The sequence below is a fragment of the Bubalus kerabau genome, chromosome 12 (assembly GCF_029407905.1).
Source record: "Bubalus kerabau isolate K-KA32 ecotype Philippines breed swamp buffalo chromosome 12, PCC_UOA_SB_1v2, whole genome shotgun sequence".
Lineage (NCBI taxonomy): Eukaryota > Metazoa > Chordata > Mammalia > Artiodactyla > Bovidae > Bubalus > Bubalus kerabau.
The window spans coordinates 67,379,183-67,523,361 of NC_073635.1; the positions used below are offsets into that span (position 1 = coordinate 67,379,183).

At 37.2% G+C, this 144,179-nt stretch overlaps 1 pseudogene; it reads left to right on the plus strand.

The window, feature by feature from the left end:
• The first annotated feature begins 110,069 nt into the window (after nucleotides 1–110,069).
• LOC129624241 (B-cell CLL/lymphoma 7 protein family member C-like) lies at nucleotides 110,070–110,698 on the plus strand (annotated as a pseudogene).
• The last annotated feature ends 33,481 nt before the right edge of the window (nucleotides 110,699–144,179 follow it).

Here is a 144,179-nt window from a genome sequence, read left to right on the forward strand (position 1 = left end):
TTGAATGAATCAGTAGTTTTAGGAGATACTATTCATGCTATACATAAAATGAAGTATACTAGTTTTATAATATAAAATAAAGTAATATAGTTAAAATGATTTTATATATTTAATATATTGATATGTCTACAGATCTGATATGATAATCACTCTTATCAGATCTTTCCAGAAATTAATGTTCACTGCCTCGCTCAAGAACCACCCCCCAGGCCCTCTGCTCCTCTTCCATTGCCTGTGTCATCCCCAAAGGCTGCGTTTCTACCAGTGTGAGTGTGTGCTAAGTCACTTCAGTCATTTCTGACTCTTTGTGACCCTATGGACTGTAGCCTGCCAGGCTCCTCTGTCCATGGGATTCTCCAGGCAAGAATACTGGAGTGGGTTGCCATGTCCTTCTCCAGGACTTTCTACCAGCAATGATCTCTATTCTCAGTGCTACTACTCTGGTTTCCTAGTAAGGAGGATATGTGCTTTTCCATGAATTATGTTGTACTCAGGGTAGGCAAAAACACGTTGATCTTTCCACACAGCCAAGTGAGATGAGATTGACATTTTCATTTGAATGGAATGAAATGTCAGACATTGGATTGTATAGTAACAGGATATTAACTGTACACCCTGACACTTTCCAGGATTCCTTTTAGAGTTTTATGGGACTGCTTCTTTCTCCCATTCTGGAACTGTCTTTAATTAAAGGTGGATGGCTTATCTCCTATATCTATATTGCCAGCCTCAATATAAAAATGTATCCCTCACTTCACAAAAGAAGGGAATATTTGTATTGTTCAATTTCCTGAGTCCCCATTTAATGCCTTAGAATCTACTCCTTTCCCAAAATGATACAACAAATGTCAGTTTCTTTCAGAGAAATGTCCCATCCACAAGGCTGTGGTTTAGACCTTTGACTTTAATAAGATATTCCCACATGTAATTCATGCCTTTGTGTATTCATTCATTCACTCAGTCAGCCAATATGAATTGTGCACCAGCTCTGAGACAGACACTGATGGTATTCTAAATGAAGAAATCGAAGTCTCCACTCTCATTGAACTTACCTTCTAAGGGGTAAGAGATGACAAAAAATAAAAAGATGTGATGTAACAGATCTGGATATGTGCTGAGAGGGAAAATGATGCAAGATAAGTGGTTAGTGATTAATGGTACACAGTAGAGTCCAAATAACTAAATCTAGGTTGTGCTCAATTGTGTCTGACTCTTTGTGACCCTGTGGACTGTAGCCCACCAAGGCTCCTCTGTCCATGGAATTTTCCAGGCAAGGATTCTGGAATGGGTTACCATTTCCTTCTCCAGAGGATCTTCCAAACTCGAGGATTAAACCCATGTCTCTTTCATCTCCTGCATTGGCAGGCGGATACTTTACCACTCTGCCACCTGGGAAGCCCAACCAAATCTTGGTTACTAAATCCCAAAAGAACAAACAACGTCATGAGTGACACCAAAAGGGATTGTTACATGCTTTTTCCAGTTCCTTTCATCACCTATCAGAAGATTTCCCAAAACACTGGGGTCTAATGTCTCCTCTTTAAATTTTATATTCTCGATCTGGGTTATCTGCTGCTAAGTCGCTTCAGTCGTATCCGACTGTGTGCGACCCCATAGACGGCAGCCCACCAGGCTCTCCGTCCCTGGGATTCTCCAGGCAAGAACACTGGAGTGGGTTGCCATTTCCTTCTCCAGTGCATGAAAGTGAAAAATGAAAGTGAAGTCACTCAGTCGTGTCTGACTCCTAGCGACCCCATGGACTGCAGCCTACCAGGCCCCTCCGTCCATGGGATTTTCCAGGTAAGAGTATTGGAGTGGGTTGCCATTGCCTTCTCCGTGGTTATCTAGGAATTAGAATAATTATGAAATTGGTAAAACTATGTGAAAAGTCAGAGTTTCTTTCACTGGGGGTTCAGGTCTAGACCCCTCGATTGGTCACTAATAAATACATTTTAAAGAGTGGTTATTTGCTTGTTTTAATTTATGTCCCAATAAGCCAATTTATTTTTAAGATACACATTTTTTATAAATGAAAGAACATACGACAAACAGAATTATAAATTACCAAAACAAGGTGGGTTTAGGGGAGATGCTATGTGGTAGTTTAGTTAAACTGATATGTTTATTTTTAGGACTAAATTATTTTGGCAAAATAGTATAACCCTTTAAACATGATATTCACATTTTATGATGAATTTGAGAATGATTATCACTACTTTATCAGAAAAGATAATCTTCTTTAGAGAAAAGTTAATTTGTCCATTCTTTGCTGATATTTATTATATCCTGGGAATTTAAAATTTTATAGCAGAAATCAGGGGGGAAAAGGATTTTAAAATGCTTAATTTTGATTTAAAGATAATTTCCCTCTCAAATGTTGGCTGGAAAATGTGTATAAAACTTTAAGTGTCACCATTATTTTATTATATATTCCAACTCCATAAGCATTGTAAGCTCATTTGTTTAAAATAAAATAGCTCATGAATTGATCTTAATATATTGTCAAATGTCCCTTCAGTCCTTTCCTTTCCTTCCATCTCATTCTTGCATCATTAGAATTTCATTAAACATATTTCTTTGTACTAATTAAGTTATTTATTGTAAGAACATTCATTGATTTGTGCTACCATGCCTCAAAATTGAGAGAAAGAAGCTAGCATATTATGCTGGGACTTATTATCTATGGCTTTGAGTATTATTATAAACAATTGGTAGAAAAGAAGAATATTTGAATAGTAATCTTAAATAGCTCTCCTCTCAATCCCAAGTCTTGTAGTAATATATGCTCAGTAGGAACAGCAGTTCCAGAGCACTCACTAGGGGATAGATGTTTATTTCGAAAGGTCTCCCTTAACTTCCATCAGAAGAAATATGTTCTGATGTCAAAGCTATTGCCTTGCCTTATAAGTAAAAAGACCGGATAGAGCAAAATAAAATCAATGGGAAATTTTGACAGGAAAGAGTTTCTTTTATCTGCTCCCCTCCTTTTTTTTTTTTTTTTTTTTCCCATCATAGGCCCTGCATTTTTTTCATGTTGTTTGGAGAAATATGTAAGATTGAACTTGTTTATCTCATCAACAAAACTTTTACACCCAAATTAGATTCACAACTGAGAAACCTGATTAGGGTTGTTGATTTTTTTAACAAGTCCTTTTTCCCAAAAACTACTTGAGTACCGGCAGTAAATGAGGACATAGGCTTCCTGGAAATGTGGGTTTGTTGTAGGTCATTTTCTTCATTTCTCAGGGCTCACTATGAAATAATACAATTTTGCACACACCAAAGAATAACAACATTGGTGAATGTATCATTTCAAATTAATGTTTTCATTTTCTTCAAATATGTACAGCATAGATCGACCTGGATGGTACTGTGCATAGTGACATGTCAGATAGAGAAAGAAAAGTACTCTGTTATCACTTATATTCATTTATTTTTTGTATTCTACATATAACAAAACAGAAGCAGACTCACAGGGGTAGGGGATTATGAGGTATAGCAAGAATACATGCTCACTTACATCCTATTTTTTGTGACCTTATGACTGGAGGCTGCCAGGCTCCTCTGTCCATGGGCTCGTCCAGGCAAGAATATTGGAGCAGGTTGCCATTTCCTCTTCCAGGGAATCTTCCTGACCCAGAGATCAAACTCACGTCTCCTGTGTCTTCTTGCATTGGTAGGTGGATTCTTACACCACTGAGTCACCTGGGAAGCCAAGAGGTACAGACTACTATGTATTAAATAATAAGCTACAAGGATATATTGTATAGCACTGGGAAGTACAGCCAATGTACTGCCCTGTGCTTAGTCATGTCCGGCTCTTTGAGACCCTATAGACTCTAGCCCACCAGGCTTCTCTGTCCATGGGGATTAATGGAATGGGTTGCCATGTCCTACTCCAAGGGATCTTCCCAACCCAGGGACTGAACCCAGGTCTCCTGCATTGCCAGCGGATTCTTTACCACCTGAGCCACCATGGAAGCCCAGCCACCAGAGAAGCCCAATATTCTATAATAACTTCAAATGGAGTATAATCTATAAAAATACTGAATCACTGTGTTGTACTCCTGAAACTAACACAATATTTTTAAGTCAACTATACCTCAATTAAGAAAAAAAAATAGCTGGGCAAAGAAGGATGATGGCATGCAATCACTTTTTTTCATAAATGTTATAAAGTAGATAACTTTATAACTATCAAGGCTATAATTTTCACTCATAACACTCTACATATGTTTGTGTCACATTTTTCATTTGAAGGTGGAATCATTACCAAATTTAATGGAAAAATGAGAAGGTTTTAGTAAGGTGAGATGTTTCCTCAGGCCCTTTCAACCATGAAACATTAAATTAGATTTTAGTGAAGATTTAATGTATGGAAACTATAAGATAATAATATATTCCCTATACTCAAAGGACTTACAAATAGTGGAGGAAGCAAAACATGAATTAGATAATATAAAACAATATATAATTAGCTTTCAAATGGATTGCATATTCAAAATGTAAAACAATTCAGTAGTGCAAAACAGAAAATAATAAAATGAAAAATGCATAGTATAAGAAATAATTCTTAGAACAGGATAAGAAATGGAATTATACAGGTCCAGAGATATAAGGAAGAACTTCATGTTGGTTTTTCAATTGAACTCTGAAAATACCTAAGCCTTTAATTATTTCCTCAATCTTTTTTTTTTTACTTGTATAATGCTTTGTGTTAATTGTTTTCCCAATGAATATTGTCTAAATTCTCTTTCTTATACTTTCTGATATAACTTATATGCCAATAAATATTTTTTAATTGAAGAATAATTGCTTTACAATATTATGTTGGCCTCTGCCGTATATCAATATGAGTTAGCCACAGGTCTCACACACTAGTAAAGTAATGCTCAAAATTCTCCAAGCCAGGCATCAGCAATATGTGAACCGTGAACTTCCTGATGTTCAAGCTGGATTTAGAAAAGGCAGAGGAACCAGAGATCAAATGGCCAACATCCGTTGGATCATCAAAAAAGCAAGAGAGTTCCAGAAAAACATCTATTTCTGCTTTATTGACTATGCCAAAGCCTTTGACTGTGTGGATCACAATCAACTGTGGAAAATTCTGAAAGAGATGGGAATACCAGACCACCTGACCTGCCTCTTGAAAAATTTGTATGCAGGTCAGGAAGCAACAGTTAGAACTGGACATGGAACAACAGTCTGGTTCCAAATAGGAAAAGGAGTACATCAAGGCTGTATATTGTCACCCTGCTTATTTAACTTATATGCAGAGTACATCATGAGAAATGCTGGACTGGAAGAAGCACAAGCTGGAATCAAGATTGCCGGGAGAAATATCAATAACCTCAGATATTCAGATGACACCACCCTTATGGCAGAAAGTGGAGAGGAACTAAAGAGCCTCTTGGTGAAAGTGAAAGAGGAGAGTGAAAAAGTTGGCTTAAAGCTCAACATTCAGAAAACGAAGATCATGGCATCTGGTCCCATCACTTCATGGGAAATAGATGGGGAAATAGTGTCAGACTTTATTTTTGGGGGCTCCAAAATCACTGCAGATGGCGATTGCAGCCATGAAATTAAAAGACGCTTACTCCTTGGAAGGAAAGTTATGACCAACCTAAACAGCATATTAAAAAGCAGAGACATTACTTTGTCAACAATACTTCATCTAGTCAAGGCTATGGTTTTCCAGTAGTCATGTATGGAGTGAAAGTTGGACTATAAAGAAAGCTGAACACCAAAGAATTGATGCTTTTGAACGGTGGTGTTGGAGAAGACTCTTGAGAGTCCCTTGGACTGCAAGGAGATCCAACCAGTCCATCCTAAAGGAAATCAGTCCTGGGTGTTCATTGGAAGGACTGATGTTGAAGCTGAAACTGCATTACTTTGGCTACCTGATGTGAAGAGCTGACTCATTTGAAAAGACCTTGATGTTGGGGAAGATTGAAGGCAGGAGGAGAAGGAGACGACAGAGGATGAGATGGTTAGATGGCATCACCGACTCAATGGATATGAGTTTGGGTAATCTCCAGGAGTTGGTAATGGACAGGGAGGCCTGGCGTGCTGTGGTTCATGGGGTCGCAAAGAGTTGGACACAACTGAGCAACTGACCTGAACTGAACTGATACATGTTGAATCTTTCTGTGCTGGATTCTAGGGCCACAAGATCAAATAAGATTGTTAGCATTCAAACCAAAACTCATTAAACTGCAAGTATTAGTAACTACCTAAACTAGTTTAGTTAAAGGCTTGCTATTGGATAATTTTGGGATACTTCATGAACCACCAAGGTCAAAACTATGGCTGGGCCTCCTGGAGTTCTGGTTTCCCTGGTGGCCCTGACAGTAACAAATCTGCCTGCAATGTAGGAGACCGGAATTCAATCTTTGGGTCAGGAAGATTCCTTGGAGAAGGGCTTGGCTACCTACGCCAGGATTCTTGCCTGGGGAATCCCATGGACAGAGGAGCCTGGTGTGTCACAGACCATAGAGTCAGAGAGTCAGACATGACTGCGTGACTAACAAGTATCCTGGAGTTAGTTCTAAGAGGGTAAGAGGAAAGTTACCAGGGATGAGAGTGGCTATTCTCTTCATCTTGTCTGGGTCTATCTGTTGTCCTGTCTGCATCATTCTGTTTTTCTTAACCAACCATGCTCTCCAATTCATATCCGGTCATCTTTACCAATAACTTAACTTTGCACACTGCTTTGGTCTGCCATAATACATTCTCAGGCCTATATTTTCTGTGTCTCCCCAAGTGCTTAGCTATGACTGTGTCAGGTTTCCAGGTTTCTTAGGTGTTTTCAAGACAAAAATTAGTGAGTTTTTACTCACTTTGCAAATGCGATGCCTGGCTCTTGAGTTAGAAGTTTGTTTCTGCTCCAGCCAAGCAAACCTGGGTGGGAAGGATCCACCCATAATCGCATGGCAGGTGCTCCTTTAGAGAGGGTGGGTGCTATAGAAGGGCGTGTAGGAGGATGAAAAATAAAAGCCTGTCTCTGTCTTCATGTTGCTTCCAGATTTGCGAGGAAGAAATTTAGAGCGAGATGAAAACAGTATTTCAGGGCCAGTGAACTTGCCAAGTGGCATGTAGAGCTGGACAACTTTAGGAATTATGAGCACTCAGAGCAGAAGAAACTTTTTGTCAAACAGTACATCCTTATTCTGTACATCCTTACTGTTTTAACCACACATGTGCATGCAGAACCCACCCACCCATCCCTGCTCTGTTCACCCAGAGAACAATAAAAGACTTGAGAAAAAGTCAGAGTGAAAACTTGAAAACAAATGATGGTTTCCTCAGATAGCATGATTGTATATATAAAACAAATAACTTTGGCCTTTACAAATTCCACACTTAACCAACACATCTCTTTGTGCTTGTTTATTAGGGGTGGAACCAGTGAGCAGAGGTATAGAAAGTAGAATAAATACAGCAACCATGATGGTAATGTAAGGCTTAACCTCACTAGGTGGAGTGAGTATTGATTATCGGGTAATTTTAAATAGAAAATATACTAAGAGGCAAGCATGGGGGAAAAAAAAGTTTGCAAAATATGACAAGAAGCTGATATACTTAATAGTGAATTTTCAGGACATGCTTTTCAAAGCCATTACCTTACCAGAATATGTATAAGTATTACATGAAAATGCACTAATAGTAAAATTCATTTGGATATCTTTGCACTAAATACAGTTTAACAAGTTGATTCTCTGTGTATCATCTGAGTCTTTCACACACCGGTGTTTATTATTCACCTTCAAGAGGGATAGTACAATTAGTAGCATTTTTAATTCATTTGACTACTGTCCTCAGTGTTTTATTGATCTGTCAGATACATCTCCAATGAGAAGGTCAGTTAATAGTTTTAAATAAATGTCAAATATATATATGCTTTCCTGGTGGCTCAGATGGTAAAGAATATGACTGCAATGCAGGAGACCCGGGTTTGATCCCTGGGTTGGGAAAATGCCCTGGAGAAGGGAATGGCAACCCACTCCAGTATTCTTGACTGGAGAATCCCATGAACAGAGGAACCTTGTGGGCTACAGTCCATGGGGTCATGAAAAGTTGGACATGACTGAGCAGCTAACACACATAAATATATAAATGAAAGATGATGTACCCATCAAAGTACATTTAACCCAGTGTTAAGCCCCACTACTAAGAAGGGAGCAAGTCCAAACAACATGATTTTTAAACCAATTAGCATACTTCTTTGTTGCAGAGGGCAGAATATTTAGAGAGACCTCCCACAACTTCTGGATCTGAAAATGATTTGGCAATATGTATCAGTGGCACTGAGAAAGGGAATATCATTTGATCTTATAATTATATTCTAGATATCCAGCTTGAGGGAAGAACCAGAGTAAAATAAAGTTTTTGAGCACAGCTCTTCATGTTGGCATTACTTATAATGACCCAAAAACAAAAACAAAACTGAAGTGCTTTTAGTTCTATTATAAAATTAATGATGACATATATACAAATATAATATCACATAGTCACTAACATCGTGGTTTTGAAGAATATTTAATCATCTGGACCAAGTTTCTTGGTATAAAATTGATTTTTTTAAAAGTAGAAAATAGTTTTCTTTTCTTGACATTTTTCAAACTTCCTACTTTTTGGATATTTCTCAGGGAAAATGTGTAACACAGTAAATTACACTTGTTAGCTTTGAAAAGATTCAGGTGCCCTGTTTTTGACTTGTAATTAAGGTGTGTTCCCAGAACTACTCCCATATTTAAAAATTCCAGCTCCAAAGCAGTACAAGGGAAAGGTATTCATTTGCATTGTTTTAGCAACTTGTGAACAGCCTTTTAAATGCAAATACCTGAATGCATATTTCAAAGGTGAAAAATTAAGGCATTTTTCAAGTGCTGACTTACAGCAGTGCAGTTGGCATAAGCATCTGTGGAAGAAAATTTATCATGCCAGAAAATAATTGAAATAGTGGTTGAAAGGTTCCTGAGAGCAAACTTTTATCTTTGTCTTAAATAAATACTCTCCATTTCAAAGGCATCTCTAACTGCACCATATAGTTCAAGTGATCAGTAAAAGTAGACAACTGACTTCTTCAAGGAGTCTTGATTTTTATGTGATTTGATCAGCTCACAGAGTATAAATTCAACTGCCAGAGCTAAACACATGCACAGGCTTATCTGAATTCTTGTATTCCAGGCATCTGGTAAAATATGTTCATGTCACTAGTTTCTTTCAAGTCGTGTTTATCATCATCTCCCTGATTGCCTAATATAAGTTTACAACCAGTCTCCTAGGTGTACTAGTACATTACAGCTCTCCACAGATATCATAAACAGCGACATCTTTGGTAATGAATGTCAGAATCATGCCAGCCTAAGAGTATATCATCCATCTCCTTGTCTCGTTGCCGACACACCAAGTGCGACACTTGTTGGAAATTCCATAATCCAACAACCCTTAATATACAAATTTTGCACTAGTTGCACCAAGAAGATATTTCAGAAGCCCGGTCAATTATGAAGACAGAATGTCTCTTATCTAAACAGCATCACTGTCTCAGTCGTTTCTCATTTTCCTTCAATTAATTTGTCTTCTACTATGGAAACATTGCAAGGCCTAAGATTTTAAGGCCAGAAGGGATGCTAGTCTAAACATTTAAATTTGCAAATTAGAAAGTTGAAGATAAGAGTTAACATATTTGCCTAAAATTACACTGGCAACTGGTTATCTATTTAGAAGTAGAACTAAAGTATTTTGACTCCTAGTCTAGTGCTATTTTCATTATGCCAGGCAAACTCACCAAAACTGATTCCCCAAGTGAATCTATTTAGAGCAAGCACATTTGATTGTTTTTTTTTTTTTTAAAGGATTATGTGCTTTTCTGCCTCTCCTTTCCTCCCCTCCACACTTGCCCTTCCTTTCCCCCTTCCCCTTCTTTCATTTTCTCCTTGTCCTGCCTTTCCTTTGCTTGCTTTCACCCATCTCTCCCTGCCACTCACTCTCTCTCCTCCTTCCCCACCCCCACTTCCATCTTCCTTCTGTTCCTCCTTTTCCACCCTTCTTTCTCCCTCCTTTCTTCCTTCTTTTCCCCTTCATCTCTCCCTCCCTCATTTTCCTCCTTTATACCTGTTTTGCCCCAACATCTAAGCAACGTTGTTAGTTACATCTCTATGTGCGCTTAACTTTCCATATGACATTTTCTCTTGCCCCACAATTAATTTTTGTAAAGATGCCCATCAGAGCTGGTTCGTATATCATCCAAATCCTTAATCCATCTGCTTAAATCTAGTTTTTAGTCAAAGGGCCAAAAAAGATCCAAGTTAATCAAATGCTTTTTACCATATAATTGCTAGTAATATTCTTTGGGGAATTTTTGAGTTTGTTATAGAAACAAATACAAATATCTTCCCTAGGAGTAAGAAGCACATTTTCCCTAAGAGTGCACTTTTAAGGATATTACATCATCAGATTTAGAATAATTAACTTTGATTTTCATATTCATTATGTAATAGTGTATGGACTATTGGAGCCTTGCCATACCACAAGAACTACAGAATAATAATATATTGCTATATATTAAAACAAAAACTCTCCTGCATGATGATATCTATTAATTAATATAAGAAGCATCATCACTAATAATACGACAGTCTATTTGAAGAAAACCATTTTAGGCAAAAGTGTTAGGTAGCAGTTTTCTTCTCCTAACCTACAGACAAAAGCAACTCTTATGTACTTTCCTAACTATGTGAAGTAGATGTTATAATGTTAGATGTATACAAAGATGAATAATATAATAGCAATCCTATAAAGGAATATAGTCCAAAAATGTGAAGTAAAGAGAGAAAAATAACTTGTTATAAAAAGAAATACTAGTGTTTGGTGATGAGGCAGTGGAAATAAAAGTTGCGTTCTTACCAATGATATTTTAGTAATGATATTTATAATTACATTTAAAGTGAATATAATATATATATTTGCAACATTTGGCCCATTTGCAAATATGTAGGGTACTTTAGTTGATTTTACCAGGAAGGGGAGGAAGGTTTGGTGAAAGAAAGAAGTTGTATTCAGTATAAAGTAATGAAATGGCTAATTGTGCCCTCTACATATTGAAAAGCAGAGACATTACTTTGCCAACAAAGGTCTGTCTAGTCAAGCCTATGGTTTTTCCAGTAGTCATGTATGGATGTGAAAGTTGGACTGTGAAGAAAGCTGAGCGCCAAAGAATTGATGCTTTTGAACTGTGGTGTTGGAGAAGCCTCTTGAGAGTCCCTTGGACTGCAAGGAGATTCAACCAGTCCATTCTGAAGGAGATCAGCCCTGGGGTTTCTTTGGAAGGAATGATGCTAAAGCTGAAACTCTAGTACTTTGGCCACCTCATGCGAAGAGTTGACTCATTGGAAAAGACTCTGATACTGGGAGGGATTGGGGGCAAGAGGAGAAGGGGACGACAGAGGATGAGAAGACTGGATGGCATCACTGACTCGATGGACATGAGTCTGAGTGAACTCCAGGAGTTGGTGATGGACAGGGAGGCCTGGCGTGCTGTGATTCATGGGGTCTCAAAGAATCGGACATGACTGAGCAAGTGAACTGAGCTGAACTGAAACAAAATTATAATGATGAGTACTCCCAGGGACTAAGGAAAATTTGGCCTAAGATCTTAACATACATTTCATTTTAAAGAGTTTTTACTATTCATATGTGATCATTATCCACTACAACATCTTAGAGTGGGAGTTAACTAAAAACAAAGAAAACGCTAAATTCCAGAAAGAACAGGAGCCTAACTCAGTTGAGTGAAGCATATTTGGAGGCTTAGAGGGAATGCTAGCCCCTGAAGCTCCCTTCACACAACACTGTACCAGAAGCAGCTGCTCCTAATGTGTAAAGATAGAGAATTCAGAAAGATACAGGCACCCCAGTGTTCATGGCAGCATTATTTATACTTTCCAAGATATGGAAACAACCTATCAACAGATGAATGGATAAAGAAAATGTTGTACATATATACAGTGGAATATTACTCAGCCATGTGAAAGAATGAAATAATGCCATTTGCCACAACATGCTTGGGTTTGGAAGGCATTATGCTAAGTGAAATAAGTCAGACACAGAAAGGCAAATACTATACGATATCAGTTATCTGTGGATCTAAAAATACAATAAACCAGTGAATAAAAAAAAAAAAGAAGCAGACTCACAAATATAGAGAACAAACTGCTGGTTACCAGTGGAGAGAGGAAAGTGGGGAGAGGCAATATTGAGGTGAAAGTGAAAGTGTTTGGCGCTCAGTTACGTTTAACTCTTTGCAACATTATAGACTGTAGTCCCTGTCCATGGGATTCTCCAGGCAAGAATCCTGCAGTGGGTGGCCATTCCCTCCTCCAGGGGATCTTCCCGACCCAGGGGTTGACACTAGGTCTTCCACATTGCAGGCAGATTCTTTACCATCTGGAAAGTCAGTTCAGTTCAGTCGCTCAGTCATGTCCGAATCTTTGTGACCCCATGGATTGCAGAATGCCAGGCTTCACTGTCCATCACCAAATCCCAGACCTTACTCAAACTCATGTCCATCAAGAAGGTGATGCCATCCAACCATCTCATCCTCTGTCATCCTCTTTTTCTCTTGCCTTCAGTCTTACCCAGCATCAGTGTCTTTTCCAATGAGTCAGTCCTTCGCATCAGGTGGCCAAAGTATTGGAGTTTCAGCTTCAACATCAGTACTTCCAATGAATACTCAGGACTTACCTCCTTTAGGATGGACTGGTTGGATCTCCTTGAAGTCCAAGGGACTCTCAAGAGTCTTCTTCAACACCACAATTCAAAAGCATCAATTCTGCACTCAGCTTTCTTTATAGTCCAACTCTCACATCCATGCATGACTACTGGAAAAATCATAGCTTTGACTAGGTGGACCTTTGTCAGCAAAGTAATGTCTCTGCTTTTTAATATGCTCTCTGCTGCTGCTGCTGCTAAGTCACTTCAGTGGTGTCCGACTCTGTGTGATCCCATATACGGCAGCCCACCAGGCTCCCCCGTCCTGGGATTCTCCAGGCAAGAACACTGGAGTGGGTTGCCATTTCCTTCTCCAATGCGTGAAAGTGAAAAGTGAAAGGGAAGTCACTCAGCCGTGTCCGACTCTTCGCGACCCCATGGACTGCAGCCTACCAGGCTCCTCCATCCATGGGATTTTCCAGGCAAGAGGAGTACTGGAGTGGAGTGCCATCGCCTTCTCCAAATATGCTCTCTAGGTTAGTCTTAACTTTTCTTCCAAGAAACAAGTGTCTTTTAATTTCATGGCTGCAGTCACCATCTGCAGTGGTTTTGGGGCCCCCCAAAATAAAGTCTCGGACTGTTTTCATTGTTTCCCCATCTATTTGCCATGAAATGATGGGACTAGATGCCGTAATCTTAGTTTTCTGAATGCTGAGTTTTAAGCCAACTTTTTCACTCTCCTCTTTCGCTTTCATCAAGAAGCTCTTTAGTTCTTCTTCGCTTTCTGCCATAAGGGTGGTATCATCTGCATATCTGAGGTTATTGATATTTCTCCCAGCAATCTTGATTCCAGCTTGTGCTTCATCCAGTCTGACATTTTGCATGATGTGCTCTGCATACAGGTTCAATAAGCAGGGTGACAATATACAGCCTTGATGTACTCCTTTCCCAATTTGAAACCAGTCAGTTGTTCCATATCCAGTTCTAACTGCTGCTGCTTTACCAGCATACACATTTCTCAGGAGGCTTGTCAGGTGGTCTGGCATTCCCATTCCTTTAAGAATTTTCAACAGTTTGAAGTGATCCACACAGTAAAAGGCTTTGGCATAAGCAATAAAGCAGCTCTCCTGCTTTTTTGATGATTCAACAGATGTTGGCAGTTTGATCTCTAGTCCCTCTTCCTTTTCTAAAACCAGCTTGAACATCTAGAAGTTCACAGTTCATGTACTATTGAAGCCTGTCTGGGAGAATTTTGAGCATTACTTTGCTAACATGTGAGATGAGTACAATTGTACAGTAGTTTAAAATTCACTGGCATTGCCTTTCTTTGGGATTGGAATGAAAACTGACCTTTTCCAGTCCTGTGGCCACTGCTGATTTTTCCAAAATTTTTGGCATGTTGAGTGCAGCACTTTCACAGCACCATATTTTAGGATTTGAAGTAGATTAACTAGAATTCCATTACCTCCACTAGCTTTGTTTGTAGTGATGATTTCTAAAGCCCACTTGATGTCTCATTTCAGGATGTCTGGCTCTAGGTGAGTGATCATACCATCATGGTTATCTGGGACATTACGATCTTTTTTGTATAGTTCTTCTGTGTATTCTTGCCACTTCTTAATATCTTCTGCTTCTCTTAGGTCTATACCATTTATGTCCTTTATTGTGCCCATCTTTGCATGAGAAGTTGCCTTGGTATCTCTAATTTTCCTGAGGAGATCTCTAGTCTTTCCCGTTCTATTGTTTTCCTCTATTTCTTTGCATTGATCACGGAAGAAGGCTTTCTTATCTCTCCTTGCTATTCTTTGGAACTCTGCATTCTTTGCCTTTCGCTTCTCTTCTTTTCGCAGCTATTTGAAAGGCCTCCTCAGACAGCTATTTGCCTTTTTGCCTTTCTTTTTCTTGGGGATGGTTTTGATCACTGCCTCCTGTACAGTATCACGAACCTCTGTCCATAGTTCTTCAGGCACTCTGTCTATCAGATCTAATCCCTTGAATCTATTTGTCACTTCCACTGTATAACTGTAAGGCATTTGAGGTAGGTCATACCTGAATGGTCTAGTGGTTTTTCCCTACTTTCTTCACTTTAAGTCTGAATTTGGCAATAAGGAGTTCATGATCTGCGCCACAGTCAGCTCCCGGTCTTGTTTTTGCTGACTGTATAGAGCTTCTCCATCTTTGGCTGCAAAGAATATAATCACTCTGATTTTGATATTGACCATCTGGTGATGTCCATGCGTAGAGTCTTTGCTTGTGTTATTGGAAGAGGGTGTTTGCTATGACAAGTGTATTCTTTGGGCAAAACTCTGTTAGCCTTTGACCTGCTTCGTGCTGGTCAAGAAGTAGTTTTCAAGTTTCTTGGGTCATGGAATTCTTGAGAAAGCCTTTCAGGGAAATAATGCTTGCATTTTTGCATATGGACAGATAGACTGTTGATAATCCTTCTCCATGATGGGCAATGCTGAGTAAATAAGGCTTCATCTCAAGGCTCTGCTGTGATTTATTTCAAAGGATCTCTGGAGCAAAATGCATCACAGACCTTTACATTGGAAGTATCCTATATGGAAATTTATAATGAGAAAGTCCAGGATCTTTTAGACCCCCAAAGCAAGTTTTAATTTCAGAGTTTTCACAGGAGAAGATGAGCACAAATGAGCTCATGGCCTCACCCATCAGAACAAGACCCAGTTTCCCCTTCAGTCAGTCTCTCCCATCAGGAAACTTCCATAAACCTCTTATCCTTCTCCATCAGAGGGCAGACAGAATGAAAACCACAATCACAGATAACTAACCAATCTAATCACGTGGACCACAGCCTTGTCTAACTCAGTGAAACTATGAGCCATGCCATGTAGGGCCACCCAGGATGGATGGGTGATGGTGGAGAGTTCTGACAAAACGTGGTCCACTGGAGAAGAGAGTGGCAAACCACTTCAGTATTCTTGCCCTGAGAACCCCATGAACAGTATGAAAAGGCAAAAGGATAGGACATCAGGGAAGCCCCTAATATTGGGGTAGGGAAAATTTTTAAAAGGTTTATTATGGGATTAAATGGAAACATGTGTGAAACTTTTGAAAATTATAAAGAACTATAGATATTTTAAGGTGTATTCAATAAAAATAAAAAATAAGGCATTGGTAGATTTTGACCAAGTTGGGGAGGGGAAAGAGACTCTCATAAATAATGGTAGAACCTTTAGATCCTCATATTGTAAATAATAGATGATGATTCAGATATATAACGAAATATATAAATGGTTTATTATTATGGTATTATTTAAAGTCATATTTATCAAGTTTATAGAGTACTAAACAGAAATCCTAAGGTTATAATATTGTATAAAAAATGAGAAAAATCCACAAATATATTTTAAAAATCACTCTGAAATGCATGTTAGGTGGTACAGAAAAATGTAGGTGGTGAATCTTCTGTGAGTTACTATGTTTGTCAGGGAAGGGCGTGATGGATGGTTTTGTAGCTATGTATTACTTTCCAGAGTGTCTGAAATATTATGTGCCACATATAGGGAAAATACAAATTTAAAAATCGTAAACTTAGATGGAATAAAGATACAATTTGAGGAACAAAATCTTCAATTTATTGCATGAATATAAAGTTAATACTTTAGTTATTTGAATATTCTGTTTTGGTATTGTCCTTGTTAAGTTCATTTTGCTTAGCCTTATTGAATTTTCTACCTTATACTTATTTTAGATACAAGTTAAATTGTTACTATATCTTAATGGTGTTTTTTAATGAACACAAGTTCTTAATTTTAATGAATTCTAGTCCATTCTACTTTTCTTTTATGGATACTGCTTTTGAAGAACATCTCTGCCCATTCTAAGATCATGAATATATTATCCTATGCGATTTTCTAAAAGTTGCTTTGTTATACACATTTCTGCCTACAAATCCAAATAGAATTCATTTTTGTATCAAGCAAATGGGGTCACATTTTGTTTTATATCTCTCATAAGGATATCTAATTGGTACAATACAATTTACTGAATATACATTATTTCACACTTCATTCCTGGGCATATTTACTTCAAATCAAATGACTAAATATTCTGAATTTGTCTCTGCAGTCTATTTTGTTCCATTGATTTACTTCTCTAATCTTCTACCAAAAACATGCTATTAATACTTTGGCTACTTTTGTAATAAATTTTTGTAGCAGATGTGTATGTTCCCAAATTTACTTAAAAATACCTTCACAAGTCTTAATACTTGGCATTTCATAAATGATAGATTTATTGATAAAATTTGTTTCAGTTTTCACAACAAAAATTAGCAGAAACATCTGTTCTGATTTTTATTGGGATTGCATTATATCTACAGGTCAGTTTAGCAAGAACTGACTTGATATTGCCAAGTGTTCTAATTCATAAACATTGTGTATCCCTTTATTTCTTTAGCTTGCCTTTAATTTCCCTCAAGGGGATTTTACGTTATAGAATTTGTATGTTATATTTCAGTAAAAAGGATAAAAAATCAAGGGCTTAGTACATACTTATTACATAATAGTAGCTGAGAAGTATCAATAACTGTTGAGCATTTACAAGGGGCTTGACCCTAAATATTTGTTCACTCTCAGTATTTGTTTTTTTTTTTTTTTAATTTTATTTTATTTTTAAACTTTACATAACTGTATTAGATTTGCCAAATATCAAAATGAATCCGCCACAGGTATACATGTGTTCCCCATCCTGAACCCTCCTCCCTCCTCCCTCCCCATTCCATCCCTCTCTCAGTATTTGTTATTACTACCTGTGGGTATAGGTCACACAGTCTGCTCATGGTAGTAATAAGACCCAAGTCCAGGTCTGCCTAATAGGAAAACCAGTGTTAGCATAGTCTTAAAACCTACCCTGTTTAGTTTCCTATAGAATCTCCATCTGTACTTTTATACTGTGGACTACAACAGATGATTTTTAGGTGTATATTTCCTATGCTAATTGCTAATTTATTTAATACATATTCATAAAAGCTTTTTAATAAAAATGCATTTGGAGAGATAGTATGATGTGATACAGAATACAGTATAAACTGTTCTAGTTGTAACTGCCTTGCCCAGTTACAAAGTGTGTGGTCAAGCATTTGAACTTAATCTTTTTTCTCCTTAGGTCCTTCATGTGTAGCATGGGAATAATAAATCCTAAGCTACTTTGATCAGCAACTATTGAGACTATTAAGTTACATGTTTAAGGTGAAAGTACTTTAACAGTTCTTTATAAATTCCATTATTGCTTTGAAAGTCCATTTCTTTACTATATATGTTTCAAATATATTGGAGTATGTAAAAAAATGATTTTGCCCTAGATTAAGTAACTCTTTTATCAATGTATCTTATTAGTTCTGTAAAAGAAAACAGTGCTAAAATTTTCCTTTCTTTTGTGTCCTGTTAGATAGGATGGCCTTGTAACTAGGTTTGTCTTGGACAGTACAGCCTCCTTTAAATCTCATCATGAAAAGGTTAAAAATTTATATGGACACCTCGTATTAGGTGGTGATGGCGTGTTTTTTTTAAAACACTTAAGAAATACTAAAAATTATTTAAATGTGGCCTTTTTCAATATATTCCAAAGACATGCTTCTCTGAGACAGTTTCCATATATTTTAAAATTGGCTTCACAATTTTTAGTGTTATCTTTCAACCAGATTGCAGTTTATCTTTTGCAGCATAAAAATACAGCTCATATGTGCACTAGAGTTATAAGCTCCTGTATGCATATCCAAATATGTTCTTTTGTTATGTGGCTGGGGCATACTGCTTTGTTTTGCTTTTTTTTTCCCCAAATTTAGATTGCCACACTGAAATTTTAAAATGCCAGACAAGAACTTTTTTATTAAGTTGTAATTAACATACAATATTATGTTAGTTTCAGGTATATAACATAGTGAATTGCTATTTTTATATATTAGAATATGGTTCTCTCAATAAAACCAATTACCATCCATTACCATACAAAGTTGTTACAATATTATTGACTGTAATTTTCTACTTGATCATTGTTATTGTTGTTGTTCGGTTGCTAAGTCATGTCCAACTCTTTGTGATCCCATGGAATGTAGCCTGCCAGGATCTTCTGTCCTCCATTATCTCCCAGAGTTTGCTCAGAAATTCATGTCCATTGAGATGGTAATGCAATCCAACCGTCTCATCCTCTGCTGCCTATTTCTCCTTTTGCCTTGAATCTTTCCCAGCATCAGGGTCTTTTCCAATGAGTCAGCTTTTGGGATCAGGTGGCCAAAGTACTGGAGCTTCAGGTTCAGAATCAACCCTTCCAGTGAGTATTTAGAATTGATTTTCTTTAGAATTGACTGGTTTAATATCCTTGCAGTCCACAGGACTCTCAGAGTCTTCTCCAGCACCACAATTTGAAAGCATCAGTTCTTCAGCACTTAGCCTTCTTTATGGTCCAACTCTCACATCCATACATGAATACTGGAAGAACCATAGCTTTGACTATAAGGACCTTTGTTGGCAAAGTGATTTCTCTATTTTTAACATGTTGTCTAGGTTTCCCATAACTTTCCTTCCAAGGAGCAAGCCTTTTATTTCATGGCTACAGTCACCATCTGCATTAATTTTGGAGCCCAAGAAAATAAAGTCTGTCACTGCTTCCACTTTTCCCCCTTCTATTTGCCACAAAGTAATGGGACTAGATACCATGATCTTAGTTTTTTGAATGTTGAGTTTTAAGCTAGCTTTTTCATTCTCTCCCTTCCCCCCTTATCAAGAGGCTATTTAATTATAATAGTTTTTGGTGGAATATTTGGAATTTTATATATATATATATATATTTTAATGTCATCTGCAAATAGTGACAGTTTTCCTTCTTCCTTTCCAAAATGGATGCCTTTTTTCTTGCCTATATTTCTGGGCCTGGGACTTCCAATACTATGTTAGTAAAAGTGGTGAGAGTGAGCATCCTTGTCTTGTTCCCAAACTTAGAGGAAAAGCCTTTAGCTTTTCACCTTTGTGTATGATCTTGACTGGGACTTCCCAGGTGGCAATAGTGGTAAAGAACCTGCCTGCCATTGCAGAAGAAATACAGATACAGGTTCATTCCCTGAGTCAGGGGGATCCCCTGGAAGACGACATGGCAACCCACTCCAGTATTCTTGCCTGGAGAATCACATGGACAGAGGAGTCTGGAAGGCTACAGTCCATAGGGTCGCAAAGAGTGGGACAGAACTGAAGCATCTTCACAGGCACACATACAGATGATCTCAGGTGTAGATTTGTCATATGCGTCCTTTCTTAGGTTTTTTCTGTACCCACTTTGTTGAGAGTTTTTATTATAAACGGCTGTTAAGTTTTGCCAAATGCTTTTTCTACATCTAATGAGATGATTGTAAGATTTTTATCCTTCATTTTATTAATGTAGTATATCATCCTGAAGAATGTTCCATGTGCACTTGAAGTTAATATGTATTCTGCTGCTTTTAGATGGAACACTGTGTTTATATCTGGTCTAATGTGTCATTTAAGGGCAGTTTTCCTTCTTGATTTTCTGTCTGGATGGTCTATGTATTGATGTAAGTGAGATAGTGAAGTCCCCTAGTATTTTTGTATTGCTGTTTGTCTCTATTTTTGGTAATATTTGCTTTATACAATGGAGGTGCTCCTATCTTAGGTACATGCTGCTGCTACTGCTGCTGCTAAGTCGCTTCAGTCATGTCCGACTCTGTGCGACCCCATAGACAGCGGACCACCAGGCTCCTCCGTCCCTGGGATTCTCCAGGCAAGAATACTGGAGTGGGTTGCCATTTCCTTCTCCGATGCATGCATGCATGCTAAGTCGCTTCAGCCCTGTCCGACTCTGTGCGACCCTATGGACAGCAGCCCACCAGGCTCCTCTGTCCACGGGATTCTCTAGGCAAGAATACAGGAGTGGGTTGCCATTTCCTTCTCCATGTTAGGTGCATAAATGTTTTATCTTTACATCCCTAGAATGAGTCCCACGTGGTCATGTTGTATGATCCTTTTAATGTACTGTTCAATTTGGTTTGCTAATATTTGAGGATTTTTACATCTATGTTCCCTGGTGGCTTAGACAGTAAAGAATCTTCCTGTAATGCAGGAGACCGAGGATTGATCCCTGGGTTGGGAAGATCTCCTGGAGAAGGCAATGGCAACCCACTCCATTATTCTTGCCTGGAGAATCCCTTGGACAGAGGAGACTGGCGAACTATTGTCCATGGGGTCACAAAGAATTGGATACAGCAACAAACACTACTATACCACATATCTATGTTCATCAGTGGTACTGGCCTTTTTTTTTTTTTTTTTAATTATTTCCTTGTCTGATTTTGATATCAGGGTAATCCTGTCCTCAAAAACGGACTTTGGAAATGTTCCCTCTCTTCATTTTTGAAATAATTTGAGAAGGATAGACATTGTCTCTTCTTTAACTATTTGGTAGAAACCAGTGAAAGTGGCTAGACTTCTGCATGTTGGGATTTTTTTGATAACTGATTCAGTGGCTCCCCTCATAGCTCATTTGGTCAAGAATCCTTCTGCAATGCAGGAGACCCTGGTTTGATCCTGGGTCAGGAAGATCCCCTGGAGAAGGGATAGGCTACCCACTCCAGTGTTCTTGGGCTTCCCTTGTGGCTCAGCTGGTAAAGAATCCACCTGCAATGAATGCGTGAGACCTGGGTTTGACCCCTGGGTTGCGAAGATCCCCTGGAGAAGAGAAAGGCTGCCCATTCCAGTATTCTGGCCTGGAGAATTCCATGGACTATACAGTCCATGGGATCGCAAAGTGTCAGACACAACTGAGTGACCTTCGCTTTCACTTTGTTTCATTACTAAAGTAAGTTGCTCAGTTGTGTCCAACTCTTTGCAACTCCATGGACTGTACCTGCCAGGCTTCTTAGTCCATGGAATTTTTCAGGCAAGATTACTGGAGTAGGTTGCCAGTTCCTTCCCCAGGGGATCTTCCCAACCCAGGGATCGAACCTGGGTCTCCTGCATTGCAGGCAGACTCTTTACCGTCTGAGCCACGAGGGGGTTTCATTACTAGTGATCAGTCTGTTCAGATTTTCTATTTCATCATGATTCAATCTTGGGACTTTCTTATATTTTTTAAGTCTTTGTTAGATTTCTGAGTTTCTCCATTCTCCCCCTGAATTTAAAAATCAGCCTTGTGACCATTCCTTTGAACTCTTATCATGTAAATTACTTATCTCTATTTCATTAGAATTTTTCTGAGATCTTATTTTATTTTTTTGTTTAGAACATATTTCTCTGTCTCCTCATTTTGTTTGACTTTTGATTTTGCTTTCATGAACTAGAAAAAATGGCCATCTCTCCTGGTCTTGAAGTAACAGTATTGTGTGAAGGCATTCTTCCTGCATAATCTAGATGCCCTTAAACTGTTGTTTTTTTCACTGTATCCCAGGGCACGTGAGTCTGTCTCAAGTCCTCAACAATATCCCTCCCAAAGATCACCACATGGGGGTGGTATTCCTGTGTATACTGTATCTGCTTCTCTGTTCATTGCTGCTGCTGAGGCTGCTAAGTCGCTTCTATCTGGTCCTTAAATACGCAGTAGCTATTTAGTCACCCTTCAGGTCTTCCTCAGTTTCAGTGTGTTCATGGGAAGAGGTGAGTCCACCGTCTTCCTGGGTCACTCTCTTGAACCCCTGTCCTATCTTGGATCCAAACAGAAGTACCCTTGATGTAGTAAACAAGCACTGAAGAAGCAGAGGTTTTTATCAAAATTACTTAACCATACTAATGTCAACTGCCAATTATGCCCAACAGGGCTTGAGAGAAAATTGTGTTTAGTTTACCTGTTTTCCATAAAACTAGGTTCCCTTTGTAGACTTGCTTAGTATTTTCATAACTTTCTGTCCTAGTTGTGTTAAAGGGTAAACAGGTATTGAAAGAAACTAGCTAAAACTTCAGGAATGAACTGAATTTCTATAGCCTCATTCCAGAACCACAGGAACTCTTTGGAAACACATTGACATTTCATAAAAGCATGTTTTCTTAACATTTTTGTAACTAAAAAGACCCATTTATAGGATTGTCTCACAAGAAGCTTAACACTGCTCAAGGAACATTTAAATTTACTGTCCTGCCAGAATGGAACAGCATGAAATTTCTACCTCACAGCTTCTCACGTGATAGGATTTGGGCTTTAGTGTTGATTGTATCTTCTGTCCCCCCTCCACCTCCCCACCCCCGCTCAGTTTTCATCTGTTCTTACATTCCAACTGGGGCTTGCTTGGTTGTTTTTTTCCAAGCTCATGTGTTGAATAACAAACACAGGATTTCTTGGTCCTCCTCCATTTCAGTTCTGTTGAAATGGTATCTCACAAAATTGTATATTCTACTACTACAGAAGCAGAATTTACTTTTTAATTCTTTTGTTGTCATTTAATGAGCTTTTGTGGGGAAGATTGCATTAATTGAGCTAAAAATTATTCACTTGAAACAAGAGTTTTTTTTCTTTATTGTTCAGGGTTTTTTTTCAAAGTTTGATTTAGGATTACAGCATCTGATCATGAGGTTTCTTTATGTGAATGGAGGGAGGAAGTATATTTTAAAAGTATTTTTTCATTGAGTCTAGAAGTTTCTCATTTTAAAACATAATTTAGTATGATGATTCTGGGTATACATACATATTGTTATTGTTGTTTAGTTGCTAAGTTGTGTCTGATTCTTTTGTGACCCCATAGACTATAGCCCACGAGCCTCCTCTGTCCATGGAACTTCCCAAGCAAGAATACTGGAGTGGGTTGCCATTTCCTTGTCCAGGAGATCTTCTTAACCCAGGGATCAAACCTGTGTCTCCTGCATTGGCAGGTGGATTCTTTGAGCCATCAGGGACACCCCACATATACATATCAGTTCAGATCAGTTGCTCAGTCGTATTTGACTCTTTGCGACCCCATGAATCGCAGCACACCAGGCCTCCCAGTCCATCACCAACTCCTAGAGTTTACTCAAACTCATGTCCATCGAGTTGGCGATGCCATCCAGCCATCTCATCCTCTGTTGTCCCCTTCTTCTCCTGCCCCCAATCCCTCCCAGCATCAGAGCCTTTTCCAATGACGCAACTCTTCTCATGCGGTGGCCAAAGTATTGGAGTTTCAGCTTTAGCATCAGTCCTTCCAATGAACACCCAGGACTGGTCTCCTTTAGAATGGACTGGTTGGATCTCCTTGCAGTCCAAGGGACTCGCAAGGGTCTTCTCCAACACCACAGTTCAAAAACATCAATTCTTCAGCACTCAGCTTTCTTCACAGTCCAACTGTCACATCCATACATGACCACTGGAAAAACCATAGCCTTGGCTAGATAGACCTTTGTTGTCAAATTAATGTCTCTGCTTTTGAATATGCTATCTAGGTTGGTCATAACTTTCCTTCCAAGGAGTAAGCCTCTTTTAATTTCATGGCATATAGGGAGAAATAAATAGTTGTTTGTGTTTTCTAATGAAGAAGTAAGAGATCATTTAGATTGGAAGGGGAATGTTAATGAGTGAAATAAGTTGTGCTTTCTTAAGGGAAAAAGAGAGAAAGATGAACTAAAATAATAAAGTAGAATCAGTTGAAGAGTGTATTTGTTCAAGTGCTAGAGAGAGAAATTTAAGGAGAGACTTTATGTTTGAATGACATTACTCAACATTTTCTATTTGGAAAATGACCTGGTGAAAAGTCCTTAAGTCTATGCCAATGCTTGAGGTATTTTTATCTATTTATTCTCAGTCTTAGTCACAAGAGGCGTATGTGGAAGGAAGGAAATCTTTTTCAATGACTCACTGATATTGAGAGAGAAATTCAAAATGAGTTGCCAGGAATAAAATAGTAGAATTTTAAAGGAATTCTTTTCTTACTTATTGTGAACTTGCCAACCTTATCCTGGAAAAATTAATCATGCTCTGATAGGGTCATCCTAGACAGCCAACCTTTGAGCGGCTATTCTTCTCTATAATCAATATAGTAGTTTCACATTTAAACCTGCCTCCAGGCTCAAGGGCAGAGAACTCCTTCTGAAGAATCTTTTTCTTCTATTCATAATTCTTTATGGGTTATATGAAATAATTTTAAGTAAAAAAAAGTCCAAAAAAAGGTAAATTATTATTATTGCTATTTTTTCTTCATAATGAACATAAAAATTGGTTGTAATCAACTTAATTTCAAGTTCAGGTAAAGTACATGAAATAGAATGAACTAATGCTTAATTAATTTTTGAATAAAATTTAATGTTAAAGGTAAGTACACCAATTATGAACTATAGAGTCAAAGCTATAAAAGTGACTTGAATGGTCTTGCATATAGGTGAATCCTCTATATTTAATATATATAAATTATTTAAATATATGTAATTTTATATATAAAGTCTTATACTATGTATAAATATGTAAAATATATATAAGCTATGTCAAATAAATAATAATATATTTTAATAACTGCCATGAAATAAAACCTTCAAACCTTCCTCTCCTGTTTTTAAATTTCACACACAGAGTTCTTAAAATTAATAATTACAATATTTAGAAATATTTATGCATAAGATTTATCACATTCTAAGGAAAATATATGCAAACTCTTCTCTGGAAAAGTTTGCCAGTCACAGCTTTCTTTTAAAAATATGTATATAAACTTCAACACTTTCCTTACTTTGCTGATCTTTTCTATTTCATATGGTATAGTCTCAACACCTTAGTCTTTCTATGTCTTTTTTAGAAATTCTTATTCCTTAGTGTTATTTATTGTGTATTGCATCATAAGGAATGTGTTATTGAAAGACTATAATAAGTGAAATTTAGAGATAAGTGTTTTTAAAAGATACTAAGCTATTTCCAAAAGTCATCATTATAGTAATGCCCACTCTTCTTTTGTACGATATATAAAATATTAATGCTGTCATTTTTAAAGTAATAAAAAGAAAAGCTGCATTACCAAATGATAAAATAAATGAACTAGTTAATCACAGTGTTAGTCGCTCAGTTGTGTCTGACTTTTTGTGACCCCATGGACTATCATCTGCCAGGCTCCTCTGTCCATGGAATTCTCCAGGCAAGAATACGGAAGTGGGTTGCCATTTCCTTCTCCATAGGATAGTCCCAACCCAGGGATTGAACCCAGGTATCCTACATTGCAGGCAGATTCTTTGCCATCTGAGCCACCAGAGAAGCATCTGGTTAATCATAAGGACTTTCCAAAACTATGGACTTTATTGAATCAGGCCCATACTACAATATGAATATTACTCTTCTTTTTTCACTCAGAATGTCAGGTCAGTTAAAAAAATATATAGGACATGAAAGTAGAACTACTTTACTGCAGCTCATTTCTGTGTGGTTGAGTTACTTATTTTATCATGCTAACAGAGATAGAAAACCTTTATTTTTCTGACAATGTAGGTTATGAATGGTATTTATTTCTTGAGGAAGCTCTGTCTAAAAATGTTCTCTCTGACCTAAATTAATAATTCCCATTCAAGCAAAGCCAATAGGAATCCACCTCTTCACAAGCTGTTTTCTCTATGGGTTTTAAGACAGAGTTCAGGTCTGTTCAGAGACCTTGAACCAAATCCAAATCAATTTAGAGTTTATCTGTATTTTTCACTATGCCTCATGCCACTTTCTGGCATTGAAATGATGTGTGTGTGGGCCACCATCACGCACTAGTATATACAGAGGTGGAATGCTCCACAAATGTGAACAGACAGTACCCGCTCCCACACACTAAAAATAAACTAGAACCTGTTGCCCATTAACAGTCAAAGAGAAAATGAAATCTGTTACAGAAGGAAATATTTTCTCATCTTGTATCCTCAGTTTGCCTTTTTTTTCTCATTTTGTTTTTCTGATTTTAAGTGATAAAAAAAATTCCTTTGCTAAGGCGGGATGATAGCGAGTGAGAAGGGGCAAGTTTCTTTTATCAAAAGAAATACTCCTTTTTATATGTCTCGGTCTTGATGGTTGATATAGCTATTTTTCTGTAACGGAAAATAACACAGACAACTATAGTGCAAGGCTACCTAGTGTTTCCCCTTGTTCCTTATCTGTTCTTCCAAGAAAGGAAATTGGTTTTACTTTCAAATTTTTCATTTTAAGTCTAGAGGTTGTGATATTTCTTACTTCTGCCTATAGTTAGTGTCAGCCCATTGATATTATTTACAAGTTATTTGGATATATATGTATCCATTTACAGGGCTTCCATGGTTGCTTAGATGGTAAAGAATCTGCGGTGTGGAAGACCTGGTTCGATCCCTGGGTGGCGAAGATTCCCTGGAGAAGGGAATGGCTACCCACTCCAGTATTCTTGCCTGGAGAATTCCATGGACAGAAGTGTCTGGCAGGCTACAGTCTATGGGGTCACAAAGAGTCAGCTTTATAAATTATTTCATTCCAATAATAGAATTATTATTAAAAAATAAGTACATAAGAATCTTACCAATCATTTTTTACATTCTCAGTAAGAAATAAGCATTATTACCCAGGTATTCAATCTGTCTACTTATTAAACTATTCTAGGGGACAAAATTCTTCAGCCCCATGGAGATATATTATCTCTTCTTAGTATATATGCTCTGATAACAATTTTGTCATTCTAATAAGTAAGTAGTCCACTCCAGTACACTTGCCTGAAGAATCCCAGGGACAGGGGAGCCTGGTGGGCTACCATCTATGGGGTGGCACAGAGTCGGACACAACTGAAGCGACTTAGCAGTATTTATATAGTTTATGGCATATATGGAACCAGAAACAGAATATAAATCAATTTTACCAAATTACAGAAATAACTGGATGTATAAATGGACCTCTTTTGTCAAGGTCCTGAGGCAAAGAGTAAAAATACGTATATCTAGTAGCATGTACCAAAGGCAGATGTGATACTATTTATATAAAACCTATAAAAGGAATTGTTAAGATTTGTTTGGGATCCATATGTTGACTGGAAATTTAGGATATTTAGTAATAATAATAAATTAATAATAGTATATTAATACTGTATGTAATATATATATATATAATAATAATATACAAACATGCATTTATCAAAACTCAATAAATGTACACCTAAGATTTATGCATTTCATTTTATATAAAAACAGCTTGCTTTCTGCACATATAAAATATCAATAAGTATTGATCAGGAAGATGCTCTGGAGAAGGGATAGGCTATCCAATCCAGTATTCTTGGTTTCCCTTGTGGCTCAGCTGGTAAAGAATCCACCTGCAATGTGGGAGACCTAGATTTGATCTCTGGTTTGGGAAGATTCCCTGGAGAAGGGAAAGGCTACCGACTCCAGTATTCTGGCCTAGAGAATTCCATAGACTGTATAGTCCATGGGGTTGCAAGGAGTCAGACACAACTGAGCAACTTTCACTATGGGTTAAAAATCTAAAAATTACTGTTATCAACAACAATAATGGCATTGCTGCTGTTCAGTCCCTCAGCCATGTCTGACTCCTTGCAACCCCATGGACTGCAGCACACCAGGCCTCACTGTCCTTCACCATCTTGCAGAACTTGCTCAAGCTCATGTCCATTGAGTCGGTGATGCCATTGAACCATCTCGTTCTCATCCCATTCTCCTCCTGCCTTCAGTCTTTCCCAGAGTCAGGGTCTTTTCTAATGAGTCAGCTCTTTGTATCAGGTGGCCAAAGTATTGGAGCTTCAGCATCAGTCCTTGCAATGAATATTCAGGGTTAATTTCCTTTAGGATTGACTGGTGTGATTTTCTTGTAGTCCAAGAGTCATCTCCAAAACCACAGTTCTAAAGCATCAATTCTTTGGTACTCAGCCTTCTTTATGGTCCAACTCTCACATCCATACATGATTACTGGAAACACAATAGCTTTGACTGTATGGACATTCATTGACAAAGTAACATCTGTGCTTTTTAATATGCTGTCTAGGTTTGTCATAGCTTTTCTTCCAAGGAGCAAGCATCTTTTAATGTCATGGCTGCAGTCACCATCAGCAGTGATTTTGGAGCCCCCCAAAATAAAATCTGTCACTGTTTCCCATCTATTTGCCATGAAGTGATAGGACAGGATGCCATGATCTTAGTTTTTTGAATGTTGAGTTTTAAGCCAATTTTTTCACTCCTCTTTCACCTTCATCAAGAAGCTCTTTTTAGTTTCCTCTTTGCTTTCTGCCATATATGTGATACTATCTGCATATCTGAGGTTATTGATATTTCTCCCAGCAATCTTGAATCCAGCTTATGCTTCATCCAGCCCAGTGTTTCACATTATGTACTCTGCATATAGATTAAATAAGCAGGGTGACAATATATCAGCCTTCATGTACTCCTTTCCCAATTTGGAACCAGTGTGTTTTTCCATATCTGGTTCTAACTGTTGCTTCTTGACTTTCTATACAGGTTTCAGAGGAGTCAGGTAAGGTGGTTCTATATTCCCATCTCTTCAGGAATTTGCCTGTTGTAATCCACACATTCAAAGGCTTTGGCGTAGTCAATGAAGTAGAAGTAGGTGTTTTTTTGGAATTCTCTCCCTTTTTCTATGATCCAACAGATGTTGGCGATTTGATCTCTGGTTCCTCTACCTTTCTTGGAAGTTTTTAGTTCACATACTGTTGAATCCTAGCTTGAAGGATTTTGAGTATTTCTTTGCTAGTATTTGAAATAAGTGCAATTGTGTGATAGTTTGAACATTCACTGGCATTGCCCTTCTTTGAGATGGGAGTGAAAACTGACCTTTTCCAGGTCTGTGGCTGTGCTGAGTTTTCCAAATTTGCTGGCATATTGGGTGAAACACTTTTACAGCATCATCTTTTAGGATTTGAAATAGCTCAGCTGGAATTCCATCACCTCCACTAGCCTTGACTTGACTTGACTTCTCACTACAAGATGTCTGGCTCCAGGTGATAGTGGCATAAACAGCAAATATTGGCAATATTTGAATCGGTAAGGAAGGAAGGAGAGGCATGCCTATCCTTGTTTGTTTAACAGAAACCAAATATAGTCACATTATTGATATTCTTACAGATATTAGAGTGAGATTTCCCCTTATATCTGCTCTTAGAAAATAATCAAATAGAGCTTTAACCCTAATGGTGAGCACAGTATGTCCAGAAAGTGATACTGTCATTACTTTTTAGATTTTGTGTTATTAGTTATAGTCATCTTTGTGATCCCAAGACCTGGTATTAAATAAATATAGAAAAATAAACTGAACATTATTTATAGAATTATTTGCATTCAAAAATAAACAATATTTTTATTGTGAATCAAAATATTAAAGGATTAAAGTTCACATCACAGCCAATATATGGTAGATTAAGATTTTGTAATATTGCTATGACAATCACCTATAAACACAGATGACTTTATAAAAAACCTAAAAATTAGATTTGCAGAAACCTTCATAAACTCCTAAAAGTCAAAACTGGTTAGATTAAGCATAAAACTTCAAAGGAAAATAAAATAGTCTAAATAAAAGAAAACTTGAGGTATTTACCAACCAAGAAGTTTGTCCAAAGTCATTTACTTGGCAAGACCAGAGAACGACCACATTTGACTTGCAATTAGGAATACACCTTCAGCAGGAGGAGCTACAAGGCTAACACAAAGGCTTAGTGTAAAGACATGAAGAAAGCTAGCTATTTAGGTTTTGATTTAGATTTGGTATGGCGGAGCATGAAAATTTCTTCACTGCGGTGAAGCATAAGGAATCTTGAGATGAAGTCTAGATGTTAAACTCATTTTATATGAGTAACAGTAGGAGGTAGGAGGTGTAACAATATATACTGCATGTGTGAGAATAATGTGAGAAGAACGAACAAAAAAAATGGGAACTATGAAACCCTCTATGGAAACACAAAATTAATCAAAATGTAGACAGTTGGTGAGCAAGAGTAAAGTCAAGTTAATGTCTGGAGACCTTCTCTGAAGGACAAATTAAAACTAATTTCTAGGTGTTCGAAAGTTTATCATTTTCTAAATAGTACTGTAACATACTAATATGCATTAATTTAAAATACTAAACTATTGAGAACTTTCCTGAGATTCTTCTATGCTCATGTATATTTAGAATCTCCATAAAAAAAAAATATATGGCATTTCCCAAACTTTAAGTAGGATCTTTTTTTTTTTTTTTTTTAACTTTAAGAATTGTGAGCAACCAGTAGCCCACAAACTTTCTTGGAAATCTTGAGAGGTTTAAAGACCGAGGGAAGAGAATAATACCCATCAAACACACGTATATTGAAATAGAGACACTAAGCTTAGTGCCATAATACTAAGAGAAATAAGTGATATTCTGTGCCCTTAAGAATGTATATGTGGTCTCAGAAAGATGACACAAAAGAAAGATTGACAGGGATGAAGAAGTAAAAAGGAATGAAAGAAAATATTCATGAAGGATTCACTGGGAGTTTTTAATAGTCTAATTTTGTAAAATTGAAGAGGAGTAGTATTCACATTTAAAGAGCGTGAACGTAATTAAGAAAAACGAAGTTACTTTTTTAAGTGAATGGTAAATGGAAAAAATGTGTAAGAGTAAACAATGGAAAAGCTCAGGTCTCACATGCTAGTAAAGTAATGCTCAAAATTCTCCAAGCCAGGCTTCAGCAATATGTGAACCATGAACTTTCTGATGTTCAAGCTGGTTTTAGAAAAGGCAGAGGAACCAGAGATCAAATTGCCAACATCCACTGGATCATAGAAAAAGCAAGAGAGTTCCAGAAAAACATCTATTTCTGCTTTATTGACTATGCCAAAGCCTTTGATTGTGTGGATCACAATAAACTGGAAAATTCTGAAAGAGATGGGAATACCAGACCACCTGATCTGCCTCTTGAGAAATTTGTATGCAGGTCAGGAAGCAACAGTTAGAACTGGACATGGAACAACAGACTGGTTCCAAATAGGAAAAGGAGTATGTCAAGGCTGTATATTGTCACCCTGCTTATTTAACTTATATGCAGAGTACATCATGAGAAACGCTGGACTGGAAGAAACACAAGCTGGAGTCAAGATTGCCAGGAGAAATATCAATCACCTCAGATATGCAGATGACACCACCCTTATGGCAGAAAGTGAAGAGGAACTCAAAAGCCTCTTGGTGAAAGTGGAGAGTGAAAAAGTTGGCTTAAAGCTCAACATTCAGAAAACAAAGATCATGGCATCCGGTCCCATCACTTCATGGGAAATAGATGGGGAAACAGTGGAGACAGTGTCAGACTTTATTTTTTTGGGCTCCAAAATCACTGCAGATGGTGACTGCAGCCATGAAATTAAAAGACGCTTACTCCTTGGAAGGAAAGTGATGACCAACCTAGATAGCATATTCAAAAGCAGAGACATTACTTTGCCAACAAAGGTTCATCTAGTCAAGGCTATGGTTTTTCCTGTGGTCATGTATGGATGTGAGAGCTGGACTGTGAAGAGGGCTGAGCATCGAAGAATTGATGCTTTTGAACTGTGGTGCTGAAGGACTCTTGAGAGTCTCTTGGACTGCAAGGAGATCCAACCAGTCCATTCTAAAGGAGATCAGCCCTGGGATTTCTTTGGAAGGAATGATGCTAAAGCTGAAACTCCAATACTTTGGCTACCTCATGCGAAGAGTTGACTCATTGGAAAAGACTCTGATGCTGGGAGGGATTGGGTGCAGGAGGAGAAGGGGACGACAGAGGATGAGATGGCTGGATGGCATCACTGACTTGATGGACGTGAGTCTAGGTGAACTCCGGGAGTTTGTGATGGACAGGGAGGCCTGGCGTGCTGCGATTCATGGGGTCGCAAAGAGTCGGACATGACTGAGCGACTAAACTGAACTGAACTGAACCAATGGCGTCACAATGTTATTCATTTTAGAAGTATGAGTTGTAAAGGCTTTTGAGTTGAGAGCCAAACACTTTGAAATCATTTTCTTTCATTTACATATGATTCCCCAACTCACTCATCTCTCCATTTGGACTCATATCGACAACAGATTTCTTCTGATATTTCACTGTGTCTTCTAGGATTTCTAAGTCCAAAAAATAGTTTTTAGTGTTTAAATTACTTGACCTCTTTAAAGCACTGAATAGAGCTAATGACTCACTTGTCATTGATATGTTCATGGTCTCCACTGCAACCTTTCTATTCTTTCTACTTTGAAACCTCTGTGTCTGCTTCAAAGGCTTTTGTTTTCCAAGATTCTGTCTTGGACGTTCTTTTCAGTCTATTCATTCCCCATGACTGAACTAACCTACCCCACGGCTTCATAATGACTGCATTTTAATTAGACCTTGTTGAACCCATACGCACTATAGACAATATAAACTAAATTACTGAACTGATCTTTTATTTCTACCATTTGTTTCTGCATTGATATGTTCAATATACATAAATACAACCTTCGGATAATTTTGCGAAGACAGAAACCTGTTAGACATCATTGACTTTAATCTCTGGCCCATCATATCCGATTTGATGTCTAACCTGTATCAACCTGTCAGTTTTACCTGTCTCCAAACTAACATCTGTTCTGCCAGTTCAGAACACGTCTGTGTCAGTGCATTAATTCAGTCCCCCTGTTTTTCACCTTGATGATTGGGTCAGTCACCTCAACTCTTAGGTATGTGGACATTTATGATAGAAATATATATAGACATGCACATACATGCACACACTTTTGGATTTCAATAAAACTACATAATTATGTCCCAAAGTAGTACATCCTCAGGCCACACCCAACTCATGAGTTTCATACAACATGGGATCCAAGAAGGGAGGTATCAAATATGCATCCAAGTTGAAGGAACAGAGAATGAACCATCTGACAGATAAATCACATGCATTCAAACAACAAGAACCACTAATCTTAAGAAAAATTTTTCTTTATTAGCTGACAACTTCCCAGAATCTTGAATGATCTGCCTTTCGAATACTCTGATTTATTTAGCTTTATTAAAAAAAAAAAATGGAGAAATCTATTTGGGTCCTGCCTTCTCTTGAAACTTCACAGGAATTCCTCAATTAACTTTTGACATTTCTCCTACACATACAAACCTCATCCCTTACGTTGAATGAGGTCACACTTATAATGATGGCGTTTGACAACATGGGGGGCTTCCCTGGTGGCTCAGATGGTAAACGATCTGCCTGCAATGCAGGAGAATCAGGTTTGATCCCTGAGTTGGGAAGATCCCATAAAGAAGGGAATGGGCTACCCACTCCCATATTCCTGCCTGGAGAATTCCATTTCACTTTCACTTTGGGCTTCCCTGATAGCTGTTAGTAAAGAATCTGCCTGCAATGCAGGAGACCTGGGTTCAGTCCCTGGGTTGTGAAGATCCCCTGGAGAAGTGAATGGATACCCACTCCAGTATTCTGGCCTGGAGAATTTCATGGACTGTGTAGTCCATGGGATCACAAAGAGTTGGGCAAGGCTGAATGACTTTAACTTCCACTTTGACAATATTACTGATGCTTTCGCAGAGGCAAATGTGGTTCTAATAAAAATTTTAGAAATCTTTTTTCATAGATCTTATCTGATTTTAAAAGACAAAAGACACATAATTTTTATATTATTAATATATATCTATGCAAATGAGAAGAAAAGACTAAAATTAAGCTTTTTCTCATAATCATTGTTCAAACAAGGACAGAGTAAGAGGAAACAATATACATGTATTGTTTGATAACAAAAAATAGATTTTAACACAGGTTAATCCAAACAACTATGTCACAAATGCTTTGAAAGTTATCATCAAAATGTTCTACTGTTAATTCTTCAACCTAAAAGAAAAACTTCAGTATTTTTATATAAATGTAATTTTTATATAGTGGTTATTTTTTATTATAACAGTGATGTATGCTGACTCTAGATAACACCAGAAATATAGAAAAATTATATATTATCTGAAAAAATTATATATTAAAAAATATATATTACCTGAGGGTAAAAATTAAAATCACCAATAAGCCAGGCTGCTTAGTTTTAACCTATTTCTTTTTATTGTTTTTTTCTATACACACAAATTTAACCAATAAGCTATAAAAAAAAAAGAATAATCCAACATCTGTTAAAAATTAAGGGATTATAAGGAAAAACTTAGTGAAATATAAACGCACTTAAAATGGACTTGAATAAAAAAATTTACTTGAAAAGTTACTGAAGAAATTATTTTTCAAATAGAAACAGAGACAAAGAAAAACAGTATTGATGTTAGGAAAGACATAGAAAACATGAGTATAGATAAACAAAATGTGTGAAATATTGAGTGAAATTGTATACAAATAAATTTCAAGATTTGATAGGAAAATTGCTAGAAAAAACATTTGTATAGAGTCTGTTAAATCTTCAAGAAATAATACTCTTTTAAACAGCTTTATTGAGAAGTAATTTACATACCATAAAGTCCACATGCTTGAAGAGTATAGTTCCATGGATTTTATATTTACACAGTTGTGCAAACATCTCCATAATCTAATTTTAGAACATTTCATCATCCTCAAAAGAAACCTTGTGCCTATTAGCAGTAACTCCCTTTTCCCCATTTCTGTTTTTTCAAACAGTCCCAGACCATAGAAAAAACAGGAAAGTTTTGAAAAAGATAATATGAAGCTCCACTACTAGTAAAATAAAACCAGACAAAGGTGTGCAAATATTGTCTATGTGTATCTGTGTGTCTGCTTATCTAATCTCTTTACCAAATTCTCATGAACATATGTATAAAACATTAGATGAAAATATTACCAATTCAAAATGAGCAGTTTATTGAAATAGTAGAACACCCTGATCAGGTAGGATTTATTCCAGGAAAACAAGGATGATTAACTTTATAAAATATTAATTCAGACATTAAAAAATTAAATGATCTTCTGGAAAGATATCAAAAGTACTTAATAAAAGCCAAATATCTGTTTTTTAAATGAAACTTTTAGCAAATTTTAGAATAAAAAGATAACATAATCCTACAAACATATGCAGCAGAAACCTACTTAAATGAACAGATATTTAATAATATGAGCAATGAACAGACTTACCATCACCATCAAAAATGTTTATACACATTTATATGCTGTTTATATATGTTTAATTAGATAATACAGTCATAAGAATACACATAATACAAAATAAAAGTAAACATCTAATTTATTTTGACTTTTAGTTCAAAATTTAGAAAATAAAAGTATAATAAAAGCACATACAGAATAAAACATATGATTGTGTCTTGAATGTCTCTGTTAACACAATATGTGGACATACATAATGCATGTATTAGCAAAATACATCTATCCCCTGGGTTGCACCCCTGATCTTAGTGAAAACAATCAGAATAATGCATATCTAAGAATAAGGAGAGTGATAAGTCTGGAATGTCACCAAGTAGGAAGTATAGTTTACATACAAGAGTTTCCTGCAGAGAGAACATGGAGAATGACATAACTAGTGTTTGGGGTATATGGCTGAATTATTATCAGTCATCTTATTTGATTTGACTCTTGAATATGTATTTTTGTATTTTTCCTTATTTCCTGTACATTGTTTATTTGGAGTATACTGCGATCTACAGGACTATAAAGAACACAACTGGGTTTTGTTCAATGCCATGTCTACATTTATTTTCAAATTGTGATTGTACATCTCCTAGTTTTCTCTTTGTAATTATTCTAGCAAGACTGACTGTGATAAATCTACATTCACACCACCATCCTGTGTAACAAGGTACATCAGCTTGTCAATTTGATAGGCAAAATTTGTATTATCTAGTTTTAATATTACTTTTTTTATTTGAAGGGAGAATAAGCATTTAGAAATATTTTATTAATAATTCAGATGTCTGAAGAACCTGGACATTATAAATACGTTTTTCTACTAGAGTATGAGTGTTTTCTTCTTGGCTGGCGAGTATTATTTTTGTTGAAAGTTCTTTTTCTATCTTTGTGATTTTAGAAAAAATCATAGAAGAAATATGTATTGATACCTAATATGTGACAGGCAGTAGGTAGAGACCAGAAATACACAGTTGCAATCTTTATGGTAGGGAATATAGACATAGACACGCTCCGTCTTGATATGATCGCTCAGTTGTGCCCAACTCTTTGCGACCCCATGGACACCAGGCTCCTCCGTCCATGGGATTTTCTAGGCAAGAGTACTGGAGTGGGTTGCCTTTTCCTTCTCCAGGGAACTTCCCAACCCAGGGATCGAACCCAGGTCTCCCGCACTGTAGACAGACACTTTACCACCAGGGAAGTCTGAGCCACCAGGGAAATCTATGACAGTCATATGTACTCTGGAATAGCAAGCAAGCTACTAGGGAGCAAGAAGCATCCAAGTTTGTTTTTTTGTTTTTTAATAAAGTCCTTTCCTTTTAGAATTAAATTCTTAGGATGTCATCTCCCATCCAGAAATTAGTTGCGTGTACACTTGTATTTTGTTCTAGATCTTTATGTTAATATTTTCTTACGTTAATAACTTTTACTTGTATTGATCGTGGTCTGAAATGTCACCTGCCGAATTTACTGTCTTTTATATATGCTGAGATAGTCTACACAGTTTGGTATATAAGTGTTTTATTTTAAGCAGTCTATAAACAGTAGGGAAAAAGTTTCTTGTTGCCATCTCTGAAAAATGTATAAAACAATGGTCTTGAAGAGGAGGAAAAGAGCGACATGGACATAATATTTTTATCTACACATAATTGTCACAGTGCACAGGGCTAACTACTTTGGATGCTGGTCTTGCTTTGTTCTTAGCACACATTTTGGATCTCTGAATAAGAAGCGAGGTATCACAAGAGAGGGATAGTGCTTTCTTTCCATTTTGATGGCTTTGGTCTGCATTTTTGTCACAGGAGTTACCTGCAGTTAAGCCACCAATCACTTTTCTCAATCCAGCTTGACATATAGGTAGAGATTTCTTGTAGATTCTTATGAATAGGTTTTCTGTCTTGGTATTTGAATGTTATTAAGGTACCGTTTGTTTTTTTCATCATGTTGGTGCTTTAGTAAGAGGTTGAGAGAAGCGCTATCAGGCCAATTAGCAAGATGAAGCATAAGAAATTAAAGTAGACTTTATAAAAGTATAAGTTAGATATGGTCTCCTCTTTGAAATCTCATTGTCTTCAGATGTAAATACCTTTGTTTGGTAGAGAAGGCTATTCTATAGCCCCCAGCATATTTGCAAACCCATTTCCAATTCTCCAACTACAGTGAAAGTATTAGTTGTTCAGTCATGTCCAATTCTTTGTGACCCCGTGGACTGTAGCCCTTCAGGTTCCTCTGTCCACAGAATTCTCCAGGCAAGAATACTGGAGTGGGCTGCTATCTGCTTCTTCAGGGGATATTCCCAACCCAGAGATCAAACCTGGGTCTCCCACACTGAAGGCAAATTCTTTACCATCTGAGCCACCAGAGAAGCTCATTAACTACCACACATACTCAGACCTAGCTAATTATCTTCAGTTTCCCCAAACTCCTTGCCTGCTCTTCAATCAGCTCCACCTTTATTGAGTACCTACTGTGTGTCAGCCAGAGAAGGCAATGGCAACCCACTCCAGTACTCTTGCCTGGAAAATCCCATGGACGGAGGAGCCTGGTAGGCTGCAGTCCATGGGGTCGCTAGGAGTCAGACATGACTGAGCGACTTCACTTTCACTTTTCACTTTCATGCATTGGAGAAGGAAATGGCAACCCACTCCAGGGTTCTTGCCTGGAGAATCCCAGGGACGGGGGAGCCTGGTGGGCTGTTGTCTATGGGATTGCACAGAGTCGGACACGACTGAAGCGACTTAGCAGCAGCAACTGTGTGTCAGAGACAGGTATCATGTGAGGTGCTGGGGGTAGGAGGTGATTAAGTCACCATAGCTGGATGGCTAACTTCCACTGATGACTTAAGTCAACTTAGGAATCATTTCCTCTGGCCAACCAGGACAAAGTCACCCCAAAATCAGCTCTTCAGGTTTCCCTAGAGTATAGCAATTATCACATGAGGTTGTAATGGCTTATTTGACCTCAGAAGACTGTGACTAAATATTTATCTCCATATGTCCAGAGTCTGGCACAGTACCTTTAACATCAGATGCTCTTTGATATTTAATCAGTGGGACAACAGAGAAAGACTAGGTTTGAAGAATAAAATCACATTCTGTATCCAAATTAAGATGGGAAATGATAAATATGGAGAGTGTGGAATTCAAGGGAATAAAAAGAGGATCTAAGTTACTAAAGAAAGATGTACTTCATCATTAATAAAAGCAGGTAACTGGAAATCAGGATGGGACTAACAAAAACAACAGAAATATCAGATAAAAGTTATCTGTAAAAAAAAAGTTATCTGTAATTTAGAGGTGTGTGTTGTCATGATTTGCAATAGATAAAGTACACAGGACTCTAGCAAAGCTGGTGTGAGAATACTGCTTTCAATTAAGAGAAACAGTGCTTATATAAGTTTTCTATACTTTTATACCTAGACTTTGAAAAGTGAAAGTGAAAGTTACTCAGTCATGTCTGACTCTTTGTGACCCCATGGACTATACTGTCCATGGAATTCTCCAGGCTAGAAGACTGGAGTGGGTAGCCTTTCCCTTCCCAGGGGGTCTTCCCAACCCAAGAACAAACCCAGGTCTTCTGCATTGCAGGCTGATTCTTTTCCAGCTGAGCCACCAGCAAAGCCTAAGACTAAATTAAAATAATTGGGTTTCCCTGGTGGCTTAGATGGCAAAGAATCTGCCTGCAATGCAGGAGACCTGGGTTCAGTCCCTGGGTTGGGAAAATACCCTGGAGAATGGAATGTTAACCCACTCCAGTATTCTTACCTGGAGAATTCCATGGACAGCCTGGCAGGCTACAGTTCATGAGGTCGCAAAAACAGTCAGACACAACTGAATGACTAACACTTTGACTTTCATGCTCTTCATTCTGTATAGTTAACTGTTTATTTTATATTGGGTTGCCCAAAAAAGTCATTTGGGCTTTTCCTTAAGATAGAAAAACTGAATGAACTTTTTGGCCAACCCAATACAAAAATTGTAACAGAGCAAATTAGATGTTATAGGATAGAATTAGTTATTTTAATGTAACTTTTCCCAAAAGTTACAAAAAACACATAATTGGATGAAATATAAGTTCATATCACCTTAGTATTGATTCAATTTTATAGCCATTATTATAATTAAAATAAATTAAGGATTTAATTATTCATGGGCCCAATAAGCACTTTTCTCACTTAGAGTTATGTTTGTTACACATGCATCTTTTAAGAAAATACAATTGTATGAAAATCTGCATTGTTTTTTAGATATACTGTTGCTGCACTACAGCATAGTTTAATCGACTACAGCATAGTTTAGACATTACTTTTTCTATGACCTGGGAAACCAAAAACTTTGTATGATTTATTCTCACAGTATTGGCTTTATTACGATCATCTGGAACCCAACCATCATCATCTCTGAGGTGTCCCTGTGTATGTAATGCTGAGCATGTGATCTCCAGCATCAAAGTGCCAGCTCTCCTGTTTGCCAAAGGTGTGAACTTGAACCAGCCCCCAGGGCTTAGTGCTTCAGTTTGTTTATAGGAAAAATGTGAATGATCCCAACAGAACCTCTTTCACTTAGTGAGGACTAAATGAGTTAACCAGTGTGATGCTGTTAGCATCCAACACAGAATAAGCCCTCTGTAAATATCAGATAATAATTTCTTCATGTATACCACAGTCATGAAAAAAAAAAAAGAGAGAAATCCCTGTATTTCTTTAAAATGTGTACTGGATATTATTCCAATCAACCTTTTCTTCTGTCTCTACAAGCATGTTAGTAATGTTCTTTTAGTGTTAGAACTCGGCCTTACATTATTCTATTATGAGAGTAAGTTTAACAGAAAAGAGAAGGTTTGGACTTTGATGGGAGGGCAGTTGCTTTGATACATCTTGGTAAATTAGTTTTTGCTTCTGAACATGATTCTTACAGGATATGAACTTGGGGATGATTAGAAAGGAAGGAAGCATGTCCTGGCTGAATGATACTGTCCTAATTGGCCACAGTGACCTGTGGAAAATTCTTAAAGAGATGGGAATACCAGACCACCCGACCTGCCTCCTGAAAAATCTGTATGCAGGTCAGGAAGCAACAGTTAGAACTGGACATGGAACAAAACTGGTTCCAAATCGGGAAAGGAGTACGTCAAGGCTGTATATTGTCACCCTGCTTATTTAACTTATGTGCAGAGTACATCATGCAGAATGTTGGGCTGCATGAAGCAGAAGCTGGAATCAAGATTGCCGGGAGAAATATCAATAGCCTCATATATGCAGATGATATTACACTTACGGCAGAAAGTGAAGAACTAAAGAGCCTCTTGATGAACACAAGAGGAGGGTGAAAAAGTTGGCTTAAAACTCAACATTCAGAAAACAATGATCATGGCATCTGGTCCCATCACTTCATGGCAAATAGATGGGGAAAGAGTAGAAACAGTGACAGACTTTATGTTTTGGGGTTCCAAAATCACTGCAGATGGTGACTGCAGCCATGAAATTAAAAGACACTTGCTCCTTGGAAGAAAAGCTATGACCAACCTAGACAGCATGTTAAAAAGCAGAGACATTACCTTACCAACAAAAGTCCATCTTGTCAAGGCTATGGTTTTTCTGGTAGTCATGTATGGATGTGAGAGTGGCACTATAAAGAAAGCTGAGCACCAAAGAATTGATGCTTTTGAACTGTGGTATTGGAGGAGACTCTTCAGAGTCCATTGGGCTGCAAGGAGATCCAACTAGTCCATCCTAAAGGAAATCAATCCTGAATATTCATTGGAAGGACTGATGCTGAAGCTGCAACTCCAGTCCTTTGGCCACCTGATGTGAAGAACTAACTCATTTGAAAAGATCCTGATGCTCAGAAAGATTGAAGGTGAGAGGAGAAAAGGACAACAGAGGATGAAATGGCTGGATGGCATCACTGACTCGATGGACATGAGTTTGAGGAGGCTCCGGGAGTTGGTGATGGACTGGGAAGCCTGGCGTGCTGCAGTCCATGGGGTCACAAAGAGTTGGACATGACTGAGCAACTGAACCTACCTGACCAATGAGATCAACTTAAGAGAAGCACCTTGCCTTTCCTGATGTGTTTCTTCCTAGGATTATAAATTATTGATCTCAGAGACCCACTTGATTTAGCGCCTGATTTTTGCAAGATTAAAATAAAACTTAGTTTTAGCCTCCAATAGGAATTCATGAAGAACTTGAATTCTCCCCTCTTGCCTTCAAAGAACTTTTAAAATAAGATCAAAACACAGAACAGAGCAATACTTAAGATTCTCATCTACTCACCAGCTCGACAGCTGTCAGCAACTTTTCTAAATAAGGGAAAACTCTATAATGAATTTCCCATTCACGCCCGTGAACGCCTCTCCCGGGCATGTTGGCTCCTTCTCTGTTGGCCATCTCTCATCCTGTCAGCATCTAGGCAGGAAGTTTGTGTTCTACTTTTACTAAGTTCCCTCTGCTCTCTGTCCTTCTGGTGCTTGTTCAGCTCACACACACCCTCTCTGGATCACCCACCTCGAGTTTTGAACGGTGGATTGGAGGCCGCAGACACTCAGATGGCCAAGAATCGTCTTTTCCATCACCTCCTGCAAATAGTAGGAGGCGGCTTTGTGGTTTCTACATGTTTCTTCAAACTAAAACGTTCTGTGTTTCAACAACCAGAAAATGCTGGCCTCCTGAAGCAGAAGGAAGGGACCCACCACGTGGGCTCCTCTTCCCTCTCGTTTTGTTATCTCCTCCAAGTGGAAAAATAAACTAGCTTCATCACAGGTAACAGCACTAAATTCCAGTCCAACACAATTAAATATTAGCAGATAACTCTCCTGAGATCTTATAAATGCGGATGAAGTTATCTTTTTAAAAAGGTGACTTTTTTGACTCTTTCACATCTACTAAAAATAGTACTGAATTTAAAAACCACACTATTCATATTATGATTGTCTGAACAGTATTCTGAGGACCACTACTGTGCAAAAATAAAAGACATGGCTAAATGGTAGACCATCATATTGTTTCCCCTAGCACGGTAGAATGATCCAAGTCATGAATTAAAACAGTTTACTGATGACCAATTCAATAATACTAGTTTGAAGCAGGAAAAAAGTAAGAGATCTCTAAATTCCAAAGCCCCCACCCCAAGCCGGTGATGCGCAGGTACCAACCAATTTTCTCTTCTTGCCTTAAACTCTTAAGTGTCTGGCACACAGCTAATAATAGTTTGTTTTCTGTTACTTTTCACCCATAAAGTCTGTAATATCTTTTAACATTTTAGAGTCAATACTATGTTAACTTTAAACATATGATAAAAAGAGTCTTATTGTACTGAACATTGTATACAAAAGAGCTACTCCCCATGAAAAAGCTATTTTAGTTTTAATTTTTCTGCTTAAGCTTCTTATCTAATGGTTTTTAAATAAAAATAATAGATGCCGAGCATAAAATAAACTAGCAAATACTTTATTTTCTATTTGAATTTATTGCCGTTTACTTAACTGCAGTTTTCTTTTTAATTTTAATTTGTAGGAAATACATTTTATGTTAACAAAAGCACTTAATATATTTTGGCTTGGGCAAAGAAATCATGAATATATGCTAGACTAAAGCCATTCTCTCTGTTAAAATATAATGCTTAATAATATTATTTTATATTAAATAATATAGCAAAATAGATATTTATCAAAAGTTAGAGATATAGAATACCATATTTTAATCTCACATTAGTTAAAAACTTATGATTTAATCAGAATTGGTAAATAGGATTAAGTTCTTTATTATAATAATGACAATATCTGTTGATATGTTTTATTGATTATGGTAATATGTGATAGATAAGTTTTTCTCCGACAATGCCATTTTACTTTAGAGTTATTTAATGTATCATTACAGACTTACTAAAAGGGCTTCCCTAGTGGCTCAGATGGTAGAGAATCTGCCTGCAATGCGAAAGACTTGATTCAATCCCTGGGTTGGGAAGATTCCCTGGAGGAGGGCATGGCAACCCACTCCAGTATACTTGCCTGGAGAATCCCCATAGACAGAAGAGCCTAGTGGGCTACACTCCATGGGGTCACAAAGAGTCAGACACAACTGAGCACCTAAACACACAGCATATATGCTAAACACTTTCATCCACTAATGCCACATCTCTCTTGTGGATCTAGAAATATACCCACAAAGCAGAAAAGTATAGGATGCTATTTTTCATTATGCACTTAATTCATCAATTTTTTCCACTCAACTACTGTATATTTTATTATTTAAAAAACAAAAATAAGAGGGACAGAGAAACATCCAAACCATAGGGAAAGTGTCTTGTATTTTTATCTTGTCATTGCCCAGTATTGGGAGAGAAGTAAATCTTTCAAGAGGCATTTTAAAATAAAAGCAGTTATCATATAAAGTATGTTTAAACATATGAGCAGAAAGATTTCTTCTCATTGATAGTTGTTCAAAAGGAGGTAATAATTCCATTTTTGTGGGTAGATGAAAATCCAAAGTAGTCTATCATTTTCTTGCATTATAAGGCTTTGCATGTGTCCAGTTGTGGAGAAAGAGCACTTAGTTTAGTCATTGGTGTCCTAGATTACGAAATTTACAACTAGAGCTTTTCTATGCTGTATGGCCAACACCATTATTTTGAGGCAATTTGCTTCTGATTAAATAGGTTTAAATCCAAATAAAAGATTTTATTCTTTATTTACCCTAATCAGAATGTTTTAGAAGACATCAAGTAAAGTTTTCAGAAGGCAAGTCAAGGGGAGAATTGCATTAAGTATCTAGTTATAAAAGGCATGACACCGCTTACAGTGTTCTCGCATTCACGTTTAAGCAAGACAAGCAGGATTCTTCAATACAGTGGAGACACACTGATTTCTTTAAGACTCAAAACCATAATGAGTTTTATAGCTCAAATACCTACTACACATTCACAAATTAAGTAGAATTTTTGCTGTAATATTAAGTTTTATAAATAAAAATGTAAAGGGAAATAGATCCTGAAGAAAATCAACAGAGTTCTGCATAAATCTTCTAAAAGAGCATATATATAGTTCCAGGTCAAGAGAGGGGAACTAACATTTATTTAGTGACTGCTCTATGCCACATATTTTTGCATATATTTACTAATCAGATCTCTTGAAGATTGGGGTTTTAAATTCTATATTTAAAAATAAAGGAACCGAATCTGAGTGTTTAAGAACTTTGTCCAGAGTCAAAGAAACTAAACTCGCATGGTTAAAAACTTTGTCAAGGGTCATGAAAATAAAACGTAACCAAGTTAACTTCAAGGCCCTGGATGATGTTGTCAAATACATAGTTCATTTTCAGTGAGCCAGCATTCCACAGTGCTTTGTGGTTACATTCACGATTAAAAGAGAGGGTTGGGAACTTTCTGTAAACTCTTGCTATCTAAAAATAAGACCAGGAGTTAGTTTATCAGTTAATCAAAAAAATGTCATTAGAACACAAAGTTGTAAAAACTCATAAAAACATAAATATATATATATGTGTGTGTGTGTCCAACATTTTATTTCAATTAAATATGTAGACATGTACATTTGTTTGCCAAACTTTTGATTAAACCAGTTTCCTTTTTTTTTTTTTTTAATTTTTTCAGACCAGGTCTGCTAATTGGTATTTCACTTTATCTTTCTTATAGAAGCACCATACACTTTTATTTCAAGTTCTGTTTGTTTGTTTTAAAAATTTCTCTAATGCAATTTAACCAGTGGAGATTTTACCCTTTGGTTTAGAGTTGCCTCTTCCACCTAATTTGACATAAGGGGTTTTTTTAGTGACTAATAACTTTCCATAGTATTCAATTTAGTTTATTTATAAGTAAATAAGTAAGCCAAATTTATTTTTATTCATAGTCACTTAATAATTTAATTGAATTATAATTAGAAATACAAACTAATTAGGGAACAGCTAAAACCCAACCAATACAAGCAATGATCTGCTTGAGTATAAGGCATGTTATCATTTGACCTAGATTAACTGCTAAATGTGTTTCACAGGTGGCACTAGTGGTAAAGAACGTGCCTGCCAATTCAGGCGACTTAAGAGACAGGTGCTCAATCCCTGAGTTGGGTAGATCCCCTGAAGAAGGGCATGGCAACCCACTCCAGTATTCTGGCCTGGAAAATCCCATTGTCAGAGGAACCTGGCAGGCTACAAGTCGATGGGGTTGAAAAGAGTCGAAAACAACTGAAAGGATATCAGTTCAGTTCAGTCGCTCCGTTGTGTCCGACTCTTTGTGACCCTATGGACTACGGCACGCCAGGCCTCCCTGTCCATCACCAACACCCGGAATTTACTCAAACTCATGTCCATTGAGTTGATGATGCCATCCAACAATCTTGCCCTTTGTCATCCCTTTCTCCTCCCGCCTTCAATCTTTCCCAGCGTCAGGGTCTTTCAAATGAGTTGGTTCTTCACATCAGGTGGCCAAAGTATTGGAGTTTCAGCTTCAGCATCAGTCCTTCCAATGAATATTCAGGACTGATTTCCTTTAGGATAGATTGGTTGGATCTCCTTGCAGTCCAAGGAACTCTCAAGAGTCTTCTCCAACACCACAGTTCAGAAGGAGCAATTCTTTGGTGTTCAGCTTTCTTTGTAGTCCAACTTTCACATTCATACATGACTACTGGAAAAACCATAGCTTCGACTAGATGGACCTTTGTTGGCAAAGTAATGTCTCTGCTTTTTAGTATGGTGTCTAGGTTGATCATAACTTTTTTCCCAAGGAGTAAGCATCTTTTAATTTCCTGGCTGCAGTCACCATCTGCAGTGATTTTGGAGCCCAAGAAAATAAAGCCTGTCACTCTTTCCCCATCTATTTGCCGTGAAGTGATGGGCTCAGATGCCGTGATCATTGTTTTCTGAATGCTGAATTTTAAGCCAACTTTCTCACTCTCCTCTTTGACTTTCATCAAGAGGCTCTTTAGTTCTTTGCTTTCTGCCGTAAGAGTGGTGTCATATGCATATAAAGTTATTGATATTTCTCCTGGCAATCTTGATTCCAGTTTCTGCTACATGTAGCCTGATATTTGCATGATGTACTCTGCTTATAAGTTAAATAAGCAGGGTGACAATATACAGCCTTGACATACTCCTTTCTCCATTTGGAGCCAGTCTGTTGTTCTATGTCCAGTTCTAACTGTTGCTTCCTGACGTGCATACAGATTTCTCAGGAGGCAGGTTAGGTGGTCTGGTATTCCCATCTCTTGAAGAATTTTCCACACTTTGTTGTGATCCACACAATCAAAGACTTTGGCGTAGGCAATAAAACAGAAGTGGGTGATTTTCTGGAACTCTCTTGCTTTTTTGATGACCCAGTGGATGTTGGCAGTTTGATCTCTGGTTCTTCTGCCTTTTCTAAATCCAGCTTGAACATCTGGAAGTTCATGGTTCACGTACTGTTGAAGCCTGGCTTGGAGAATTTTGAGCACTGCTTTGCTAACGTGTGAAATGAGTGCAATTGTGCTGTAGTTTGAGCATTCTTTGGCTTTGTCTTTCTTTAGGATTGGCACCCGTGCAACTGTTATATAGATCCCATAGGAAAGGTTACTTAGAAAACTAAAGATCCTATTCCCTATTAAAAAAAAAAAACAAACTGATCTTACAGGCAGAATTTAATTGCAGTTAGGGCAGAATTATGATCTTATGCTTAGAATTGGTGAGTAGTTATCTGCTTAGAAATCAACAGTGCCCATCTTCTCACTAGTTAAAATCAAAATGTTTGCAGTCATACAAAACTTAATTCAAGAGGATGTTGCTTCTAGTTTCTGAAGTCCCCTTTTGATTTCCTTTGAGCTAAAGCAACAGGGATACAGACTAGGAGATTCAATAGAAGAATATTGAAAATTAACTGATACCACCAGTTGATTACATTACAGACCATGGGTTTTAAGAAACCCAGGAGAGTTGAAAGTTTTAAAAGTATTGATCATGGCCCTGAAAGAGACTAATGCATTTTAAAGTCGGTCTGGCACTGTGAGTAAACAAATGGAACTGTACTTGAATATATTTCAACTTGTTCTTAATTTTCATGGTAAAACTGGCTACAAAGTTATTATTTGTTTGGTTTTCTGTGGTAACAGAGTAAATAAAAATCCATATATGTCTCAATGTATTCTATTTCTGAGACCTACAAAGTGTGAATTTATTAAGTTGTGTTGATGTGTTTTGATCATACACTCCAAATTTCTAATCAGAAAAGCATAAATTGCAAAAGTAAATATCATGATACTGAAAATGTCAATATATAAATTGTATCTAAGAGATTACCAAAGAAAAATAAGCTTTAATATCAATTGTGTACTTAATGTAAAACAAACAATTTCCTTTCACCTGCTAGAAGAACATTTTTGGGGGGAATTATTGGTCTGTTCTTGATAAGATTATAATATGTTTTTCTTTTTAAATAATCTTCCCAGGAAACTAAGATTCTGTGTTTTATCAAAATGAAAAAAAAGAAAAAGGTTACCATATCAGTTAAATTTATTCTGCAAATCAGACTTCATTTTGGCAAAGAACTACTTTTGGTTTTTAATTAATATTTAAATCATTGTAGTAAATTCTAGCATGCATGGAAGACTAAAATACATAACAAATATTTAATGACACAGTAAAATTCTCCATGACTCATCTTTAAGATCTACTACATTAGTGATACTTTGGGGAAGTCTTCCATACCATCTGCAAAGATAGCTGTTTGTAGAAGTTGATAAAACTTTGTTATTTGGCTGCCTTTTATTTGAAAGAATGAGGTGATCTTTGCCCACATCACACATTCACAAATAATGCACACACTGCCTGAATGGCTTTGTGAAAATTAATCCTTTTAATCTTGTTGCCAGTGCTAAAAATTTCCCTAAATCAAATTTCTGTGAGTTTTGATGATGTTTAAAAGACTTTTTTCTACTATCTGCTTCACCTTGTGGGCAGAAAACCCACCTCTACATTAGTCTTGAGCATTTTTAGGTGAATGAAAGTTATCTTTTGCATCCCATAATTGGTACTCTAATAACCTAGTTAGATAGAAGATTTTGCAGCCTGTTAATGGTTGCTAATTGTGATGGACAGAATAATGCTGCTTCCTCAAAAATGTCCATGACCTAATCCCTAGAAACTTTCAGTATGTTAGGTTCTATGGTAAAGTGGAATTAATGTTGCAGATAGCATTAATGCCGTGAATCAGCTGATCTTAAAATAGGGGAGATTACCCTGGATTAACTGGTTGGGCCCAGTGTGACAACAGAGTTGTTAAACGTCTTAGGGAGAAGTGTCAGAGCCAAGGAGAAGCCATGTGAGACTCAACCCTGGAGGAAGCGACCCAGAGCCATGCAAGCAGCCTTTGCGGATGAAAAGGCACGCAAACAAAATTTCCCCTAGAGCCTCTGAAAGTAAACACAACACTGTTTATAACTTCATTTTAGCTTGATGGGGCTTGTGTCCATATACTGACTTGCGTGCATGCTCAGTCTCCTCCGGACTGTTTGTGACCCCATGGACTTGAGCCTGCCAGTCTCTTCTGTCCACGGAACTCTCCGGGCAAAAATACTGGAGTGGGTTGCCATTTCCTCCTCTAGGTGATCTTCCCAACCCAGGGATTGAATCTGCATCTCTTGCATTGGCAGGAGGATACTTTACCACTGTGACCCCTGGGATTCCCCATTCGTGACTAACACAACTGTAAAATATTGAATTAGCTATTGTTTTAAACCTCTGAGTTTTGGGGTATTATGGGCAGCAATATAAAACGAATACACTGACTTCTTGGCAGTTCTTAATTTTTTCCTCCAGTTTTAATGAGGTCCAACTAATTTAAATGAATGATAATGAAAGCAAAGAAATATTCAAGTTACTAATGCTGGGAAAGATTAAAAGCCAGAGGAGAAGGGGATGACAGAGGATGAGATGGTTGAATGGCATCACTGACTCAATGGACATGAGTTTGAGTAAGCTCTAGGAGTTGGTGATGGACAGGGAAGCCTGGTGTGCTGCAGTCCATGGGGTCGCAAAGAATCAGACACTACTGAGCAACTGAACTGAATGTTTACTACCAATGCAAATGATTTTTGTATATATCTATTAAAATTGACATTTGAAAAAAGTTATCAATTATTGTTGGGAGTAATTTTATTTTTTCTCAGCTTTGAGATATAATTGACATACAGTAGAAGGAAATGGCAACCCACTCCAGTATTCTTGCCTAGAGAATCCCAGGGATGGCGGAGCCTAGTGGGCTGCTGTCTATGGGGTCGCACAGAGTCAGACACGACTGAAGTGACCTAGCAGCACAATGATTTGACTTATATATACTGTGAGATAATTACCACAGTAAGTTCAGTTAACATGCTTCATCTCATACAGATACCAAAAAACAAAAGGAAAAATAGTGTCCTTTTTTTCTTGGGATTAGAACTCTGAGAGTTTTCTGTTATAACAGCATTGAAATATGATACGCAATGGTGTTAACTATAGTCATGTTGTACTTTACATCCTTAGCATTTATTTGTTTTATAAGTGGAAGTTTGTGCCTTTTGAATACCTTCATTCAATTCTTCCTCCCTCTACACCCCACATCTGGAAACCACAAATTGGATCTCTTTTATTTTATTTTTACTATGTTTTAGATTGCACAAATAATTGAGATCATATGAAATTTGTCCTTCTCTATCTGACTTAGGCCACTTAGCATGATACCCTCAAGGTCCATCCATGTTGTCACAAATGGCAGAATTTCTTCTTTTTTAATGGCTGAATAGTATTCTACTGTGTGTGGAATATACATGCATAGACACAGCACAATTTGTTTATTCATCAGTTCATTCACTGAGGTTTTTCTCCATGTCTTGGATATTATAAATAATATTGATATGAACATGGGGGTGAAGCTATCTCATTAACACAGTTTTTACTTCCCAGAAATAGAATGACTGGACATATGATAGTTTTATTTTTAACTTCTTGAGGAATCTCCATACGTTTTTCCATAGCAGCTTCACCAATTTACAAACCCATACATGGGTTCCCTGTTCTCCATACCCTTGCCAGTATTTAGCAATTTTTGCCTTTCAGATAATAGCCATTCTAACAGGTGTGAGATGATAGTTCATGGTGGTTTTGATTCTTTATTTCTCTAGTATTTAGTGATATTGAGTATGTTTTCATGTACCTGTGAGAGTAATTTGAAAATATAATTTAAAAAAAATAAAACTGGAAGTCTTTGGTTTGACAGTTCCCAAACTGTTAGAAATGGAATATTTTTTTTTGCTCCAAAACAACACAAAATTAAACTACAAGAATGACGGTTAGTTTTAATATTAGTCAACATAGCGAATAATTAATTTTTTCAGTGTCAAATTATAACAAATATCATTCTAGCTTGTTTTGTTTAAATTATATTTGTGTTAACAGGATATTTAGCTCATTCAGTTCAGTTCAGTCGCTCAGTCATGTCTGACTCTTTGCGACTGTCCATCACCAACTTCCGGAGTTCACACAAACTCACGTCCATCAAGTTGGTGATGCCATCCAGCCATCTCATCCTCTGTTGTCCCCTTCTCCTCCTGCCCCTAATCCCTCCCAGCATCAGAGTCTTTTCCAATGAGTCAACTCTTCGCATGAGGTGGCCAAAGTATTGGAGTTTCAGCTTTAGCATCATTCCTTCCAAAGAAATCCCAGGGCTGATCTCCTTCAGAATGGACTGGTTGAATCTCCTTGCAGTCCAAGGGCTCTCAAGAGTCTTCTCCAACACCACAGTTCAAAAGCATCAATTCTTTGGGGCTCAGCCTTCTTCACAGTCCAACTCTCACATCCATACATGACCACTGGAAAAACCATAGCCTTGACTAGACGGACCTTTGTTGGCAAAGTAATGTTTCTGCTTTTAAATATGCTATCTAGGTTGGTCATCACTTTCCTTCCAAGGAGTAAGCGTCTTTTAATTTCATGGCTGCAGTCACCATCTGCAGTGATTTTGGAGCCCAGAAAAATAGTCTGACACTGTTGATACTGTTTCCCCATCTATTTCCCATGAAGTGATGGGACCAGATGCCATGATCTTCATTTTCTAAATGTTGAGCTTTAAGCCAACTTTTTCACTCTCCTCTTCACTTTCATCAAGAAGCTTTGTAGTTCCTCTTCACTTTCTGCCATAAGGGTGGTGTCATCTGCATATCTGAGTTTATTGATGTTTCTCCCAGCAATCTTGATTCCAGCTTGTGCTTCTTCCAGACCAGCGTTTCTCATGATGTACTCTGCATATAAGTTAAATAAGCAGGGTGATAATATACAGCCTTGACGTACTCCTTTTCCTATTTGGAACCAGTCTGTTGTTCCATGTCCAGTTCTAACTGTTGCTTCATGACCTGCATATAGGTTTCTCAAGATTCCAGTTTATTGTAATCTACACAGTCAAAGGCTTTGGCATAGTCAATAAAGCACAAATAGATGTTTTTCTGGAACTCTCTTATCATATCCTTATTTAAGTTTCTAAATTTCAAAATATATTTATATGACAATTTTCAAGTTCTACCAAAAATATTCCATTTTTAAGATAAATATATACTAATGATAAACTTACATTTGTGTGTTTATGGCTATGTTATTTAGTTAGCAAACAGTAAGTGCTGGCCATGTAATAAGTGCTTTACAAACAGTTCATTTAATCCTCACAACCAATCTATGAATGAGGTATTATTTTGTTAATCCCATGTTATATTTGAAGAATTCAAAGAACAGAGAGGTTAGATCATTTGCCCAAGGTCCAACAGCAAGTAATGGAGCCACAATTTGGACTCTGAATATGTGTACTCCCAACTGCTCTGCTCTAAATCAGGAATATTCTATGAATCTCATTTGCTTTTTTGTGTCAATGACTCCTCATAATGTCTTCCTTTAGGTGCTATTATTAACCCCATTTGCATATATCAGAAAGATTTAAGACTTAAAAAGACTTACATGATTTGCTCTAATCTCTGCCCCGCAATATTTTTAATTTAACCAAGTGAGCCTTCTGTCTTATGAGACAGTAGAATCTACTTTTACTGGCTGTATAGTTAGTATGTAATATAGTTACACAAGTAAGAGATCATGACCAACCCCAATCTTGAGTCATCTTAGAAGGTTTTGTTTGCACTACAGAAAATTGCCTGCCACTATTTTTGGGAGCTTGAGAACAACAGGAAGTTTTACAAACATCTAAACACTTAGCTAGAATGGGCAGAAGACAGGCTAAAATCATTATCCGCCCCTGCACTTCCAACAAAGCAAAACTGAATTCTGTTTGGCAAGTCTAGTACACCATGGTTCTAAACGTCAAGAAAGAGAATGTTAATGCCACTGACATCTGCAAGAAATTGGACTCTCCTAAAATATTAAAAAAAAAAAATCAAATACATATTAGTGTTTTAAAAATGGATCTATATTGCTTACTTTGATTATGAACAGATAGAACTATCAGAAGCCTGGCTCTTTTTAAAATACAATCTGTTTTACTGTGTTCTTTCCTTCCTATAATCTCTTTATGATCAAATGCAGAATATTTCAGCCTGAAATTTCCAATTTAATTCTTGTCCTGATTTGAGCTATTAAATTGGACTCCATTTCAGCAACAACTTAGCCCTCACTGGATCCTTGGTTACCAACGACTGTGGATAGCCATCTGCTTGGATGATTTTCACCATATGTGTTTAAAGTAAGACAGTGTTTTGATGTAGGTAATGCTTGAAAATCATAAAAGAGGAGGAAGATCAGAGTAAGCTGTAAAATTGTAAGCAAAATTGAAATTATAAAAACATATTTTAAATCCCAAGAGTGAGTAGAGTTTAGAGCCTGTATTTTCTATCATTCCCAAGAAAAGTCAGGTACAATCTGAAAATAGTTCCGAAACTGGAAAAAATTTAATCCTTTATCAATTACAGATAAATTCTGAAAACTATTCTGAGCAAACCAATTGTGATTTGGAATGAAATTTTTCTTTTTGGTTTACTCAGTGGGTCTTTAAAAATAATTTCATTAGATTGAACTCCATCTTCTTTTCCACAGTCTTTTAGTAACATAATAAAAATATAATCACAAAAGCTTTTAGCAATTTTTTTAATAATCCAAGTATAAGTAAATTGCCTTATTACTGTTTACAGATTTATCTTCCTTGTTCAATATAATTAACTTTCAGTTAAGTAATACATAGGGTGCCATGATATGTTTAAATGTGGAAAAAAGGTAAAATTAAGTACAAAAAGTGGGTACAGGAGAAAACCCATGTAAAATCAGCACAGCAGGATATAACAGATATTCCAAAGAAAGTATGTCTGAGTTGAAATTTATCATCTATCACTATGTGTTGGAGAAGACTCTTGAGAGTCCTTTGGACTGCAAGGAGATCTAACCAGTCCATCCTAAAGGAAATCAGTCCTGAATATTCATTGGAAGGACTGATGCTGAAGCTGAAGCTCCAATATTTTGGCCACCTGATGCGAAGAACTGACTCATTTGTAAAGACCCTGACGCTGGGAAAGATTGAAGGCAGGAGGAAAACAGGATGACAGAGGATGAGATGGTTGGATGGCATCACCTACTCAGTGGACATGAGTTTGAGTAAACTCAGGAGTTGGTGATGGACAGGGAGGCCTGGCGTGCTGCGGTTCATGGGGTCGCAAAGAGTCGGACATGACTGAGTGACTGAACTGAACTATGCCTCCTAATATTATTTTCATAACATGTCTATTTTTATGGTTTGTAACATGTCTGAAGCGACTTAACACACACAAAGTACTTTCACCTATATTCCTAGGGCTGATTTCTACAACGGCCATGCAGACTGCTGAGTTCAAATGTTATCTCATTTTTACCCATGTCACAACTACTATAGCTTAGTCGCTATAGTTGTGTCTGACTCTTGTAATCCCATAGACTGTAGCCTGCCAGGGTCCTCTGTCCATGGGATTCTCCAGGCAAGAATACTGGAGTGGGTTGCCATTTCCTTCTCCAGGGGATCTTCCCGACCCAGGAATCAAACCCCGGTCTCCTACCTTGCAGGCAGATTTTTTTACCAGCTGAGCTGTAGAGAAGCCTGCTATAGCTTGGAGGAGTAACAAATTGGCAAAAGCCTCATAGCTGGTGAGGACAGTTCCATGTTTGTTGCCTTCTTTTGACTCCAAGACTCAGGCTTTTTCCACCAAGACTTATCACCAGCTATGTTTAAGCTTATGTATACAGAGTTTGGGAGACACTCCCAGCCTGAAACATTCCCTTGAGGAAGTATGCAGTGAATTGTGGCATACCTCATTTGGAAGGGAGCCAGTTTTGTCTATTTCCAAAAGTCATGGAGGAACAGATAAGAAGATGAAGCAGGGATTCTGGGAAGGAGTGTTAGAGCACTGTCTGATTGTTCATAAATTGCTGCCATATGCATGATTCCAATCCTACCCTCACCATCAAAAGGATAAAGAGAAAACAATTATACATTATTTCCTAGCAGAGCAGTTAAATGACCTGAGGAAGAAAATTCAGGCAGTAAGTGAGAAAAAGGAACCAGGATAGGATCCAAGGGTATCCATGTGTTTCATGACCTTTCAAGGGGATCCTAGTAATATAAAGTTTCTAAATAATCAAATAAATCTACATTGAAATTTAAAGATGAAACTTCACTGTGAACCTGAATATGAAAGCTTTATTTTGGAACATTTAGTATCTCAAAACACCATTCTGAGTATTACTTTGTATATGTATAAAACTAGGAGCTACCAGCAATGTTTAAATCACCATAAAATATAAATGCACTACATCTAAGTAAAATAAGATTATTGATAAATTGTAATTTCGCAACTGCAATGGCAGAGACTAAAACTACACAAGAAAGTGATGAAGCGTTGAAGATATAGGTTGTGATTTTCAACAATTAAGTGTAGCTGTAAAAGCAGGCATCGTGAAGGATTAAATTCTAACGTGAAGTTAAATTTCATTTTGTTAACCGTAATAGGATTCAATCAATCATATTGAAAAATAATTAGCGTAATTGAAAATCAGCTGCTTTCTTGTCCCTGCAGTAGTGCAAATGATTGAAAAATTCGATTGATATTTGAAATAAACATAAATACAAATATATTTAAATAAACTTATTCATATATATGTTGATTTTTCTTTCAGAGTAAAGTATTTGATCCAAATACAATGCTAAAGAAAGCTGATTTTTCCAAAAAAGAAGTTTCTTTGTTAAGAAGTTTTTGAGCTCCCAGCAGTGTTGTCTTTTTTTTTAATGGCATCACTTTTGGTGGCATTTTACCCTTTCACCACAAACTGAATACCATTCTTTGTTTCTTATCCAGAAGGGTAGGAACAGTAGAGCCCAGCAGCATGTTCTAATACTTCCTCATACTTTCTTTAGGTAAATAGTTTCTTTTTAAAAAGAAAAATGATGTTAGAGTTGCTTATGGTTCCCTATGTCCTAATCAGTCCTAAGATTTAAGCTTTAATAATCCTTTAGGAATAAAAGACAATAAAAGAAATTTCCCCCCAAGATATTTTTTCTCAGTTTATTATCTCAGCACATTACTCAAAAAGCCCACTGTAAGATCAGTCTAGCTGTATGATTTATTATTATACAGTCAACTGAAAGTAAAGAAGATTGGTTAGCAAAATAATAAAAAGTCAGCCATCTCCCAGGGGGATTGTAGCGTTCTATGTCTGTAGCTCTCCTCTCCCCCACCCCCTGCCCCCCAAAAGTACCAGCCTTTTATGGAAAGATTTGATTGCTTAGCTATTGGCCTCATTGAAGTGGGAAAGCACAACTAGTGTTTCTAGGTGCTTTCCATTGTTCTTAGTAAAAAGTAAAAATAATTCACTGTATTTGATGTGGTCTATTGAATTGAATTATACCAATAGCTGCTCCCCTGCCCAATGTGTTTAGATTTTATAAGACCATCAGTATACAGAGGTGGAATTTTATCAGAACTATCAGGACATTTGTGCAAATAGAATATCTCCCCAAAGTAGCTAGAAAGACTGTGGCTGTTGGTCTGATCCAAAGTTATGGTAATAAAATATATGTATTAAGTTTCCTTAAGTGTGAATAATAACACTATGGAATTTAAAGGTTTATAGTAAACACTGAATAGGTTAATGCATCTAGTCTGCTTTTAAGGGTACCTGGCACTAAAGTGTTAGCTATCCTGAATATTCCAATCATGAGAAAATAGAAGAAAGCCCATGCTGAACATTAATAATATAATGTTTGTCCCAGACTAAATTTAATAAGCATTAAATAATTACCTCCTTGTACCACTCCAGGGACAAGGAGATGGTTTTCAATTATCCAAGTATTTTCCAATACGAATTCTTAGATTCTGTTATAGTTATCAATTTATTGCCTCTGAGTTTTAAGTCTGTTGTTCAATACCTGCTCTGGTAATAAACGGGATTCCTTAAAGCGTTTCTCCGCGAGTGAGCGCGATGCTAACATCTCTCAGTAGAGGGCGATAGAGCGACGCTGCGGGCTAAGAGGGCATGTGGCTGCTTCCAGCTGCTGCACCCTTGGTCCGCAGGGCAGAGCTGAGGACAAGTGGTGATGCTCGGCTAGTCTCCAGCTGTCCCCAGCGACGTTACATTTCCAGCCCAGGCCGGTAACCCCTTCCCACAGCTCTCCCAGTGTAGACAGAGCAAACGCCTCTTGTCACGCCTGGTATACCAGCTCCCTCTGCATCCCCGCCCACCGGCACCCTGCACAGTGCTTCCTCCTTGCCTATCGGCTCTGGGTGATACCTGATCTGGGCAAGCCAACGAACTTCTTGGCCATCCAGTGGACTTCAGCCACACTTTCTCACACACACCTGAAGCCGAGCCCTGGGGAGGCTACCTGCCAAGCGTGTTTTCTGGGACACTCCCCGTCGGGTCCTCTCCCTGGGGCCAAAGACACCCTTTCCCTTCCTCACTACATTTTAGAGTTATTTTCCTCTCACTGCTGAATAATACTTTATATGAAGGCTTCCCCTGTTCACAATAGGATGTGGTGTCTGTCTCTTATTGTAACTCAGATAGATATAGATTATATAAAGAACATTTTCCAAGATGTTTCTTATCTAAATCCTGAATAAATGTTGCTCTTTTGATGTAATCGTGCTATTATAGACCCTGTTCTGGGTGCTTTTGCACCTATTAATTCATTTAATCCTTCAACAACCCTGTTTTCACAGATTGTTAAAGTCCAGGCCATAGCTGCTTAAAATCTTTCTGAAAATAGTAATTTGAGGGTTTTTTTTTTCTTTTCCAGTTTTGTTGCTTTATTTTAAAGAGTTCATAACTTCTCTTCATGTGTCTGATGATCGTTTGCTCCCTGTTTTTTACTCCAGCCTGTGAGACTGCACCGAGGACCATACACAGCTTATATAAATAGGTTATTTGTTCAATAGGTCTTTCTCCTGAACTGGGAGTTTGTTTTGAACTCTGTATGTGGACAGGCATGACAAAACAGCATTCAAGTAGGCAGAAAAGGAGCAACTGATATTCTCTAAAATGGCGAGGAGTAACAAGAACTCCAAAGACTAACTGTCTTCAGGAAGAATGTTTATGACTTGAGAGCATTATTTTCTGGTCTTCACTGGTAAGATCGGAAATAAAAGCAATTAATGCCAGGGTTTTTCTTAGAAAGGGAGGAGGCGGGAGAGCTGTAAAGAGGGATGTAGCTACTCTTCTGTGGAGCTTCCATCAACTTCTTGTTTCTCTTCCATGTCCCACCCCTGTTTTTTTCACTCATATGGAGCTTAGAACCTCTTGAGGCTTTGCTCTGAAAATTCTTACCTTCGTTACTTCTGATGCTTCCCCTTTGACAAGTTTGGGACAATTAGTTCCTCTATTCTGTTTTCTTCAGTAGTAGTGTAGTGGGTTGGATAGTGACCCCTAAAAGATACATTCAAATCTTAACTTCTGTAACTGTGAAGGTCACCTTATTTGAAGAGACTATCTTTGCAGATGTAAGATAAGCATCTCAAGATGAGACCATTTTGGATTTATGATGGTCTCTAAGTCCAGGAGCTGATAGTCTTAGAAGAGAAAGGAGAGGGAGATTTGAGACGCAGACACACATGGGTGGAAGGCCATGTGAGGATGGGGGCAGAGTGGAGTTATACAGCCACAAACTACCAGAAACTGGACGAGGCAAGGAAGGCTTCTCTCTAGAGACTTCAGAGGCAAGGTGGCCCTGCCAACACCTAGATTTTGGACATCTGGCTCCCAGAACAGTGAGAGAAAATATTTCATTTGTTTTAAGTCACCAAGTGTGTGGTAATTTGTTATGGCAGCCTTGGGAAACTGATATAAATAGAATTCTATTACTGTCCTGTCTTTCAGAAGTCCTCCAAAGTCTCTGAGTGGCTCATGTGACCCCTGGGCCTATACCCTTCTCAGTACCACTCTGTATTTATCTCATGTTGTTTCTTTTGACTGGAACAGAAGCTAACAACTCCCAATTCGCATTTAAAATTTAAAAATAGTATTTAATATTTAAATCCAGTCTATCTTCAATCTTGCCCTCATATCCAGATCCAGGCTAAATTGAACGAAAGCATTCAACTACAAGAAAGGAGGTTTAATTTCAGTTCTATGGCACAGAGAATATGCATTCCCTAGATACAGTGGTGTAGGAACAAATGCATTTAAAATGAAAGTCAATCAAGACTGATGGGTTTGACAGCTTACTTTCTGAGCTTCATTGGTCCCCATGCCATTTCAGCCATAAAAGTATGTGTATGTGTGTATATATTAAGTTCTTCATTTTTCCACGGGCATTGTTTCACAAGATCCCTTCAGAAATATCCAATATTCATTTTAATTTCAATCAGAATAAGTATAAAATCAGTTCCCTTTATAATATTAAATTTTAACTTCAAACCTTCAGAGACCTAAGTGTGCTTTACAAAAATCTCCTACCATGCCTTTCCTCCAGCAAAAAAATCATGCAGTGATCTGTTTCTGCCAGTGAAGAATTAGATATGTAAATGGGAAGAGGGCAATAGAAGGCAGACAGCACCTCAGCATAGCCTGGGTGGTCACATGGGTTTTTTCTTCATTAAGACATTTTAAAGTTTAGTTATCAGTGTAAAGATAATTTAAATTGAAAGAATTTTTGTACCTTGCTCCTGCAATAAGCTCCCTGTAAATGCATGAAGTTTTACAAATGAGAAGCTGTGTGGCACTTTCGCTAAGCAAGGTGCTCAGTGCTAACGCAACAGAACATTCCTTAAATATCTCCCTTTGATGTCAGACCCTGAAAATCAGGCATTAAAAATGAATAACCCTGCAACTTGAAGAAAAAATTAGAGCGAGTAAAATATAATTTAATGAATCCCTATGTGATAGGAAACCAGAGTTCAAATCATTTGATATCAGAAAACACCCTCCATCCCTTAACCCTCAAAAATGTATTAAAGCCAGCTCCATTCACATGTCTTCTAGTAAAACTTTTTGAACAATTCCAACCCACATTGATCTCTTTCTTCAAGACCTTATCCGTACTTATCTATGTCAATTAGCAACTTATAGTTAGATATCCTTTTGTAGCAACATCTAAACTCACCCACTTGTATGTATCTCATTTCCCTATTGAGATTACAAATTCAATGAGGTCAAGAACCATATCTGAATCATCTTTTGTGTCCTTCACTGAAATAAATACTTTTGAAAAGTGAAGCGAGGTAAACTTCAAAATGAAGTGGATCAGTCAGACACATTAAGATTTTAACTAAAGTTTCCAGTATAGTAGGCTATATCACTTCACCTGCAATGTTAAAAATTAGAAGTCATCTACCTTTAATCATCAGTCATGGGGAAGATTTTCAACGGTCTATTATGTTCAAATCCATGTTTTATCTGCCACTCTTTTGAACCCTTTTCTTGTGAGATTTTGGTGTCTTTTGCTTAAAACAGCTGTGAAGGTATGTCTGCAAAATAATTGATAAGGCTTTTGTTTCCATCAGCCCATCGCCCAGGTCATCAGTCTTGCTTCAGCCCAGAGTTGGCATAATGTTAGTAACTATCATTTTGAAGCACTAACGTGTACCAAGCACTATAAAGATACATAGATATAGTTATATATGTATATACAGATGCACATATGTGTATGTATATATATGTATATTCCTGTCAATGACATTGAGAGTTTTATGTTATTAGCCTTGTTTTCCAGGCATGTAAATAATTTCCTTGAGGGTATAGAGTAAATAAACAAAGATGCAAATCCCAATATGTAATCCACTTCCAAAATTCATGTGGTTTTCATTAAGTTACCCTGTCTAACAAAGCTATGACTCAGGAAACTCAAACAGGGGCTCTAAACAATCTAGAGGGGCGGGATGGGGAGGGAAAAGTCAGGGAGGTTCAAGAGGGAGGGGACATATGTGTACCTATTCATGTTGATACTTGGCAGAATAAAACAAAATTCTGTAAAGCAAGTGTCCTTCAATTAAAAGGAAAAAAAGAATAAGGAAAAGTGAAACATTGAGAATAAAGAAAATATCTTTGTTAGTCATTTTTCAAGTGAAATGATGTCATCTTGTGGATTTACTTTGGATATTTTTTAGAAGATTTTACAAACAATGTGTACTTTGTAGTCAGTAAAGACAGATGATGTCATTGCAGCGGAGGTTACCTGTGAAAATGCTGGTGATTGCAAACGCAGTGAAGCTGTGCATAACTTGAAATTTACGTATGAGAAGATTGATTGTTGGCTCCCAATTTCATCCACCCATTTTAGTAGAGGTGGACAAGCATTCTTGTTTTCTGTTGCAGGTAATGCAATTGGACTTATGGGGGGCTAGGTAAAGGTATCAGGAAAAGTAGAAGGCAACATTCCGTATGTGTTAGCCCTGGAGAATGCTGAAAGCAGACACTGTCTCTGGAATATCAGAGTTAGGAAGAAGGGTCTTTTGTTCCTAGTATGGTTGACCTTTGAACAACGGAGGAGTTGTGGACATCAACCCTCCAAGCAGTTGAAAGTTCAGGTGTAATTTGTAATTGGCCCTCCATATCCTCATTCCTCTGTATCTATAGCTTCTCTGTATTTGGGGTTCCATATCTGCAGATTCAGTCAACTGCAGATCATGTAGTGAAGTACTGTAGTATTTACTATTGGGAAAAAAAAATCCCAACTGTGCAGTTCAAACTGTGTTGTTCTAGGATCAACAGTGTTCTCTCAGCCCGAGATATTAAATCAATAAAATAAGCTCCAAATGAGGAAGAGATTGCTGAAATCATTTTCCTCTCCTTATAGTCTTTTCAGCTACAGAACCTCTAAGTGAAGTGAGTCGCTCAGTCGTGTCCGACTCTTTGTGATCCCATGGACTATAGCCTACCAGGCTCCTCCCTCCATGGGATTCTCCAGGCAAGAGTACTGTAAAGTTACCCCTAAATATTCTGGAGCAAACATTTCCTATCTGTTGGTGAAAAAGAGCGGTGGGGCCTGAGCGAATCTACATCTCTGGACCTGAACTCAGCTGACTAGGTGTGCAGTCTTTCCCCAGGTCACATTACTAACAACTCAACAGCACAACCACTGGGGTGAAACTTGTGAGCCTCATTCATTACATTTTCTTTTTGTAGGTAAAAACTTCCTAAGGAAGCTGAACACTCTTACATCAACTGGTTAGATGCAGTAGTCCTCGAACCTTGCTAACATTAGGATTATTCTGGGTGGAAGGGGCTTTAAAAATCTTGGTACCCAGGTCACATCTCAAATGGATTATATTAGAATCTTTGGGGGAAAAACCCCAATATCTTTATTTTTTTTTGAACTCCTTCTGAGCTAATTCCAATGAGCAGCCAAATTTGGTAACTACTGTTTTCTTTCTTTCTTCTTTTAAATTTTATCGCAGTATGGTTGATTTCCTGTGTTTCAGGTACGTAGCAAAGTGATTCAGTTATGCATGTATTCATTCTTTTTCTGATTATTTTCTCATACAGGTTATCACAGAATATTGAGTAGAGTTCCCTGTGCTATACTTGTTGGTTATCTATCTTATATACAATAGTATGTGTACATTAATACAAGCTCCTGATTTAATCTCCCCTCATTTTTCCCTTTGGTAACCATAAGTATCAATGTCTATTTGTTTCTGTTTTGCAAATAAGTTCATAGGTATAGATTAGATTTTACATATAAGTGATATTACATCATATTTGCCTTTCTCTGACTTACTTCACTTAGTATGATAATCTCAAGGTCCACGCATGTTGGTGCAAATAACATTATTTCATTCTTTTATGGCTGAGTAATATTCCATTGTATATATATACCACATCTTCTTTATCCATTCCTTTGTTGAAGGACATTTAGGTTGCTTCTGTGTCCTGACCATTGTAAATAATGCTGCAATAAATATTGGGGTGTGTTGTATCATCTCAAATTATGATTGTCTCCAGGTATATGCCCAGAAGTGGGATTTCTAGATCATACGATAGTTCAATTTTTAGTTTTTCAAGGAACCTCTGTACCATTCTCTGTAGTGATTGTACCAATTTAGATTCTCACCAGTAGTATAGGAGGGTTCCTGTTGCTTCATACCCTCTCCAGGTTTTATTGTTTGTAGACTTTTTGATCATGGCCATTCTGACCGGTGTGAGGTGATACTTTATTGTAGTTTTGATTTGCATTTCTCTGCTAATAAGTGATGTTGAGCTTTTTTTTCACATGCTTTTTGGCCATCTGTATGTCTTCTTTGGAGAAAAGTCTATTTAGATCTTCTGCACATTTTATGATTTGGTTGTTTCTTTTGTTTTTATTAATGCATAGAGCTGAATGAGCTGCTTATATATTTTGGAAATTAACCTCTTGTCGGCTGCTTCATTTGCAAACCACTGCCTTCATTGAATAGGCTAATCAGCACAGGGACTTGTTCTGGGAGAAAACTGGAGCCAAGCTATGAGCTTGAGAACCACGCAGATATATGGCATCATTCAGCCATCTTGAAAATACGTTACGTGGTTACCATTAGGGATAAACTGCAGAGAATTCACACAGAAGTACTAAAATCCTGTGGCAGTTCTGAATAAAACTAATGGCATGCAAGTTCTATTCAGTACAAGTACAACTGTTACACAGAAAATTCTCTTGATGTGATAGCAGCTTCCAGAACACTTTTAGGAAAGCGATCTTGGAGGCTATAGAACAGACAGGCTCAGAGTCAAAATTAATATTCTCCAATCCCACAGATAGTAAAATTAGTTTTAAAATCATAGCAAGAAAGAGAGGAATAAGAGGAAGTCAGGTAGAATGTAAGCAGATAGAAGGACCATTCTCCCTGAATCCTAGATTCCAGATTAGCAACATTTAGGAGTCCTCTCTCCTCTCCTGTCTTTCTCTGTCTCTCCTCTTTAGCCTATGTCTGTATCTCTTTCTGACTCTTCACCTTCCCCATTGCCAGTATAGTTTGGAAGTCTAGAGTTGATGTTGAACTGATGGGGACAACAGGAAATGTGTGCTGTACTTGAGAGAAGCAGGCAAGGTGTGTCTGGCCACAGAAGAGTTCACAGGTGAACACACTGAACAGGTGTGGGTTTTATCTGCTTTTCTTGAGCAGAAAATGTGTGGGGCCAGAAGAGGACTATTATGTATGCTACAAATAGGCAGCCAATTTAGGGGGACCATAACTGAGCTGAGAGAATCATGTCTTATGACTTAGTCCCTCTGTTCTGCCTATCTAGAAAAAAACGTTCTTATCATGTTTGCCATTTCTTCTGCTATTAACACATCTGAGAAATCACTCTCCTGCTTTCAGTCTCTAACATCTCTTTTGAATTCTGCCTGTGTGTCACAAGCTGCTTGCTTGTTCATACTCATACTTAACACATCCTTTGAGATTTGTCTCTCTCTGCTAAGCTGCTAACTTTCTCACTATTGGTGCTTAACATTCTTAGGAGTTTCATCATTCCTGTTTATTTTTCTTTTATAAGGGAATTGAATAGTCTCAATAAAGCAAGCACAACATTCCAAGGGCTTCCTCCACACATTTGAAGGACAGGACTTTATTATCAAAGTGAAAGAGACCTCTGTCACTTTCATTGCTCAATTTGGATAACTTTCTGCATTCTTAAGTTGAAATGTAATGGCTGTGTGCAACCCTTGTTAAGGACAGTCTGTGTTCAAAAGGAAAATGCTGTGGGCAAATCAGAGAAATTCAAAGTGAAGAAAGGTGACAAGCTAAACTTTAAAATGTGAAAAAATACATCTCAAAAATGGATTGGCCCATTGTGAGTAAGATATCTGGCTAAGCACAGATCCAAAACATAGTGATTTTTTCAAAGATTGGCAGACATAATTGAAGGATGATTGTCCATGCAGGAACTGTGTTCACTAGTCCATTAAATTGCACACTGAGGTAGCATTTGTGTTATCAGAAATAGTGTATCTTACTAATAATTAAGATTAGTACAAATATAAGCACAAAGAAGCTTGACACATAATCTGTATGCATGTACGTATAAAATATACCTATTCACATACACTGAAATAGACAAAATTATCTTGATATTATGAGAAGTAATTACATAACATCTGTACCAGCCAGGGCACCAACAAGAAATAAATGTTACACACACATAAGGGTAGTTGGAGAAAGTTTATTAAGGACCTATTTGCAAAGCTTCATGATGGGATGTAGGAAGAACACAGGAATGAGTGCAGTGTACCCTACTAGTGACCGCAAAGCCATTACAATCTCCAGGCCTGAATAGGCTTCCCAGATGGTGCAATGGTAAAGATTCCACCTGCCATTTCAGGAGAAACAAGAGACACAGTTTCAGTTCCTGGGTCTGGAAGATCCCCCTGGAGTACAAATCGGCAACCCTCTCCAGTATTCTTGCCTGGAAAATTCCATGGACAGAGGAGCCTGGTGGGCTACAGTCCACGGGGTCACAAAGAGTTGGGCACAGCTGAGCACAGCACACACACAGAAGTGGAGGAGGTTTTGGAAGCTAGAAAGAGGCCATCTTGACCAAAGGACTTGAGAGCAGCTCTCACCTTTGCTTGAAAGACACATTCAGACCAAAGTTATAAGACAGAAAGGGATCCAGATAAGTGCTGAGCTTCATTTACCCCAATCTCTGAAACCTGCCCAAGGAGTCACTTTGGTCAAACCCAACTAGGAGCCAGAAGCAAGGAAGCCTATTGTTGCCATTCTCATAGATTAGCTTTCTAGAGAAGAGAGCAGCCTTTAAAAGGATGGAGTGGACCTAGACGAGCAAGTGGAACTTATCTGGCCCAGCACCCGATCAGATGTGTAATTATAAGATGATTTATTCAATGGACTCCTTTTTTAATGGGTAAAGAAATTTGGAATACAGAATGAACCTTAATTTTCCATAGCAAGTACTCTGTTCCAAATAAATGCAGTAAATGCTTGGGACATAAAGATGAATAAGGCAGAGTCCACTTAAGGAGCTCACAGTCCACAGAGGAGGTTGCATGTATATAAACAGATAAAACAAGTGGTATTAAGTACTTAAAGTGGTATCTGAAGCCCTATTAATAACAGTATGCTCAAGGGGGAAATGTTGTAGGCAAATCAAAGGAAATAGAAATTATATATTAAAAAGTAAAAACTGCTATAATATGGCACAGAGTGCCAACCTGCAGGATATGAAAGCATCCAGTTTCATATTTTACAAAGAATTACACACATGTAAATGTATATATGACCCCATGGACTGTAGACTGCCAGGCTACTCTGTCTATGGAATTCTTCAGGTGAGGATACTGGAGTAGGTAGCCATTCCTTTCTCCAGGAGATCTTCCCAGTCCAGGAACTGAACCTATGTGTCCCACATTACAGTCAGGTTCTTTACCATCTGAGCCACGGAAGACATATATAACATACACACACACACACACACACACACACATATATGTAAAATTTTTATCCTTTCTATTAAACATCTTCACAGAAAAGATAATATTTTAAAAATGACTATAGGTTATAAAACCATATTTTACATGTTTGTTAGTAGCCTAATGATGTAGTTTCATTCTGAAATAGGTGCTTCAGAAGCTTGTTCTTTGGCCTGTCAACTGTGAACACGAAAGTAGTAATTTACCTCCATTGACCTAGCACTAAATTGTCATAAGGGTATTTTATTTAGCCCTTCTCACCTCAGGATGGAACCAGAAAGATGAGTGTTTCAACCATGAAGTTTTAGCTTGAAATTCTGTTTCTAGCCATGGCTAAATAAAAGCTGAACAAATGATTATTTCATCTCCAAAGTGATGTAAATTCTAGGAGATCTTTACTAAGGAAAATTAGCTCCAAAATATGTCACGAATGATAATGATGTTGTTAAGTTGGTTTTGCGATTACATCTCCAGCAAACTGCAAACATATGACAAGTAGCCTTTTCTGAATGCAAACATTTTGTGATAAAATTCTCCCCACTACCTCTCACTGTAAACCAAGCTATTAAAACATTTCAAAAATATAATTTACCTTTTGAAGTTTCTTCACTAGTCTTCAACACATGTATAGTCATTTCAAATGATAATTTTAAAATCCCACATGCAAATCAACTTCTCTCTGTGGTTGGACTTTAAAAGTGTAGCCTGAAGAAATTGGACTGATTAACACCCACTGGTAAATGATTTACCTTAAAGATGTGTTATTTATAAATGAACAACCCTGTACCTCCTGTGAAAACCTTGAAGCTATTAGAAAAATAGCAACGCACATAATCCTGCCTCAATTTTCGCCTTTCCTGATTTTTTTGTAATAACTTTATTGAGATGCATAAAGTGTGTTCACCTGGTATGAGTCTTCCATTTAAATGCATTTAAAGTGCATTATGCAATGGTGTTTGATATATTGATATAGTTGAACAATTATTAACACAATCAATTACACTCTTTTTTCAAACTTTAGCAAATATTTTCAGAGCCAGGACCAGGTGTGCCTACCATTGTTCTAGGTGCAGTGTGGGGTGGGCAGTCAGCAGGGTGACATATTCATTTCTGCCTCATATGGAACATGTAGTCCTGTGTAAGAAGACATACAGTAAACTCAGAAGCAAGTACATGTGTAATACATCTTTTTTAGCTTTCACTTTTAATTGAAGGATAATTATTTTACAATATTGTGATGGCTTCTGCTATACATCAGTATGAATCAGCCACAGGTGTACATATGTCCCCTTCCTCTTGGAATTCCCTCCCACCACCCACTCCATCCCACCCCTCTAGGTTGTCACAGAGCGCCTGCTTTGGGTTCCCTGCCTTATACAGCAAATTCACACTGGCTGTCTATTTTACATATGGTAATGTATATGGTTCACTACTACACCTTATGTGATAAATTCTAGGAAGAAAAGCAAAACAGGGGCAAGAACTTAGGAGGTAGGTGCTCAGGAAGGAGGGTATCTGTGAAAAATGGAGGTGATTGAAGTGAAGGAATGGGTCATGGAACAATTGGGAAGAGAACCTTTAAGACAGAAAATGGGCTGATGCACACCTCTGGTGTGGATGTTTGAGAAAGACAAAGAAGGCCATATTGCTCAAACAGACCAATGAGACACAAATGATTTGGATGAGATGGGGTCAGAGGCTGGAGGGTACACACCCTTGTAGGCCTTGGTAAGTTCTTATTCTGAGTGAGATGGAGGCCAATGAAAGGCTTTGAGCAGAGGACTGGAGGGCCCTGCTTAGATTCTTAAGGGATCACTGTGGCTACTATGAGAGCACAGAGCAAGTTTCTGGGTCAAAGGAGGAAGGAGTGAGCGAGCTGGGAGGCTGTGGCAGTGGTCCAGGCATGAGATAATGGCTTAGACTTACAGTGTTGGCCTTCTCTATTTTAACATGGATTCATTAGCACATCAGTTGAGTATATAAGATCCTCAATCCCTGGATCCAGTGATACTGGTATCTTCACATTTGTAAAATTTAATACAAACTGCATTTACATTCAGAAACGAAATCAGTTTTATCCACCTGATTTTAAAATAAGAATGTCTTAAATCCACATTATTCTCATCCTTAGTTTTTCTCACATCCCTTGCAAGTGACATTTTCTTTTTGCTCCTCTCCTGTCCCGTCTTAGATATTTACCTCCTAAAAATCCCTTGGAGGCACTTACCCACTAGAAAAGTACAAGGTTCTTTCTCTGCAAAGAAGATCTTATCTGTCAACACAAATATTTTCCATTCTTTCTTAATGGTTTATAAATATATTTAACTCACTCTTGAGAAATATTAGTGCTTATTTCACTGCCTCATGGAGGTACCAATGATCAGATACTAAGATGTATGGAGAACTGTACCAAAACTCTCACTCTTGGTTTTTCTCATATACAGACAGTATACAGATTTTAAGTTTATTTTTGAAATATATATTTTATCATAAGAGTATAAGTTTGTATATTTTTCCATTGTTTAGATCTAAGCATAACAACATTGACTAAATTAACTTTGCCTTTATTTATTCATTCAACTAATGTATTGATATTCTGTGTCATTCGCTGCTCTTCATGGTGGGGGTACAAAGTGAAACATGCTTGTCTTTGAGGAGTCCACAATCTAGATGAAAAGACATGCAAGCATAAAATTATGTAAAAGAGGAGAATGAGTTCCATCCATGTGATGATGTCAGAGATAGAAAAGAGGATCCCTGTGTTGCAAGAGACACCATGTATATAGAATACAATGTCCACCTGTGTCCTGTGAGCAATGCAGTATTTTGAGCCTGTGCAAACATGGTTTCTCTGAGCCTCGGCAAAAGTGGTTTCTACGGCAATGCTAAACAGATTTCAAGGTCTGTGAAGACCTACTCCAATCTTGTACCCCGTGAGAATGCTGTGAAAAGTTCCTGAGGACTGCCTTTGCTGTGGGGGCCAGGGAGGAGCTCTAAGCAGGACAAGTAGCTTCCTGTGCATGTCATGAAGACAGTAAGGTTGGAGGAACTGCAGGGAGAGGTCTGAAGAAAATCTAAAATCAAGATCTAATTCTTATAGATAGATGAGGGTGAAGGCTATCATGCAGAAGGCATGTCATGTGCAAATGTCCAAAGAAATAAAAGACTATGCAGTATTCTTAGCATAGCAAGTAACCCCAGCATGAACAGAGAGCTGAGACTATGAGAGAAGTATGAAAAATCAGTTCAGAACAGCCGACTGCGGATAGATAGTGAAAAGGTTTAGAAGCCTAGGACGTGCAGGTGGATTTTTAGCCTGGTGTTGTCATGATGAATTTTTGCACTTGAAGCAGCCACTTTGGTGTCAGTGTACGGGCAGAATTGGAGAAATGAGCAGAGAAAGCAGAGGTGACAAAGAAGACAGAAAAATAGGTGCGTTCAGTTTTACTCAGTAAAGTTTCACATTTATGGATGGTCATATACGCCAGCACCAGGGTATATACCAGACAATCGTGAACATGACACAGACTCACCTTAACCCCAAGAGTTCTGGGAGTAGAGAGAGACCAGGAACAATGTGACACAAGCCAAACAGGTTCCTTCTGTCAGCTACACAGGCAGCAGCTCCTGGGGCTTACAGGCTTCTCATTCTGTGTCTCTCTCTTTGTGTGTCTCTCTCTCTCTCTCTCACACACACACACACACACACACACACACACACAGAGGACACAGTTATAGTCATGCTCTGTTTCCTTCTTGAGTCATTGAATCCTTCTCTAACATCTCCTGATTTACCTGAGAATTGGAAAATGTGAATGGTTTGAGAATATGGCTGTTTTTTCTACTCTGAAGTAAAATACTTTCATACCTTGGTTTAGAAAATAGAAGAGGACTTCCCTGCAGTCCAGCACTTCCACTGCAGGGGGCGCTGGTTCAATTCCTGATCAGAAAACTAAGATTTTTTTTTTTTTTCTCCCCATGCTCCATGGTGCTACCAAGAAAAAAGAAAAAAAGGACTATATACACTTTTTTTCCTCAGTTCCCCTTCAATAACCTGAATTGTCATACCTCATATGAGACTGATACCTAAAGATAAAGTTAATAAGTTATATTTGTATGTTTATGAAATTACAAATGGCCCTATGAATTCACCCTATAAAACTCAGGAGGTAGAGGGAATTAACATTCCTTTGCTTTAACATGAAGAAATGGGGATTCATGGAGTTATGTGATGTGCAAACGTTTACAAGTAAATATGTCAAAGCAGCCAGAAGCTTGAATCCGTCTCTTATGTCTCCAAGTTTGTTGAGTAAACATTGTTTGACTCTTGTTGCCAAATGCATTCCTCATAGGTCCCAGTTAGCTTTAATGACGCACTGTTACCATGAGGCTGTTTTCAACCTTGAGGAGTGCTGGAAAGTGTTCCCTCTGACATCTGTAACAAGATGTGGAAGAGGTTGAAGGGTTGTTTCTTTTCTCAGGTCCTTACAAATAAGAGGATTTAGTTGAAATCCCAAGAATCACATGTTAAGGGCAACAAGGAAGCAGCATGCATTTATATACAGGACTATAACTTTCTCCTGTCTCTTTTAATTCTGGAGGATAAAAGCAATATTCTTTTATTCACAAATATTACTTTTTAGAGTTATTCTACAAATTAAATCCCATTCCTGTCCCTTTATGCCCTGTATTTTGGATTAGATCTTGGTTCCTTTTATTTTGAAAACACGAAAGACATTTTTCCTGTTTTGTGTGTTAGTCACTCAGTCTTGTCTGACTCTTTGCGAACCTATGGACTGTAGCTTGCCAACCTCTTCTGTCCATGGAATTCTCCAGGCAAGAATACTGGAATGGGTTGCCATTCCCTTCTCCAGGGGATCTTCCTGACCCCAGGATCGAACACAGGTCTCCTGAATTGCAGGCAGATTCTTTACCATCTGAGCCAAATTGTTAATGAGCAAAGAAACAATTTATGAAACTTAGCTCTTATGGTAAATATGTTATTCTCCAATCCAAATAAATAGTTATTTTTCTAAAAACCGCTCCTAAATCCCATGTCTGATTTCATTCTCACAACAAATAGTAGTAGTACAGGGTAATTAAGACTTTGGCGACTTAAGAAAGTTCTTCCACTCATATAAAATTATTTAAACCAGAGAGCAATCCACGCAGTGTTAGGAATTAGTATTTTGTGTTCTAGGGACATGCTACAGTCATCATTATTCCATGCTTGTGACGTATGTTTTGTTTTTTCTATTTAAGCAAAAAAATAAAATAAAAGTACAAGCATTAGATTTTACATGCTTTCTACAAGGATATATACATCTGAAGAACCAAATGAAATTATCTGAACAAAGCTTTCATGATGTCACCAGTCACTTCCTTGGTTCCCATCCATTATTAAGCTCTTGGTTATCTAATCTGCTATCAGGCAGGCTGGCATGCGACAATTCACCCTAACATGCCTCCTGAATTCACTTCCTCTTCTCATTCTGTTCACTTTCAGTTCTGGGAGTGTTAGAACTGAGCACTCTTCTACTAATTCAGGGTTCAGGGTCAAGGTCTCAGCCCTCGTTCTTATTGCAGATTCTGTGTTCCATGTGTTGCTCTCTGAAACAGACACTAGCTATCTCTGTACCAGCTACCCACCGTTTGTTTCTTCACTGAGCTTATTTGTTGGAAATTGTGTTTGTCAAGGCCAGTGTGTTAGATGAACCTTTTCAAACAGTTTTCTTTATTCATTTGGCCATGATCTCATTCAGTGGTTACACTGTGTAATATAATACATTGTGCAATATAATGCATTTTGTTTTATCATGTTTGTCTCTTGCTAGGCTTATACCCTTGCACTGTCCTTTCTACATGTTTGTCCTGAATCGAAGTAGTAAAACTTATATCAAAATACAGAATTATGTAGAAGAGCCCCACAAGTCAACTCACACTACAATTTGAAAGCATGAAAAATAAATATAAGTGTTTAAAAATAATTCCTCAGGACTCTTTCATAAACCCCTACGTGGTGATTAGGGGAAAAAAAAGTAATGTTTGGATCAATTTAACTGGGTTCAATCAGATTTTTTTTCAGCTTTATTAAGGTATAATTGAAAAGTAAAATTGTATATATTTAAAGTATACAGCAGGAAGATTTCCTGTACATATGCCTGTGAAATGATTACCACAATCAAGCTGATTAACACATCCATCACTGCACATAGTTACTTTTGGGAGTTGGTGATGGTAAGAATATCCAAGTTCTACTCTTGGAAAATTTCAAGTATAAAAGACAGTATTATTATCTATAGTTATCATCTGTACATTAGATTTTCAAAATGTGTTCATCTTGGGTAACTGAAAGTTTGTACCCTTGGATCAGCATCTCCCCATTTTTATGAGTTCAACTTTTTTTTTTTTAAGATTCCACATATATGACACCATATATTATTTGCCTTTCTGTGTCTGGTTTATTTCACATAGAATAATGCCCTCCAAATTCATCCACATTGCTGTGAATAATATTTAATTATTGCTAAATAATATTCATATATATATATATATATTACAGTATCACAGTTTTTAATCCATTCATCCATCAATGAGCATTTAGGTTGTTTACATCTCTTGGCTACTGTGAATCATGTGGCAATGAACTTGGGAGTGCAGCTATTTCTCTGAGATATTTCTTTTCCTTAGATTAGACACCCAGAATTGGATCATATGGTAGTTTTATTTTTAATTTTCTGGGGACTATCTATTTGGTTTTCTGTTACAGCTGAACCAATTTACATTTCCGCCAAGAATGTGCAAGTATTGAAAGCTTCATTCTCTCATTTGCAAAATGCTATGTCTCAGACCACCTTCCACTTTCAAAGCTTGTCTCCCTATGATGACACTTGGGTGTCATGACTAGGGAGCCCGATGTGCTTTCATGTTCCTGGGCATGGGCCTCAGGTTTCTGTTGCTTCCAGTGTGTGTTATGACTGGTGTCTGATTATTTCTTTTTCTCTCTGATGCTCTGTTCCACTGTTGGCTGGTCTCTTCTTTGTCTTTGGCAGTAATAGAGGGTAGAACCAAGTCAAACTCCAGTAAGTTCTCTTTGTCAGTAAATATGAACCCCTGCCAAGTCCTTCATCCAATTCATCAATTCCTAGCCTCAGATGAGGGTCACTTCACTCCAAAGGGACTGACACCATATTAGGCCTGCTGATTCATCTATATCATACCAAGGACTGGTGACTGCTTTGAGGCAAAACTTCAGCTGACCTTTCTTCTCTATAAACTTATGAAGTGTGCCCCAGGTGGGTTGTGAAGGAATAGGGAAAAATTACATATATAAAATCTTGTAATTTCCTAAATAACAAAAACACTTGGGGCATCTTTTGTTCTTCTTAAAAAATTTTATTTCATATTGGAGTTTAGTTGATTTACAGTGTTGTATTAGCTTCAGGTATACACAGCAAAGTGATTCAGTTTTATATATATGTATACATATATGTATATACACACATTTTTCAGATTATTTTCCCATAAAAATTATTACAGAAAATTGAGTAGAGCTCCCTGTGGAGCGTCTTTCATTCTGACACTTGATCTTTGATCCTGATTTCTAACACAGAGATCTAAATCCTTTGGAATATCCCAAATGATAAGAATATCTTTTGAGGCTACTCTCGTGGACTTGTAGATAGCTTCAGAATGTGGGCTGGTGACCACAAAGACCAAATTGTGATCATAAGCTGGGAACTTTCAGCCCTAACCCCTCGTTCTTTGGAGAAGACTGAGAGACTGGAAATATAGCTTAAAATCAATCATTTCTATGTGCGAAGCTTCTATGAAATCCTAGTAGTACAGAGTTTGAAGAGCTTCTGGGTTGGTGAACACACCTAAATTTCAGGATGTCTGTGTACTTGAATACCACGGGAACAGAACCTCCTGTGCTTAGGGCCCTTCCAGGTCTCACTGTTTGTGAGACACTCTTCACCTGTCTGTTTATTCATACACTTATTATATTTTTCATAGTAAACCATTAAATATAAGTGTTTCCTTGTGTTTCAGGGGTGAAGCTAGCAAACTGTGGGCCCTTCCAAGGAGTGGGTCATAGAAACCGCAGTTTATATCTGGTCTGTTAGAAATACTGGTGACAAGCTGGGACCTGCAGTTGGCATCTGACATGTGTTTGGTAAGCAGAGGGCAATCTTGTAGGACTGACCCCTTAATCTGTGGAACTGGATCCTATCTCTAGATGGATAATGTCAGAATTGAGTCAGTTTGTCAAATGCCCTGATATTGTCACAGCGAATCACTTGATGTTTGGAAAACCCACACATGTGGTATCAGAAGTATTGTGTGTGAAGAGGGGTGAGTCACAAGAGGAGTGTGTTTTTCCTCTGTATGCACTGAGACCATATCCCTGGGTACTGGGGATGGAGCAGTGAGCAACAGACTAATTCTCCACCTTCGTGGAGCTAATATTCCAGGAAGGAGATTTAAAAAGTAAATACATTAAATCATGTTGAGGTAAATAAATTATGAAGAAAAATGAAGGGAGTAGAAAATGACTGGAAAAGAGGTAACTGATTCAGGAAGAGCTTGTTGGAGAGGCACCACCTGAGGAAAGATATTTGGAAGTCACACTGGAGTGAGCTTGGTCAAAATCTGCAGAGGGCTTTCTGGTCAGAGATGGCAGCGGTTGTGCCCGTCCCGAGTTTGGAATACCTGCGACGTGATGCAGGGAAAGCAGTGTGGTCACTGGGACTAAGGTGGAGTGGGTGATGGGGAAAAGGGTAGGGGCCAGGGAAGACCAACTCAAGGAGATTCAGCACTCCTGGACTTTAGCATGGGTGACAGGACTGGTTGAGGTTTCAAACCATCTCTGTGTAGAACTGACTACAGCCAAAAAAAAAAAAGAAACAATAGAAGATGGACACATTTGTGGGAGTGCATGACAGTGACTGACTGCATGGTGGAAAAGTGATTGCAGCTTGATATACATTGAAGGGAGAAATGGAGGTGCCTGCTGATGGGATTGAATATGCAAATGTTGAGTGAATATTGAGGCCATGCACTGAGCTATGGGAGACTGGAGGTTGAGGTATTGAAGGGAGAAAATCAAGTGTCCATTTTGGGGAAAAAATCATTTAAATGACCATTAGGCATCCAGGTGACTGTGTGGATGCACAATTATATCAACAGTCAGGAGCTCAGGAGAGAGGATGGGCAGGAAGAATAAAGGTGGGACTCACTAGCAGAGACATGATATTGAGCCTTAGAGGACTGGATGAGATCAACCACAGAATAAGTTTATAATGAGGAGAGAACAGGGTCTGAGTACCTTGAACATCTTTAGAAGAAGGATATAGTGAAGGAGACTAAATGAAACAACCAATCACATGAGGAACACCTGCAGAGTATGTCTAAGAAGTTACTAATATTAAGAAGGAGGTAATCAACTACACCACATGCCCTGAAAGGGCAAATAAGACATAACCTTAAAAAGTCATTTCAGTGGATTTGTGAAGATAAAACTCTGATTGGAGGGGAGTAAAGAGAGAGTGGGGAGAACTTATAGTTAAATACATTCATCCCCATGTCTCCCAAAACACCACTAAAATGTATGTAATAGAATTTTTTAAATGGGCATAAACTACAAGGACAAAGAGTATAGAAAGGAGACAATGAGCAGAACATTGATGTCAACAAAATTTTATCATCTGGGGACACATGAAGTAGTTAACGGATTCAGTAGACCACAGGAGCTGAAATGTAACCCCACATTCAGAATGTCAGCAAGATCAAGTCTACACACTGCTAAACCCCAAGAAAACTCAGAAATTGGGACATCATTTTCCTTGGATGGCAGGAGTGTGGCTTGGGATTAAAAGCAGGAGGACTGATGGAAAGTCTTTGGAAGTAGCTCCTAGACACCAGGCTCCATTCTCCAGACTTGTGCAGATAGGAAATTATCTGTTTGAACTCAGCAGAGGCCTAGAAAATCATTCTCTGGAAAAGTCTGACAAAAGGTTTAGTCTCTGGACACGTTGTTGTTGTTCAGTCACTAAGTCATGTCCAACTCTTTGCAACCCCATGGACTGCAGCACACCAGGCTTCCCTGTCCTTCACTATCTCTCGGGGTTTGCTTAAACTCATGTCTGTTGAGTTGGTGATGCCATCCAACCATCTCATCCTTTGCCACCCCCTTCTCCTCCTGCCTTCTTTTACAGCATCAACCAGACTTAAGTGAGGCAGGAGTACAGTCTTACTGAAAACAGATTTTAAGTAAAGTTCTTAGAGAATGGTAACACATACCAAATGCCAATTCCTTGACTGTTTCTCAGCTTTACCTTCACAAAGCTGGCTGCCAGGCCTACACCACTGCTTTCCTACTATGAGTCAATCTAAAAGCATTACCTTCAAAAAAATAATAAAGAATAAAAACATCACCTTCAGCTTTAAGGATGTGATGCTCTCAACAATAATCCATTTCCTCTTCTTATCTAGGCTTACCTTTATCTTCATTGACACCATCCAATTTTTCTGCTACTAGATATGAAACTTCTCTCAAGAGGCTTCCTATATCAGGAAAAGCCAAATTCAATCTAAAGGACAAAATCTCCTTTACAAAAAATGAAAGAAAAAAAAATCAATGTCCCCATTCTCATCATCTTCTAACCTTAGAGTGTTCTATTGAAACTAAGAGGCCATTAATAGTAAAATACATATGACTAGTCATTGCTGGGTTTTTTTTTTTAATCCAGTTCATTGTACTGTGTTTTTGTAAGTTGAATGTGACTAAAATGTGTGCAGACATTATTATAATTTCTGGTGTGAAAACATATGGCTCATTGTGATAGATAGAAGATCGAGCACAGCAACACATGCATCTAGGTGTTTAATGATATTTGATGACATATATGAAAAAAAAATCTCAGTTTTCCAAATCATTACTTAGATGCAAAGAGGCAGAGATCCAGCTGCCTTACCACACTTTCTGCAGATCATTATTAAATTCACATACTAGCTGTTCTTTTTTCAATAAATTGTCATAGAAGACCTTCAGAATCAAGCACACAATGCTGTTATAACTCTTATGTCCCCTTTTCCAAAGTTTTAAATGGAGACCTGAAAACAAACCAAACACCTAGACCCTTCAGGCCAGTGCATCCATCAATACAGTCATACAGTGCTCATCCAAATCTCTCTGCCTAGAGCTTGTGCACAATTATATTAGATTGTGATTCATGTCCTACGTGGTCACGAACGATGGTCTCAGTAAGAGTTTCCCATTGTATATATATATTCACAGTTATGAATTGTGCTTAGACCTTATCTGGAAGCTAGAAGACAGCATTCATTTTACTTTATAGAGGAATCTTGTTGGTAATTTTGAAAAAGTCACACAGCCTTAGTGAGCTTCATTCTCTCTCACTCTGAAATGGAAACCTGGCCCTGGAATCTCTCAAAATAGTCATAACATCAAAGATGACAAGGTCGGTCAAATAAGAATAGTTTTATCTTTCTTTTTTCAGGATTTATCACTACTTTTCTTCTGTTCTTACATAAAAATTCCCTGCTTGTTTCATAATATGCATATTATTCATTCATTCATTCAAAGAAATATATCTTGAATACCTTGAATCACATAATCTAACCTTAATTGTGCAGATGAAAAAATGTTTACCCATCAAATTTTAAAGGCAAACCAAGGCTACACCTCTTAGGCAACAGAACCCAAACTAAAACTCAGTCCTTTGGTCCTTCCAACTCTTTGGGAATTACAGCTGTTTAGTTTCTAAAAAAACACACACACAAATATATATATACATATATATATGTATATATATAGCACTTAATTTTGAAAACCCTGTAATATTGATAAGGTATAATAAATACAGTATGACATAAGAATGTGTGTGAATGTTCACGATGAATCATAATATGCCCCAATTAAATGTTAGAAAAATATAAAGAGAAGATATTCTTCTAAATGTATTTTTATTCAGAGGTTGGTAGCAACATATTTCCATGTAAATCTAGAATCATAATATTGATTGTAAGATACAGACTCCTTATTTATAAATTGTTCCTATACCTGTTTAGTGACAACATTAAAAGAAAATTTAATAATTTAAAGGATCCTCAAAAGGCACACAGATTGTAGAACTTTCGGGGCAAGAACAATGGCTCTGAGGCTCTCCAGACAAGTGCTTCACCTGTTTGTTTTTCAACAATAGTGTAAATATTTGGAGAATTCAGTACACTTTAAAAAATACATATATATGTTTAGTGAATCACTAACACTCCATAAGAATCCTGCTTACAGCGATTTAACAGGGAGTGTCAGGCCCTACTTTTTTTTTTTAATTCTTTCAGAAAATTAGAATCTACTTTTATTAAGTCTGAGTTGCAGACGCAGATCTTATCCGCCCACATTCTTCTCTCCTGGAGTTCAGCATATAATGCCAGGGGGAAAACAATGCTTTCAGCATGGACGCAGAGAAAAGGAAATACCTAGTGCACCTTTGGAGAAACAACACATTGTAACCAGGGCACGCACTTCCCTGTTCTGAAGACATTCAGGAGCCAGACAGATATTTTATCTACATGATATTTGACTAAGTGCATCCTCAGAAGAGACTATAAAACTGCATTTAAGTCTGACATCCTCCCAGCTAAAGTGTTGAGTTTATCAAATAAACAAAAAGAAATCAATTATGTTTCCACAGAGATCATGGAGTGTGTCTGGGTAGTAGGCTGAGGAGTCAGCATCAGGCTTTTTACTTCACAGGAAATCTAAGACAGTGTCAAAGAGAAGCAAAGGGCTGCAATTTTTCCAAATAATGCTGAGGAAACAAACCAGATTCTATATTCATTTTAGGGTTCCATATACTGGCATTTTCGCATGTAGGTTTAATTTTGAGTCAAAAGAAAAGGGAAAAAAAGGAACACAGACTGAATAGTCTAATGGATGGATCATTATGGTAGACCCTGCACTACAGTAACTGGCCTTTTTGGGGTTTTTTGTTGTTTTTGTTCACCCAGTATTTTCTTGCAGATTATATTCTAGTGGTACTAAAGTGAAAGTGAAGTCGCTCAGTCGTGTCCGAATCTTTGTAACCCCATGGACTGTGGCCTACCACGCTCCTCCGTCGGTTGGATTCTCCAGGCAAGAGTACTGGAGTGGGTTGCCATTTCCTTCTCCAGGAGATCTTTCCAACCCAGGGATCGAACCCGGGTCTCCCGTACTGCAGGCAGACGCTTTACCATCTGAGCCACCAGGGAAGCTCCCAGTGGTACTAAAGAGGGCTCTATTGTTGTATTCTCTTTGGAGTTTCATTTGAAAGGAAAGATCAAGGCCAAATTTGAAACCACAGAAGCTATTTTCAGTTTATTCACTTGGTGTATTGACTCAGTTCTAGGTCAAGGTGCCTAGGTCATTTCATTTAAATTTTGCTTATCTGAGTATATTTAAATGAGACAAGAAGTCAATTCTCAAACCAAACTTTGAAGACAGAATCACTAGCGAAGCATGCTTTTTCAAGTTTCCGATGCTTCAGAAAAAAAAATTCCAACTGTGAAATTCTCAGTAGCCTCAAGGAGCTATGTTTATAATTGGTTTTAATTAAATTTCACAGTCAAGATATAGAATATAAAATGCATATGGATGCAGTATTTGCTGGAGAGGTTAGACCATAGCAAAATGTGCTTTGTTGTTTTAATTTCCTCTCACCAATCTCTCATGTGTTTGGAATCCTGGATTTTTTTTTTTTTTTTTTAGTTTATCATCTCTAACTTGGATATTTTTGTTTGTTTCATTAAAAGCTTTCTAACTAGTTTTTCATGGGGATTTTAGCTTTTAGATGATGAAGTTTTTTATAGTTCTTATCCCCCTTTACTTAACTCTTTTATCTATGTTAGATAATTATGAAATTATAAAAAGTGCAATTTTAATGTAAATTTAGTGTTTGGCTCATGTAGAAGGTATATAAAGACATGCTTTTGATACTGTCTCAAACTCACAAGGAAACATTTTATGTTTTATTCCTTTTCTGCATTTTGATCGATAACAGGAAAAATTTTTCAGCCAAATTTTAACCACAATGTAGACTAATCCAAAGTTGTAACACTGTAGCTATTTAGTTCTATTTGGTAATAAGCATAATTATTATCATCATTCTAGAGATTTTCTTATATAGGTCTTTGTAAAATAATAAAGGCCATTTTCACTGTAAGTGGCTTAATAAATAGTTATTTAGCAAAGGATTAGATCCAGAGGTTAAATGCTCATCATGACAAGCACATCTCTTAACCTTATTGCTTAAAATATAAAGGAAAATACAGACTATTAGGCAAGTGATTATAATATTATGTAACTGTAATATGTAAGTATAATATGTAAGTGTAACTGTAACATAAATGTGAACCTAATCTGTATTTAGGGCATCAGAAAAGCTGCTGGAGGAGATGCCTATACATTAGCTAGGGTTGGTGGGCTTCCCTGGTGGCTCAGTCGGGTAAAGAGACTGCTTGCAGTGCAGGAGACCAGGGTTCAATCCCTGGGTTGGGAAGATGCCCTGGAGAAGGAAATGGCAACGCAGTCTCATGGAAAGAGGAACCTGGTGGGCTACAGTCCATAGTGTCACACAGAGTCAGACACAACTGAGGTGACTTAGCCAGCCCCAGAGGCGTTAACCAGGACGGTAGTGAGACAGGAAAAGAGAGGTCGAGGATGGGAGTAGGAAAAAGGAAAAGAATTTTCTAGGTAGAAGAAAAAGCCTTACAAGGCTTTTATTTGAAAGACAGCATGATATGTTTGAGGAGTTCAACAGAGTTCAATGCAAAGATGTGGAGGAGGATTTATCAAGAGATGAGTCTGCAAAGATTAGTTGGGTGTAGAAAATGAAACAGCTGATAAGACATGTTAATGAGTTTGGAATTTAACTTGCTGGCAAAATGGAACCTTTGGTAGGGGGAGTGGTAGGGGGCTGAGAGTGGGTGCTAAGCAGGGTTGTGATGAAAGGATTACCCTGGTTTTATTGTAAATAGCAGATTGAAGAACATAATAGGAAAGCAAGGAAACCAGTTAGGAAGTAATTGTAGTTATCTGTATAAGGAGCCTTTAGTAATGAAGAAGTTTTATGGATTAAGAGAAGGGTTGCATTGTAAAATATTTAAGATATTGAACATCAGGATTTGGTGATTTATATAATGTACAGTGGAGGATACAATAATGATGTCCAGCGTTCTGGCTTAGAGAACTGGAACATGACATTCAATTCTCTAAGAGGATTGGATGTTCCCTGTTACTACTTTTGTTATCATGGCTTTTAATTTTTTACTTTAATATTTTCTTGACTTTTTATATGCATTCACTTTTACTCAAATTTACTCCAATATAAAAATAACCTTACTTTGACCCTACACTTCCCTATGAGCAACTGTCTAATTATTTTACCTAACTCCAAATTTCTTGAAATATATTGTCCTTGTCTTATCCTCCCACCCTTTCACTTCAACCTATTGCAGTATAACCTCTATCCCAAACACACTATGTAATATCTTTCTCAAACAATAGTTATAAGTCACAGACTCCATAAACTTTTTAACCTCTATCTTCATGTACACTATACATTTCAAAAACACATTTCTAATGTGCCTTGATTTTAATTTTTCTCCTTCATTTCCAGTGCTAAGCTTATTTAATTATAATACAGTTATTAGTATGTTCTAAGAGCAGACTTCTGAAGGATCAGACCAGTATATTAGTATATCTTCCACAGGCATTTCTTAGTTCTTGGAACATAGTAAGATTCCAGTGTGAGTATTTTAAACAAACATTTAAAGCTTCTACACAGTAAAATGTTTTATAAGATTATATTAATATGCTAAATCTTAGTGTTGTTAGATTTTATAAATACAGAGACAAAAGAGGAATTTAGCTAAATTTTAGAGGCTAAATTTATGGGAGATAAATCCAGAAATCTGTGGATCACGGTGAAAGGGACAGACTCACTATTTCATTTTCCAAAAGCTTTCTTTATTAAAGATTTTTTTTTGCATTTTTATTGCTACTTATACTTAGACCTGTTATAAATCAGTTTCATAAACATCTCAATTCCATTTTATGGTGGCAAAAATCATAGTATTTATATTTACATTCTCCAGAACACAATGTCTTGAAAATAATTGTTGGTTCGATTTTGTTTTATGTATTTTAATTATTTAAATTACCATTCATTAAAGGGAATATACATACACACATGAATATCTTTATAGGGACACTATGGAAGATAATTCCTGAGCCTGCTGTGTCTTTCACAAGAGTAATTCATCAACACATATTCAGTAACCTTAATATATCAATACATTTACTCTGCCTTGCTGCTCCAACTGGTTGGGCTGTTTTTGCCTAGGGTTCTGGTGATTTGAGTAAATAGAAACCTTTCATTTGGACTGCTTTCTCAACTAACTTTTCCAATTCTCATGATAACTAAAGGGTTACAAAGGCAGTTTTTTTTTTTTTTTAATTGGAAATGTGGTCTCATCTACACTTCTGATTTCTAAGGACTCTAAAGCACAAGCTTATTTATATCCCAGCTCTCTAACACTTTATGCCCCATGAAGAATCAGCTCCTAGTTGAAAGTGCTGTACAGCACAGGGAGTTCAGTTCGGTGTTCTGTGATGACCTAGAGGGGTGGGATGGCAGCTGGGGAGGCAAGGAATCTCAAGAGGGTGGGGATATATGTAATATATGTAGTTGATTCACTTTATTGTACAGTAGAAAGTAACACAACATTGTAAAGCAATTATACTCCAATTAAACAATAAACAATTAATTAATAATTAATTTAAAAAGAATAAGCAAGTTTCCATGAATTATTGCCACACTTTCTAGATGAATAGAAAACCATGAATGTTGATGAGAAAAAGGAGTAACTGAATCATCTAGAAAAATCTGTACATGAAATATTGAAACATAAGTGTAATATGAAAACACATAGTGATCAATATCATCTTCTTTGTAGACACTTAATAACTAATAATACTGAGATACCCACTCCAGTATTCTGGCCTGGAGAAATTCCATGGTACTGTATAATCCATGAGGTTGCAAAGAGTCGGACATGACTGAGCAACTTTCACTCTCACTGAGATAAAATTCCCTAGAGGTACCAGACTTTTAACATATGCTGTAAATGTTCATTAAAAAATCATTTTTCTGATTAAAAGAAAACAGATTATTTCTACTCACTTCTTGACTCAATTTGACAAAATTAGCCCCCCAAAGTGTGTGAGATTAGTCTGTACAAAGCACAATTTCAGCATGCTTTGGTTCAAATCTATTCCACCAAAAAGGGTTACTTTGAGGAAAATATATATATATAGTTTAGAAAGTTCTAGATTACCAAGAAAGGGAAGGTGTGAGAGTTCAATTTTTAAAAGAGAGTTGACTGTGTTATTGAGGCTGCTTACAGTCTATGCCATTTATTTGTATAGCCTTATAATGCTAATACATATACCAAATATTTAACAATATTGTGGTAAATCATTGAACACTTAAATATTTCTGAAACAATGCTAACTTTTCACATGTGGCTGCCTAAATATGTTTTAGGAAATGCAGAGACACTTCTTAATTTCAATTCAAAAAAGATATTTTAAAAAAATTATGATCCATTAGTCAACATTAAATTTATTCACTTCAAAAAAAAAATTGTAAAAAGTGGAAACTTTAGATTATCAAAAATCCATTCTCTCATCTTTTGGAGCACAGAGGTCAACTACATTTCCCAGCCCCTTCTAAAGTTAAATGTGTTCATGTGACCCTCAGTGGAGAGGTCTGGAAGTGATGCTTTTTGTTTATAAACCTGCTTCTTAAGACAGTGATATACATTCTATACTTTCTCTTTCCTCTTCCTATCTGGTAGTAGTAGTAGTAGTTGATTAGTAGCTAAGTTGTGTCCCACTCTTTGGGGACCCCATGGACTGTAGCCTGTCAGACTCCTCTCTCCATGGGATTTCCCAGGCGAGAATATTGGAATGGATTGCCATTTCTTCATGGGATCTTCCCAACCCAGGGATGGAACCTGCATTTCCTGCATTGGTGAGCAGATTCTTTACCACTCAGCCACCAGCAGAGCCCTTCTTGTCTGGGACCACATTGATTTTGCTTTTTTTCTCTACAGATGATGACTGGTCCCTGAGTGATGCTGTAATATCGTGGAAGGAAACTTCATTCCTGAATGATTTCGTGTAGTAGCCTTCCACCCACCTAAATGCTTACTTCAAATCATGGGAGATATATCTTCTTCAAACAAATGAATTAATAATGAGTCTCTTCATTAAACTCATAGCTTTATCCTAAATAATACAACCACAAAGGAGGTCCCTAAATCCTTGATATGCTTGGAGTGTTCATAGGCAGTTTGTGTTGTGCCTCTTAGGTTTAATCTCTTAAAACATTTGCTTCTATTTTTGATACCTCAGCTTAAAAAAAAAAAAAAAGAAAGAAAAATCCAGATATTCTCTATAGGATTTTTCATTTCTTAATTGTATAATGTAGGTTGAGTACATTTCTTTGAAAGAAAAACAGATCAAAATCAAACCAAACCAGTCCCCTCAGAGCCTCTTCAGAATGCCCCATAGTTGAGTCTTCTTCACTCTCCCATCTTAGCTCAAGGCTACCTCCCCCAACACTCACATCTGGTGGGTCCCCAGATTGACCACAGCGGTGGCTGGACATGTGCTTATAGGGGTTACTTAGGAAAGGTTCCTGTGATGGGAGAACAATGGCTGCCTTGGCCCGGCTGTATCTCTCCTGGAACCCAGCACAGTGTGGCCTGGAGTAGGCTGATCAGATCAGCTTTCCTCATCCACATTCGTGATTCTCTATTCATCTAGAGAGTGTAGCAGTAAGTGCTTTCATGGAATCTTGCTGATTGTTCATTAAGGAAATTGAGAGCAGTGTGGGCATAAAATGTTCCACTGCTTTCAGCCATCACTGAATGTTCACCAGCACCCTGGGTCCCATTGCATTTCCCGGATGCATAGCTGAATTATTGAACACACATGAATTCTATGCAAACTTGATTAGAGAATTGTTAATCAAAACACGGTGGTATGTAGGTGAAAAGGCACTTAAAATTTTGTGACTGGAATATATGATTAAGGAACAATTAATGCACAGTTTAAAAAAAAAATTAAGTCAAATATGCTGAATTATTTGCTCTTTTGTGCTGCTTTCTGTGGTCCACTAGAAGTACTCTTATCATCGTTAATTCTACAGCATTACCAGATTTATACTTTTTAGATACGGTTTGGCTGATAAAAAGTATATTCATCTCCAAGCAAATTCTTTGCTTGTCACTATGGCTCATTTAAAATACCATTGCTCTAGCTGTGGTCCTGAATTTTATTGTTTTCTGCCCTAAAATAAATTATGTATGATATTTTAGGGAGGCTTTGAGGTTCAATCAGTTTTGGCAAAGAGTAGTATTTTGCAAATAGTTAAATTAGAATTCTGTCTGTAATTTATCCCTTTGAAACATTTCTGCATCAGAGATATCTGAAAAATAAATGAGCAGCTGTATTCACTAGTTTTGGAAAATATACTGTTAGGATACCAAGAGGGGGGAAAAATAATTTGTCTCGATTTTTAAAAAGAACATGAAAAACTTTTAAAAATGGTATTATAATATTAGTCTTTAATCAGTAATATAAAAGAGCTAGAAAATCAGGTAATGCTCTCTGATATTATACTATATATTAGAGTAAATGTAACAAAACAAGAGAAAATAGATTTTGAATTCAAATATGTTGAAAAATTTTAAAATGTATTTTCTATAAAGTTACTTTAAAAAGAAATTCAGCTTTTTGGTAATTTAGTCTAATTTAGATCAAATTTGTATGGAAGCATTACTCCTTCATTTCACTTTTATAGATGTGTAGGTTGTTTATGGATTAATATTGAGTTTGGTGCTTTCTCCTGCAGATGGCTCTTGTCTACTATTTCCTTTCATCGTGTTCAGAGAGGATGAAAATTTGTATTAACTATGAGAACCTGGATATTTAACACTACTTTTGCTGTTTGTTATTTTAATAGGAAGGCAACTTCATGTTAGAGTTTCCTTATCTTGCTTTTTCCCCCTTTGTTTTGAATTTTATTTTGTTTTTGTTTTCCTCAGGAATAGAATGACTAGCATCTTAACTATGAGGAAATCTTAAGTTTAATAGTATGGCAAAATGCATATTTCATTCTATAAATATTTTATCAACTATTAACTCACACATTGCCACCGTGAAGTAATGACTTCAATTCATGTGAAACTGACTTCCTTTAGAAAAGTTGTTATCTTTTCTGTGGAATTTCCATCAAATCTTAAGGAAAATTATCTTTTAAGTAATTTCGGTGGTTGACAATATCTACATTTTATATGTGAATTTAATGTTCGAAAACTTTCAAAGGTTTTAATGACTTTACCTGGTTATGTGGAAAATGTAACTGGATGTTAATAGTTTGAGTGGGACCAAAAAGAATAAAATCAGAAAAACAAAATGTAGGGATTTTTATCTTTTGAAAATGATAGCCTGTGAAAAGAAATATAAAACTCTGTCCCATTTTATCCTACTCTTCCTGAAGACCAACACAGTTACTTTTAATGATTGTAGAGAGCAATGTAGTCAAATTCCTTATCTACAAGTGATGCCTACAGTTCTGTTCACAGTGGATTAAATTAGTAGCTCATACTAGGAAGGTAATCATTGTCATTTAAGATTCTTAAAATGCTGCCTATAATCTGATACCTCTAAGAGAATGGAAGGGGACAGAAAAGAAAATTAGGAATATCAGACATAAAAGTTAAGAGCAAACCCTTTTTATTTTTTCCCTTCCAATAGAAGAACTTGATATGAAGCAGAGGAAAATTCCTGTCTACTAGATTGAGCCGCATGTCATCCCCGCAATTGTGCACAGCAGTTTTCAAGATTGCATGTGTCTATTTAACCTGATTTGAGAATATTTGAGGAATTTTTAGATTTGAGGAAAAAGTAATCAGATAATTTTCCTTGATAAAATCTCATTTGTGTAGTTCAAGGTGAGCTGCCTAGGGGACATGAGAGAATCAGTAACTATAGTCACCTAGATTTCAACATGAATTTCCTTTCATTTATAACACTTTTCATTATAAGGTGAAATCATTAAGATTAACGGAGAAGGCGATGGCACCCCACTCCAGTACTCTTGCCTAGAAAATCCCATGAACCGGGGCGGGGGGGGCCTGGTAGGCTGCAGTCCATGGGGTCGCGAAGAGTCCGACACGACTGAGCGACTTCACTTTCACTTTTCACTTTCCTGCATTGGAGAAGGAAATGGAAACCCACTCCAGTGTTCTTGCCTGGAGAATTCCAGGGACGGGGGAGCCTGGTGGGCTGCCGTCTAAGGGGTCGCACAGAGTCAGACACGACTGAAGCGACTTAGCAGCAGCATTAAGATTATGGTGTGTGAAAGCAGACAGAACTAAATTACAGTCCAAGTTCCCTCAGGTATTAGGCCTATTTATTTTGTATCTTATTTATTCTTTGTCTTCCCCCCTTTTTTTCTTACATGGACTAGAATGTAAGTTCTTTGAGAATAAGAATAGTATCTGTTTTGGCCATTTTTGTTACATCTTTGTCTAGAAGATTAACTGGAACATAGTAAGTGCTCAATAAACATGCATCAATAGTGGGATAAATGTATTGTTATTCATATTAGAATACCTAATTTACCTTTCGCATATCAGGTTCCTTATCTGAGAAAGTAGAGTTAATAATAATTTCCTTATGGACTTGTGAATTTTAAAGTAGATAGTATTTCTAAAGTTCTCAGAACAGTGCATAGCTCACAGTATCTGAGCTATAAACAAATAGGAGATAGCAAACTCAAACAGGTACATTCTCTTAGAGAATTAAATAATGAATGGGTTGTTAGGAAGTACCCCAGCATGATGTTGAAAGATGTGCTTTAATTTAGTATGTTTTGAACTATTTGTACTTTGGAATATTTTTCTTATTATTTTTAAGAAAGATCTGGTCCCATTAGTGGCTTCCCAGGTGGCGCTAGCAGTAAAGAATTCAGGATATGCCAGAGTTGAGGGTTCAGTCCTTGGGTCAGGAGGATTCTCTGGAGTAGGAACTGGCAACCCACTCCATATTCTTGCCTGGAAAATTCCACGGACAGAGGATCCTGATCATTCTACAGTCCATGGGATCACAAAGAGTCACATTAGTATCTCCTGCATTATAGCTTCAAACATGCTTGCAGAGTGTGTTGGAGAAGGTCCTCTGCACAAGGGGTGCCAGTAGTTAGTGAATAGATTGACTGAATGTTGTTAGATCTTTTTTCTTCTTCTGTCAAATTGTAGTTTTGATATAGTTATGGCCACAGAACAAAATATTCTGAAAATTGATATAGATATATATAGGTGTATATGTTGAAGAAAAGTGATGAGAGTGAACATTCTTAATGTTATTCCTGATCTTAGAGGGAATGCTTTCAGCTTTTTGCCACTGTGTCTGTTACCTGTGGGTTTGTCATATGGGCCTTTAGTATGTTGAAGTATATTACCTCTATGTCTACTGTCTGGAAAAAGTTTTATTATGAATGTGTATTGAACCTTAGAAGTTTTTCTGCATTTAGTAAGATGATCATGTATGTTTTATTCTTCAATTTGTTAATGTGGTATATCACTTTGAGTTGAAGATACAGAAAAATTCTTGGATTAATAAGGTTTTGAATATTATCCTATGCAACAGGAAAATTTACAGTTCAACACTGTGACAGAGAGATAAACTAAACAAATAAATAACTATCAGTTTTACTTTTGTGTATAGTTAAATTAGCAGAACTCCTCCTGCGTTTTTGAATTTTAAGGAAACCTGGATCATACAATCTTACTTCCTCATTGAACAAATTGAAAGCTTAGAACCCATACAAATTAGTTTTGTAGAAGTATTTGCCCAGCAGAGATTGGAATTCATTGCTTCTTCCATTAACTCATTGGGTTTGCCTAGAAATTCTTAAATAAAATCTTAATTCTTAAATGATTCTCTAAATGTAATAGGGATTGGGAGGAGTTGTCCAATATAAAGGGTGGATGCTCCTATTAATGAGATTTGGATTCAACTTAAAGTAGAAAAACTTTCATCCAAACGTGTGCATATGTATATAATGAATTTGAGCCTAGAATTTTATCATGTGACCCCATCTGTGAGACATTGTTGTATAGAGTTGTAATCTCAACAGTCATTTGCTATACATGCTGATCATTATCTTCATAACTTAGCTATGTTCACACTGCCTAGCCTAATTCTTTCCATTTTTTCTATACTCAAACCATACTGCATTTACATCAGTTGTTCTCGTCTTTATATATAAACTGATCTGAGGTTTCTATGACTTTGCATCTGCAATCCCTTTGTCCTGAATTTTCCTTCCCACCTTAAAAAACTACTGCTGCATTCTTAATATGTTTAAGTGGCTTCTATAGTAAGTTTCCCCTCACTTCTCTCCCCACCAAAATGTTAATGATTTACTTCGCTTGCAGGAGATTCTGTGTATTATTCTTTTGTTAATTATCTTACTGCATGCTAGTTTGTTGTTTGTATTTGAATACAGATTTCCCACTACTCTTTGAGCACCTTGAGTGCAGTAAAAAGTGCCCTATTTTCAAAACCCTTGAAATAAGCGAAAGGCTTAGCACATGGTAGTACTTAATAAATGTATCAAGAAGAGGGATTATTATAAAAGAAAAAATAGTAACTCACAGTAGAGAAATTTGGATGATACCATTTTAACCAAGTGATCAAGGTTAATAATAGGGCAAGTTGACAACACGTACCTCTTGATGGGATGTGTCAAAAGAAAACACTAACATATCGATGTGTGTAGTATTCCTGCCAACAACATATAACCTAAGTGTGAGGAAACATTAGACAACCCCAAATTGAAGGACATGCTACAAAATAACTAGCCTGTTGTTTTGTAAAATGCAAATGTCACAAAAGACAACAAAAGTCTGAGAAACTATTCAATAGCAATGAGACATAAAAGCTTGGAAACTGAGTACAGTGCATGACCATGGTCATTTTTTTTGTTACAGAGGATATTATTAGGATAATTGGTAAAATTTTATTGACGTGTATAAATAGAAGTATTATAACAATGTTAAATTTCCAGATTTTCAGGTAATCATACTATTGTTATTTAAGTGAAAGTCTTTTTTTTCCAGATGGAGATACACTTCCATATTTAATAGCAAGAGAGAAAAAAGAAGAGGGAAGAGTGGGAGGAAAGATGAAGTGGGAATGAAGGGGGTGATTAGAGGAGATTTAGATTCCGGCACTTAATACTTTGGATATATCAGTAGCTCTTTTCTTTCAGCTTTCTGAAGGGGAAAATAATAGCTATTTTACAGGTTTGTCCTAAAACTGAAAAGAAAGGTAGAAGAAAAACATGTGAAATGACCAGATTTTTTGCTTCACTAGATAAAACTTTATCTAACTTCTATTTCCAGTGTGTAAGCAAAATCACAATGCTTAGTGATGAGACCAGTTACTGTAATGGACCTGAACAAGTCCCAGTAATGAGGTTTATGCTCCCACTGTGTTGACCAGCTTTCATGCATGAAAACGCTATGAGGCACAAGCATCTGATCTTAAAATGGATTTTATTAATGCCTTTAAGTAAAGAAAACATAAGATTCACACAGTTAAAGTAGATCAAGACTTGGATGGTATTAAAATTGAAGTTTTAATGTAAAAACAACCTTAACCTTTCCTTAGGCAAAGTTGACTTTTCTGTTTAAAAGGGGAAAAAAAAAAAAAAAAAAGCAAGGTGTCTATTGAACTTTGAACTGAACTAGAACTGATGCCAGGTAAAATAAACACTCTCTGGTTTCATCCTTGTTAGAGATATTTGATCCTTCAAAGAACAACTAATTTGTAAAAGAACAAATAGGAGCATTTGGTGTCATCCTAGTAGGGTTAATCCAGACAGCTCCTGAATTGTTTCTGAATGAATCACAAGGCGGTGCCACCCAGTCTATAATGTAATTCACAATTTCCTCAATGAAATCTTGATTATAGTCTATAAATGTTTTCCAATTTCAGATAGGAAGAGTATGAAAAAAAAGTAGCCCTTTCTTGCTTTTTTTAAAAAAAAATTTTTACTTGAGTATAGTTGATTTATTATTTTGTGTTAGTTTCCACTGTACAGCATAGTGAATGAGCTATACATATACATATATCCCTTCTTGTTTGGATTTCCTTCCCATTTAGGTCACCATAGAACTTCCAGTAGAGTTCCCTGAGCTATACAGTAGATTCTCATTGAGTAAGTGAAGTCACTCAGTCGTGTCCGACTCTTTGCGATCCCATGGCCACAGCCCATCAAGCTCCTCTGTCCATGAAATTTTTCAGGCAAGAATACTGGAGTGGGTTGCCGTTCCTTCTCCAAGATTCTCTTTAGTTAGCTAATATTTTATACATGATATCAGTAGTTTATATATGTCAGTTCCAATCTCCCAATTCATCCCACCCTACCTCTTTCCCCCTTGATATTGAAATGCTTGTTCTCTATGTCTGTGTCTCTATTTTTGCTTTGTAAATAAGATCATCTATACCAATTATTCCAGATACCATATATATGTGTTAATTTACAATATTTGTTTTTCTCTTTCTGACTTAACTTCACTCTGTGTAACAGTCTCTGGGTCTATCCACATCTCTACAAATGACCCAATTTCATTCTTTTGTATGACTGAGTAATATTGCATTGTGTATAAGTACCATATCTTTTTCCTCTGTCCAAGGACATCTAGGTTGCTTCCATGTCCTAGCTATTGTAAATAGTGTTGCAATGAATATTGGAGTACATGTGTTTTGTTTGTTTATTTGTTTTTAATTATGGTTTTCTTGGGGTATATGCCCAGTAGTAAGATTGCTGGGTCACATGGTAGATTTGTTTTTAGTTTAGACCTTGAATAGCAAAAGCAATCTTAAGGGAAAAAAGAAAACAGAACTGGAGGAATCCTCTCTTGCTTTAAAATTATCTTGAATATAGTTCTGAGGTAATAAACAATATTTGTCTCACTAAATAAAAATGTCATTTTCACTGTGACATGCTAAGATAGCTTAGACAAGTTTTGCTATTGCAAATCTATAAACAACATTCTGACCCTCGAAAGAGGAAAAAGAGGATTTGACAACCAATATATTTCCTTAATCTGAGTACATTTCTCTGCTCAGAGAAATCATTTGCAATGGCTTCTACAAAACAAAAGTCCCTTGGTAGTCCAAGCCTTTCTAAGAGGTATCTGCAAGTCTAAAACAATTTAATAGCCATAATAAAGTCACATTTTGCTTCTGAAGAAAGAACTAGGATAAATGGCAGACAGGATTAAATTGGAGTAAAAACAAATGCATTAAAAATGCAGTTTAAAACAATGACCACCAATAGACTGATAGTTGTAGGGGACTTATTCCAGTAAGTAGTATGTGGAAAAGAGAGGATTTTCCCTTCCTTATCCCATGGTCATATCTGTGATCTCATGATTGGATCACTCATTGGAGTCAGATGTCTTCCATCTTTGTTCTCTTTTTTACTTTGTCTAGAAACAGTTTTTGAGACTGGAGTTTACAACCAGCATCTTTACAACCAATATTTCATGAAACAGATGCCCAAGGCAAAGACATTTCATACTTAAGTTGCATTAAAGTAATCCATTCCAAATATTTCCCTTTGACAAAAGTCCACCTTCCAAGTAGTACAGAATCTTAAATGTCTACAACATGGAATTGGTCAGTAGTGTTTGAGATCTTACTGTTATATTTACCAAACCAATGTTCTTTCTCTTTGGAAATAGCTTTTTATAAACCTGTTATTTTTAAGTAACCCTTTAAAAAAGTTTAAAAATTTCTCAGGATGTTTAAAAATTCTATTTATAGGAGTTATTCTAAAATACTTCTCAGGAGAAATTCTAATTACTATAAAAATACTGAAGGCATTCAGTGTCCTCTCTTAAAACAATGAAATATAACTCTTTCTTTCAGGCAGTATAACTATGCAAGTGTTTCCAGAGAGAGAACTTGTTTTTTTGATGTGTTATTTTATGCCAGTATATAAAACAGGATGTTCCCACTATTTCTGATTCTACGAGATCTTAAACTTAGAGCTTAAGTTTTACAAAAGTTTCAAAGAATCAACCATGAAAACTGCATGGTCAGCTTATTTGCATTGGGTACCAGGGAGAATAATTTTAACTCAGAAGTATTTTAAACATGACTGGGTAAAAGTGAAACTCCCTTACTACCCTAAGAGCATGCATACATTTCTACAATAAATAATAAAAAATGAAAAAGGCATGACAAATAATACTGCATTTTGAATTAGCTCTTTTCTCTAAGCTCTTTGAAGGAAGGTTAATGTGTGAAAGGGCATCCCTATTCATGGCAATCTGAATGCTGATAAATAATACATAATGCTAGCGATTATCACCTAATTTCAATATTTATTTAAAACTGCCATTTCAGAACAATCAAAGCACATCAAGAATTGTGCTATTATCTACATTTGTGTGAATTTTCCATAAATATTGAGTTTCAGTCATTATCATTAGAATAATTTATCATTAACTTCCTGGAGACTTGAATACATATGGAAAATGATACAAATCTTACATCATAAGATTTTTCTATTGTATTCTTCATAAAGGAGGATATGTTGTTAATGAAGGGGATAAAACATACTTGAGAGAGAAGGCTGTTTCTGAGAAAAATTAGAGTTGTGTCAGCTTGTACCTGACACCATCATGTTCCCCAATGCATGTACCATTATTTCATGGCAACTCTTGAATCAAAGGCATATATGGGATTATTTCCATTTTATATTTAAGGAAGCAGAGTCAGGTAACTTAAGTGACCAAGCATCACCGGGCTGAGCAGTGGTAGAGCTGCAAGGCTCAGTTTTTGCCTTCAGATTTTAAGTTCACTGCTCACTTTCCTACAACAGTTGCTTTATGTGGAGAACAAAGGCAATTATGTTGACAATGTAGACAGTTTCATAAATGATGGGAATACTCTAAGTCAAATGGTAATAAAAAGGTACTTTTGTTCAGTCCCTAAATCCTATCTGACTCTTTGCAACCTCATGGACTGCGGCATGCCAGTCTTCGCTGTCCCTCACTATCTTCCAGAGTTTACTCAAACTCAGGTCTGCTGAATTGGTGATACTATCCAACCATCTAAAATCAGATGTATTGATGACTTCAGGCACAAGAAGGGAAACTTGCATTTCCAGCAGTGTGTGAAGTATAGTGTAGGAAATGTGGAACCATCAGTGTGCCCACGTTTCCACAGAACAGGCAAGGTAGCAGAAGTACAGGATTAGGAGGCAGGGAACCCACAACAGTGATCATAGAAGGAGCCTGACCTCAGGCTTTTTATTTGTGTTTACAATTCAGATTGATCAAGATAGGTTTTAAAAAGCTATACACTCAACTTGAACAGGCTTTTAAAATAAATATGTCCAGCTAGCATTTTGAATGTTTGTTCTCTGTGATGCTAAAATACATTTTTAAAAAATGATTTGAGTTAAATTTCATAAGGCCAGTGGAAGAGACTTTTTAGAGTCTTGGGTATGCTAATATTCACTTAAGGTCTCTGAGAAGGTATATTGAGGGTGGGAGGGAGGCAGTGTTTCCCAAACACCTTTCACCAAGGAAACCTCCCCCACCAACAGCATATACACCCAAAAAGGCCTGTAAGGCAAATGAAAAAGCTGATATAAATGAAGATTCAATTTTCCCCAGAAGAACCCAGAGAAATAATGAGATGAAATTAAGTTTTCTGAAGAAAAGTATGTTGATACATCCACAGTACTTTAATGTAAAAATGAACTTGTGTGCTCTCTTCAGTAAAGACTCAACATATAAAAATAGAGAAAGTGCATTTTCTATGTTTTTAGCCTTCTGATAATGAATTTGTATCTTTAAATCAAAGATGCTTATTTAATAAGACTTTAGCATACTTGCAGCCATGAAATTAAAAGACGCTTATTCCTTGGAAGGAAAATTATGACCAACCTAGATGCCATATTAAAAAGCAGAGATATTACTTTGCCAACAAATGTCTGTCTAGTCAATGCTATGGTTTTTCCAGTGGTCATGTATGGATGTGAGAGTTGGACTGTGAAGAAAGCTTAGTGCCAAAGAATTGATACTTTTGAAGTGTGGTGTTGGAGAAGACTCTTGAGAGCCCCTTGGACTGCAAGGAGATCCAACCAGTCCATTCTGAAGGAGATCAGCCCTGGGATTTCTTTGGAAGGAATGATGCTAAAGCTGAAACTCCAATACTTTGGCCACCTCATGCAAATAGTTGACTCATTGGAAAAGACTCTGATGCTGGGAGGGATTGAGGGCAGGAGGAGAAGGGGACGACAGAGGATGAGATGGCTGGATGACATCACTGACTCGATGCACATAAGTTTAGGTGAACTCCGGGAGTTGATGATGGACAGGGAGGCCTGGCGTGCTGCGATTCATGGGGTCGCAGAGTCAGACACGACTGAGCAACTGAACTGAACTGAACGTAACTAGCATACTCTGGATGCACGAAGTGATACAAGGAAAGTCTACATCTGCTCCATGGGATATCAAATATAAACATAACCTAGACTGTGTGCAGTGATTTATGAACATTTTATACTTTCTCTATTTAAATTTTGAGTAAAATTAGCAAGGAATGTACTATATAAATTTGACTATTATATATTTTAGTAAGTGTATTTTTAATCTACCACCTCTAGATCTGTTATACTGTTAATAATATTGAATATGTTTATGCAAAAAATTATACTATTTTATTACTCAAATTTTCAGCTATAGAGATAGACATTGTAACAAGAACATGACATAAAATTATTTTATAAGACTATCTGTAATGAATTCTTATGTACCAAAAAGCATAGCTTCAAAATACTTAAAACATTAACTGGATTAACTGTAAGAATTAAAGAGAGAAAAAGACAGGAAACTATGTTAAGATACTTTAATTTCCTTCTCTAAGACCATGAAAGATAACATAGGCCAAATATTAATAAAGATCAGGAAAATATAAATAAAATAATAGAATATATAAACATGGTTATATATTATATAAAAAGCAGAATACCCTATTTCAAGTATTATGTAGCATTTTAATCAGACAATAAACTCAAAAATGAAAAAAGAATACACATGTTACTGTAAGACTTGAATCATGAACATTTAAAGCACTGATAAATATCTTGCAATTGTTTAATTTTAAAATCCTCCATTAAACACATCTTAGCCAAGTAAAAAAATTAAAACTGAATTTACAGAGTATTCTTAAAATTATGGGAGTGAAAATATTTCGTATTAAAATTTATGAATTTCAGAGAAACTGCTCTGAAGACAAATACAAAACAACTTTAAATGTTCCTGTTGCTGAACAAGTACAATAAAAATGAATTAAGCATTTAATTTAAAAAGCATTGGAAAGCAAAATCAACTAGAGGGAAGATACAGATGAGCAAATTAGAAAAAGAAAAAAAATGCCAATGAAAAAATACAGGAGCTGATTTTTAAATTGAACACTAAATTTATAATAGTTAAGCTACATAGTAACCTAAGAGTGGGGAAGGGAGGTAGGGGAGCAGAAAAGGCATATATGTAATCACAAGAATAAAATACAAAGAAATTAGAAAATAAATTGAAATAAAGACCTGACCTTTCCCCCATCCAATTTAAGATAACCGCACCATAACTATTGATCCCACCTCCACCAAAATGTGATTTAGTCTCAGGCTTTCCCATCCAATGATAACCCACTCTGGCACCATTATTTTTCTGGTTGGTCAACCCAGTAACAAGAGTAATCATTGATTTCACTTTTCCGTCTATATCCCATCCCTGAGTACATTGAATTAAATTGACTTTACCTCCAAGGCACATCACAAACACATTTACTTCTCCTTATTGCCCCTCTTATCTCTCTCCTCAAGGACTATCATCTCACAGCTGGTCAGCTGCAATTTCTTCCACTTTATCTCCCCACCTCAAGTATTGCCTCCTAGACTTTACTCTCCACGGAAGCCAGTGGTGTCATTCTAAGCCCCAACTGACAATCCAACTTTCAATTCCTTTAGCTCTCTTTTCCATTTGAAATCTATTGTTCATCATAACTCAAGCCTTACCTTAGATTTCTGGTCTACCAGGCTTCAGTTTAATCTTTCTCTACTTGCCATTTTCCAGGGGCTTTATTTCTCATACTCTTTTTTCCCCCACCCCACTTAAAAGCTCCTAGTTGGATTTCTTATTAAATATCCCACTGAAGTCTCTTACCTTTTGTCCCTACATCCCAGCATGTGAGATTCTCACAAAAGATTCATATGATAAATGTTTCTGATATTTTTCTACCTTTCCAGGCATTAGCCATACATTTTCATTACTGAACCAAAACTGTGATGATCCTAAAATCGTACTATATTTTCTTTCGGGGAACTTACATGAGTTGCAATGACTGGCAATAACATAACAAGGATTATAATTATTACCCAGAGTCAGACACGACTGAGCGACTTCACTTTCACTTTCATGCATTGGAGAAGGAAATGGCAACCCACTCCAGTGTTCTTGCCTGGAGAATCCCAGGGACGGGGGAGCCTGGTGGGCTGCCGTCTATGGGGTCACACAGAGTCAGACACGACTGAAGCGACTTAGCAGCAGCAGCAGCAGGATTTACAAAATTTAGATTCAAGCTAAAGGAATTACATAATTTATAGGCATTTAAATTAAAATTGCACCCCTACCTTTTTTTGGCAATAGCTTAAAAGCAAATAACATCTAATGCCTCAGTTATGTGCAAAATGTAAGAACTCTTCCCATGGTGATTGCCATGGTGAAATTAATGAAAATTTGTCCAGCAAATGGTTCACCAGTGACATTAAGAACAAAAACTAGGCTCTCTGCACCTATTTTTTTCTTGGTCCTTTCTGATTCTTACTAAATAACCTCTAAAAATTAAGGCAAATTTCTGTGGATATCTTAATTACACAGTTTTTTTGCACAAATGATCATGTCTAAGTGTTTATTAACATGTTTCCTTCAGGCCGAATTAAGTAATATTCTTTTCCTCTTAAGAGATCCTCATGAATAATCTGATCCCTGACAAGTTAGTTTGTTTCAAGGAAAAAGAGAAAAAAAGATGATAAATTGTGGCATTATTTTGACATCCACCCCTGCCACAAAGGCTTAACATTGAAAATGGATCATTTTAATTCTCCTTTACTCATTTTTTTCTAAAGATTGTCATAAAGAGTGTTCATAGGTTTCAACTTATGTGTTAAGAGAGATACTGTTGAATAATCAAATTCATAGAGTCAGAAAGAACATTGGTAGATGCCAGGTGGAGGTGGGGGAGGGGGAATGCAGAGCTGGTGTTTAATGGAGATAGAATTTAGTTTATGAAGATGAAAAATTAGGGAGAAGGCTGATGGTGAGAGTTGCACAGCAATATAAATGTACTTAGTGCCACTGGCTCTTTAGTTAAATATGGTTAAAATAGTATGTTTTACCTTATATGAATTTCAATAAAAGAATTAAAAAAAAGAACTCAAAAGACAGATAACTTTGTCAGAAAATGTTAAAAAATAATATAAAAAAGAAAGTAATCTAACAGTAGCTTAATATTCATGTCTTCAGTAATTATACTGACTAAATGACTAGAGACAGCCATGCAAAATAAAGATGAGTGTTGTTAGGTAATGTGTGTGTTGTCATAAAAATACTGTTAATTTTTATCTCAAATTTGTTTATATTATTAACAGTACTAAAGTAAAACAAATTAATAATTTATTAAATGTAACTTTCTGTCTATATTGGCTCATATATTCAGTATCTAAGAATAAATTCAGTCATGTCTGTGCTAAAAAGATTTCATTAAATCAGCTGTCCCTTTATAATAGAAAATTCAAAAAAATAATTTCAGAATAATGATCATTAATTTCTCGACTAAATCACTTACTTTGTATTTTAAAAATTAAGAAGATATTATAGGGTTTCTTATCAAGCAATCGTGGAAGATGTTTTACAATATCAATAAACACATTATTGTTTATGCAGAGAGATAATATGCTAAGAATTGGTAGTCAAGATTACTTCTAAAAAATTAGTAATAACTACAATGTATTCTTTTATTGATTCTTAAAGTGGCATATTTCATTTTTATTTCATATTGAATTTCCTGACAGCTCTGATAACTGTTTTTATTATGGATGCCTTCATATCTACAGGCACTAAAGAGAATTTATCACTTGCAATAGAAAAACAAACTTTAAAATATTAGTATTTGTTGCATAAGCAACTTTATGAGATATCTCACCAACTATTTTTAGATTGATGCATTATTTGCATAGATAGCATATACTTATTTAAATCAACCATTTCATTTAAATTAAAATAACACATCTTATACACATTGTGTAGAGTACAAAGATGAGCAAGATAAGGTTCTTCTCTTGCATAACTTCAATTTAATAATGTAGGTGAATCATATATACAAATTCTAAAATGAAACATAAGAATTTTAAAATAAAGTAATTACTATTAAGGATAAAAATGCTTTTGGGATATCAGCTATAGGAAAGATCATAGATAAATGACTGCTTAATCATTTGAAGTAGGACAAGGGTTGGCTGGTAATTAGAACAGTATATTTTATTTATTTATTTTTAATTTTATTTTATTTTTAAACTTTACATAGAGAACAGTATATTTTAAAAAGTGAAAAGAAAATTAAAACAAAATATAAAGTTTCTATCTGTATAAAAAAGTCAGAAGTTGTGTTGAATTGTAAAGGAAATAATATGCTAATTGACTCCAAATTAAAAAGTTTGCTATTCAAAATTGTTAATACTAATTTATTGATTTACTTGAATTTGTATATTATTTAATATTTGTTGATTAGTAGTAATTATATTAACTAATATACAAGGAGGAAGACAGCATGTAATTCCAAAATAATAAATCAAGTTATCACAACAATTTTATTTAGAAAGATGGTTGTTGTTCAGTTGCTCACTTGGGTCCGACCCTTTGTGACCCCATGAACTGCAGCACATCTGGCTTCCCTGTCCTCCACCTCTCCAGAACTTGCTCAAACTCATGTCCATTGAGTCAGTGATGCCATCCAACCATCTCATCCTCTGTCATCCCTTTCTTCTCCTGCCTTTTATATTTCCCAGCATTACGGTCTTTTCTAATGAGTCAACTCTTCGCAACAGGTGGCCAAGTATTGGAGCTTCAGCATCAGTCCTTCTGATGAATATTCAGGGTTAATTTCCTTTAGGATTGACTGGTTTGATCTCATTGCAGTCCAAGGGACTCTCAAGAATCTTTTCCAACACCACAGTTTAAAAGCATCAGTTCTTCAAAATTGATGAGAAAGATGGTAAAATTGATGAGACAGACAGTAAAAAATACCAGAAAAACAGTAATGAGTTAATATTACCTTTGAGGAGCATAAGTGGATTAGAAAATGAAAAATAATTGTTTTTTATTTCTAATCTTTCATTCAGTTCATTTCAGTCACTCAGTCATGTCTAACTCTTTGTGACCCCATGAATCACAGCACGTCAGTCTTCCCTGGCCCTCACCAACTCCCGGAGTCTACCCAAACCCATGTCCATTGAGTCGGTGATGCCATCCAGCTATCTCATCCTCTGTCGTCCCCTCTGCTTCCGCCCCCAATCTTTCCCAGCATTAGGGTCTTTTCCAATGAGTCAACTCTTCGCATGAGGTGGCCAAAGTAATGGAGTTTCAGCTTCAGCATCAGTCCTTCCAATGAACACCCAGGACTGATCTCCTTTAGGATGGACTGGTTGGATCTTCTTGCAATCCAAGGAACTCTTAAGAGTCTTCTCCAACACCACAATTCAAAAGCATCAATTCTTCAGCACTCAGCTTTCTTCACCATCCAACTCTCACATCCATACATGACTACTGGAAAAACCATAGCCTTGACTAGACAGACGTTTGTTGGCAAAGTAATGTCTCTGCCTTAAATATGCTGTCTAGGTTGGTCATAACTTTCCTTCCAAGGAGTAAGTGTCTTTTAATTTTATGGCTGCAATCACCATCTGCGGTGATTTTGGAGCCCCCCAAAATAAAGTCTGACGCTATTTTCACTGTTTCCCCATCTATTTCCCATGAAGTGATGGGACCAGATGCTATTATCTTCATTTTCTGAATGTTGAACTTTAAGCCAACTTTTTCACTCTCCTCTTTCACTTTCATCAAGAGGCTTTTGAGTTCCTCTTCACTTTCTGCCATAAGGGTGGTGTCATCTGCATATCTAAGGTTATTGATATTTCTCCCGGCAATCTTGATTCCAGCTTGTTCTTCTTCCAGCCCAGCATTTCTCATGATGTACTATTGCTTGATTATTTTTGAAATGCATGAGTAATTTTGTTAAATTGTTATGAAATAAAGAAAAATAACTGTATAACTAAGGACAAGAAAGAAAAAGGACTTAGAAAACCAAGAATTTAAGAAAAAAACTCAGAAAAATACCTAATAAAAATAAAGATTTTAAAAAATGTTTACTGAATTATAGGTGATTTAAAATGTTAGTTTCTGTAGTATAACAAAGTGAATCAGTTATACATATATGTATGTCCACTGTTTTTTAGATTCTTTTTCCATATGTGTCATCACAGAGTATTGAGAAAAGTTCCCTATGCTGTACAGTAGGCCCTTATTGGAGAAGGCAATGGCACCCCACTCCAGTACCCTTGTCTGGAAAATCCCATGGATGGAGGAGCCTGGTAGGCTGCAGTCCATGGGGTTGCGAAGAACCAGACACGACTGAGCGACTTCACTTTCACTTTTCACTTTCATGCATTGGAGAAGGAAATGGCAACCCACTCCAGTGTTCTTGCCTGGAGAATCCCAGGGACGGCGGAGCCTGGTGGGCTGCCGTCTATGGTGTTGCACAGAGTCGGACACAACTGACGCGACTTAGCAGCAGCAGGCCCTTATTAAATATCTATTTTATATATAGTAGTGTGTATATGCCAATCCCAGTCTCCCAATTTATCCCTCCCTACCCTCTTTTCCTCCTGGAAATCACAAGTTTACTTTCTGCTTCTGTGACTCTACCTCTGTTTTATAAATGAGCTCCTTTGTACTATTTTTTTAGATTCAACATTTAAGTGATTTTTACAAAATCATACAAAAGAGGTTTGCTGGATCATCCCAGAAATTCTATCATTTGACAAGGGGGACTTACATAATTATTAAATAAGTAGAATAGCAGCTCTAGAATCACAGTCTTGAGAGCGATCCAGTTCAGGGTTCTCAGGAAAAAAGATCTTCCAGTAATCTACTACAAATGCATTTTTAAAAATATTAGTTCATTGGTAATGTTCATATAGAGGTAATATCCAAATTAAATTAAAGATTAAAATAATTAAATAAAACCCAATCAAATTAATTAAAGAAATACAGTGAGGAGAGAGAATAGCAACAAAATCTATCACTTCAAAGTATATGGAAAAGAAGGGAAGGAACTGAAACATGGCCAGATGGATTAGCAATATCAAGAGATGAGAAGCCTTTTACAGTGTGAGAGACTGAAGCGTGTTGGTGGGGAGAAAGTGGGCACTCAGGAAAAAAGGAATGTAAATTCACAGTAGTTGTAAATGCTATAATTTACTGCAAGAGTTGGACTTGTAATGGACAATATCACAAAATGGCTTTCTCTTCCGATAACCACCGAACAAGCTCTGAGACCTATTTATTGCACACCATCCCAGCATCTCACATAGATAGTAGAGCTTCTCTTTTTATATTCAAGTCTTAAATCACATTCTCATTTTGGAAGGATTAACTATTCCAATCCAGTGTGTTAAATCCAAACTCAGCTAATATAAAATTCCTATTCCACCATTCATTTCTACCTAAGGCTGGGAAACATTTAGTGGGAAAGTGAGGTGGCATTAACTTCTCTTTCTCCTGTCTTTTCTTATTATTCTTTTCTACCCAGTGACTATCACTACGTAGGTCCAGGGAGTGAAACTGGAATAAAGGGAAAAGATAAAGTTTTGCATAACCAAAGTGTTCACATCCTAACAACAGTACCTTATGGTCGAAAGCATATAGCCAAAGCTGACTCTCCCATGGGCTTCTTGAGCTCCTTGGAAACTCACTGCTGACTGAAACCCACTCCTAGCCTCCACTCCCATTCCCAGTCTCCATATCACACAGGATGTTTATGACTTTGGTCTCAAGTCTTAGCTTCCAGAGATCCAACCCTCTGTTAAGGTCATCTATGATAATATTCTTGGGTAAAATCTTTAGGAAAGACATTCACTTAGGTTTGTTTTGTGAGGTATACATCTAGCACACAGAAAACATGCTAAGCCTTTGCCTGGACTTTTAGTGAAGTTGAAGCATCTCACTCCTAATGTCATCTTTACTCATTTTCCATTCAAGCTAGTCTCTAATATTTAGGTTTTGTAATACAAGAACTAAGTACAAATCCCTACCTATCATCCACTGGTAGTAATAATAATTGATAATGAGCAAATATATATCAAGCATGCTATGTATTCTTCCAAAAAGGCCTTTTAGCTGATGTTTTCTATGTTTTCCCTTTGCCCCTTCATGTCTATTCTCCATTCATTTCCAGCTTGCTCTGTGTGCCCTTCCCGTCCTCTGGATTCTGGTTAGGTCAGCTCCACAAGAGGAGGAGGTATGTGGGGTAATAGAAGCCATGGGACTTGTTCTCCTCTCTTACCCCTGCCAGATGGCAGGTTGTCAGGAGCGCTGCTCCTCTCTTGAAGGCACACCTCCTTCTGGAAGCCCTCCCCCACAGCTTTGGAGCTCCAGTCCTCTGGGTTCTGAGAACCACTATTCTGTTCCTCCCTTAAGGCTTAGACATGGTAATACTTCCTCTCCATTGCTCATTCCAGATGGTTTCATGTTCCATTTTTCCTTTCCCACAGCCTCTTTCATAACTTTTAAATTGTTCCCTTATTTAAATATTCTTAATTAGCCCTCGAGGTACGTTTTCTATTTCCTATTGGGACCTTCAGTGTTATACTTGGATTAAAGTGAAGAGAAGCACTCCACTCACACCATGTTACTCTCTAGCATTCTGTACTTCCCCATATTCATATGCTAGCTACTCTTTTTAAAGAAATCATCCTAGTCTTGCAAATCTAACCTGGAAGTGAGTGATGGGCTAATAATGGCAAAATCAGTTTCATAACTTGGAAACTATTTGGCAGAAATGATTTAGTACCTCAATGAGAAAGTGGCAAAAGAGAGAAAAATAAGAGTGACTTTTCAATATCCTGTAAAGCTTTATTGATTGAGGTCTGGAGGAGGAGGAAGGAAAAAAAGGTTCAGGCATGGAAATTGGAGGAATATTTCTTCCCATGAGAAAATAAGAGGCAAAGGACTTATGTGAGAAGGCACAGAACAGATGTTTAGGTGAAAAGCAAGACTGCAGGACAAAATGCTGTCCATAAAAGTTGTGTCCTTTGAGGACTCACCAGCTCAGAGTGAGAAGGAAGTGTAATGAAGACTTGAGAGAGCTAAAAGTATTTAGAACATTTGATTTGAAGGCTACGTAGGACACACATCAAACAGAGTTAAGTGAAGGAATTGGTAAACAGCTGTGAGAGCTGTGGAAGTTTCTCACCCTACAAAATAACCACTCCCAGATACCCACACACACTTTACAACCTTCTCATATACAGAGTGCTGTAACATTAAAAGTGACTTTAGGCAACAAGTAATTCTCACATTAAAAAAAAAGAAAACTTTTAAAATAATTTTTAATAGAAATAGTTTATTTTATTTTTTAATTTTTTATTATTTTATTTTTTAACTTTACAATATTGTATTGGTTTTGCCATATATCAACATGAATCCGCCACAGGTATACCCGCGCTCCCCATTCCGAACCCTCTTCCCTCCTCCCTCCCCGTACCATCCCTCTGGGTCATCCGAGTGCACCAGCCCCAAGCATCCAGTATCGTGCATCGAACCTGGACTGGTGACTCGTTTCATATATGATATTATACATGTTTCAGTGCCATTCTCCCAAATCATCCCACCCTCTCCCTCTCCCACAGAGTCCAAAACGCTGTTCTAGACATCAGTGTCTCATTTGCTGTAAATTGTGCTTATTTTTGGCTGTGTGGAGTCTTCGCCGCTGCGTGGGCTTTCTCTAGCTGCAGGGGTGGGGCCTGCTCTCGAGTTATGGTGTGAGGGCTTCTCATTGTGGGGGCTTCTCTTGCTGTGGTGCACCGGCCCTGGGGCACGTGGGCTCAACAGTTGTGGTGCACAGGCTTAGTAGCCCTGCGGCCTGTGGGATCTTCCTGGGCTGTAGATCGAACCTGTGTCCTGCAGTAGCAGGCAGATTCTTAACCACTGGGCTATCATGGAAGTCCTTCAACAATTCTTGAAGTATTCTTGTATTTCCAAGTAAATTCAGTGGGTTGTTATGACAAATCCTAAAGTCTACAGTAAGGATCAAACTCTGTTTTCAAATGTGAGATAAAATTTTGGCTAAAAAAGGAAACACGAGCAAGTTTGCATGGTTAGTGTATAGAAACACTTCCTCATTTTAAAAGAGCCGAACAAATTAGTTGATGTTGAGTACTGCAAACTTAGCAACACAATTCTTTTCAGTCATGTCTCCTAGAAAGTTTATTGTTAATAATCAAATTTAAATCCAGTGGAAAATATCCTCAGATCTAGGAAAGCTCTTGAAACTTTGAAACTTTGCCCAAGCTTTTATGTTTGCCATGTCTATTTACACAATTTTCAGTATGAAGTGTATCTAGAACTATGAAGGGTCTGACTGTTTATCTTTCTTGCAAGTCATCCAACCATAGCTTCATGGATGATGGCAGAAATTGAGACTGTTCTCTCATGACAACAGTAGCAAAAAGTGCTGGTAAGACTAGCATCAGTTCTTTAAGACCCAGTTCACACAAGTCAATATGGAGAAGGTCAGCTAACATGCGGACAAAATGGGTTCTAGTAAAGGAGAGGTACCCTGACTTTAGAGTCCCCACGTTTTGTTTTTATATAAAGGAAAGCAAATACACTTGCCTATGCTCAACAATTAGGCACTATCATGATCTTCCAGGCTGTGAACAAATTTGGCCTTTGCTCTGAAATTACACACTGTTTCTTAAGGTTATTCGCTATGCACACATCATCCTTGACAAGATAGTCTAAAGGTCAGTAAAAGTCCCTGCTTGAAAAAGATGCAGAAATGTGAGGAACCCATGAGGAACTGACTTCCAGTAAGAGGTACTTATATTTGACATAAATTTAGATTTCCCTTCTCAAGCATTTAAAACTCCTTATTTGCGTTTAACACACTGCTTGCTTTTTAAATCATAATATGTTCAGAAATTATTAAGCTTTTGATATCCAGTTTCTATTTCTGAGACTGTATCAGTGTGATTTGATAGTATAATGATGTCCACTGAGAATTTAGATTAATTTTAGTATATAATCCGAGGTGTTATCTCAAATAAGTTTACTAAACAAGGCTTTAAAAGAGTTTGATGATATGAATTCCTATATATTAATTAAGCTTTCCCATACAAGGCATTAAGAGTTTGATGATATGAATATGAATTCCCATATTCATGATTTTCATGAATTGAGGTTGTAAATTTTATCTTCCAGGAAGAAATGCATAGCACTGAATTTTCAGGAAAAGAATGCATAATTATAAAATACATATCAGTTGGGATGTGACTATTTTTGGCCACTTAAAAAAAAAAAGGCTGTAGAATATTATTGGGAAATTGTTCTTGGCCACCAAACTTCTGAGTTGAAATTATTTAATGATGATATTCTTTTAGGGAGTGGCTATAAGTAACACATTTTCATGTATAGTGTAAACTCAATATTCCAACTCTACCAAGAGGAGAAGTATGATGATATAGGTCAAAGACAAAAAATTGGGACTATCAATGTGGACTTCAGTGGTAAAGAACAAGTATTTGTCCTAAGGCAACTTCACATTAGGACTGCTCAACTAGCCCCGTGCACACTAACCAAGACCTTACAGGACTGGGTAGGATTCTCTCAGTTGATGTTAAGTCAGGTGTTCTCAGCTTTAGGGAGAAGAATTCTACTTTCCTTAACATTCTTTTTCTCTATTGTTACTGGCTCTTCCTCACTGTTGGGGTGATTAAGACCTAAACGTCAAGGTTAAGTGTAGGTTCAGTTCAGTTCAGTTGCTCAATCATGTCCGACTCTTTGCGACCCCATGGACTGCAGCACACCAGGCCTCCCTGTCCATCACCAACTCCCAGAGTTTACTCAAACTCATGTCCATTGAGTCGGTGATGCCATCCAACCATCTCATCCTCTGTTGTGTAGGTATAGGGCATAAACTATAAGACTTTTGTCCAAAGGGCAGAAGTCCTTGAGATTATAGATGATGTCACTAAGGAGATAAGGGCTAGTTAACCATAACAGACAAGGCTTTAATAGTACACAATCTTTTTCTCTTGTGTCCTTTCTATGTAGCTCTTTGTTGTTACATAGAAGAAGCTTGTGTCCACCACAGGGATCAGATCAAGGATTATGGAATTCCAAATCCCTTCTAAGTATCTTTCCATCTCATTGCAGTGAAAATACATTCTGCTTTAATTGTCATCATACAAACTCAATCAAAGTAGATCACTAATGTTTTATAATTAAATAAAACTATTATTTTCTGTAGTTGTAATATTTAAAGATTATGTAGTAATTATCTTGACAAAGTTAAAAAGAAGTTAACAAGTACAAATGCTAAACTATATGGCCAACTGAAGAAAAAGTCTTCAAGAAAAAACCTCCAAGAATAATTTATGAATTTTGTTGAAAATATTGGCATTGAAGGAGGAAGTTTCTTCATCAGGATCCCAATAGAGCAGTCAAAGGAAATGGAGCTCACATTTCAAGATCTCGTGCTGTGGGAGACCCCTAGCAGCATGGAATTTTAAGGATCTGGAAAGTAAGAGGCACAGCCCAGATGAGACAAGGCCAGAGGGACTCCACATGATGTGAAAGATTTTTAAATGAGACAAAAATATGCACTGTGTGCTCTGTGCCATGTTATGAATTGCCTCATTGCTGCTTCCTTAAAACATCTTTCATAAAAGTCCACGTTCACCTTGAATCTCTATCTAGAGCTTGATGCCTTTTTGGATGGGAAGCTGATTTAATGCTGCCTTGGGTGAGAGGTAGCCTAACTGAGGTGTGTTACGTCTAAGTCTACTAATCACATATGGAAATAAGAGGGGAGCAAAACTACCTTACAATATTGATGATTATCACAAAAATATAATATTAATGTATGGTGTTAACTTATACTCACTAGTAGCTTCCATGATTCTTTAATATGCAATAAAATACACAAACAATTTGTAAACAGATTTTAAACTATTTTCTATTCCTTCCACAACATGATCAAATAATAATCCATTATTTCTTCCCCCATTAAATTAAACTTTAAAAAATAATTTTCATTAGTCAAATGGAACTAAATTATCATGCCAATCATAATCAGGATTATTCTGGGATTCTGATTTTTTTTTAGAAAAGTATCTGTTTTGAATCTCATGCCTTTATTTTCCTCCTCACTACATCACAAGGAGATATGGGTAAAACTGATAAACTATTTTCATGCCATAGAGAAAAACATGGAGCTCTTTTAAGAACAATTATCTTGTCAGATTATTTCCCTTCTAACAGATTGGGTCCAGAAAGCAAGTTTCACCTTTAGCAGTTTGAGGAGCAGGAAATACTTCATTTTCCCAGTGAAGATAGCATAGCATTATTTATCATTTCTGCAACAGCATAATTACTCACTCAGCATGGCAGCTACAGTTTACAGAACCATGTTATAGCTTGGGTTTGTTTATTGGTTGCACTTTCCTCAGCTGTCCATCATGTTACATCCCTTAGCCACTGTGCTCTTGGAATAATCAGTGGTCAGGCAAAATGACCTACGTGCAAAGAGCTTCTTTCTTATCATACATTAAGGACAAGAGTACTTCGAAAATGTGTGCTCATATATTCTATTATATGGGACAACCATATTTGCTGCAACTTACAAAATAAAATATGCCATTTCTACCTTCATTAGCAGCAACAGCTCCATGAGCAGGTCATGATGACACGTATTATTAGTTTTGAATTATATAAGAAGGTTCCCTTCTTGTTTTCAGTCTCAACAAATTAAGTCAGGGAACAGTTACAAAGTAGTAATTAGGATTCTTTCAAGTGATGCACTAGAATTCGGCTTTAGAATATGTTTTAGAAGGGCGCGACCAACTCCCGGAGGGACGACAGGCTGAGAGAGCGGCACCCCAGCCTGGCGCCGAGCCTGAGTCTGCCGGACGGAAGGCGACCTAGCCGCGGGCTCGGCCTGGACCCCAGCCCGGTCAGCATGGCCGGCCGGACCGTGCGGGCCGAGACCCGGAGCCGGGCCAAGGATGACATCAAGAAGGTGATGGCGACCATGGAGAAGGTCCGGAGATGGGAGAAGCGCTGGGTGACTGTGGGCGACACTTCCCTTCGTATCTTCAAGTGGGTGCCAGTGGTGGACCCCCAGGAGGAGGAGCGCCGGAGGGCAGGTGGAGGGGCAGAGAGATCCCGAGGCCGGGAGCGGAGGGGCAGGGGCGCCAGTCCCCGAGGGGGCTGCCCTCTCATCCTGCTGGATCTCAATGATGAGAACAGTAACCAGAGTTTCCATTCAGAAGGCTCCCTGCAGAAGGGCACGGAGCCCAGCCCTGGGGCACCCTCCAGCCCAGCTGCCCTGTGTCACCTGCTGGACCACCGGAAGGGGTCCCAGAGGATACTCAGCCCCCACAGCTGGGCCAGGAGAGAGATCCTGGGGGCATACCTGTGGGCAGCACTGATGAACCCCCCATGTTGACCAAGGAGGAGCCTGTTCCAGAATTGTTGGAGGCTGAGGTGAGAGTGGCCACCTGGACTCCTAGGTCTTGGAGGGAGTGGGGAGCTGTGGGGTCGCTAAAAGCTTGAGGGCTGCACTCTTGAGGTCAAGGTGGGAAATATAGGCCTTGGATACAGCTAAAGGCTGGGTTCTTGGGACTGAAAAGAAAAGGGTGTTTTAGAAACAAAATCCTACAGGCTGGATGGGGGCTAACTTGAGACCATTAAAAACCTTAAAAGATTAAAAAAAAAAAAAAAAAAAAAAAGAATATGTTTTAGAGCTGAAATGAGCTTTTAAAAAGATATCTGTTCTATCTCTACTTTCCTATCAGTGTCTGCCTCCCCCTCTTGCAGCCTGCCCTAAGTGTTTAGGCAGTTCTGAAATAGCACAAATGAATTCCAATCATTGGCATATATTGTCTTCCAAGACAGTGTATTGTTCTTTTTGACACTTTCTAGTACAACACTGGTGAGGTAGACTGAAGTTTCCAGATTGGAGATGTTGAATGCTGCCTATTTTTGAGTTATTTTAAGCCCTAGACAATCTCCTCTCAGCCTCAGCCTGACATCTCTGCCACTTACCCAATACTAAAGAGAGAAGGGACCACAACTAAATTATCTTCATCACCTGAAAATCACTTAGAAACTACTGAGGATGTCTTATTTTCAGTTCTTAAGATTCAGTCCCATTTTTATCTGATGACTGTCTTTTCTGGTGTTAATGTGCTCCCAGCATGGTTGTGATTCAAATTGACCCTATCTGAAATGATGAGCTTGGTTTGGGGCCCCCTTTATCATTGAATATCACCTTAAAAGGAGGTTGGACTTCCGTCTGCCTTGTCCAAGTAGTCAAATCTCCATCTCCAATTCCAAGTTGAGAATCTTATTGGCCTGGCAAATACTGGGCTAACCCGCAGCTCCTGCCATTTTTTTTTTCAAACTTCCATAGACTCCTCATGGAACAAGGAAGACTTCTGAAAATGTCTCCACGTCCTAAGAGGACTTCAAGGAGTCAGAAAGTGGTGGGAATACTTGCCCATCTCCCTTTCAGTTGTACTCTATCAGATTCACCTCAAGCCTTATTGTTGCACACCCTCCTGCCAACAACAGGCACACAATCTCAATTTCAGTAAGCTGTGGGAAAGATTTCTTCTCCCACTGTTGCTAGAACAGATTGGTCTTTCAGCACATGGAAGAGTAGTCAGGGAATGAGATGCTAGGATTCTCTTCCATGAGATCTCTGGATTTTTAACCAGGGGACCCTAAGTGCTCCCTTACCTGGTTCTGGAAGTGATAACTTATATTCATTTCTGTTGACCAAAAGTGAATTATGGTAGACACAGATACTTCATTCTCATTAAGCTAGTGCAATTGATTGGAAGCAGACAAGGGCATGGCTGGTTGGGGAGGCAGGGTGATTTGGCTTCTTCCTGGTGAGGTTTAGTTAGGGGCTATCATGTCCCAACTGCTTCTAACCAACTCTGTTCTGTATAGAGTATTGAGGGATTTGTACATTCCTTCTTAGCTCTGGTCCTGGCCCCTAATTTGTATACTGAACTTCAACCTGGTACATATAAAACATGGTGATTTAGCTTGTGATATGACAAATAAGTCTAGGAAAGCAGAAAAATCTAAGATGGCAGTTAAGAATGTATGGGAACATTGTTGAATGCATAGTTATGAGGATCACAAAGATACCAATAATATAAATAATGAAACGTGGACCACCTAAAGAGGTGTCAGCAATGATTCTATTCTATTTTCCCCCAATTTTAAATATATATATATATATATATATATATTTTGCCCTTAGACAAATGGTACCTGTGACTGATGTTTAGGGAAATGTGCGATTAGAAAGTGCACAAGTTGTAAGTACCAAAAAATAACAGAACTGCATTCATAGCAAATAATGACAATACAATGCAGGGATTGGTGATTTTTCTGTAATTAAAATTCTTGAAAGATAGGTATTTGTATCTTTAAATACTTGAAGACAGGTCCTAAGAGAAACCTGTGAGAGAAACAGCAATAGAAAATACAGTTGTAAAGCCATTGGAGCAAGAGATGTGTTTATTGTAGTGAAATATCTTCAGGAGACTTTTAATTTTTGTTTGATATTTGAATAAAGACAGATCAAAAGGGCAAGCATTTACATACTTTAAGTGGAAAATAGAATGTATGAGACTACTACAGAATGGGAAAGAGTGATTGGAAGATTAAAAAAAATAATAGGTATTACTAGCACAGCTAGCATTTAATGAGCAATTATTATGTGCAATGCATTCTAAGTCATCTTGAGCGTATTAACATGTTTAAGCTGAAAACACTTTTAATGATACCAAGGCAGAAACTGAAGAGAAAGAATTGACTGTATAATACAAGACTAAATGATTATGTAATTACAAGTATGTTCCTTAGTCTCTTTAAAAAGATAATCTAAACCTACACTAGAAAAATAAGATATTTCTGTAAATATTTTATGGGCATATTATTAATATCATATTTTACTTTTCAGCTTAATTGAAATGGATGTTGGGCAAAACATCTTTTTCATGAGAAACTTATTAATACATCTTAAAATTAAGGAAATACTTTGATTATACTAAATTAAAATATGTGAGATGACCACATTTCTTATAATAACAGTGGAGACATTAGAACATTACAGAAACATGATTCTATTACCAAAAACAATTTGAACACTTCAGCTATATGCCATAAGGATGGGTGGACACAGGTGTCTCAATTCGTCCCAGCCAAACCGTTACAAAACAATATTATACGTCAATATACCTACCCTCTGATATGGGAGAACTGCACCTAATTTCTCTGTTTATGACAAAAGTCCAGTAGTCAATAATTAAACATGTGATGGACGCTCCCTTAGACATCTGGGATATGCCATCTAAAGTTTTCTTTTCATATTGAGGACCAAACATCATTTTTGAATATGAAAATCACCATATATTTGAAATATAAAAGAGTATGTTTATAATATTTAGTGTACTATCTATGAGATTTTCACAAACTCAGTTGATCTTTCACTAATTTTCTCTTTAAATACAGATAATAATACTTTACATTAGAAGGTTGGTGAGAGAACCAAATGATAAATGCTTATCCACCTGTTATTAATATCAAAGGAGGTATTATTTATCTCATGAAGAAAATTGTAATTTTTTCTTATTCTTCTATTCCAAAAAGTAACAGTAAATTTCTACTCATGAAATCAAATATGTTATGTGCTTTCACAACTTCACATGAACTCTTTCCATTTCCAGACAGCCAGGGTTTATTTTTCTTTCTCAATTGAGTCTAAAATTAAATGGAATAAAATTTAAAAGGTGACATCATATCAAGGAGAACATACTAGGTATGTCATAACTGTAAAATTCATCCACACATGCATTTGTTTTGAGAAAAAAGATCATGTGTGACTCCTAGACACCTGGAAGATGATATCACAAATGTAATACATCCTTCTCTGTCTGTCTGTCTGCAATAACATTCGAAGGTGTTGGTTGACACTTTCAAATGTCAAAGGAAGGAGAGAATAAAAACCTTACAAGGATGAAATATGACTTGATTTCCTTAGGATTTTGATTCCTGATTAAGTACAAGTAAAGCAATCTTCCCTCCAGATAAACTAAGCTGGCATAACAGAGAAGAAAGTTAACATCTATTGCTGAGCTTGAGAAAGAACAAATATTTATATGTGAAAATGAAAGCATAAGAAGATTACAAACTCTTTCTTTTTGTAATGAAATAAAATCATGCCCTTCTTTTTCCTGTGTAGTAGTAGCACTTTGGCTAATTTGTAGAATGTATATAACAGTGTCTGAATTCTAATTCTAAACTTGAGGTAAATTTCAGAGCCACATTTTGGTATTAATTTTTTAATAACTGAAACATCTTCAAAATATTTTTTTCCTTCTAAACATACTTTCCAAGTTTGTTTTTTTTTTTAATAAATTTAGCTTTTGACCCTAAAGTGCAAATTAACTGTGACATTACCAGTAACATTTCATTCTTTTGGAGAAGAAAATCTAAATTTCTACTAAAATATGTGTATATATGATACACATATTTGTCCATATATATTCTATATATGCATATATATATTATGTACATATATACTAGTCTATTTCAGCTCTGTTTTATTGATCTGCAAATATATAAATCTCTGTCTTGTTGATCTATAAACAAATGCACTAAGAAAAAATGTTTTAGTTACTAGTACTTTATAAATTATTTTAATATCAGGTAAAGCAGGTAAACAAGTCATATTACTTTTACTTTTCAGATATATCCTATTCCTGCATTTTTGCTCTCTGATAAAAAGTTAAAAATCAGATTATCTGAGTCAAAGAAGCAAAGATATAAACTGACATTTAATTTAGATCATGATAAATGTATAAATCTTTAAAACATTGACTTTTTTCAGTATTTATTTTTATATGTATAAAAAGATATGCTATTTATCCTTAGTTTGGTATTACAAGTTTTAAATTTAAGATGTTAAATTTTCTGACTGGTTAGTTATTTCTAGACTTTTATACTTGAAAAAGGCTTATTTTGATAAGAACATGTAACCTAAGATATACTCAGTTAACAAATTTTAAGTGTTCCTTGCAGTAGTTAACTATAGACAAATGTTGTACATCAGATCTCTAGAAATTAATCATCTTGCATAATTGAGACTTTGTATTCATTGATTAGCAACTCCCCATTTTCCCCTCTCTGCCTGGTAACCACCATTTCCTACTTCCTGAATCTATAAGCTTGACTATTTGATACCTCATATAAGTGGAATTATGCAGGATTTGTCTGGCATAGTTTCTAGCTCTCTTGTTTTTCAGTTGCTCAATCATGTCCGACTCTTTGCAACCCCATTGACTGCAGCACGTCAGCCTTCCCTGTCTGTCACTATTTCCCAGAGTTTGCTAAAGCTCATGTCCATTGAGTCGGTGATGCCATTCAACCATCTCATCTGCTGTTGCTCTCTTCTCCTCCTGCCTTTACTCTTTCCCAGCATCAGGTCTTTTCCAGGGAGTCATCTCTTCACATCAGGTGGCCAAAGTATTGGATCTTTAACTTTAGGATCAGACCTTCCAATGGATATTAAGTGTTGATTTCCTTTAGGATCCACTGGTTTGATTTCCTTGCAGTCCAAGGAGACTCTCCTGCAGTCCACGGACTCTCCTGCACCACAACTTCTTCAACACTCAGCCTTCTTTATGGTCCAACTCTCAAATCTGTATATGATGACTAGAAAAAACAGTTTGACTGTATGGACCTTTTTTGGCAAAGTGATGTCTCTCCTTTTTAATATGCTGTCTAGGTTTGTCATAGCTTTCCTTCCAAGGAGCAAGCATCTTTTAATATTATGGCTGCAGTCACCATCCACAGTGATTTTGGAGCCAAGAAAATAAAATCTGCCCCTGTTTCCACATTTCCCCACCTATTTGCCATGAAGTGATTGGACCAGAAGCCATGATCTTAGTTTTCTGAATGTTGAATTTTGAGACAGCTTTTTCACTCTGCTCTTTCACCCTCATCAAGAGGCTCTTTAGTTCCTCTTTGTTTTCTGCTATTAGAGTGGTATCATCTGCATATCTGAGGTTGTTGATATTTCTCCTGGCAATCTTGATTCCAGTTTTTGCTTCATCCATCACAGCATTTTTCATGATGTAATCTGCATATAATTTAAATGAGCAGGATGACAATATGTAGCCTAGACATACTCCTTTCCCAATTTTGAACCAGTCTGTTGTTCCATATCCGGTTTTAACTGTTGCTTCTTGGGCTGCATACAGATTTCTCAGAAGGCAGGTAAGATAGTTTGCTATTCACATCTCTTAAAGAATTTTCCACAGTGTGTTGTGATCCACACAGTGAAAGGCTTTAGCATAGTCCATGAAGTAGAAGTAGGTGTTTTTCTGGAAATCTCTTGCCTTTTCTATGATCCAGTGGATGTTGGCACCTTGATCTCTGGTTCCTCTGTGTTTTCTAAATCCAGCATGTATGTCTGGAAGTTCTCGGTTCATGTACTGTTCTAGTGCTCTGTGTCTAGCTTATTTCACTTTGAAGAATCTCAAGGATACTATACTATGTTGTTTCAAATTGAATTGCTCAATTCAATTTGCTAATATTTTACTTAGTGTCATTTTACACCAATTATCAGCCTCCGTTGTCAGGTTTTAAAGCAATGTCAGGCTGACATCATAAAAAGAATCTCAAGGTTGTTTTCTCTGCAAATGTTCTGAAAAATTTTAATTGTCAAGAGAATTAACTGTTCTTCAAAGTTTGAACAGATTTAATTTAAAACATTGGTAAGCTTTGGTAACCTTCTAGAGTAGGAGAATTAAGGAAGATAAGGAGGTGATGCCTTTAGACTCTAGATATCATTCTCGCTTAAATATTTTATCTGTATCCCTTGGTCCTCCTGGCATTTGCTTGGTTCAAGGGTATTTTCTTATAATAACTATTTGATTTTTCCACTAATTTATTTTTATTTCTTTTTTTCTAGAATCACTTAATTTTGTACCTAGGATGTATACTTTTATTCCTCCATATATGTCATTTTCTTTTGCATCTGTTTTAATCGCTTTGCCTCCTCCTTTGGAATCTGAGTAGGACTCTCAAGTTTGCATTTTCCGCCACTGAGTATTATAAAGCTTCAGTTCTCCTCCTCCTTACTTCTAGTATAGTGTTTAATCTCTTTTATTATATGTGAAGTATCCTTAAAATGCTCCCTTAATTCAGCTAACTCTTTGGGACCTGGTAATTAGTCAGAAAAAAAATTAGTTGCTGTATCGTATATTTTACACTTTATATTATATTTTCATTCTTAAATATTTTAACACAGTAAAATATTTTTTATGAAATTTATATGCATATCTCATATTTTATTGAAAAAAGAAACCTTTTTGTTACCTTTTCCTGTATGTGCCTATTACATTGTTAAACATTTAAAAAATTTATAAGCTATTGTTTGTATACACATATACACTAATCTTTAAATAAGACAAGATCTAAAAGAAAAAAAAAGACAAGATCTGTATTCTCTTGATTTCCTATAAGCAGGCGTGTGTAAATTTCTCTCCATTCCTTCTCTGTCAGTTGGAGCCTTCTTGACTTCCTATGGAGTTACATCCTGATAAAACCATGGTATGTTGAAAACATAGTTAATGCATTTAGCTTACTGAATATCGTAGCTTAGCCTAGTTTACCTTAAATGTGCTCAGAACATTTACATTAGCCTAGAGTTGGGCAAAACCATCTAGCACAAAGCTTAATTTATAAAAAAGAGTTGGCTATCTTACATAATTTATTGAAAACTGGTACTGAACATGAAAAACAGAATGGTTATATCTGGTGATTTTCCCTCATGGTTGTGTGACAGACTCGGAACTGTGCTCAATGCCACTTCCCAGTATCAGGAAAGGCTATCAGAGCTAATATCCCTAGATGAGGAAAATATCAAAATTTAACATTTGAAATATAGATTCTGTTGAACTTTGTTAAGGCTTTTGCACCTTACCAAACCCAAAAAGATCATATTGAACCATCCTAAGTCAGAGACCATCTATGTTGGCAGAATTCTCAACTAACATAGGTTGAAGACTCCTTGATAGACCCAGGCTTTAATCAATTTTAGGTATTTAGGATGATGCAAGCCTTTGCCAAGCTTAGCTCTTTTCTTCTGTCAAGTTTACTTTCCTAGTAAAGGTCCTTCTCATTTATTTGCACTTTCAAAGTATATTGAACTTTTTGGAATACAAGGACCAGAACAGGTACAGATATGAAGGAGCTAATGGCCAATTTGAAGGGATGAAATGACCATGACCATTTTTAAGTCAGGTCTTGTCCATAGGTCATGGTCAGCAATGACCAAGAAAATTGGAGATGGCCTATAAAATAGAATGGGTTAATGAAAATGTCATTTACTCCTCTTTTACCAAAATACTTTACTGTCCTACTTGGGCACTGAATTTGTCTTTTTTATTTTAATTAACCTTAGTACTGGAGTCTGGACAAATATTAACCAGTATTCCTAGCTGTGGTATTATAGACAATATATCCTTGTGCTTTAATGAGAACACTAAGCATTAGTAAGAAATTATGTAATAAAATCTGTTAAATGTTTATTGTATATGCAACAGATATATAAAATGAATTGGCATAATGAAAATTTTTCTTGTTAACATGAGACACATTGCTGTAAATAATCATCTTTGTCTTGGATTGCAATACAGAAATACACACACACACACACACACACACACACACATATATAGGACCTATCTGTGCTTAGGTGTGCTTTCTCTATTTTGTTTTCCTGGCCTTCTTGTCAAGATGTCATTGATTACTTCACACCACTGAGAATATAACTGACTTTAGCAGTTCTTTCCCTGATTCTAATCTGTTTTGAAGCAGAAGCAGAGTATTAGTTTGGCTGAGATTCAGACCACCCTGAGTATTGTGTTAAGTGAGGGTCAAAAGTCTTTGAAAATGGACTAGAGGCCTTATTTACGGAGAAAAGAATAAAAGCCTTAATTTCATAAATTTTCCATACTTTTATACTTACCACTGTAGTTTAGACTCTTCAAGTTTGGTTGTTAGATAAAATATTACTATAGACCAGACTTACAGGCTTCCCTGGTAGCTCAGCTGGTAAAGAATCTGCCTGCAATGCAGGAGACCTGGGTTCAATTCTTGGGTCAGGAAGATCCCTTAGAGAAGGGGTAGGCTACCCACTCCAGTATTCTTGGGCTTCCTTGGTGACTCAGCTGGTAAAGAATCTGCCCATAATGTGGGAGACCTGGGTTTGACCTCTGGGTTGGGAAGATCCACTGGAGAAGAAAATAGCTATCCACTCCAATATACTGGCCTGGAGTGGAGTCACAAAGAGTCAGACATGACTGAGCGACGTTTCACAAACTTAAACATGTAGCCCAGATCTCTGTGTTCCATGCTAATGGAAGGAACTGTATCTTATTTACCCTTCTCTTTCTAGCTCCTAGCAAAGTTCATGGCATGCGATAGGGATTCGTTGAATATTAACTTGAACCAAAGTACTGATTATCTATCCCCTTTTCATATCCCACATGCATTTGAAACTCAGTAGGTGCAATGGCACCCCACTCCAGTACTCTTGCCTGGAAACTCCCATGGATGGAGGAGCCTGGTAGGCTATAGTCCATGGGGTCGCAAAGAGTCGGACACGACTGAGCGACTTCACTTTCACTTTTCACTTTCATGCATTGGAGAAGGAAATGGCAACCCATTCTGGTGCTCTTGCCTGGAGAATCCCAGGAACGGCAGAGCCTGGTGGGCTTCCATCTATGGGGTTGCATAGAGTCAGACACAACTGAAGTGGCTTAGCAGCAGCAGCAGGTGAAAAACTAAATCTGTCATCCCACCCTTGTTTTCTAGTCAGTTTGGTTTTTCTCCTCCTGTGTTTCCAATTTTAATGAGTAGTTCAAACCCTCACCCATTTACACAGGCCAAGAACCTCAGAGTCAGTTTGTGTTTCTCTTTTCCCTTCACTCCTGATAACTAATTGATAACCAGGTCTTGTCTATTTTCTTCTCCTAAATAGCTCTTGAGTCCATGACCTCCTCTCTACTCTCACGGTCCTGTCTTGGTCAACACCTTCATAATTCTTAATGTCTCCAAAATAGTTCTGTCCCTTCCAATTTATTTTATATATTCCTGCCCCAAATTATTTTTTTCAAATAAAAATCTGATCATTAGATTTGCTCAAAGTTAAATTTATCTCTCGTTGCCAAAGTTGAGAATTCAGGGAGGACAAGGAAGCTGGAATTGACAGGGCAGAATAACTGAGAAAATAAAAATCATACAAAGAGAGAACTTCAGAGATTTGTAGGGAATATTCCTTGAATATTTATCATAATATTGATCAACACCTGTGCTTGAGGAATCAACCCAAGACCAAAGAAAGAACCACTGGGATGAAGAAAGTAGAACAAGACTCACAGCTCACTCAAGGCCATAAGTAGTTTGTGTTTCTACTAGTAAAGTAAAGTCGCTCAGTCATGTCAGATTCTTTGCGACCCCATGGACTGTAGCCTGCACCAGGCTTCTCAGTCCATGGGATTTTCCAGACAAGAGTACTGGAGTGGGTTGCCATTAACCAGGGGGAAAAACCCTTGAATCAGGTAGGATACCCTGAAGGGTACTGTCTCACTAGTTGAAAAAATTCTACCTAGATTAAGAGCTGTTCTGGTTCCACCAAGAAATGCTTTAAAAGTGTTAGTGAAAGTGTTAGTTGCTCAGCTGTGTTCGATTCTTTGCGACCCTATGGACTGTAACCCACCAGACTCCTCTGTCCATGAAATTCTCCAGGCAAGAATACTAGAGTGGGTTGCCATTCCCTTCTCCAGGAGATCTTCCCAACCCAAGGATTGAACCCTGGTCTCCTGCAATGCAGGCAGGTTTTTTACTGTATGATAATTGGATTTCCCCAAAGGAGAAGAGAAAGAGTTTCAGAAAATGCTATTTGAAAGAATAATTACTAAATATCTTATATATTTGGTAAACTAAACTCTCTTTGGTCCAGTGAATGTCCAAAGTCCCATCTTTTCTTGAACTTGCTACTGAACTGAGAATTGTTAAGAGGCAAGTTCACATGGAATAAGTGAGAGCAAAGGAAATTTTCTGTTGATGAGTCTACAGGAGATGGCTAGGAAGAGTACCAAATCCTCATGGAGTGAAGTGCTGAAGGGAGTGATTGCTGCTGCTGCTGCTAAGTCGCTTCAGTCATGTCCGACTCTGTGCAACCCCATACACGGCAGCCCACCAGGCTCCCCCATCCCTGGGATTCTCCAGGCAAGAATTCTGGAGTGGGTTGCCATTTCCTCCTCTAATGCATGAAAGTGAAAAGTGAAAGTGAAGTCGCTCAGTCGTGTCCGACTTGTAGTGACCCCATGGGCTGCAGCCCACCAGGATCCTCCATCCATGGGATTTTCCAGGCAAGAGTACTGGAGTGGGGTGCCATTGCCTTCTCCAGGGAGTGATTAGCTGGTTGCAAAGTTTGAACACCATGACACCCAAGATGGTTCTATCAAGGATAACCCACCCACCTGGCAGCAGTCCGGGGATTCACAGCATCTTCTAAGTATCCTCCCCTGAAAAATGATCAGCTTCTTGCTTTTTTTGTATTTCTCTTCTTCCAGATATTTTTTGTCTCTCTTTGAAATCTATGAAAACTTTTCTTCTTTCTTATATCTACTTATGAATTACTGTCCTCTGAGGGTTAAAACTTCCATAAAACAGAGGTCGATAGTACCTGAGCAATTTATTTCTTAGCGACCATTACCACCCACTCTGGTCCATAGCTAGAGCAAGGCCCATGGGATGGCCACTTATTAACTCAGTTGAAAGAGGAGACAATAGGGAAAGTATTCATGGAGAAAACTTTATATCTCAGCAATTTATAGACACAAAAGGCATGAAATTCTGACTTTCTGTAATTCTCTGTTAGTCTTTTATTATAAACCAGTGATTACAGTATTTGGCCATCCTTTTTCATTATGTAAGTTTTGAGTATAAATAGGTGGAAAATGAATGTGTTAGTTACTCAGTTGGGTAAGACTCTTTGCAACTCCATGGACTGTAGCCCACCAGGCTCCTATGTCCATGGAATTCTCCAGGCAAGAATACTGGAGTGGATAGCCATTCCAGGGGATCTTTTCCAGGGGATCTTCCTAACTCAGGGATTGAACATGGGTCTCCTGTATTGCAGGCAGATTCCTTACCATCTGAGTCACCAGGGAATCCCACAAATAGGTAGATAAATAGGTAGAAGACAGTTAAAAAAATATCAGGTTACATGTTGTGTAACATCTTGCACCATAGATCACTATGTTTTTTCTTAATATGTTCAGTAAGACATTTTAGATGAAGGGCATAGAAATTACAGAGTAACACCATCCACAGAATCAAATGTATTGAGCATTATCTCCAAAAGATTTTAGAAATAATCTTGTCACAACTTATCAGCCACTAAATTCAGTGATGAACATGAAACAGCTTTTTGTTCCATTATTATCTTATTTTCTTTGATAATGCTGATCATGAAAGAATAGACTTTATTGTAAAGAGTATCAGAAAAAAAGTATGAAATCTTCTTTTGTCCCATTGGAGCTAAGCCATATTTCCCACCTTTTCTGTTCATGCTAAAGATAAAATGAAAAATCAAATGACCTTCTAAAGTGGTTTTTAAAAGAACTCAATCACAGATGCTGCGAAATCCTGCCTGATTTAGGTCCTGTGAGTACCTGGCTCTCTTGAGATGGCAAATGCATTGCTTACAGAACAGCACACTATTCAAGTTTGTCTATGGAGTCTCATTTATCACAGTGATCTGTGGGCATGATAACATAATCTGTATACAGTGTTCATTTTTCTCTGGGGTGGTCTGGGCATTTTTAAGCCAGTTACTCAAAGATCATCCCTTCAGTCCTTTCTTACAATTTTTACTTCCAGAACTTACTGAGCACAGACTGTATTTTGCACCTGGGTGGGGAATCCTCTAGGACCTAGTAAAATCCAGGAGGCATTGTAAAGCAAATGGGTGCAGATGGTAAACATCTGAACAGAAAACATTAAAGATAAAAATGGGCAAAGTATATGTTTAAGGTCCAGAAGTAAAATGCTGCCAAGATTTCTTTCTTCTACTCACTGCTTCCAGAAATGATGCTATAAAAAATCATGAGAGCTTCCCTCTCTTACAGTTCTCATTGCTGTTCTCACTGAAATAGGGACCCTGAGATCAACTATGTAGCTAAGGAGACAGATAAGAGTTTGAATCTGAGACAGATATGTCCCCCTACCTCTGTCTACAGAAAAAAGCATTGAAATGCTAGTCAGTCAGTTCAGTCACTCAGTCATGTCCAACTCTTTGAGACCCCATGAATCACAGCACGCCAGGCCTCCCTGTCCATCACCATCTCCTGGAGTTCACTCAAACTCATGTCCATCGAGTTGGTGATGCCATCCAGCCATCTCATCCTCTGTTGTTCCTTTTCTTCCTGCCTCCAATCCCTCCCAGCATCAGAGTCTTTTCCAATGAGTCAACTCTTCGCATGAGGTGGCCAAAGTACTGGAGTTTCAGCTTTAGTATCATTCCTTCCAAAGAAATCCCAGGGCTGATCTCCTTCAGAATGGACTGGTTGGATCTCCTTGCAGTCCAAGGGACTCTCAAAACACCACACTTCAAAAGCATCAATTCTTCGGTGCTCAGCTTTCTTCATGGCCCAACTCTCACATCCATACATGACCACTGGAAAAACCGTAGCCTTGACTAGATGGACCTTTGTTGGCAAAGTAATGTCTCTGCTTTTCAATATGCTATCTAGGTTAGTCATAACTTTTCTTCCAAGGAGAAAGTGTCTTTTAATTTCATGTCTCTAGTTTCCATTTGCAGTGATTTTGGAGCCCAAAAAAATAAAGTCTGACACTGTTTCCACTGTTTCCCTATCTATTTCCCATGAAATGATGGGACCAGATGCCATGATCTTCATTTTCTGAATGTTGAGCTTTAAGCCAACTTTTTCACTCTCCTCTTTCACTTCATCAAAAGGCTTTTTAGTTCCTCTTCACTTTCTGCCATAAGGGTGGTGTCATCTGCATATCTGAGGTTATTGATATTTCTCCAGACAATCTGGATTCCAGCTTGTGCTTCTTCCAGTCCAGCGTTTCTCATGATGTACTCTACATAGAAGTTCAATAAGCAGAGTGACAGTATACAGCCTTGACGTACTCCTTTTCCTATTTAGAACCAGTCTGTTGTTCCATGTCCAGTTCTAAATGTTGCTTCCTCACCTGCATATAGGTTTCTCAAGAGGCAGGTCAGGTGGTCTGGTATTCCCATCTGTTTCAGAAGTTTCCACAGTTTATTGTGATCCACACAGTCAAAGGCTTGGCATAGTCAATAAAGCAGAAATAGATGCTTTTCTGGAACTCTCTTGCTTTTTCGATGATCCAGTGGGTGTTGGCAATTTGATCTCTGGTTCCTCTGCCTTTTCTAAAACCAGCTTGAACATCTGGAAGTTCATGGTTCACGTATTGCTGAGATTTTATGAGAACTTTGAGCATTATTTTACTAGCGTGTGAGATGAGTGCAATTGTGTGGTACTTTGAGCATTCTTTGGCATTGCCTTTCTTTGGGATTGGAATGAAAACTGACCTTTTCCAGTCCTGTGGCCACTGCTGAGTTTTCCAAATTTGCTGAAATATTGAGTACAGCACTTTCACAGCATCACCTTTCAGCATTTGAAATAGGTCAACTGGAATTCCATCACCTCCACTAGCTTTGTTCGTAGTGATGCTTTCTAAGGCCCACTTGATTTCATATTCCAGGATGTCTGGCTCTAGGTCAGTGATCATACCATTGTGATTATCTTGGTCATGAAGATCTTTTTTGTACAGTTCTTCTATGTATTCTTGCCACCTCTTCTTAATATCTTCTGCTTCTCTTAGGTCCATACCATTTCTGTCCTTTTTCAAGCCCATCTTTGCATGAAATGTTCCCTTGGTATCTCTAATTTTCTTGAAGAGATCTCTAGTCTTTCCCATTCTATTGTTTTCCTCTGTTTCTTTGCATTGATCACTGAGGAAGGCTTTCTTATCTCTTCTTGCTATTCTTTGGAACTCTGAATTCAGATGCTTATATCTTTCCTTTTCTCCTTTGCTTTTCACTTCTCTTCTTTTCACAGCTATTTGTAAGGCCTCCCCAGACAGCCATTTTGCTTAGTAGCCATAAGCAAACCATGTGTCCAGATCTTGGTTTTTATATTCCCATGCCTACTAAGAGAAACAAGAGCTTGTTAGAGGAATGTCTGATTCCAGGACTAGGGCAAAGAAGGTATAAGAAAGAAAACTGGAAAACCTTCATGTTCCCAAAAGTAAAAAAAAATGTGCCTAGGAGAATAATAGAAACCAGTCAAAACAGAGTTGGCTTGACAGGGTTCCCACTGGCTAAAGCAAAAGACAATTTGAGCACTAACATAAATGAGCACCTCAATGAATTGTAACCCACTGAATGGAGTAGGAAATAAGCAAATACAAGGGAAATGAGAACATTTTCTTAAATTAGTGTGCAGACTGATAATTGTAGAAGGGAGTGATGGGGTAACAAATATATATAATTTGTAAGCCATGATAGTAAAGATGAGTTCAGGCAAGACACATATATCACAGAGTACAATATCTATGGAAACGGATGAGGAGTGGGCTATTTGCAAACTCTGTGTTTCACCATAGACTGACTGTGAAGGCAATGGCACCCCACTCCAGTACTCTTGCCTGGAAAATCCCATGGACGGAGGAGCCTGGTGGGCTGCAGTCCATGGGGTCGCTTAGAGTCGGACACGACTGAGCGACTTCACTTTCACTTTTCACTTTCATGCATTGGAGAAGGAAATGGCAACCCACTCCAGTGTTCTTGCCTGGAGAATCCCAGGGATGGGGGAGCCTGGTAGGCTGCCGTGTATGGGGTTGCACAGAGTCGAACACGACTGAAGTGACTTAGCAGCAAGGAGGGGAGAAAGCAAACAGCAACTTGACCTGACGATCCAGAGTAATCTCATCATTAGGAGGCATATAAACATCATGTGTCTTGGTATGTGATATCCTGAGAAGGACATATCACTCTGCATATTCCAGTTGGAGCTGCATAACCTGTGTTCTCTAATCATGAGAATACATCTGTGGTGGTGGTGTTAGTCGCTCAGCGTGTCTGACTCTTTGTGACCCCAAGGACTAACGTAGCCTGCCAGGCTCCTCTGTCCATGGAATTCTTCAGGCAAGAATGCTGGGGTGTGTTGCTATTCTTTTATCCAGGGATTGAACCTGGGTCTCCCGCATTGCAGAGAGATTCTTTACTGTCTGAGCCACCATTAGGAGATCATATTACTCAAGCTCAAATTAAGAAATTTCTAAAATTAGAAATTTTATTGAAGTAAAATTTATTTTAATTATTTTTATTAAAATAAAATTAAAACCAGCCTGAAATTTTTAAAAAATGCCAATATTATGACAAAGAAAAGCTAAGAAACTCTTATAGACTGAAAGAGGTGAGGGAGATATGGAAATTATAAATGTGGCGTGTGACCCAATATGTGGTCATGGACTGGGAATACAGACTACAGATTAAATGAAAATATTATCTCAGTGTTAAATTTCCATAATTTATTTCTCATTTTATTTCTTGAATTTCTAGGTATTTAAGTTTGGAGAGTCATATCACTGTTTCTTCAACTTCATTGTCAGTTTTAGAGAAAGAATTTCTTCAGCAGGAATGTTTTGATTCATGTTTTTCTATTTTCTTCTGTAGTAGATTTGTTCTTATAGATTTTTGGAATTTTTCTTTCTTTTATTCTTTATTGTCAAGTATTTTCTGGACAGAATTCCAAGTCCAAAAACATCCTTTTCTATCAGTGTTGAAAAGTTGATAGTTAAGTCGCTCAGTCGTGTCTGACTCTTTGTGACCCCGTGGACTGTAGCCCACCAGGCTCCTCTGTCCGTGGGATTCTCCAGGCAAGAATACTGGAGTGAGTTGCCATTTCCTTCTCCAGAGGATCTTCCAGACCCAGGGATCGAACCCAGGTCTCCCACATTGCAGGCAGATGCTTTAGCCTCTGAGCCACCAGGGTGGTGAAGTGCAATTTCCTTAATGGAAGATGTTAGCAGTTTGGGTAGAAAGGGCATCAATGGCATATCTCCTTTCTTTTTCATTGATGCATGTTCCTTAATTTTACCTTTTTACTTTGCTTTGTATTTTCACTGCCATGAATCCAAGTCAAATAAGGCAACTGACATTTTCCAGAACCAGAATTTCCTTCAGTATTTCTTTTATCAGATTCCTTAAAAGGGTCCAGAGGCTTGGCCCTTCAAACCATATTTAAATTATACAGTCTTATTTTCACTGTGGATGGTGACAGAGAAAGTAATATTCATGAAATAAAAGCTGGGAATGTATATTGTAAGCATATCATGACAATTTTATTATTTCTGCTTTTCCTATGTTTTTGGTCCACCCAAATAATAATATGTATTTGCTGTGGGTTGAGGAATCAACCTACATTGGGCTGGAAACTTATTTTTGAAGGCAGTGGAACTGGTAAGGTTTCTTTGAGTGGGCTCTTGATCAGCAGTATAAAGTAGGTGTCTGCCAGGGGGTTTTGTTGTTTGGTTTATTTATTTATTTTGTAAATTCATAGAGCTCTTGTCTTTTCGTGGAAAGCTATTCTCACCTGTGGGTCATCCTCAATTATAGCCTCATCTGCACAGAATTTCATGCCTCAAGGAGAGGTCACACCGCCCAACTCAGTGGACCACACTTCTTCCATGGTCGTCCAGTGGGGGCTCAACAGGTCTTACACTATTAGAACTGTGGATTCTTCGAAGGCAAGTGTCTCCCTTACCCTTCCATCCACATAGAGATCTAAGGGACACCACCTGTGTCTACTAACGGAATGGGGCAGGATTGTTGTAGGTGGGCCACATTTTTAGTTTTAGCCCAAGCCTGGAATTTGCAGTGTGTCCTGAGTTGAATGTGTGCTTAGACAACTTAGCTAGGGGACCTTAACTGGTCTGTGTAGAGCAATGGGTGACATGTGGTTTTCCCCAAAAGGAAATGGGTAGAGAGAAAAGAAGCACAGGATAAATGAGAGAGAGAGAGAAAGTAGAGGCAGTCTGTACCACAGGACAGAAAACTAAAGCCAAAATCCAGAGCACGCCAAGAGCTGTTGTATTTTTAAGGAGGATGATTAACACACAACTTAAGGTATTTGCAATGCCACAGTGGCTGCAGCATACATTTCTGTGACTCTCCAAAACTTGAGTGTGTTAAAAAATATACAACATATGTGAGTGTTTTGTTTTTAGGAACATGAAGGCAAATGCTGTTTCCTGACTGGGTTAAAAGAGAATAAAACCCATAGGCATGGAACACTCACACAGTTGTGAAAATGAATCCAAATCAGAAGCAGACACTTAGAAGGAAGAATGACCACAAAATTACATCTATAGATAATTTGCTAAAATCATGAGTAGGATTTTCCAGAAAATATGAATTGAAGACTTCAGGCAATTTCATCTAGGGTTTAAGAAGCAGGGCGTCCAGGCTGGTTTCTCAAATTTATTTCTCTCTCTTTCTCTCTATAGAGGCACAATAATTCTCACGTAGTAGGCTACATATTTGCTTAAGAGGTGAGCCCAAAATGTTTTCAGTTTGTTTGTTTGTTTTAAATAATTAATTTTAATTGGAGGCTAATTACTTTGCAGTATTGTGCTGGTTTTTGCCATACACTGACATGAATCAGCCATGGGTGTACATGTGTTTCCCATCCTGAACACCCCTCCCACCTCTTTTCCCATCCCATCCCTCAAGGTTGTCCCAGTGCACCGGCTTTGAGTGCCCTGTTTCATGCATTGAACTTGGACTGGTGTTATAACTGAACAGTTTTTGCTAGTTTTAGAAGTAAATAGCCAGTGGAATCTATTATGGCATCGCAATGCAAATAATCAAGATTAGAAGACACACAAGTGCTGAACAGCAGAGAAAGGACTAAACAAATCATAGCACACAAGCGCTATGTCATACATGCCACAATTATGAAGATTGAAGTATATCTATAGAAGTTGACATAAAGTTCCAAGACATGATATGTGAAAAATATATGCTGCCCAATATACAAATACAACTATCCTATTTTATGAAAAATCTCTGGGAGCATATATAATAACACAGCATTTCCTCTAGTGAAAGGATTTAATTAGGTATAAAAGTAGATCTTAACCTTTCACTTTCTATCCTTCTATATTATTTAAAGCATTGTTATGGGAATTAATATATATAAAATATAATATAATTCATATATATTAATATATAACATACATACACAGTATAAAATAGAACTGTTTTTCAGGGGTATGGCCAATTGAGTAAATTCAAAATGCTTTCTGTTGCAATTAAAATACTGGATAAATATAGAAATTGTATGTGTATATATTTACATATGTATATATGTGTAATGTTGAGCTCATAGACAAAAATTGGAAATAAAAACCCACAGATACTCCCAATAAATGGGAAGAGGAGATAGTACATGTCAGGTGGGAACTAGATCAGGTAAATCTTTGTTAGATATGGATGTGGTTATCAGACTGAAAAATAGATCATCACAAATAGATGGTTGGGATTTTCTCTTTATTCAGTTTTATTGCAGCATAATTTGATAAGGTGACACTCACCAATTTAACTTGCACAGTTCAATGAGCTTTGATAAATGCATGGTTGTATATCTACACCACAATCAAATACAGAACACTCTCATCAAGCCAGAGACCTCTCTGGTGGTTCTTTGTAATCAATATCTTTCTGTCACACCCAGCTCCTAGGAGCCATTGATCTGATTTCTCTCCTTATAGTTTTGTGTTTTCCACAATTTCATATAAATGGAATAATACATTAGGTATGCTTTTCGAATCTGATTTCTTTCCACTTAGCATAATGCTTTTGAGATTCATTCTTTTTGTTACCTGTACCAATCATTCATTCCTTCCTTTTATTGGTAGTATCCTATTGTGTTGCTTTACCATGATAGGTTTAGTTATTCCTCAGTTAATGGACGTCATGGTTGATTAGAGTTTGGAATTATTCTACTTAAAGCTGCTATAAACATTTGTATACAGGTTCTATGTGGACATATCTTTTTCATTTTCCTCAAATATCTAGGAGTAGAATTGCTGGATCATATAGTAAGTACATGTGTGAATTTGTAAGAGAAACTGTCAATCTGTTATCCAAAGTGGCTTAGTAATTTATATTCTTAACAGAAATTTGCTAGAATTTAATTATTTTATATCCTTGCCATAACTTGGTTTTGTTCTCATTGTTACTGTATCTTTATTTTTGTTTTATGTTCTAATATGTAGTGGTATCTCATTGTGGTTTCAAATTTGTATTACCCTAATGATTGTGTTACATTTGTCATCTTTATTGTTTTTTGGTACAGCATCTGTTCAAATCTTTTACCTATTTTTTTTTTTTTTTACTGAATTGTTTAGTTGTTTTAATATTGAGCTGTGAGAACTTTATGTTCTGGATGCAAGTCCTTTATGAAATAAATGTTTTGCAAATATTTTCTTCATTATATAGGGTTGGTCTAATTTTCTTAATGGAGATCTTCAAAGAGTAAGAGTTCTTCATTTTTATGGTCTAATTTTTCAATTTTTTGCTTTTTGTCCATATTTTTTGCACTGTCAAAGAAATCTTAACCATGTTCATAAAGATTTTATGAATTTTCTTTTACAGTTTCTAGAGTTTTATATGTTACATTTAAGCCTGTGATCTATTTCAATATTTGTGGTCTATTAATATTTGTATAAGTTGAAAGGAAAGGATCAAGGCTTTTTTTTTTTTTTTTTCACAAGGATGCCCATTGTTAAGCATCATGTATTGAAAAGACAGTTCTTTCACCACTGAAAATCACTTACTATGGAAAATCAGTTGACCATATATATGTAGACCTGTGTTTATGCATTCTACTCTGTCCTATTGGCCTGTGTCTCTCTTTATATCAATATCATTCTATCTTGATTAGTGTAGCTTTATAACATAGATCATATAGTAAGCTTTTTTCTGACTTCTAAACAGGCTTTAAAATTTATTCACCACCTTCACTTTTTTTTCTTCAAATATAATTGGCTTACAATATTTTATGAGTTTTAGGCGTATGACATAGTGATTTGATATTTAAATATATTATGGGATTATCACTATGGTAAGCCTGGTAACCATCTGTCACCATACAAAGTTATTATAGTATTATTGATTATATTTCTTATGCTGTATATTAAATCCCTGTGACATATTTATTTTATAATTAGAAGTTTGCTTCTTAATCCCCTTCACAGATTTGACCCAACTCCTATCTCTTTACCCTCTGGCAGCCAGCAGTTTGTTCTCTGTATCTGAGAAAGTTGCTCAGTCATGTCCGACTCTTTGTGACCCCATGGACTATACAGTCCATGGAATTCTCCAGGCCAGAGTACTAGAGTGGGTAGTTATTCCCTTCTCCAAGGGATCTTCCCAACTCAGGGATTGAACCCAAGTCTCCCACATTGCAGGTGGATTCTTTACCAGCCCAGCCACCAGGGAAGCCCGTGTATCTATGAGTCTGCTTCTATTGTGTTTTATTTGCTTATTTGTTTTTTTTAGGTCCTATATATAAGTAAAATCACATGGCATTTGCCTATCTCTTTATGACTTATTTCAGTTAGTATAATACCCTTTAGGTGCATCCATGTTGTTGCAAATGTCAAGATTTCATTCTTATAAGTAATCTTTTAAAAATCAAGTAGTGTAAAAAGTCCTCTACTTATGTTCCTTTAAAAATCATTTTGGTTATTTGCAAGGCTTTGTGTTTTCCATGTAAATTTTAGAATCAGCTTGTCAATTTCTATAAAAGATGTATACTGGGATTTTTGGGGGGATTATTCTGAATCAATAGATTGGTTTTGGAAGAACTGAAATCTTAACAATGCTTAGCTTTTCAATCCATAAATATAGGGTATCACTCCATTGCATTAGGTCTGTATTAAGTTCTCTCATCAAATGCTTTTCATTTCCAACATGCAGGTCTTGCATATTTTATTAAGTCTATTCATAATTTCATGATTTGATATATTATAAATTGTATTATGTTTCTTACTTCAATTTCCCAGTATTTTTTTCTCACATATACAAGTATAAATTGTTTTTGTTATCTTGACTTGGCTTCTTTTGACCTTGAAAAATTGTGTTATTTTAAATTTTCTGGAGAATATACAGGTTTTTTTCCCCCCAACCTTCATGCTTTTTATATTTTTTCCCTTATTTTATTCACTTAGATCTCCAGTAAAATGTTGAATGGAAATTATTACATCAGATATCTTAACCTTGTACTCAATCTTAGGGGAAAGACATTTAGTTTTTCACCATTTAGTATGGGAAGATACCTTAGAGAAGGGACTGGCTACCCACTCCACTATTCTTCCTTGGGGAATTCCATGGACAGAGGAGCAGGGTGGGCTACAGTCCATGGGGTAGCAAAGAGACATGACTGAGCAACTAACACTTTACTTTTCACTTCTTATAACTCTGCACCTGTTATTAGATCAGATCAGATCAGATCAGTCGCTCAGTCGTGTCCGACTCTTTGCGACCCTATGAATTGCAGCACGCCAGGCCTCCCTGTCCATCACCAACTCCCGGAGTTCACTGAGACTCACATCCTTCGAGTCAATGATGCCATCCAGCCATCTCATTCTCTGTCGTCCCCTTCTTCTCTTGCCCCCAATCCCTCCCAGCATCAGAAATTTGCTACTAGTGAAATAAGTCAAAGAGGTCTTCTACATTATTTATACTGATAAATAGCATTATGTTTAGTCTTTTTAACATGTCTAATCTTTTGTGGTTATTTTAAAATATATTCAATTCATATTTATAGTATTATATCAATCTCTATAAAATATATAAGATCTAATTACTGACATAGAATACTAGGAATATTATACACTTCTGTGGAATAGACAAAGTAAACTTCCTCCTAGTGAAGATTTGAGTACCCACTATTCATTTCTATCAACAAATAAATATCCTTTCATTAAGTAATTGTAGTTATTTTCATATCTTTCCTCTATTTTGATTTGACCAACCCTGAGAAGGCAATGGCACCCCACTCCAGTACTCTTGCCTGGAAAGTCCCATGGACAGAGGAGCCTGGTGGGCTGCAGTCCATGGGGTTCGCTGAGTCGGGCACGACTGGGCGACTTCTCTTACTTTTCACTTTCATGCATTGGAGAAGGAAATGGCAACCCACTCCAGTGTTCTTGCCTGGAGAATCCCAGGGATGGGGGAGCCTGGTGGGCTGCCGTCTATGGGGTCTCACAGAGTCAGACACGACTGAAGCAACTTAGCAGCAGCAGCAGCTTATAATAAAGCTCATTTTACTTGAGGTAATAAAATAAGTTTACATCTAAATTTTATTGTTGTTGTTTCCAGATTAGCTACATATATCAAGGTAGTTACATTGAGTCCTTAATATATTTAATACAACAAAATTCCAGTCATTTTTTTTTAAATGGTTTATATAGACTAAAATAGTAGTTCCAGTTAAAGTCAGGTTATTTGGTACTATATATTGTTGAATGAAAATATGATCAAAGTTGGGGTATCTGTCACTTTTTTTAATACATCAGTTGACTCAGTAGCTCTGAAATTATTTGGGGGGTGTAATTTTTTTCTGCCACTGTTACGTATGAGCTTCTAGTAAAACTACTTTTTCATGGAGTCCAGTGTATCTACTCACCAGCCAGAACTTTCAATATGCAATGAGCTTCCTTCTGTTTCATGTGTTATCATGGTCTTTACAGATGGAGCTTTGGGTAAACACTTTTGACATATTGTAATAATATCCAGAAAATACAGTATATCTCTAATTTAGAGCAGATTGTGACATATTTCTAAATTAAGAAAACTGAGAATCACAAATATTTATTTCTATAACCTTGTTGCTAACATGAGGATTCCTGTAAACATTTAATCCATGTATGGCTTAAATAATTCCATAAATCATCCTCTAAGTTTTGTAGATTTTCGTAGGAAACTTAGGTAGTCATGCTTCCCTTTATACTCAGTCTTCCAACAATTTGATTTTTTTTTCTAATTGTCTGTCATGATAAGTTATACTTTTGTGATTCATATTGACTTGCATTTATTCAACGTACTTTTGTATATTGGTTTATCCCCAGTGAAATCCTTGGTAATTTTCAATTGTTTATTAACCTCTGTTTTAATGTTGATGTAGAACCTCTGTCAAATATATGGCATACTAAGCAAACTGTTGATGATAGGATAATCACATTCTATTTTAAATCTAATGCTATCAATAGTACAACTTACTTTTCTTCTAAATGGACTCAGGTCCAAGTAGCATTACAGGAGATTAATTAAATATCTTTGAAATAAAATCTGTAGTAGGGAAAAAAAACAAATCTTGATGCTAATCAGGAGATTCAGATTATCCTTCTGGACAAGTCACTCCCTGACTCTCTATATTTGGAAAATTCACTTGGTTTCATTTTGTCTCCTTGTCAGTGAAATAAGGTTAAATTCATTATTCTTAGAGCTCCTTTTCTTTGAGCTCTAAAGTTCTATGACTTCAATTTATGATTATTGTTTTTAATCTATGGCAATTCATTGAACACTTAAGAAATGCTATTTGTGGCCCATTTACTCAGTATATGCCTCAAAATCTTTACAACTGACATGGTCAGTTTTATGATGTAGAAAAACATACAGAGCTCTAAGTGTGGGAACTCAAAGTTGATCTGAAGTGTTTTCGTTGCTGTTTCTCATAATCAGTTCATCTGTAATATTTGTTTTGAATATTGTTTGTTATCACCGATCTCATTTGCATTTGATCTTTTGATTCTTTAGGAGGGTAGAATTTCTCTCTTGCTTCAGTATTCATATTTTTATACATTAGGTAGCCAGGCTGATCATTCAATGTTTTGCAATATTTCCCACTTTGAAATATATATTGTAGAATTCTAATATAACAAAGATGTGAAAGTGTTAGTCACTCAGTTGTGTCTGTCACTTTGCAACCCCATGGACTGTAGCCCACCAGACTCCTCTGTCCATGAAATTCTCCAGGCAAGACTACTAGAGTGGGTAGCATGCCCTTCTTCAGGGGATCTTCCTGACCCAGGGATCAAACCCAGATTCTGCAGTGTAGGTAGATTGTTTACTGTCTGAGCCACCAGGGAAGCCCACAATATATAACAAACTGAATATCAAAGGGCCTGATATTCTTGTTTTTCAATTTATTTTTAATTGGAGGATAGGTGCTTTATAATGTTGTGCTGGTTTTTGCAGTACAACAATACGAATCAGCCATAAGTATACAAATGTCCCCTCTCTCTGGAACTTCCCTCCCTCCCCACCCTCTAGGTCACCTCATAGAACTGGGCTGAGCTCCCTGTGTCATATAGCAACTTCCCACTAGCTATCTATTTTACACATAGCAATATATATATTTCAATGCTGCTCTCTCAATTCATCCTGTTCTTTCCTTCCCCTGCTGCATCCATGAATCCATTCTCTACATCTGTGTCTCTATATTACTGTCCTGAAAATAGGTTTGTTAGTACCATTTTTCTAGATTTCATATATGTATGTGTGTGTGTGTGTATATATATATAGCATATATGTATATATGCATTAATATGCAATATTTGTTATTCTCATTTTGACTTACTTTACTCTGTATAATGGGCTCTAGGTTCGTCCACCTCAGTTCAACTGACTCAGGTTTGTTCCTTTTATGCCTGAGTAATATTCCATTGTGTTTACATACCACAATTTTCACATATAATCTCTTCAAAGATTTTCTCATACCCTTTCTTTTTCTCTTCTTCTTTGGGACCCCTATAATTCTAATGCTGGTATGTTTGACATTGTCCCAGAGGTCTCTGAGACTATCCTTTGTTCTTTTCATTCTTTTTACTTTATTCTGCTCTTCAGAACTTATTTCCACCATTTTATCTTCCAACTCACTCATTCGTTCTTCTGCTTCAGATATTCTCTTATTGATTCCTTCCAGAGTATTTTTAATTTCAGTAATTGTGTTGTTTGTGTGTTTATTCTTTAATTCTTTTAGGCCTTTGTTAATTGATTCCTGAATTTTCTCCATTTTGTTTTCAAGGTTTTTGATCACCTTTACTATCACTATTCTGAATTCTTTTTCAGGTAGTTTGCCTATTTCCTCTTCATTTATTGGGATTTCTGTGTTTCTAGTTTGTTCTTTCATTTGTGTAGTATTTCTCTGCCTTTTCATTATCATTTTTTTTAACATATTGTGTTTGAGGTGTCCTTTTCCCAGGCTTCAAGGTGAATTCTTTCTTCCTTTTCGTTTCTGCCCTCCTAAGGTTGGTCCAGTGGTTTGACTAAGCTTCTTATACGGTGAGATTTGTGCTGAGTTTTTTGTTTGTCTATTTTTCCTCTGATGGGCAAGACTGAGTGAGGTGGTAATCCTGTCTGCTGATGACTGGGTTATGGATGTGAGAGTTGGACTATAAAGAAAGCTGAGCACCGAAGAATTGATGCTTTTGAACTGCAATGTTGGAGAAGACTCTTAGGAGTCCCTTGGACAGCAAGGCAATCCAACCAGTGAATCCAGTAAAGGAAATCAGTCCTGAATATTCTTTGGAAGGACTGATGCTAAATCTGAAACTCCAATACTTTGGCCACCTGATATGAAGAACTGACTCATTGGAAAAGACCCTGATGCTGGGAATGATTGAAGGTGGGAGGAGAAGGTGACAACAGAGGATGAGATGGTTGGATGGCATCACTGACTCACTCAGTGGACATGAGTTTGAGTAAGCTCTAGGAGTTGGTGATGGACAGGGAAGCCTGGCATGCTGCAGTCCATGGGATCACAAAGAGTCGGGCATGACTGAGCGACTGAACGGATATGATAATTGGGTTTGTATTTTTGTTTGTTGTTTAGATGAGGCATCCTGCACAGGGTGCTGCTGGTGGTTGGGTGATGTATTCAAGTGATTTCATTTGTGTGAGTTCTCACTATTTGATACTCCCTAGGGTTAGTTCTCCAGAGAAGGCAATGGCACCCCACTCCAGTACTCTTGCCTGGAAAATCCCATGGACAGAGGAGCCTGGTAGGTTCCAGTCCATGGGGTCGCTAAGAGACACGACTGAGTGACTTCACTTTCACTTTTCACTTTCATGCATTGGAGAAGGAAATGGCAACCCACTCCAGTATTTTTGCCTGGGGAATCCCAGGGACAGAGGAGCCTGGTGGGCTGCTGTCTATGGGGTCGCACAGAGTCGGACACGACTGAAGCGACTTAACAGTAGCAGCAGCAGCGGGGTTAGTTCTCAGATACACAGATGACAACACCCTTATGGCAGAAAGTGAAGAAGAATTAAAGAGCCTCTTGATGAAAGTGAAATAGGAGAGTGAAAAAATTGGCTTAAAGCTCAACATTCAGAAAACTAAGATCATGGCATCTGGTCCCATCACTTCATGGCAAATAGATGGGGAAACAGTGGAAACAGTGTGAGACTTTATTTTTCTGAGCTCCAAAATCACTGCGGATGGGGATTGCAGCCATGAAATAAAAAAACACCTACTCCTTGGAAGGAAAGTTATGACCAACCTAGATAACATATTAAAAAGAAGAGACATTACTTTGCCAACAAAGGTCCATCTAGTCAAGGCTATGGTTTTTCCAGTAGTCATGTATGGATGTGAGAGTTGGACTAGAAAGAGAGCTGAGCACCAAAGAATTGATGCTTTTGAAGTGTGGTGTTGGAGAAGCCTCTTGAGAGTCCCGTGGACTGCAAGGAGATCCAACCAGTCCATCCTAAAGGAGATCAATCCTGGGTGTTCTTTGGAAGGACTGATGTTGAAGCTGAGGCTCCAATACTTTGGCCACCAGATGCGAAGAGTTGACTCATTTGAAAAGACCCTGATGCTGGGAAAGATTGAGGGCAGAAAGAGAAGGGGACGACAGAGGATGAGATGGTTGGATGGCATCGCTGACTCAATGGACATGAGTTTGAGTAGACTCTAGGAGTTGGTGATGGACAGGGAGGCCTGGTGTGCTGCAGTTCATGGATTCACAGAGAGTTGGACATGACTGAATGACTAAACTGAACTGAACTGAAGGGTTAGTTCTCTGGTAGTCTAGGGTCTTGGAGTCAGTGCTCCCACTCCAAAGGCTCAGGGCTTGATCTTTTGCATGGAAGGAATTTCCAGTTTGTAGCTGGTAAATGTCTCCAGAGAACTGCTTGAAGGCAGGATTTCACGTAAGAAACATGTTTCGCTTCAGAATCTCCTGGAGAACTTCACAAAATGCGGACCCCTTCATCCCATGTTACACCTTCCCAGGGCAAAGCTGTGAGTTTGCCCATGTGTCTTTTTGAATTGTAATTTTCTCAGGGTATATGCCCAGTAGTGGACTTTCTGGGCCATATGGTAGTTTTAGTCCTAGTTTTTTAAGTAATTGCATACTGTTTTCCATAATGGCTGTATCAATTTACATTCCCACAATATTGAAAGGGGGTTCCCTTTTCTCCACATTATCCCCAGCATTTATTATTTGTAGATTTTTTTGATGACAGCCATTCTGACTGGTGTGAGGTGATACTTCATTGTAGTTTTGATTTGCATTTCTATAATAATAGTGATGTTGAGCATATTTTCATGTTTTTGGTGGCCATCTGTATGTCTTCTTTAGATCAACGTCTCTTTAGGTTTTCTGCCCATTTTTTGCTTGGGTTGTTTTTCTGATAATGAGCTGTATGAGCTGCTTGTATATTTTGGAAATGAATCCTTTGTCAGTTGCTTCACTTGCCATCATTTTCTTCCATTCTGATAGTTGTCTTTTAATTTTGTTTATAGTTTGCTTCCTGTGCAAAAGCTTTTAAGCTTAATTAGGTCCCATTTGTTTTGGTTTTGTTTGTTTGTTTCTATTTCTGTTACTTAAGGAATTGGGTCAAAGAGGATCTTGTGATTTAGGTCATAGATTATTCTACCTGTTTTCCTCTAAGAGTTTTATAGTTTCTGGCCTTAAGTTTAGGTCTTTAATCCATTTTGAGTTTACCTTGGTGTATGGTTTTAGGAAGTGTTCTAATTTCATTCTTTTACAGATAACTATCCAGTTTTCTTTTCACCATTTATTGAAAAGACTGTCTTTTTTCCACTATATATTATTGCCTACTTTGTCAAAGATAATGTGCCCATAGATACATGTGTCTATCTCTGGGTTTTCTATCTTGTTCTATTAATGTATATTTCTGTTTTTGTGCCAGTACCATACTGTCTTGATTGCTGTCGCTTTGATTTTGCATTTGACATAGTATAACTGTAATTTTATTAAGAAATTTCATTCACCCACAGTAGGATTCTGTTCTCAGAAATGTCTCTGATTTCTAGAGTGTATGCACTGCAATGGAAAGTATCATCTGATGAGAAATCCTTCCAAATATCTTAGATAAAATAACTGTTAGCTTGAATGTAATAGTTCAATAATTGTTTGATGAAGGTCTGGTATGAAAATCGGAGAAGGCAATGGCACCCCACTCCAGTACTCTTGCCTGGAAAATCCCATGGGTGGAGGAGCCTGGTGGGCTGCAGTCCATGGGGTCGCGAAGAGTCGGACACGACTGAGCAACTTGACTTTCACTATTCACTTTCGTGCATTGGAGAAGGAAATGGCAACCCACTCCAGTATTCTTGCCTGGGGAATCCCAGGGACGGGGAAGCCTGGTTGGCTGCCATCTATGGGGTTGCACAGAGTCAGACACGACTGAAGCGACTTAGCAGCAGCAGCAGCAGGTATGAAAATATTAATTGTGACTCAAATAGAAAATCAGGAAACAGAAACTGGCCAGATGTCCTGAAAAACCACATAGTAGAATTCATGGTTGAGGGATTTAGTAACTTCTCAGGGAAAGAAAAACCCTGATGGACTGAAATTTGAGTAAATTTATGAAAGTCCTTGTAAAAATTGCCATACTAATGGATAAAAAAATAAATACAACCAATGATTCGAATGTTGTAGCGTTTAATTTTGTCCTGGAGGTCTCTGAGATTGTCCTGATTTCTTTTAATTCATTTTTCTTTTATCCTCTCTGATTCATTTATTTCTACCATTCTATCTTTTAATTCACTAATCCTATCTTCTGCCCCTGTTATTCTACTAATTGTTGCCTCCAGAGTGTTTTTAATTTCATTTATTGCATTATTCATTATATATTGACTCTTTTTTATTTCTCCTAGGTCCTTGTTAAACCTTTATTGCATCTTCTCAATCCTTGTCTCCAGGCTCTTTATCTGTGATTCCATTTTGATTTCAAGATTTTGGATCAGTTTCACTATCATTATTTGGAATTCTTTATCAGGTAGATTCCCTATCTTCCTCTTTTGTTTGGTTTGGTGGGCATTTATCCTGTTCCTTTATCTGCTGGGTATTCCTCTGTCTCTTCAACTTGTTTAAATTGCTGAGTTTGGGGTGTCCTTTCTGTATTCTGGCAGTTTGTGGAGTTCTCTTTATTGTGGCGTTTCCTCGCTGTGTGTGGGTTTGTACAGGTGGCTTGTCAAGGTTTCCTGGTTAGGGAAGCCAATATATTGCATGAATAACAATGATTATCACACACTGAATTTTCAATGCTGGTGGAAATGTGAAGTGACATGGTCAGTTTGGAAGACAATTTGTTTCTTTTTAATTTAGTTTTTATTTTATATTGGAGTATAATTGATATTGAGTGTAATGGATCTTCCCTGTAGCTCAGATGGTAAAGAAACTGCCTGCAGTGCAGGAGACTCAGGTTCAATCCCTGGTCAGGAAGATCCTCTGGAGAAGGAAATAGCAATCCACTCCAGTATTCTTACCTGGAGAATCCCATGGACAGAGGAGCCACAGTCCATACGGTCACAAAGACTTGGACACAACTGAGCGACTAACACTACTATAATTGATTTACAGTGTTGTATTAGTTTCAAGTGTACAGCTAGGTGATCTAGTTATACATGTACATGTATCCACTCTTTTTCAGATTGTTTTCCCACATAGGTTATTACAGATTACTGAGCTGATTTTCTTGTTGATTTTCAAGTTGATTTTCTTGACATATACAGTAGGTAATTGTTGTTTACCTATTTTACATATAATAGTGTGTAAAGCATCCCAAGCACCTACTTTATCTGCTCCCCCACCTTTCCCATTTGGTAATCATTTGCTTCCAAAGTCTGTAAGTCTAAGTCTGTTTCTGTTTTGTAAATGAGTTCATTCATATAACTTTTTAAGATTAACCATAAGGTGATATCATATAATATTTGTCTTTTTCTGACTTATTTCACTAGGTATGATAATCTCTAGGTCCATCCATGTTTATGCAAATGGAATTATTTCATTCTTTTTATGGCTGAGTTCCAATATTCCACTGTATATATGTGCCACATATTCTTTATTCTTTCCTCCATTGATGGGCATTTAGGTTGCTTCCATATTTTGGCTTATAAATAGTGTTGCAATGTACATTGGGGTGCATGTATCTTTCCAAATTATGCTTTTCTCCAGATATATGCTCAGGAGTGGGTTTGCTGGATCATAGCTGGGTTTAGTAAATATAGCTAAACTTGTGGTGTTGGAGAAGACTCTTGAGAGTCCCTTGGACTGCAAGGAGATCCAACCAGTCCATTCTGAAGGAGATCAGCCCTGGGATTTCTTTGGAAGGAATGATGCTAAAGCTGAAACTCCAGTACTTTGGCCACCTCATGCAAAGAGTTGACGATACATTGGAAAAGACTGTGATGCTGGGAGGGATTGGGGGCAGAAGGAGAAGGGGACGACAGAGGATGAGATGGCTGGATGGCATCACTGACTTGATGGACGTGAGTCTGGGTGAACTCTGGGAGTTGGTGATGGACAGGGAGGCCTGGCGTGCTGCGATTCATGGAGTCACAAAGAGTTGGACACGACTGAGTGACTGATCTGATCTGATCTGATGAACCCACAATCATCCTTGTACATATTTCTAAGCTATCTGATAACTCAGTCTCACAAAAGACTCCATAAATTAATGTTTATAGCAGCTTTTTTGGAATCAACTAGGATGGTCTTTATAAGGTGAATGGTTAAACAGACTGTGTTACTTCCATACAATGGAATGGTATTCAGCAGTAAAAGGAAATGAGCTATCTTGGCATTGAGTTATGAATTAATCTAAAATAGATATTGATAAGTTAAATAAGCCAAGGAAAGAAGACTATATACCATATTATTCCATTTATTATTATTACTTCCATTCTGGAAAAGGCAAACTCATAGAGATTATAAACTGATCAGGGGTATCTAGTGGTTCAGAATGGGAGTGGGGGTACTGAATAGGAGAAAAGGTCATTGTTTAGAGTAAAGAAACTGTCCTGTATAATACTGGGTGATACTGGAATTATAGATACATAGTACTATGCACTTGTCAAAATCCATTGAGCTTTGTAACACAAAAACGTATGCAAATTATCTATCTTTACACATACACACACACACATATATAGCAACTCTGTAAGTGAGTGGATTCTAAAAAAATAATGGCAAAAAGAACCATATATAAACATTGTGGACTGATCAATCAAGTGTTTCAAATAGGGATAGAAATTAACAGTTCTCAAAACCAGTACATATGTTTACTTGAATAAGTAAATAAATGGATAAAAATGATGGGACCTGAATTTCCCTCTGTTAGAGTGGGGGGTTACAGACAAGTAACCAGCAGAGGTTAGAACCATCCAGGTTATAATGGATTAGAGTTGGAGACATCAGTATGATCTCAGGTTTAGCCCTAATGTAGATAGAAACAGTTGTTTTGTTGTTCAGTCAGTAAGTCATGTCCTATTCTTTGAAAGTCCATTGACTGTGGCATACCAGGCTTCTCTTCCCTCTACTACCTCCTGGAGTTTGCTCAAGTTCATGTCCATTGAGTTGGTGATGCTGTCTAACCATCTCATCCTCTGCCACCCTCTTTTCCTTTTGCCCTCAGAAAAGACCCAGCATCAGTGTGTTTTCCAATGAATCATCTCTTCATATCAACAGGTCAAAGTATTGGAGCTTCAGCTTCAACATTAGAGATGATTACATATACATGTATTTTTAGACATGTGTTTATGCACAGATTAGTATAAACACATATATTTCCTTGTTTTGCCAACTGGGAGGACCTAGAAGCAATTGCACTCTAATAGGGATGAGCACAGCCAGTACCCATGTCTTGATTTTTTATTTTGTTTTATGTCAAAAATGGAACTTTATTTAGTCTTCATATCACAATTCTGAACTACAAGCCAAAGTTTAAAGGTTTGATTCACAGCCTCACCTCCTTCGAAAAGGAACCACAAAGAAACTACTGACGAAAACAATTTAAGACTGACCATGGGTGGAAAAATTGCAACCAGGCTGAAAGATTTGTTTTTCTGACTTTCTTCACTCTGTATAACAGACTCTACTTAATTCTTTTTTATAACTGAGTAATATTCCATTGTATATGTGTACCACATATTCTTTATCCATTCATCTGTCATGGGACATCTGGGTTGCTTCCATGTCCTAGCTATTATGAAGAGAGCTTCTATGAAAATTAGAGTACAGGTATCTTGCACCGAAATCAGATTGATTATATTCTTTGCAGCCAAAGATGGAGAAGCTCTATACAGTCAGCAAAAACAAGACCAGGAGCTGACTGTGGCTCAGACCATGAACTCCTTATTGCTAAATTCAGACTTAAAGTGAAGAAAGTAGGGAAAACCACTAGACCATTCAGGTATGACCTAAATCAAATCCCTTATGATTATACAGTGGAAGTGAGAAATAGATTTAAGGGCATAGATCTGATAGAGTGCCTGATGAACTATGGAATGAGGTTCGTGACATTGTACAGGAGACAGAGATCAAGACCATTCCCATA